Consider the following 142,448-nt stretch of genomic DNA (forward strand, 5'->3'; position numbering starts at 1 on the left):
ATGCTATATTGGATTAGATGTTGGCCTATTGGAGAAATGTTAGGGGGTCTTACCTTGAAGAAAACGTATAGGGACTGCAGAACAATATGTCGTGTAGGTTAACCTATCTAGCCTATGTTAGACAACACCCTTTCACTTTCATTATCTTTGAAATGTAGCCTAACCGGAAAATAGCCTGCTCCGTTTTGTTTTCATGCTCATGAGTAGAATTGTGCACCCTGTACAATAACAGCAATCAGTCGATATAATCAGAAATCAAGCAATATGAATCAGACAGTGGGGTGCCACCTGTTCCACTAGTTGGTCAGAAGGTACAAAAAATATCTAGTTAACAGAAGAAAGGAAGACAAAATAAGGACAAAAGAAGGACAGAAGAAAAAGGAAAAGAAAGAGGACAACAAAGTGAAACAGTCAGCACTTCTATTGCAACTTCGTATTTCGTCGTCCTAACGTAGTCTACACTGCTATCTGCCCAGCAGCTAGCCAGCTAGCAAACGTCCACCGTCTACCGAATAGCAGCACTGTAGAAACTATTACACTCAACTGAACGACTTGATTAGTGTAGTGTTAGCTAGCGACATAGTTGTCTTTGCTGTCTTCGTATCCAAGATAATTGTGTAGTTTAGAGCGTGTAGTCTTAGAGTGATTATCTTAATTTACCGAGGTTAGCTAGCCAGCTATTTGTCGTCCTTAACGTAGGAGACACTGCTAGCTAGCCAACAGCTAGCCAACGTCTACTGAATAGAACTTCCGCACTCAACAACCCGGTCGCATTCCGCTTCGCTCCACAGGTAGTATCACATTTTTCATTTCATTTCATTACAGCACAACGGTTTGATTTGTTTGATCGTAGCTAGCTACATAGCTAGCTACATAGCCGTCTGTGTATCAAAGATAATTGTGTAGTCTAGAGCGATTTTCTAGGTTAGCTAGCCAGCTATTGTCGTTCTTTTAACGCAACGTAACGTAATCAACACTGCTAGCTAGCCAGCTAGCCCCGAATAGCAGCACTGTAGAAACTACTACACTCAACGGAACGACTTGATTAGTGTAGTGTCAACAACGCAGCCACTGTCAGCTAGCCTACAAAGTCAACAACGCAGCCACTGCCAGCTAGCCTACTTCAGCAGTACTGTATCATTTTTAATAATTTTAGTCAATAAGATTCTTGCTACGTAAGCTTAACTTTCTGAACATTCGAGACGTGTAGTCCACTTGTCATTCCAATCTCCTTGCATTAGCGTAGCCTCTTCTGTAGCCTGTCAACTATGTGTCTGTCTATCCCTGTTCTCTCCTCTCTGCACAGACCATACAAACGCTCCACACCGCGTGGCCGCTGCCACCCTAATCTGGTGGTCCCAGCGCGCACGACCCACGTGGAGTTCCAGGTCTCCGGTAGCCTCTGGAACTGCCGATCTGCAGCCAACAAGGCAGAGTTCATCTCAGCCTATGCCTCCCTCCAGTCCCTCGACTTCTTGGCACTGACAGAAACATGGATCACCACAGATAACACTGCTACTCCTACTGCTCTCTCTTCGTCCGCCCACGTGTTCTCGCACACCCCGAGAGCTTCTGGTCAGCGGGGTGGTGGCATAGGGATCCTTATCTCTCCCATGTGGTCATTCTCTCTTTCTCCCCTTACCCATCTGTCTATCGCCTCCTTTGAATTTCATGCTGTCACAGTTACCAGCCCTTTCAAGCTTAACATCCTTATCATTTATCGCCCTCCAGGTCCCCTCGGAGAGTTCATCAATGAGCTTGATGCCTTGATAAGCTCCTTTCCTGAGGACGGCTCACCCTCTCACAGTTCTGGGCGACTTTAACCTCCCCACGTCTACCTTTGACTCATTCCTCTCTGCCTCCTTCTTTCCACTCCTCTCCTCTTTTGACCTCACCCTCTCACCTTCCCCCCTACTCACAAGGCAGGCAATACGCTCGACCTCATCTTTACTAGATGCTGTTCTTCCACTAACCTCATTGCAACTCCCCTCCAAGTCTCCGACCACTACCTTGTATCCTTTTCCCTCTCGCTCTCATCCAACACTTCCCACACTGCCCCTACTCGGATGGTATCGCGCCGTCCCAACCTTCGCTCTCTCTCCCCCGCTACTCTCTCCTCTTCCATCCTATCATCTCTTCCCTCTGCTCAAACCTTCTCCAACCTATCTCCTGATTCTGCCTCCTCAACCCTCCTCTCCTCCCTTTCTGCATCCTTTGACTCTCTATGTCCCCTATCTTCCAGGCCGGCTCGGTCCTCCCCTCCCGCTCCGTGGCTTGACGACTCAATGCGAGCTCACAGAACAGGGCTCCGGAAGGCCGAGCGGAAATGGAGGAAAACTCGCCTCCCTGCGGACCTGGCATCCTTTCACTCCCTCCTCTCTACATTTTCCTCCTCTGTCTCTGCTGCTAAAGCCACTTTCTACCACTCTAAATTCCAAGCATCTGCCTCTAACCCTAGGAAGCTCTTTGCCACATTCTCCTCCCTCCTGAATCCTCCTCCCCCTCCCCCTCCTCCCTCTCTGCAGATGACTTCGTCAACCATTTTGAAAAGAAGATCGACGACATCCGATCCTCGTTTGCTAAGTCAAACAACACCGCTGGTTCTGCTCACACTGCCCTACCCTGTGCTCTGACCTCTTTCTCCCCTCTCTCTCCAGATGAAATCTCGCGTCTTGTGACGGCCGGCCGCCCAACAACCTGCCCGCTCGACCCTATCCCCTCCTCTCTTCTCCAGACCATTTCCGGAGACCTTCTCCCTTACCTCACCTCGCTCATCAACTTATCCCTGACCGCTGGCTACGTCCCTTCCGTCTTCAAGAGAGCGAGAGTTGCACCCCTTCTGAAAAAACCTACACTCGATCCCTCCGATGTCAACAACTACAGACCAGTATCCCTTCTTTCTTTTCTCTCCAAAACTCTTGAACGTGCCGTCCTTGGTCAGCTCTCCCGCTATCTCTCTCAGAATGACCTTCTTGATCCAAATCAGTCAGGTTTCAAGACTAGTCATTCAACTGAGACTGCTCTTCTCTGTATCACGGAGGCGCTCCGCACCGCTAAAGCTAACTCTCTCTCCTCTGCTCTCATCCTTCTAGACCTATCGGCTGCCTTCGATACTGTGAACCATCAGATCCTCCTCTCCACCCTCTCCGAGTTGGGCATCTCCGGCGCGGCCCACGCTTGGATTGCGTCCTACCTGACAGGTCGCTCCTACCAGGTGGCGTGGCGAGAATCTGTCTCCTCACCACGCGCTCTCACCACTGGTGTCCCCCAGGGCTCTGTTCTAGGCCCTCTCCTATTCTCGCTATACACCAAGTCACTTGGCTCTGTCATAACCTCACATGGTCTCTCCTATCATTGCTATGCAGACGACACACAATTAATCTTCTCCTTTCCCCTTCTGATGACCAGGTGGCGAATCGCATCTCTGCATGTCTGGCAGACATATCAGTGTGGATGACGGATCACCACCTCAAGCTGAACTTCGGCAAGACGGAGCTGCTCTTCCTCCCGGGGAAGGACTGCCCGTTCCATGATCTCGCCATCACGGTTGACAACTCCATTGTGTCCTCCTCCCAGAGCGCTAAGAACCTTGGCGTGATCCTGGACAACAAACTGTCGTTCTCAACTAATATCAAGGCGGTGGCCCGTTCCTGTAGGTTCATGCTCTACAACATCCGCAGAGTACGACCCTGCCTCACACAGGAAGCGGCGCAGGTCCTAATCCAGGCACTTGTCATCTCCCGTCTGGATTACTGCAACTCGCTGTTGGCTGGGCTCCCTGCCTGTGCCATTAAACCCTACAACTCATCCAGAACGCCGCAGCCCGTCTAGTGTTCAACCTTCCCAAGTTCTCTCACGTCACCCCGCTCCTCCGCTCTCTCCACTGGCTTCCAGTTGAAGCTCGCATCCGCTACAAGACCATGGTGCTTGCCTACGGAGCTGTGAGGGGAACGGCACCTCAGTACCTCCAGGCTCTGATCAGGCCCTACACCCAAATAAGGGCACTGCGTTCATCCACCTCTGGCCTGCTCGCCTCCCTACCACTGAGGAAGTACAGTTCCCGCTCAGCTCAGTCAAAACTGTTCGCTGCTCTGGCTCCCCAATGGTGGAACAAACTCCCTCACGACGCCAGGACAGCGGAGTCAATCACCACCTTCCGGAGACACCTGAAACCCCACCTCTTTAAGGAATACCTAGGATAGGATAAAGTAATCCTTCTCACCCCCCCCTTAAAATATTTAGATGCACTATTGTAAAGTGGTTGTTCCACTGGATGTCATAAGGTGAATGCACCAATTTGTAAGTCGCTCTGGATAAGAGCGTCTGCTAAATGACTTAAATGTAAATGTAATGTAAATGTTCAAATCAGTGTTTCATATCGTGGTGTTGTGGGATTCTGTATTTTACATTATAGTCCTTACCATATATATATGATTAAATATTATCTGATGTTGATTGTGTGAGGTGTCTGCATTTGTGCACTAGAGCATCATTATGAGATTAAACAACTGCTTGCTACTTGCCTATTTGTGTGTGACAAGAACTGAGTAACATGGTGTGACCTGCGTGTTGCAAAACTGTAGATAACAGCCCAGCAGATGCTTTGTCCTTGTGTTTGTATGTAACAATATTGAGCACATGGTGTGACTTGCTGTATTTTACAAAGTTGTGATAGGGAGGGGTGGTCATCACGAGGTTTAACTGAAATGGAAAAATACTGAACCACACAATAGCAGGAACTGAGCAACTGTTATAACTAGGGGGTGATACCAGAACAGTAGGAATCTATACATCTACGGAGGGAGGACTCCAAGAAGCGCCAAGAGGCAGGGACCCGCCTGAGCGCCTGCGATAGGCTGGGCAAGTATAAACCACGCCCAGCCTCTACTGTGATAGGCCAACAGGCGGGTTGGGACAATGTCTATCACAGTATAAGAACTGTTTACATACATCTTGTCAGTTCTCTGTTCGTCCCTGCGTGGTATTACAGTGAGCCCGTGTAACAGTATAACTTTAGACCGTCCCCTCGCCCATACCCGGGCGCGAACCAGTGACCCTCTGCACACATCAACAACAGTCACCCACGAAGCATCGTTACCCATCGCTCCACAAAAGCCGCGGCCCTTGCAGAGCAAGGGGAACTACTACTTCAAGGTCTCAGAGCAAGTGACGTCACCGATTGAAACGCTATTTAGCGCGCCCCGCTAACTAAGCTAGCCGTTTCACATCCGTTACACTCACCCCCTTTTGACCTTCCTCCTTTTCCACAGCAACCAGTGATCCGGGTCACGGCACCAATGTAACAGTATAACTTTAGACCGTCCGCTCGCCCATACCAGGAGCGAACCAGGGACCCTCTGCACACATCAATAACAGTCACCCACCGAAGCATCATTACCCATTGCTCCACAAAAGCCACGGCCCTTGCAGAACAAGGGGAACTACTACTTCAAGGTCTCAGCTAGCTAGCCATTTCACATCCGTTACACCCGTATATACGAAAGTTGCATTTGCCATTTATTACTTAGCTAATAAAAAATACATGGTATACAATCGGTGACTCATTGTTATATTTATCCTGATACCAGATTCGAATTTACGCAATTCTAACAGTGTTGATGTACTGTATAAAAACCTTTCAAACATATTTTTAAAAGTCAAATCTGAACGAGCTCCAGCAACTCCTGGCCCAGCTGGCTGCTTGCTAGCTTGACTGCGACCTCCAGCAACCCGTGGCCCAGCTGGCTGATGGCTAGCTTGATTTACATTGCTAGCCCTAGTTCCAGGTGAACTTTTTTGCTTCTTAATTTATGGGTTTCTTACAATGTTTGGATAGTTAACATAACCGATTAGCATAATTGGTTCAGATTATTTGATTATTTATTGGCCTCTACTTTTATTTATTTTTATTTTTACAAATCCCAAATCATTATTGGAGGGCTGACCACCTCTGTTCCTGGAGTGCTATCATCCTGTAGGTTTTTCCGCTCCAAACCCAGTAGTAACTAACGTGATTCATCTTTATTTTAAAAAATGCTTAATCTCCCCAATTTCGTGGTATCCAATTGGTAGTTACAGTCTTGTCTCATCGCTGCAACTCCCGTAAATACCCAAATCCTCTCAAACCCTCCTAACCTGGACAACGCTGGGCCATTTGTGAGCCGCTCCATGGGTTTCCCGGTCGTGGCCCACTTAACCCGGAAGCCAGCCCCACCAATGCATCAGAGGAAACTCCATACACCTGGCACCGTGTCAGCGTGCATTGTGCCCTGCCCACCACAGGATTCACTAGTGAGCGATGGGACAAGGTCCTCCCTGCCAGCCAAACTCTCTCCTAACCCGGACAGCGCTAGGCCAATTGTGCATCGCCCCATGGGTCTCCTGGTTGGCCGCGACAAAGCCTGGACTCAAACCCAGAATCTCTAGTGGCTCAGCTAGTACTGCGATGCAGTGCCTTAGACCACTGTGCCACTCAGGAGGCTAACGTGATTCATCTGATCAACCAGTTACTTAGGTGTGCTAGATAAGGGTTTAAAGAAAAACCTACACTCCCATTCAAACCCAGAATCCTATTCTGGATTTCTCCAGATTTCCAACCCGATTCAATGTATCACGTTCATTATAAGGATCGGACCAAGGCGCAGCGTGGTATGCGTACATTATTTTTATTAACTGAATGAACACCGAATAAACCAACAAAATAACGAAACGTGAAGCTATACAAAATAGTGCTGACAGGCAACTACACATAGACAAGATCCCACACCAGAAAGTGGGAAACAGGGCTGTTTAAATATGATCCCCAATCAGAGACAACGATAAACAGCTGTCTCTGATTGGGAAATATATCAGGCCAACATAGAAATACAAAAACCCCTAGACCTACAACAACCGTAGACATACAAAACCCTAGACATACAACACTAGAGTACCCACCCTAGTCACGCCATGACCTAACCAAAGTATATAGAAAACTGTCGCCAGAAGCTCTGGACTGAGGAGGCGGACTGGAGGCCTGGTGCGTGGGACCGGTACAGGTGACACTGGACTGATGACACACATCCCAGGGCGATTGCAGGGAAGAGGCACAGGACGTACTGGACTGTGGAGACACACTGGAGAACTGATGCGTGGTGCCGGCACTGTTGGTACCGGGCTGGGGACACGCAACTCAGGGCGAGTGAGAGGAGGAGGAACAGGACGTACTGGATTGTGGAGGTGCACTGGAGGTCTGATGCGTGGTGCCGGCACTGGTGGTACCAGGCTGGGGACATGTACCTCAGGGCGAGTGCAAAGAGAAGGAACAGGACATACTGGACTATGGAGGTGCACTGGGGGCCTGGTGCGTGGGACCGGTACAGGTGGCACCGAGCTGATGACACACACCTCAGGGCGAGTGCGGGGAGGAGGCACAGGACGTACTGGACTGTGGAGGAGCACTGGAGGTCTGATGCGTGGTGCCGGCACTGGTGGTACGGGCTGATTACACGCACCTCAGAGCGAGTGCGAGGAGAAGGCACAGGACTTACTGGACTGTGGAGACACACTGGAGGTCTAATGCTTGGGACTGGTATAGGTGGCACCGGGCTGATGACACACACCTCAGGGCTAGTGCGGGGAGGAGGCACAGGACATACTGGACTGTGGAGGCGCACTGGAGGACTAGAGCTGGCACAACCCGTCCTGGTTGGATGTTTATTTTCGCCCTGCAAATGCGGGGCGATGGCACAGGATGCCCTGGGCTGTGCATATGCACCGGAGACACAGTGCACAGAACCAGCACAGGATATGCTGGTTCAAGAAGGTGTACTGGAGACCAGGAGCGCTGAGCCGGCACCATCCTTCCTGGCTGGATGCCCATTCTAGCCCGGCCAATGCGGGAAGCTGAAATAGAGCGCACCGGGCTATGTATGCGAACTGGAGACACCATGCGCATCACTGAATCTTGCGTCGAGCTCCTCACTTGACTCCCTGACTGGCTCTGGTTTAGCCCCCGGCCCCGCCGACCTCTCCGTGTGCCCCCCCCAAACCTTTTTGGGGGCTGCCTCTCGTTGGTACAACTCCTCGTAATATCGCCGTTCCGCTTTCGATGCCTCTATCTCTTCCTTGGGACGGCGATACTCCCCAGCCTCCCCAATCTCCTCCCGGGTCCATTCCTCCTGACCACGCTGCTTGGTCTTTTTGTGGTCTGATCTTCTGTTCATTATAAGGATCGAACCAAGGCGCAGCGTGGTATGCGTACATTCATATTGGTGGTGTTCCTGCCTGATTATGTTGACGACGTTGCATTGCATCAACCAATGGTTGTGTGCCACGTCACTGGCTCTCGGGCATTACATTGCTATATCATATGATGTGGTAAGCTGATATGTTAAACACCTATCCAAGTTTTGCGAAATCTGGCAGGCGTCTGCAATGTAGTCAGGCAGGAATGCCACTCATATGATATAGCAGTATAGCAGTCTAATGCCTGACAGCACAGTCAATGATGTGGCATGCAAATGACATACTATGCAACTATTGGTTGATGCAATGCATGATCTGCAATTTGGTCAGGGCCTGGAACATGACCCTCAACTAGCTGAATCAGGTATGTTAGGTTAGGGTTGGACTGAATACCCACAGGATGGTAGATCTCCAGGAAGAGGGTTAGGTGGCTCTGCCAAATCAAATACAGTTTTATTGGTCACATACATGTGTTTAGCAGATGTTATTGCGGGTGTAGCGAAATGCTTGTGCTTCTAGTACTGACAGTGAAGCAATATCTAACATGTAATATCTAACAATTTCACAACATATACCCAATACACATAAATCTAAGTAAGGAATGGAATTAAGAATATATAAATATATGGATGAGCAATGTCAGAGCGGCATAGACTAAGATACAGTAGAATATTATAGAATACAGTATATACAGTGGGGAGAACAAGTATTTGATACACTGAGTCTGTAATACCAACATGTTTCAAGCAGAACACCATAGTCCCTGTGCCAAGAACACAAAGACAACCTGCCTTAATGACCCACGACTCACGTCCGTAGCCATGAAGTGCTTTGAAAGGTTGGTAATGGCCCACATCAACACCATTATCCCAGAAACACTAGACCCACTCCAATTTGCATACCGCCCAAACATATCCACAGATGACGCAATCTCTATTGCACTCCACACTGCCCTTTCCCACCTGGACAAAAGGAACACTTATGTGAGAATGCTATTCATTGACTACAGCTCAGCGTTCAACACCATAGTACCCTCAAAGCTCATCACTAAGCTAACATGTCACCCAAACCGGCTGCGCACGCGCGTGTTCTATCATGCACACATTTATTTTGTCCCCCTATACGAAATACGATCACGACACGCAGGTTACAATATCAAAACAAACTCTGAAACAATGACATTAATTTGGGGACAGGTCGAAAAGCATTAAACATGTATGGCAATTTTTGCTGTTGCTAGCTAATTTGTCCTGGGATATAAACATTGAGTTGTTATTTTACCTGAACTGCACAAGATCCTCTACTCCGACAAATTAATCCACACATAAAACGGCCAACCGAATCGTTTCTAGTCATCTCTCCTCCTTCCAGGCTTTTTCATCATTGAACTTATATGGTGATTGGCATCTAAACTTTCATAGTATTACCACGACTACCGGCAGTTCGTCTTTCAATCACCCACGTGGGTATAACCAATGAGGAGATGGCATGTGGGTACCTGCTTCTATAAACCAATGAAGAGATGGAAGAGGCAGGACTTTCAGTGCGATCTGCATCAGAAATAGAAATGAGTTATATTTTAGCCCTTGGCATCGCAGACGCTCGTTGGTATGCGCGAGCAGTGTGGGTGCAATAATTGAATAACATGGATTTCAAAATGTATTTTGCGATGCTTGCGCACACGACGTGTTCGGTCTGGTCAGCATGTAAGGATCCTGGGACTTAACACCTCCCTCTGCAACTGGATCCTGGACATCCTGACAGGCTGCCCCCAGGTGGTAAGGGTAGGTAGCAACACATCTGCCACGCTGATCCTCAACACTGGAGCTCTCCAGGGGTGCATGCTCAGTCCCCTCCTGTACTCCCTGTTCACCCACGACTGCATGGCCAGGCACGACTCCAACACCATCATTAAGTTTTCAGACGACACAACAGTGGTAGGCCTGATCACCGACAACGACGAGGCAGCCTATAGGGAGGAGGTCAGAGACCTGGCCGGGTGGTGCCAGAATAACAACCTATCCCTCAACGTAACCAAGACTAAGGAGATGATTGTGGAATACAGGAAAAGGAGCACCGAGCACGCCCCCATTCTCATTGACGGGGCTGTAGTGGAGCAGGTTGAGAGCTTCAAGGTCAACAACAAACTAGAATGGTCCAAACACACCAAGACAGTCGTGAAGAGAGCACGACAAAGCCTATTCCACCTCAGGAAACTAAAAATATTTGGCATGGGTCCTGAGATCCTCAAAAGGTTCTACAGCTGCAACATCGAGAGCTGACTGGTTGCCTCCCTGCCTGGTACGGCAATTGCTCGGCCTCTGACCGCAAGGCACTACAGAGGGTAGTGCATATGGCCCAGTACATCACTGGGGCTAAGCTGCCTGCCATCTAGGACCTCTACACCAGGCGGTGTCAGAGGAAGGCCCTAAAAATTGTCAAAGACCCCAGCCAACCCAATCATAGACTGTGCTCTCTACTACCGCATGGCAAGCGGTACCGGAGTGCCAAGTCTAGGACAAAGGGCTTCTCAACAGTTTTTACCCCCAAGCCATAAAACTCCTGAACAGGTAATCAAATGGCTGTAATCAAAACGGACTATTTGCATTGTGTTCCCCCCCCAACCCATCTTTTTATGTTGCTGCTACTCTCTGTTTATCATATATGCATAGTCACTTTAACTATAAATTCATGTACATACTACCTCAATTGGGCCGACCAACCAGTGCTCCCACACATTGGCTAACCGGGATATCAAATCAAATCAAATTTATTTTATATAGCCCTTCGTACATCAGCTGATATCTCAAAGTGCTGTACAGAAACCCAGCCTAAAACCCCAAACAGCAAGCAATGCAGGTGTAGAAGCACGGTGGCTAGAAAATCTCCCTAGAAAGGCCAAAACCTAGGACGAAACTTAGTGAGGAACCAGGCTATGTGGGGTGGCCAGTCCTCTTCTGGCTGTGCCGGGTGGAGATTATAACAGAACATGGCCAAGATGTTCAAATATTCATAAATAACCAGCAGTTGAAACTGGAGCAGCAGCACGGCCAGGTGCACTGGGGACAGCAAGGAGTCATCATGTCAGGTAGTCCTGAGGCATGGTCCTAGGGCTCAGGTCCTCCGAGAGAGAGAAAGAAATACAGAAAGAGAGAATGAGAGAGAGCACACTTAAATTCACACAGGACACCGAATAGGACAGGAGAAGTACTCCAGATATAACAAACTTACCCTAGCCCCCCGACACATAAACTACTGCAGCATAAATACTGGAGGCTGAGACAGGAGGGGTCAGGAGACACTGTGGCCCCATCCGAGGACACCCCCGGACAGGGCCAAACAGGAAGGATATAACCCCACCCACTTTGCCAAAGCACAGCCCCCACACCACTAGAGGGATATCTTCAACCACCAACTTACCATCCTGAGACAAGGCTGAGTATAGCCCACAAAGATCTCCGCCACGGCACAACCCAAGGGGGGGGGGGGGCAACCCAGACAGGATGATCACATCAGTGACTCAACCCACTCAGGTGACGCACCCCTCCCAGGGACGGTATGATAGAGCCCCGGTAAGCCAGTGACTCAGCCCTTGTAATAGGGTTAGAGGCAGAGAATCCCAGTGGAAAGAGGGGAACCGGCCAGGCAGAGACAGCAAGGGCGGTTGGTTGCTCCAGAGCCTTTCCGTTCACCTTCCCACTCCTGGGCCAGACTACACTCAATCATATGACCCACTGAAGAGATGAGTCTTCAGTAAAGACTTAAAGGTTGAGACCGGGTTTGCGTCTCTGACATGGGTAGGCAGACCGTTCCATAAAAATTGAGCTCTATAGGAGAAAGCCCTGCCTCCAGCTGTTTGCTTAGAAATTCTAGGGACAATTAGGAGGCCTGCGTCTTGTGACCGTAGCGTACGTGTAGGTATGTACGGCAGGACCAAATCAGAGAGATAGGTAGGAGCAAGCCCACGTAATGCTTTGTAGGTTAGCAGTAAAACCTTGAAATCTGCCCTTGGATATCTGCATTTTGTCTCACCCACCACCCTTCACCCACCACCCTCCAACCCCAGCTACTGCTACTCTCTGTTCATCATATATGCATAGTCGTTTTAACCATATCTACATGTATATACTACCTCAATCAGCCTGACTAACTGGTGTCTGTATGTAGCCTCGCTACTTTTATAGCCTCGCTACTGTATATAGCCTGTCTTTATACTGTTGTTTTATTTCTTTACCTACCTATTGTTCACCTAATACCTTTTTTGTGCTATTGGTTAGTGCCTGTAAGTAAGCATTTTACTGTAAGGTTGTATTTGTTGTATTTGGCGCACGTGACAAGTACACTTTGATTTTATTTGATTTGATTTATTTAACAGTTTGATGGCCTTGAGATAGAAGCTGTTTTTCAGTCTCTCGTCCCCAGCCTTGATGCACCTGTACTGACCTCGCCTTCTGGATGCTAGCGGGGTGAACAGGCCGTGGCTCGGGTGTTTCCTGTCCTGTGACATCGGGTGCTGTAGGTGTCCTGGAGGCAGGTAGTTTGACCCCGGTGATGCGTTTTGCAGACCGCACCACCCTCTGGAGAGCCCTGCGGTTGTGGGCGGTGCACTTGCCATACCAGGCGGTGATACAGCCTGACAGGATGCTCTTAATTGTGCATCTGATGACAAGCCAAATTTCCTCAGCCTCCTGAGGTTGAAAAGGCGCTGTTGCGCCTTCTTCACCACACTGTCCGTGTGGGTGGACCATTTCAGTTTGTAAGTGCCGTGTATGCCTAGGGACTTAAAACTTTCCACCTTCTCATCTCCTTTGTTTTGTTGACGTTGAGTGAGAGGTTATTTTCCTGGCACCACACTCACAGAGCCCTCACCTCCTCCCTGTAGGCTGTCCGACGTTGTTGGTAATCAAGCCTACTATTTTTGTGTCATCTGCAAACTTGATGATTGAGTTGGAGGCGTGCTTGGCCATACAGTCATGGGTGAACAGGGAGTACAAGAGGGGGCTGAGTAGGCACCCTTCTGGGGCTCCAGTGTTGAGGATCAGCGAAGTGGATGTGTTGTTTCCTATCTTCACCTGGGGGCGGCCCGTCAAGAAGTGGACCTAAGCAAGTAAATTGACTTGGGTCTAGGGTGACAGGTAAGATGGAGGTGATATGATATTATCCTCAAATTTGGCGAAGAAGGTATTTAGCTGGTCCGGAAGCAAGACGTCGGGTGTCCACGACGTGGCTGGTTTCCCCTTTGTAGTCTGTGATTGTCTATAGACCCTGCCACATATGTCTCATGTCTGAGCCGTTGATTTGCAACTCCACTTTGTCTCTATACTGATGTTTGCCTGTTTAATTGCCTTATGGAGGGAATAACTACACTGTTTGTATTCGGCCATATTCCTAGTCACATTGCCATGGTTTAATGCGATGGTTCGTGCTTTCAGTTTTGCCCGAATGCTGCCATCTATCCACGGTTTCTGTTTATGGTAGGTTTTAATAGTCACCGTGGGTACAACATCTCCAATACACTTCCTGATAAACTCAGTTATCGTTTCAGTCTAATCGTCAGTTTTATTCTCGGAACCTTCCTTGCAACATATCCCAGTCCGCATAATCATGAAGCGTGTATTTTGATTGGTCAGATCAGCGTTGAATAGTGTTTAGCATGGGTTCTTCCTGTTTGAGTTTCTGCCTATAGGAAGGGAGGAGGAAAATTGAGTTGTGGTCAGATTTGCTGAAAGAAGGGCGGGGCCTTGTATGCATCTCAGAAGTTGGAGGAACAGTGGTCTAGTGTTTGAGCATTAAAAATGCTTGCTGGAACTTTAATATGTTCTGCATTTGATTTGGAAGCAGCACAGAGGCACCCAGGTGAAAGCGTGTTGGCTTAGCCTCACACTGCCCAAGAAAAGCAAGGGCTTCAAAAAGCTTCAGCTCTTGCTGGCAATACAACCAGTCAATCAATCAAATATTTTTTAAGCCCTTTTTACATCAGCCGATGTCACAAAGTGCGTTACAGAAACCCGGCCTAAAACCCCAAACAGCAAGCAATGCAGATGTAGAAGCACGGTGGCTAGGAAAAACTCCCTAGAAAGGCTGGAACCTAGGAATAAACTTAGAGAAGAACCAGGCTCTGAGGGGTGGCCAGTCCTCTTCTGGCTGTGCCAGGTGGAGATTATAACATAAAGAGATGGCCAAGATGTTCAAATGTTCATAGATGATCAGCAGGTTCAAATAATTATAATCACAGTGGTTGTAGAGGGTGCAACCCTCAGTACCTCAGGAGTAAATGTAATTTGGCTTTTCATAGCCGATCATTCGGAGTTAGAGACAGGAGTTAGAGACAGCAGGTGCGGTAGAGAGAGAGAATCCTTCCTAATACAAAATGCCATTGTGTAGATCTGCCTGTATAAGGTGCCTCTCCTCCGCTGCCCAAAGGCACATGTTATGCAGCATCACTGCACGCTGCTTTGCCCGGAGCAGATTGTCCCCCATGCTGTTGGACACCTGGGACCAGACTGGATGGTCTTGCTGCGGAACCAGTATCGTTGGTCAGTCGTGTCAGAGTTCGCGGGAAATATTAATGCATTGGATTTAAGATATATGATCCTAAGGGCTAAATGTTTCATGAAGCGATTTCATATCTCAATTCTGAACAATTTTATTGCGAGTGAAAATGTAATATGATCTTACTCATGATCATATAATCAAGACTTCCCTCTTTCGATGTTCTGCAAACCAAAAATAGAAACACTGGATTTTCAATATATCAGATCCCCCTGTCTTTAACATTAGTTTCATCCCCTTTGGCGCGAAATCATGAAGCCCCACCTCCTTAATTCTACAGTCAGTCATCACACAGACAGACTGCTGCATGCGTGTATAACTTCTTTGTATAACTTGCTATATCTAGCTAGTTCTTTCTAAAAATAAATATCCCGTGGAATTAGTTTATTTTGCTACATATCTAGTTTTGAAGGTTTTCCCAATATGAGTTGGTAAGTCCTGTATTGTTTCAAAACGGTCTTTGTGCATGCAGCTACCGTTAGATTTAACCTAGGGCTAGACTAACGTTAACGTTAGTAGCCCTAGCTAGCTAACGTTAAATCGCTATGACGTCGGTAACGTTAGTGTAGTGTTTCGTAGCTTCAAGGCTAGCTAGCTAGCTGAACTGTTTACTTGCCACACAGTTTACACATGCACGGTTATTTGTCTCACTCCCATTCATTTAATATTTACTCAACAGCGTAAAGGAAGAAACCCGAAGCATGTCTCCTCATTGTCCAAAGCCTAACGAATCTGAAGAACCGCTGGGTACAGCTATGGAGGAGACTTTGCCTGAAAATGGTAAGTGAAGACACTCATTATTGGCCATCGGTGGCTTACTAACTTGTAGTAGCTACTACCCTTAGAGGTTGACAATTCTTCCCTTCATATAAATTATAACCATATAGGATATATATAGAAAAGTATCTGGACACCCCTTCAAATGAGCCTTTGCTGACAGAGGTATAAAATCGAGCACACAGCCGTGCAATCTCTATAGACTCAACATTGGTAGTAGAATGGCCTTAGTGAATAGCTGTGACTTACAATGTGGCACCATCATAGGATGCCACCAATTCAGTTCATCAAATGTTTTGCCCTGGTCAACTGTAAGTGCTGTTATTGTGAAGTGGAAAAGGGTAGGAGCAACAACTTCTCAGGTGTGAAGTGGTAGGCCACACAAGCTCACAGGTACGGAACCACAGAGTGCTGAATCGTGTAAAAAAAAAAAAATCCCTGTCCTCGGTTGCAACACTCACTAACGAGTTCCAAACCGCCTCTGGAGGCAACGTCAGCTTAATAACTGTTTGTCGGGAGCTTGTCAAAGGAGGTGTTTCCATGGCAAAGGAGGCATGCACAAGCCTAAGATCACCATGCGCAATGCCAAGCTTCGGCTGGAGTGATGTAAAGCACGCCGCCATTGGACTCTGGAGCAGTGGAGTGATGAATCACTCTTCATCTGGCAGTCCGCCATTCAAATCTGGGTATGGCAGATGCCAGGAAAACGCTACCTGCCCCAATGGATATTGCCAACTGAAGTTTGGTGGTGGAGGAATAATGGTCTGGGGCTGCTTTTCATGGTTCGGCCGAGGCTCCTTAGTTGCAGTAAAGGGGAATCTGAATGCTATAGCATACAATGACATTCCAAATCAAATGTTATTTGTCACGTGCCGAGTACAGTAGGTGTATACCTTACCGTGAAATGCTTACATACAAGCCCTTAACCAACAATGCAGTTCAAGAAAGAGTTAAGAAAATATTTACTAAATAAAGATAAAAATAAGTCTATATACAGGGGTTACCGGTGCGGTGGGACATTCTAGACGATTCTGTGTTTTGTGCCAACAGTTTGGGGAAGGCCCTTTCCTGTTTCAGCATGACAATGCCCCGTGCACAAAGCGAGGTCCATACAGAAATGGTTTGTCTATCATGTGGAAGAACTTGACTGGCCTGCACAGAGCCCTGACCACAACCCTATCGAACACCTTTTGGATCCATTGGAACGCTGACTGCATGCCAGGCTTAATGGGCCAACGTCATTGCCGACCTCTCTAATGCTCTTGTGGCTGAATGGAAGCAAGTCCCCGCAATTTTACAACATCTATTGGAAAGCCTTCCCAGAAGAGTGGAGGCTGTTATAGCAGCAAAGGGGGACCAACTCCATATTAATGCCCATGATTTTGGAATGAGATGTTATGCGAGCAGGTGTCCACATACTTTTGGTCATGTAGTGTACGTTAACCATATAACATCTCAGCAGCTGCAAGTGTGGAAGCTGAAGATGTAGTGTCTGCAGTTGTCATCACAAAAGAGATGGAGGAAGAGGAGAAACAATTGATGGAGAAAGGAGAGAAACAAGAAGAGGAGATGATGAAAAAGGTTAGTTTTTGTTGTTGAAAAACAGTGTCTGAATAACTGTAGTGATGTTGTTGGGATAATGTAATGTTTTCAATGGCCAACATTACCCTCTTTTTTTTCCCCCCCCAAGGCTCGAGAAGCTCGGGAGAAGGAATCTCATGACATTCGCTTCAAGAGGCTGCAACACTTGCTGGAGAAAAGTAACATCTATTCCAAATTCCTTCTTACCAAGATGGAGCAACAGCAGCAGGAGGTAAGTCCTAATACCAGTGGAGTGGAATATTAGAAGTACCTCTTGCACAGCTCATTGTACAACTACTACCTATCCATAGATGTGATTTGATCATGTTACAGGTAATGAGTTACAGGTGAACAAATACAAATGAGAACAGGAATCTAGGCAGTCACTTCCTAAGCTCCTTAGCTTTGCTGTTTCCAGGCCTCCTTTGGGGAATAATTGCTTTCCAACTCGTGCGATTGTCTGAAAAATGCATGGAAACGCATACAGTACCAGTCAAAAGTTTGGACACACCTACTCATTCAAAGGTTCTTTATTTTTACTATATTCTACGTTGTAGAATAATAGTGAAGACATGAAATCTATGAAATAACACATGGAATCATGTAGTAACCAAAAAAGTGTTAAACCAAAATTTGAGATTCTTCAAATTAGCCTTGATGACAGCTTTGCACATTCTCTCAACCAGCTTCACCTGGAATGCTTTTCCAACAGTCTTGAAGGCTGCTTTTCCTTCATTCCAACTCATCCCAAACCATCTCAATTGGGTTGAGGTTGTGTGATTGTGGAGGCCAGGTCATCTGATGCAGCAATCAATCACTTTCCTTGGTCAAATAGCCCTTACACACCCTGGAGGTGTGTTGGGTCAGTGTCCTGTTGAAAAACAAACGATATCCCACTTAAGCGCAAACCAGATGGGATGGTGTATCGCTGTGGTAGCCATGCTGGTTAAGTGTGCCTTGAATTCTAAATAAATGACTGACAGTGTCACCAGCAAAGCACCATCACGCCTCCTCCTACATGCTTCACGGTGGGAATCACACGTGGAGATCATCCGTTCACCTACCCTGCGTCTCTCAAATTTGGGCTCATTAGACCAAAGAACAGATTTCCACCTGTCTGATGTCCTCTGCCTGTGTTTCTTGGCCCAAGCAAGTCTCTTCTTATTATTGGTGTCCTATAGTGGTTTGCAGCAATTTGACCATGAAGGCCTGATTCGCACGTTCTCCTCTGAACAGTTGATGTTGAGATGTGTCTGTTACTTGAACTCTGAAGCATTTATTTGGGCTGCAATCTGAGGTGCAGTTAACTCTAATGAACTTGTCCTCTGCAGCAGAGGTAACTCTTGGTCTTCCTTTCCTGTAGCAGTCCTTGTGAGAGTCGTCATAGCGCTTGATGGTTTTTGACAGCACCTGAAAACTTTAAAAGTTCTTGAAATGTTCCAGATTGACTGACCTTCATGTCTTACAGTAATGATGGACTGTCCTTTCTCTTTGCTTATTTGAGCTGTTCTTGTCATGTGTTATTTCATAGTTTTGATGTCGTCGCTATTATTCTACAATGTAAAAAATAAAGAAACCCTGCATTGAGTTGGTGTCCAGACTTTTGACTGGTACTGTATATCTACCCAAGTAGTCTGAATAGTATTTGAAAAAGCAGTGTTTAACAGTACATTTTCCCTATATACCCAGGAAATGCTGAAGAAAGAGAGACTGGAAAAGACACACAAGGTGAGTGAGTTTTCCATTCCTGTGTGTTTTTGTTATGTTTCTGTGATTTATTGCTGCCAGCAGCTCCTTAATCACTAAACATTTAACATTTTCTCGTCACAGGGCACTGGCAAAAAGACTGGAAGAGGTAGGCAGCACTTGTGTCCTGTTACTTTGCATCAGGACCATTGAAATCCTCTAGTTGATGTCGAAAAACAATTTTATATTGACGATATCCAACTCCTGAATTTGTCTTTCTGTTTTTTCAGCTGAAAGAAAGAAAAGGGAGAGGGAGGAAGATTACAAAATCGCTGATGTCATGTCTAAAGAGGTAAGAGGTGACCGTCTCTTTTTGAAATGTAGACGAATGCCTATTTCATGCTATTCAACCTTTTTTGTTGCATATGTCATCATTGTTTTGCTTTTTGTTTCAGGAAATTATGTCCAAGGCCAAGAAACCTAAAGTGGAGGATGAGGTAAAGGCCTTTTTGTTTATACACTGCAATGAGCTTTTTTTTTTTTTACTGATTGTTACTCTTAGACTCAAGAACTTGGGAGAGTGTTGATGAGTCCCAGATGCTCTAATGCCAATATATCTGTCCGTGAATAACAGGAGGTCCTTGGGAAGAAGAAGCTAGAAGCGGCGGACATTGAAAAGATGAGTGACTCAAATGCTGACATCAAGGGCCGTCTGTCGGAGGCTGTGAGAGACAATGCCAAACAACTGCTGGACCCAGACAGGGAAGTGAACGGGCAGGCCGTGCCAGCCCAGCAGCCCCTGCTCTTCACTGGGGGAGTCATGAGGTCGTACCAGATAGAGGGCGTAGAGTGGCTCAGGTAAGTGGGCTGTTGATTATGTCCATTTTGTTTGATCATAGAGATATTTCATTATAACCTTGGTGTGTATTTTGTTTTCTCCAGATGTTGTGGGAGAATGGTATTAATGGGATCCTGGCAGATGAGATGGGTCTGGGGAAGACCATCCAGTGCATCGCCCACGTGGCCATGATGCTGGAGAGAAAGGTGCTGGGACCCTTCTTGGTAGTAGCCCCCCTGTCCACTCTGCCCAACTGGATCAATGAGTTCAAGCGCTTCACTCCAGAGGTATAAAAAAATAAAAAAAAAATGTTTTAAACACTCCTCCCTAGAAGAAAAAAACTTTCAAAGTATTACAGAAGTTGTGCAATTGAATGTCATGTGCATCACTGATCAATTACTGTTTAAAAAATATATATATATTTTCACTGTTCAATTCCTTGTTCATCTTGAATGGTAAGGTGTCCGTACAGCTGTACCATGGGCCTGCTAAGGAGAGGATGTCGTTGTTAAAGCAGATTCGTAAGCCCCAGGGGCCTCACAACATGTGCCCTGTGGTGGTCACCTCCTTTGAGATTGCCATGATAGACAGGAAGTTTCTGCAGGTAGGCCCAACTCCCCTACTCATCATGTAAGCTGTAAAAGTTGCATGTATTAAAGTTGTGCAACCTATTTAACCCATTCAGCATCTCACTGATAACCGCCTTCTGCTGTTCCTCCCTAGCGCTTCCAGTGGAAGTACCTGATTGTGGACGAGGGCCACAGGATCAAAAACCTGAACTGCAGACTGGTGAGGGAACTCAAGATGCTGCCCACGGACAACAAACTGCTCCTGACAGGCACGCCGCTGCAGAACAACCTGGCTGAGCTCTGGTCACTGCTCAACTTCCTCCTGCCTGAGGTCTTTGACGACCTCAAGAGGTAAGGGACATGTCTGTCTATGTTTGCCTCTACTGTTTGAATGGGACTATACAGAATGTTTTTATTTTGCCTTGTAAACTTAATTGCACTTTACTAATCTCTACAGCTTTGAGTCGTGGTTTGACATCGACACCATTGGATCAAATGCAAAACAAGTTGTGGCTAACGAACGAGAGCAGAACATCCTGCACATGCTCCACCAGGTACGCCCTCTGACTGACTAGCTCTGCAATTCACTGGGGAAGGTTAAATGGTTAAACCTTTAGGGAGATTGTCCATAAACTCTCTTTCATCTGCAGATTCTGACGCCGTTCCTGCTACGACGACTGAAGTCTGACGTGACGTTGGAGGTGCCGCCCAAGAAAGAGATTGTTGTGTACGCCCCACTCACTGCCAAACAGGAGTCTTTTTACACTGCTGTGGTCAACAAGACCATTGCCAAAATGCTGGGCCAGGAGAAGGTAAGACCTTCAGTTCACTGCTACACTGTCATATAGTTATACTATAGAAAAACAAGGGTATAGAATGGAAAATAAATATTGCAGACTTCTGAGGCCGTGCTTTGTTTTGAAAGATGTTTCTAAGAGACGTGTCCCCTTTCAGGGGGAGGCCCCAGTGGTGCTGATGACCGACGGCAGGCCTAAGCGCAGGACCAGGAGGCCTGTGGACTACAAAGAGACTGATGGTGACACGCCCTATGACCTGGAGAAATACCTGGAGAGGGTTCAGAAGGAGGCAGAGCTGAGGTCAGAATCTCCTCTACTATGGTAGTGTTCTGTGTGACGCAAACAATGCTGTGCCCATAAATGGGATGATTATATTGTTATGGTCATATCAATTGTAGTTTATCAAGTCTGTGTAATTTCTACATTTTTTGTGAATGTCAACTGCATTTTAATGTCACCTCTTAATATAAATGAACCATAAAGACTAGTTTGCCATTTGCCCCCGCTGTGGTATAACGTATCTCTCCTCTACAGCCCCGCCCCGGTGGTGGACGTGCAGATGCCCCTGGATTCCCAGATCAACCTGAAACTGCAGAACATCCTCATGCTGCTGAAGAGGTGCTGTAACCACCCCTACCTCATAGAGTACCCACTGGACCCAGCCACTCAGGGGTTCAAGGTAAAGGCCCTGCTGGATTTCAATGGCTACTGGCACAAAATTATGTTTCGAAATGACACGGCCAATGAATGTTGTGGGTGCATTCATGACTTCTCATCGCAGCTAAGTAGAGGCTTTTGTCAGCGCGTTGGGAGTTGGACTGTCCATCTGGTGTAGCTCATTTGTAAATGCATTGTCTTGTTTCACCCTCAATCACTTTCCCCTGCAGATTGATGAGCAACTGGTGCAGACCTCTGGGAAGTTCCTCATTCTAGACAGAATGCTGCCAGAGCTGAAGAGGAGGGGACACAAGGTAAACTGACAAATTCTGTGTCAAGTGTTGGGATTTTAATACCCCAACCTTTTTTGCTTGAATATGTATTTATTGAGAGATGTTTTTGACCACTTCTGACTCGACATTGCGGACAAACAGGTGCTGATTTTCAGCCAGATGACGTCCATTTTGGATATCCTAATGGACTACTGCTACCTGCGTGGTTACCAGTACAGCCGACTGGACGGGACAATGGCTTATGCCGACAGAGAGGAGAACGTGAGTCTACTCCCCACAAAGGAATTACCCTTAAAGCACTCTGCCATGAAGCAGTCCTACAGCTCTTATAATCATCTCTCTCCTTTCTTGTGCTGTGCAACTATCCCTCCATATTTTCTTTGCAGATGACAAAGTTCTCGTCTGACCCAGAGGTGTTCCTCTTCCTACTGAGCACCAGAGCAGGTGGCCTGGGCATCAACCTGACTGCTGCTGACACGGTCATCATCTTTGACAGTGACTGGGTAGGTGTAGAACTCATGCTCTCTGGATGAGCGCAACAAACGTTGCCTACTACTATTTGTTTGGTACCCACTGGTCTTCTTTCCATACGATAATGAATGGACTCTTCTTCTGTCAGAACCCCCAGGCAGACCTGCAGGCCCAGGATAGGTGCCACCGCATCGGGCAGACCAAACCAGTGGTGGTGTATCGCCTGGTCACTGCCAACACCATCGACCAGAAGATCCTGGAGAGAGCCTCAGCCAAGAGGAAACTGGAGAAGATGGTCATTCACAAGAGTGCGTAGAGTACCACATCCAGGACACGACTATTACATTGAGGGAAATCTAAAACCCACATGAATTAAAGATGTATTAAAGCAGGGATGGGCAACTGGTGGCCTGGCCCCCTTTGTGTAGGCCCATGGACAGAGTTAAAATGGTAGAATACACATGGTGCAATTTAGAAATGTTGTTTTGAATCAGCAGTTTCTCTTGTCAATCACTAACAGTCACTCACCCTTGTCAGCGAACATTTTTTAGGTTGGTAAATTAATCTAGCCATCTCTCTGAACTTCTAGTAGTCATGGTCGAATACTGACCAGGGGGGCCACATTGATTTGGTTAGTTACACTCACTCATATGTAATTTTTCCACACTATGACAAAATTTGTAGAATTGCAGGAAATTAACTCAAACTTAATGTTTATCTGCTGTCAAGAGAGGCTGCTAAAATGTTTTGCTAACAAGGGGTGGGCGGGCAACAATTTTGCTATGGGCACCTCAAATGCTAGAGCCGGCTCTGACTCCACATGTGAGTATGCAGACCCACGAGCCACCGCTGCCGCTCATGAGTAGTTCAGATCTTTATTGGCGGCCCCCAACCCCATCAGTTGCCCCTCCCTCCCTGCATTAGAGATACTGAGTATTGTAGCTTTTTATTTTATTTTTTTAGGTGCATGTGTTCATATTTTAGTACCCTTTTTTAATTAAAAAAATTCTTATCTTCAGACAAATTCAAAGGAGGAAAAGCTGAGCTCAAACAGACCAAGAGCTGTGTTGATGTGTCTGAGCTGATGGATCTTCTCAGCGCAAGAGATTACGAGAAGTACGAGATTGTCGATCAATGTTCATTATGAAACTCACTAGAGGAAATGTCAAATGCATAGTAAGTTGGTCAAAGTCTATTGTTATCTAATGACAGTCTTTCTCAGGGAGGTGAAAAGCATCACGGGGAAGGTCATTAGTGACGAGGACCTGGAGTTTCTGCTGGACCGCAGTGACCTACTAGGTGAGTTCGATTAAAAACACCTGTCATGGGATGTCGTGGTGCTTTCTAGAATACTCAGATCCTGTGTCCTTTGTCGGCATGCTTTACCACTGTAGAGCTCCGGTGCCATCCCCTGTAGAATGGCCCCCTGACGAACCCTCAACATCTGTTGTCATTATAAACCTAGCTTTTGTTTGGGCTCAATTGTATGAAATGTAATCATTTGGCTCCTTCCAGACAAGGCCAAGAGGAGCTCAAAACAGAAGGTTGGAGTCTTCAAGGTTATCGAAGCCAAGGAATCATCTGAGATCAACTTGACCAGAGTTTGAAAGAAGACGAGCTACTCCTAAAGGCATAACCAAAAAGATCTTAAGCTAGATCCTAAGGGTCCACAACGCTGCTCTTGGTTATAATACTGAGACTGAAACCAGAAGACTTACTCAAGCCGTCCTCCTAAAACAACTGTTTTTATACTTGAAGAAAGTGTATTTCATTGTAAAGTTTATGCGTCTGTTATTAACTGCCTTTTTGTTTAAGTTTATTTTTGTTGTAGAGTTTGTCAAATGCTGTTGGTTATAGTGGAGTCTGTAACCAGGGAGACTGAAACTAAAGTATTCTAACAGCTTTGACATCTTTCTTACCTGCCATTGTTATTATTGTTGTAGAGTTGGATACTCGGGACTTTTTTTAACCACTTTAGGTGCAGTGATTCATTTACTTGGAAGTCATTTTTTTTGTTTAAAAAAAAAACTTTTGCATTGGAACCAATTACTTTTCATAATACATGCTAAAGTAAATGCTGTACTCATATCTTGTTCAGTTCACTAAATGGGGTAATTGATACTGTATGTTGCACCAGAACTCCAAGCACTTTTATGTAAGGAAAGGTATTTCTTTACAAGCTGAGACCATTCCCTTTTAATTGTTTTGTATGCAACCCCTTTAAAAAATAAACCGTATCACCTGAATGTGTTATGGTCATGTGAGTTCTATTCCTTATAATAGTGGAACGTAGTGCTGCTTACGTACAGACAGTCTGTCAGTAGGCATGTGCCAAAAAAGATGAATGTGCCGTTTGAAAAGGTTATGCATGTTTTCACATGTATAAAAACAATGTTTGATACATATGTAATGGTTGGGGATCAATAAGTGACCCACCAAACAGTTCATATACTTAATCAGTGTAAAACAGCTATAGAAAAGACCAGTGATGGGGAAAAAGTACTCCTTTGTCATACTTTAGTAAAAGTAAACACCTTTGAAAATTGAAAATGACTCAAGTAAAAGTGAGTCATCCAGTAAAATACTACTTTAATAATAAGATTATTTGGTTTTAAATATACTTAAGTATCAAAAGTCAAGGTATACATTTCAAATTCCTTATATTAGCCTAACCAGATGGCACCATTATCTTATTTTAATGTACAGATAGCCAGGGGTACTCTCCAACACTCAGACATCTTTACAAACGAAGCATTTGTTTTTAATGAGGCCGCAAGATCAGAGCAGGGATAAGTGCATGAATAAAAAGTACATGATTTTCATTAAGATTGTAGTGAACGTTGTCAAATATAAATAGTAAAGTACAGATATGACTTAAGTACTACTTTAAATTATTTTTTATTTTTACTTAAGTACTACACCACTGGAAAATACTGGATCTGATGAGTACAGCAGTCATTAAAAGCACATTTGTCACTCAAAGGTCAGTAATTGTTAAACAGTGTTGAATTCGCTTGCACCTGCTCAGTAGGAGCTAGTGAGCACATCCTCCATTCTCTCCTAAAGCCTCTGGTGTCAGGGTGCTCAGCCTTGCACACACATTACTGGGGTGTGGTCAAAGAGGACACTAACCTGGCTGGTGCATTTTCAACTTCTCTGCTCGGACTTGTAAGACTACCTCTAAAAAAGCACCAAGAAATACTAGTACGGCAGTAACATTTTGATTCAACACTGGAATTCAGCTGATTCTTTAGTAAGGACTATTTTGTGGTAGGGCAAATATTTCCTACTTGTTTTTAAAACAAGGTGTTTACAGTTACAGTTACTTTTGTACAGTAACTTTACTGGATCATTGTCATACGTGTTCCATAAGACTCCGGTCTAACTAAAACATGGAATGTCTGAAGTTAGTTCTGCAGTATTTTCAGTCCAACCCTGCATCGTACTGGCCCTGATCTGCATCGTTCTGGCCCTAATCAGTGTGAACCTCTAAACCAGCTTTGACTTCAACTGCCCCTGTATTCCACAATATAACAAACTCTACGCACTGGGGGTGATGTTTGTCCCACCTTTAATATTCTTCTTCCTTTGAATCTTGGTCAATCGACACACGGGAATCATGATGGAAGAATGGTTGAGACCCATTGGGAAAAGAAGCAAAGATCATGCCATTGTCAAGTGAGTTTTCAAGTGCTGCTGTCAAACCACCTCATGTTCCTGTGTTTACTACCACCATTACTACTATCATCACAGCTTTTAGTTCAACAACTACAACTACTTCCTGTAATTATTGGGATGTTATAACCCTCTCCAAGTACATGTTCTCTGCCATGATGCATTGGGCTCTACTGGCGCCAATGGTGTGGATTCTGGTCACTCTGCTGGATGGGAAGATCTTCATCTGTGCTTTTGGCATGAGTGTAGACCCCAAGCCGTTCTCTGGTAAATATAACCACAACACCTTTTAATGACAGTATAACCTTAACTAATAGCAGACTGTATCTCCAACTCTGAATTTGACCCAAGCCCTTACCCAGAGTAAAACTAGTCTTGTCTAGTCTTGTAACATTCTAACTTGGACTCAAACACTAACTTTAACTTAGTTGTACTCTATGTTTCCACAGGCATGCCCGACAACACTGGCCTGGACCTGGTCTAGCTCATGGCCAAGGTGTCTTGCGAGGAGGACTTATTCTTCAGGAATATCACATTCCGTAAAGCTGTTCCACGCTACGTGTGCCCCTACTCCCAAGTGAGTGTACTCCCATTTTTAAGTAACCCTGAAACTCATGTCTTTACTTTGCGTATTTGAGTTGATGGGTTTAATATTCAAATCGGCAAAAATGTGGTTGCACTGTTCAGGTAGGTAAGGTTTTGTTAGTCACTTGTACACTCAAATCCTACTCCTAATGCAGGGGTGTCCAAAACAATCGTCCTGATGACTAATGTCCTCCATTCTCTATTCCGAATGCTAACGCTTTATACTATACTTCCCTGACAGGCGACTGGATGGTCTATCCTCCTCTTCTTCATTCTTTTGGGTGCACTGGGCCGTCTCATCAAGCCCTGCTTCAATGACCATGCCACCAACCTTCGGGCACGCTACTGGAGCAACTACCTAGACATCGAGCAGAAGCCCTTCGACTAGACGTGCGTGCTGCGGTTTTGCCCGCAAGTGCGTGGTGCAGTATTTCGAGGGCATGCGGGAAGACTCAGTGCGAGGACTGCCTCTCTCACCCGAAGTCAGGTACAGGAGGAAAGAAGATATGGTGGAAGAGGAGGATGAGAGACTCCATGGGATTACCCAGCAAGAACAGATGGATCAGCTGCTTCAAACATGATTCCAGTGTAAACCTGAGCTGGATGTCACTAGAATGGCCTACAGGCCAAAGTGTGTGTCACCTGGGAGGAAGACAATGGAAAACCCCTCTACTCAGACGTTTAATAATAATAATATAATATATGCCATTTAGCAGACGCTTTTATCCAAAGCGACTTACAGTCATGTGTGCATAGATGTGTGTGTGATTGTGTAAATAGTACTTATTCGCTTATTACTGTTTTCCATGGGCTGCATAATATAGAGTGTACCTAGAAACTATGTGCCTGGGTGTATTGGAATGTGCTGGGATTTAGACTGACTTGTTCTGCATAGTTCATTTTACATACTGCTCAACTCCATGGATATCAGACAGATGCAAATTAGGGATGGACTGAGTTATTCAACACTTGACATTATGCTAGTTATTCTTCAAAAGGTACCTGGTACTAATGGTGATAGATTTAATGAATCCCAAAGTAATTCATTGGTTACTACTGTGTAATTACCATACATGTGTTTTGGTAAACAACTGGTCATGTCTGTACTGTAAAATAAAGTGCAATTCAATATTGTTTATATTTTATGTGTAGTTTCTTAGATGTAGTCAGTTGCTCTGAGATAGTAGTCAGCTTGCAGCCACCATGTTGCTCTGTGATCATTCAACATGTGTTTTCAGTTCAAAAAAGAAAGAGGAAACCGGAGGGCAGTTCCCGACGATGAGTCACTGAACATGCCCAGACCCCAGACAACACACACAAAGAGGAATGTTTCTCCCCCCGAACCTACCAGCATGGACTCTTTGGTACTTTAGGAAATCATATACCCATTTTTGCTTTTACTCAAAGATTTTGTTTTTCAACCGTTCTACAAAAGAATGTACCTCAAATAACATATCTCCCGGCTATAGAATGTAAGTTTGCATGACTTCATTGATTCCAGATTTTCTTCTCTGTTCTTTTCCTGTGGAATCACATGGCTTCTGTTAAGGCTTTAGCTCCACACAGAATGTGCTAGTATGAACCAATGCTAAAGTTATGCAGTTGATCTGCGTCAGTTTACCAGGAAATACATGTATAAACATCATTTTATGTTCTTCGATAAAATTAAATCCATTAGTCAATGATGTAGGCATTCCCAGTTGTTGCAGCCTCAATTACCAGTGCATAGAATGCTCTTATCGCCATATTATCTTACCGGGCAGCTCAGATGACAAAGATCTCATGTATCTCCCTCACTTTCTATAGCGTGACTCCCCAGTGTGCAAGCTCCAAAATAGGAAAACCCTCCATTGCTCTCCAGTGTCAGACAACACACCAAACATTTCAAAATGGCTGCTCTCATCACAGAGAACTTCAAGTTTGTCTCGCTCTTCTTCAAGAGCAAGGACGTAATGATCTTCAATGGCTTGATAGCCCTGGGCACGGTGGCCAGTCAGACCATGTACAACATATTTGCCTTCGACTGCCCGTGCTCCTCCGGGCGGAACTATCTCTATGGCCTGGCAGCCATCGGGGTGCCCGCCCTGGCATTCTACCTCGTTGGCATCATGCTGAATAAGAGTACCTGGGATCTGGTGTCTGAGTGCCGCCTCAGGAGGTGCCGGAAACTATCGGGGGCGGCTGCCTTCGCCGTCCTGGGCACTATCATTGGCAGAGCGGCCGTGGCTCCGGTGACGTGGGCTGTCATCTCACTGTTACGTGGGGAGGCCTATGTCTGTGCCCTCAGTGAGTTTGTGGACCCTTCAACCTTGGAAGGTTTTCCCTCTGGACAGGGGTTAGAGGTCATGGCCAGGTTTCCCTGTAAGTCCACGGTCCCACAGGAGATGCAGGGTTTTTGGGCGGAGATTGAACGCCGGCTGAAGTACGAGTCTCAGGTATTTAATTTGATCTAAATCCACTATTCCATTTTCTTTTCCTGTGTATATGATAACACTATGTTTGTGGCATTATAGCTGGTGGAAAGAGGAAGTACAAATGCAAATGATTTATCACAGTGTCATTACATTAAATGGCTTATCACTGCCCTTGTGTTTCCTGAATTTGTTTCTTGGCTGTTCGGCTTCTCTTCCTGTGGGGATTTGTCATGGTGTTGTTCCTTTCAGCTGCTAGGGTGGCTGATGGTGGCGGGGATGGCAGTGGTTCTGTTCCTCCTGCTGTGCATGAAGCGCTGCTGCTCTCCCCTGGGCTACCAACAGGAGGCGTACTGGTCCCAGTTCCGCTCCAACGAGCACGACCTCTTCCAGCGCACGGCCGACGTGCACTCCCGTATCCTGGCTGTTGAGAGTGTTAAGAGCTACTTTGGCTTCGTGGCCCTGGAGAAAGAGGAGAAACAGCAGCTGGAGGAGCACCAGAATGCCAGCCCCATCTCTAGTACAGAGTGGAACCGGATCACTGGGATCTGCTTGTACAGAGAGAAAAAGGGATTGCCCCTCTATAGCCGCCTCAACAAGTGGGCCCAGTACAGTGTGGAGAACAACATAGACGCCATGGAGAAAGAGATGGACACTCTGAGCTGACTGGCACTGGACACCCCAGTGTTCTTCAGCCATGATCCTGGGAACCCACTGGGAGTGCAGCCTTTTGTTCCAGCCCAGCACTGACACATTCAACTAATTAACTTAATAGTCAAGTCCTTGATTAGTTGAAAGAATCAGGTGTGTAAGCACAGGGCTGGAGCAAAAGTATGTCCACCTGATGTGTCCCCAGGACCAGGGTTAAAGAACACTGACCTAGGTAGATTAGTCTTTTACTTGTATTATCCCACATTTGTATTTATTACACCCTTCGGCTAGTGATGGCACCTGATAACTATTGGAAGTAAATTGGAATGGACTCAAAAATGGATTGAACTAATGTTCCCAACGTTACACTGTCATTGTTCCCCATTTACTTCTGCTCTCTTCCAGTTTTCACATGGTTGTAATGGTTGATAAAGGACGATAGTCCAAAGTATTTCTTCGGAGTTTGTGTTCATATGCTTATTGTGTCTAGTTCAGGGTCCATGTTTAACAGAACATTTTATGGAGGTGTTTTACCCTCCCTCTCAATAAGAGACAAGCTCTCAGACTAGATGGCCTGTTACTGTAACATCCTGCACTTCCAAACATCAGCTCGTAGACAGAGCACCGTTTTCTCTGTCAGGATTCAGTTCTGTTGCTTTTTTCTTCGTAAATTTCCATAAAAACGACCTATTATGCCTGTTGTCCTGGGTATCTCTAAGATGGTCGCTAAATCTGTCTGTGTCTGTGTCTGTGTCTGTCTCTGTCTCTGTCTCTGTGTCTGTCTCTGTCTCTGTGTCTGTCTCTTTCTTTGTCTCTGTCTCTGTCTCTGTCTCTGTCTCTCTCTCTGTGTGTGTGTGTGTGTGTGTGTGTGTGTGTGTGTGTGTGTGTGTGTGTGTGTGTGTGTGTGTGTGTGTGTGTGTGTGTGTGTGTGTGTGTGTGTGTGTGTGTGTGTGTGTGTGTGTGTGTGTGTGTGTGTGTGTGTGTGTGTGTGTTTATCTGCTTGTCTCTCTGACTATCAGATTCACTGGCTGCCCGATTGTCCGACATTCAAACCCATCTGATTGTCTGCTTATCTGTATAGGACAGTTATCTGAACTCATCATGAGAGGCCTCAGTTGCTCGCGGGGCTGAGTACCCATATGCCCTCCCCACCCCCGGCCCATCCCTGGTCTAGAAGCCGTTCATGTGTACCTACCTATCTGTTTGCCTGTTTGTCCTCATGTCTGTCTATGTTACCATGGTCGAGTTCCTGCCCAACTGCATAGCATCAACCAATAGTTGCGTGCCACCACTGCCACGTCATTGACTGTGCAGTCAGACATCAGATTTCTATATAAAATGATGTGGTTAGCTGATATGTTGAATATGTATCCATGCGTTGTAAGCTCTGGCATGGCGTCTGCAATGTAGTCGACCAGGAACTCAACCCATCTGTCTGCCTGCTTGCCTTTCTGCCTATCTGCCTATATGGCTCCTGCTCTGTTGTCGCCTAGTAATAGCTTATAGCTGGAAAGAGGGCAGGGGAGGGAGGGAAGTAAAAGGAGAGGGAAAGTGAGCAAGGCAGAGAGAAAGGAGGGGGCGGGTGAAAGTAGAGCTGTGATGCAGACAGCGAATCACATGAGCAGGGATATGTTTACAAACTGAGCTGAGGAGGCGTGCTCACTTGCTCCATTATGAGGAAGCAGGACTGAGAGCCAAGAGAGAAAAAGAGAGACTGGGACCAGAGGAGAGGTGCTGCCTGGGTTAAACTTAGCAGTGTTAGGCTCATTTTTCTCTCTCTCTTTTTTTCACCTCCTCTTTGTCTGTTTTGAAGGGGGGGGGCAGATGGCTGGGGCTGACAGAGCAGAGAGCACAACGCCAGTGCGGGCATGAGGAGCTGCTTTCACAGGAACACTGGGCACTGCAGGGAGCCATTCGCGTCTTTCCTTTGTTTCCCATCATTGGCAGAGGCAGGTTTTAACAGCAAGAGAGGAAATCTATGTCGAGACGAAGGAGGAGGCAGAGAGAAAGAGAGAGAAGGAGAGTAAAACAGAGGACCTCAGAGGAGCAGGGGAGGTAGGGGTAAGCCTTGTGACAATGTTTCTCTCCTTTTGGACTATTAACAATGACATAGATTTGTCTTTAACCTGTCAGGTTTGGATGTTTATATCCTAGTATAAACAACGCTATGATCCGGATATCTTTTTGTTTATTTGAAGAGTGGAGCCATTGCAACACGGCTGTATTTGATTCCACAATACCTTTTCACATTTGTTTTGAGCTTGATTTTGGATTGAAAAAAGTACCTATCAATTCCTGATGACATTGTTGCTTGATTATTCACATCATGCTTACCTAAATCATCACAAATGAGAGTTGATTTCAACAATGAGTGACTTGTTTTTGTAATGTTTTACTGGAAAACAGACCATCATCCACAAGAGAGTTTCTTGAGGAACTGAGAGTTTTATCCCAAAGGGATTGACTCAGCCTACAAACACAACAAGGATTGAGTAATCAGTCCTTTTCATTGGGGACAAGAGAGTTTGGACTCACGTCATTGTCTGGAAGACAGTGACTTATCTGGGGACAATCTCCTCAATCTGTCTGCACCCCAACAAACAAAGACCTAGGACTGGTTGTGACCGCAGACACAGTGACCCTAGTGGTCGTGATTGACTTCAGACGTTTTCACCCCAATCCACTGATTCCCTGGGTCTCTGGCCATCTGGAAGCTGGTTTCATGCACCCGGTCCGGTGGTGTAACGGTGAGTATGTCCTTCCAATGTTTCGTCGCGTATCAATGACCTTTGTGTTTGTGGTGTAACAATGTATTGTCACGTTACAATTGGTTTGCATCTGAGTGGATACGACTCTTATGGTCCTGTGCCTGTTTTGTGTGTCTTTCTTTTTAACACTGAGCCCTTAAACACCAGACATCATGTGTTCACAGAGTGGTCTACCTCTTAGAGCTTTTGACTATCAATGATTTACTAACATCCTCCCAATATTACAGATGCCCCCCCACCCCTCTCACCCAAACCCAGCACTCCACCCCCCTCAGAGACAGAGCCGGTGGAATGGCCCTTCTGGCCTGACCTTCACACAGGCAAAGAGGGACCTTTGACCCAGAAAGTACTCTACTCATTGTGGGACTATGGGTGGTATTAGACCTTAGGGTTGCTCAACATTCTCTCCCGAGATAGTTCTGCTGATGACGGTCTAAAATGGCTGCATGGACTGAAAGAACCCAATTCCCCATCTCCCCTCAGAGCACGCACACACACAGACATACACACACACGCACACACACGCACGCACGCACATGCACGCCTAACCATCTGAGTAGAGGGTTTTTCCATTGTGGTCCTCCCAGGTGACACACACTCTAGGCCTGTAGGCCATTCTTGTGACATCCAGTTCTCTCTCTCTCTCTCTCTCTCTCTCTCTCTCTCTCTCTCTCTCTCTCTCTCTCTCTCTCTCTCACACACACACACACACACACACACACACACACACACACACACACACACACACACACACACACACACACACACACACACACACACACACACACACACACACACACACACACACACACACACACACACACACACACACACACACACCACACACAGTAAAATGATTCATGCCAAGTGTTGACCAGCATCCACCTGTAAAGAAATGAACTGTGAGAACTGTTAGAACCCCCTGTACTGATGATGAAACAAAGCATTTTATGGTTCAAATAAATTATGCAAAGGAGGTGGCAAACAAGTCAGACTGCTCAGTTGATTGGTTGACATATTGTAAATTGAGAAAAGTTGTGACTAAACTTAACAAAAAAAAAAAAAAATTATTTTACTAAACAAAGATAAATGACATAAAACACAATGTAAAAAAACCTTTGGAGTACCTTAAATGATATCATGGGCAGAAAACCCAATTCATCTCCATCGTTCATTGAAGTTGATGGGTCATTTATAACAAAACCTTTCGTTTTTGCCAATCATTTCGATGCCTATTTCACTAGTAAAGTGGAAAAACTTAGAAGTGAAATGACAACATTGAATAGTGAACTATCATATTACGATCTAATAATGAAATTTGAATTTGAATTTGGTCAAGTTATTGTGGGAGAGGTGGAAAAACCATTGTTATCTATCAATAATGATAAGCCACCAGGTATAGACAACCTAGATGGGAAACTATTGAGAATGCTAGCAGACTATATTGCCACGCATATTTGCTATGTCTTTAACCAAAGCCTAAAATGAGTGTGTCTGTCCACAGGCATGGAAGGAAGCTAAATTAATTCCTTTGTCTAAAAATAGTAAAGCACCCTTTGCTGGTGCTAACAGCCACACAATCAGTGTGCTGCCTATTCTCAACTTGTACTGCACTAACTTAGATTGTTGATGATTGGTTAAAAGAAATGGATAATAAAATGATAGTTGGAGCAGTATTGTTATATTTCAGTGCAGCCTTTGATGTTATTGATTATAAACTGTCATTGAAAAAACTCACTTGCTAACAGGAAGTCCCATTGAGACCAAGGTCTCCTTTACAAGAGTGACCTGCATTTTACAATTGACACCTTTTATAGAATTACAGTAGGGACTGGTGCACTTCACAAAATAGATGGCATCATGAGGGAGGACAATTACGTAGATATATTGAAGCAACATCTCAAGACATCAGTCAGGAAGTTAAAGCTTGGTCAGAAATGTGTCTTCCAAATGGACAATGACCCCAAACATACTTCCAAAGTTGTGGCAAAATGGCTTAAGGACAACAAAGTCAAGGTATTGAAGTGGCCATCACAAAGCCCTGACCTCAATCCTATAGAAAATGTGTGGGCAGAACTGAAAAAGCATCTGCGAGCAAGGAGGCCTACAAACCTGACTCAGTTACACCAGCTCTGTCAGGAGGAATGGGCCAAAGTTCACCCATCTTATTGTGGGAAGCTTGTGGAAGGCTACCTGAAACGTTTGACCCAAGTTCAACAATTTAAAGGCAATGCTACCAATTACTAATTAAGTGTATGTAAACCTCAGACCCACTTGGAATGTGATGAAAGAAATAAAAGCTGAAATAAATCATTCTCTCTACTATTATTCTGACATTTCACATTCTTAAAATAAAGTGGTGATCCTAACTGACCTAAGACAGGGAATTTTTACTAGGATTAAATGTCAGGGATTGTGAAAAACTGAGTTTAAATGTATTTGGCTGAGGTGTATGTAAACTTCCGACTTCAACTGTAGTTGTTGTGAAGATGGGGGAGGGGTATGTATGTTATAATAATATGTTATGTGTTTTTGACACTAACATCAACTGTATTAGTTGTTCAGGCTCTGGTCTTGTCCCATCTTGATTACTGTCCAGTAATATGGTCAAGTGCAGTACAGAAAGACCTGCAAAGCTGCAGCTGGCTCAAAACAGAGCAGCGCCTTGCTCTTACAGGAAAACTCCACCCAAAAACGATCTTTTGGTATTTGTTGATATATTCCCAAACTGTTTTGCCTGTCAGCAATGGAATACTCAAGATACATACCCCACAATACATGCCTCCAGGGTTCTCTTCAAAGTTCCCAAGCAAAAATGTCTAAAAACATGTTTTTATTTGTTCATTATGGGGTATTGTGTGTTGAAGGGGGAGAAAAAAAAATATTTCATCCATTTTGACTTCAGACTGTAACAACAAAATGTGGATTAAGGCAAGAGGTATGAATACTTTCTGAATGAACTATACACACTCACATCCCCAGGCCGACGAACAATCCACGTGAAAAAAAGACTATAGTATAATATGGTATAAATACTTTAGTGTCGCTATCTTTATATACAATAGTATTCACTGTAGTGTTTTGGTGGACTTTACGGCACTGTAGTGTTTTTACAGACATGACTGTAGTATTTACTATAGTGTTTTCGTTGCCATGACGGCAGCGTAGCCTAGTGGTTAGAGTGTTGGACTAGTAACCAGAAAGTTGTGAGTTCAAACCCCTGAGCTGACAAGGTACAAATCTGTTGTTCTGCCCCTGAACAGACAGTTAACCCACTGTTCCCAGGCCGTCATTGAAAATAAGGATATTTTCTTAACTGACTTGCCTGGTTAAATAAAGGAAAAACATAAAATAAATAAATGACTGTAGTGTTTCTGTTTTACTATATTTGACATAGAAGCGGGGTCTTTCTCCTTGATGAAACCTACTGGACAAATACTAAAAGAGCAAATGTACCACAACCTGTTGGGAACACAATATATGGTCTATACCTGGCATGTAGGTTTCTTACTAATGGGTGGCACAAATTGGGATGCGGGGGCCGGGATTGGGAGGGGTATATGCAAATCAAATACTGTAGTATTACTATAATTGAACATGTTTTGTGTTTTTGTTGGCACTAGTGCTTTTGCAGACATGACTGTAGTATTTACTATAGTATTCTACAGTATACTATAAAATTATATAGTAAGTACTACACATGATCTATGGATACTATAGTGTACTATAGTGTATAGTATTCTACAAGATTATATAGTAAGTACTACAGATGATTGAGGGATATTACAGTGTGGAGTATAGTATTCTACAGTATACTACAGTTTACTACAGAATTCTATAGTAAATTCTATTGTATTTTATAATAAACTGTAGTATTTTTGTATGTGGGATGTGTAACACATTCCAGTCCAACAAAAAGACGGTTGTTATTCCTATGTAATTGCTTTTAGATGTTTAATTATAGGGATAGAGTTTGTGTTTAAAGGACCATGAATTGAGAGAATATGTGGTTGTGGAATATTTCTGTGCTGGAGACATTGGTTATGGAAATGTTTTGTAACAGATTAGCCACCAAGGAATGTTACTAAAGTGTTTTTCTTGTTGTCATTATGTAGTGCCTGGCTTCTGGGGTGGCCTTCAGACATGGGACACACACACACACAAACACACACATCACACACACACAGGCCTTAATGGGGGAGCTGGTCCAACACACACCCCACTCCCACTGACTGCTCACTTTTCAGTTGAAGTAACTTAGTACTTTGTGTAAAGTTTGTGCAACTCAATGAAGTTCAACAATGGAAGTAGTGTTATATTGATATTTGAAACAAGAAGCTGCTGAGTGGCTAACAGTATGCAATATGCATGCCAGCCTTGGGAGCACACATGCAATGAGATTAGTCCAGTGCTGCCAGACAGACAATGTGCACAGTATAAAATAATACAAAACATTTATGCTAATAAGACATTCCAAATTCCACATTTCATTTGATTCAGTCTGTTTCAGATGTAAAACATCCTCTGTGCACTTAGTAGATGAACACACCAACACACACACACCACTTCATGTTTTGAAATGCCACATGTAAAACATACTAATTCCTCGAATGCATAACCTCCTCTCTACATTTTAAATGAAACACACAAGTCACTGAAATGTGCTTCAGAATCCATTATTGAGAATGACGCACGCACTGAACTCTTGTCTTTTGTGTGTGAGGACAGAAGGGCCTGTAGAGTTTGGTCAAGTAGACTCAAGGCTCTCTGTCTTCTTCCTCTCTCTGTCTTCCTCCTCTCAGGATGTCTGTGCGGTTTAAGATCGCAGATCTCAGACCCTTACGGCAAGATGACATCGGAAGAGATCTACAACCTGCCCCTCAACGTGTACGTCATCATCCTGGGCATCGGCCTCTTCATCTTCATGCTCAGCCTGATCTTCTGCTGCTACATGTTCAGGTGAGGCTCACCTACATTCTTGGGAAAAAAGGGTTCAATAAAGGTTCGACGGTTGTCCCCAGATGAGAACCCTTTTTGTTTCCAGGTAAAAAAAACTTTTTGGTTCCAGGTAGAACCATTTGGGTTATATGTAGACCCTCTGTGGAAAGGGCTCTACCTGGAACCAAAATAGTTCTAGCTGGAGCCAACAAGGGTTCTTCAAAGGGTTCTCCTATGTGGACAGCCTGGAGAACCCATATAGGTTCTAGATAACACCTTTTTTTCTAAGACTGTAGGGGCAGTATCATTAAGCAAGGTCAATGACTTATGGGCTTGGTACTCTCAGTAACCCATAGTCAGCTGTAGCTTTCTTTATAGACAACAACATTAAAAAACTTCTTTGGGAAGTACAACCCTGAGGCTGACACAATTCTTTTTAAAATCTTTATTTAACTAGGCAAGTCAGTTAATAACAAATTCTTATTTTCAGTGACAGCCTAGGAACAGTGGGTTAACTGCTTTGTTCAGGGCCAGAACGACAGATTTTACCTTGTCAGGACGGGGATTCAATTTTGCAACCTTTCGGTTAACTAGTCCAACGCTCTAACCACTAGGCTACCTGCTGCCCCAATCAGGTAGTACAATAGGTTTTAAACGGCAATGTGATCAATGCTAGGTGTTGAACAACCTCATGACATCATCAGCTGCCAGGCTTTTTTGTTAAGACTGTGTTTCAACCTGGAGCTAAATGTCTTTTTTTGGCCAAATCTGAGGCAATGTTTTCTACACTTTCTTGTTGTCCAGATAAAGAACCAAAAAGACATACGGAAATTTGCTCCTGATCAAGTGCTTTGCAGCTGTAGCACAGCTAAGTGTAGACCACATTGTGACTTGCATTTGACATTCATGTGAATACTATAGGGAAAACTGGTCTCCATGCCGACACATTGGGCAAGATGAGACATGATATGACAGAGAGATGAGATGTACTGAAGAAAAATAGAAAAGCAACATGCAACAATTTCAAATATTTTTACTGAGTTACAGTTTATAGAAGGAAATCAGTCAATTGAAATCTAATCTTTAGATGTCACAACTATGAATACAGATATGCATCTGATCAACCTAATATAGAATTATGTCCAAAATAATATTTGAAAATCCCTTTTTATAATTCTGTTTCAGGTTAAGGCGACAAGGCACAAGGGAGCAATACGGATATAATGAGGTAATTTCATCTTTAAATAAAAACATTTTTTGTAAAAACGTTTTATGTTGAACCTTTAAATCAAATCAAATTAAATGTATTTGTCACATACACATGGTTAGCAGATGTTAATGCGAGTGTAGCGAAATGCTTGAGCTTCTAGTTCCGACAATGCAGTAATAACCAACAAGTAATCTAACTACCAATTCCTAAACTACTGTCTTATACACAGTGTAAGGGGATAAAGAATATGTACATAAGGATATATGAATGAGTGATGGTACAGAGCAGCATAGGCAAGATACAGTAGATGGTATCAAGTACAGTATATACATATAAGATGAGTATGTAAACAAAGTGGCATAGTTAAAGTGGCTAGTGATACATGTATAACATAAGGATGCAGTCGATGATATAGAGTACAGTATATACGTAAGCATATGAGATGAATAATGTAGGGTAAGTAACATTATATAAGGTAACATTGTTTAAAGTGGCTAGTGATATATTTACATCATTCCCATCAATTCCCATTATTAAAGTGGCTGGAGTTGAGTCAGTGTCAGTGTGTTGGCAGCGGCCACTCAATGTTAGTGGTGGCTGTTTAACAGTCTGATGGCCTTGAGATAGAAGCTGTTTTTCAGTCTCTCGGTCCCAGCTTTGATGCACCTGTACTGACCTCGCCTTCTGGATGATAGCGGGGTGAACAGGCAGTGGCTCGGGTGGTTGATGTCCTTGATGATCTTTATGGCCTTCCTGTAACATCGGGTGGTGTAGGTGTCCTGGAGGGCAGGTAGTTTGCCCCCGGTGATGCGTTGTGCAGACCTCACTACCCTCTGGAGAGCCTTACGGTTGAGGGCGGAGCAGTTGCCGTACCAGGCGGTGATACAGCCCGCCAGGATGCTCTCGATTGTGCATCTGTAGAAGTTTGTGAGTGCTTTTGGTGACAAGCCGAATTTCTTCAGCCTCCTGAGGTTGAAGAGGCGCTGCTGCGCCTTCTTCACGATGCTGTTTGTGTGAGTGGACCAATTGAGTTTGTCAAATCAAATCAAATCAAATTTCATTTGTCACATACACATGGTTAGCAGATGTTAATGCGAGTGTAGCGAAATGCTTGTGCTTCTAGTTCCGACAATGCAGTGATAACCAACAAGTAATCTAACTAACAATTCCAAAACTACTGTCTTATACACAGTGTAAGGGGATAAAGAATATGTACATAAGGATATATGAATGAGTGATGGTATAGAGCAGCATACAGTAGATGGTATCGAGTACAGTATATACATATGAGATGAGTATGTAGACAAAGTAAACAAAGTGGCATAGTTAAAGTGGCTAGTGATACATGTATTACATAAGGATGCAGTTGGTGATGTAGAGTACAGTATATACGTATGCATATGAGATGAATAATGTAGGGTAAGTAACATTATATAAGGTAGCATTGTTTAAAGTGGCTAGTGATATATTTACATCATTTCCCATCAATTCCCATTATTAAAGTGGCTGGAGTTGGGTCAGTGTCAATGACAGTGTGTTGGCAGCAGCCACTCAATGTTAGTGGTGGCTGTTTAACAGTCTGATGGCCTTGAGATAGAAGCTGTTTTTCAGTCTCTCGGTCCCAGCTTTGATGCACCTGTACTGACCTCGCCTTCTGGATGATAGTGGGGTGAACAGGCAGTGGTTCGGGTGGTTGATGTCCTTGATGATCTTTATGGCCTTCCTGTAACATCGGGTGGTGTAGGTGTCCTGGAGGGCAGGTAGTTTGCCCCCTGTGATGCGTTGTGCAGACCTCACTACCCTCTGGAGAGCCTTACGGTTGAGGGCGGAGCAGTTGCCGTACCAGGCGGTGATACAGCCCGCCAGGATGCTCTCGATTGTGCATCTGTAAAAGTTTGTGAGTGCTTTTGGTGACAAGCCGAATTTCTTCAGCCTCCTGAGGTTGAAGAGGATCGGCTGCGCCTTCTTCACGACGCTGTCAGTGTGAGTGGACCAATTCAGTTTGTCTGTGATATGCATGCCGAGGAACTTAAAACTTGCTACCCTCTCCACTACTGTTCTGGACCTTATCAGGGCCTTATATGCGTCGCGGAAGTTAGAGTAACAATGATCCAAGGTTTTACCACCCCTGGTTGCGCAATCGATATACTGATAAAATTTAGGGAGTCTTGTTTTCAGATTAGCTTTGTTAAAATCCCCAGCTACAATGAATGCAGCCTCCGGATAAATGGTTTCCAGTTTGCAAAGAGTTAAATAAAGTTCGTTCAGAGCCATCGATGTGTCTGCTTGGGGGGCATATATACGGCTGTGATTATAATCGAAGAGAATTCTCTTGGAAGATAATGCGGTCTACATTTGATTGTGAGGAATTCTAAATCAGGTGAACAGAAGGATTTGAGTTCCTGTATGTTTCCTTCATCACACCATGTCTCGTTAGTCATGAGGCATACGCCCCCGCCACTCTTCTTACCAGAAAGATGTTTGTTTCTGTCGGCGCGAAGCGTGGAGAAACCCGTTGGCTGCACCGCATCGGATAGAGTCTTCCCAGTGAGCCATGTTTCGGTGAAGCATAGGACGTTGCAGTCTCTGATGTCCCTCTGGAATGCCACCCTTGCTCGGATTTCGTCAACCTTGTTGTCAAGAGACTGGACATTGGCAAGAAGAATGCTAGGTAGTGGTGCGCGATGTGCCCTTTTTCGGAGTCTGACCAGAAGACCGCCTCGTTTCCCTCTTTTTCGGAGTCGTTTTCTTGGGTCGCTGTATGCGATCCATTCCGTTGTCCTGTTTGTAAGGCAGAACACAGGATCTGCGTCGCGGAAAACATATTCTTGGTCGTACTGATGGTGAGTTGACGCTGATCTTATATTCAGTAGTTCTTCTCGACTGTATGTAATGAAACCTAAGATGACCTGGGGTACTAATGTAAGAAATAACACGTCTGTGATGTGTATGCCGAGGAACTTAAAACTTGCTACCCTCTCCACTACTGTTCCATCGATGTGGATAGGGGGGTGTTCCCTCTGCTGTTTCCTGAAGTCCACAATCATCTCCTTAGTTTTGTTGACGTTGAGTGTGAGGTTATTTTCCTGACACCACACTCCGAGGGCCCTCACCTCCTCCCTGTAGGCCATCTCGTCGTTGTTGGTAATCAAGACTACCACTGTTGTGTCGTCCGCAAACTTGATGATTGAGTTGGAGGCTTGCATGGCCACGCAGTCGTGGGTGAACAGGGAGTACAGGAGAGGGCTCAGAACGCACCCTTGTGGGGCCCCAGTGTTGAGGATCAGAGGGGAGGAGATGTTGTTACCTACCCTCACCACCTGGGGGTGGCCCGTCAGGAAGTCCAGTACCCAGTTGCACAGGGCGGGGTCGAGACCCAGGGTCTCGAGCTTGATGACGAGCTTGGAGGGTACTATGGTGTTGAATGCCGAGCTGTAGTCGATGAACAGCATTCTCACATAGGTATTCCTCTTGTCCAGATGGGTTAGGGCAGTGTGCAGTGTGGTTGAGATTGCATCGTCTGTGGACCTATTTGGGCGGTAAGCAAATTGGAGTGGGTCTAGGGTGTCAGGTAGGGTGGAGGTGATATGGTCCTTGACTAGTCTCTCAAAGCACTTCATGATGATGGAAGTGAGTGCTACGGGCGGTAGTCGTTTAGCTCAGTTACCTTAGCTTTCTTGGGAACAGGAACAATGGTGGCCCTCTTGAAGCATGTGGGAACAGCAGACTGGTATAGGGATTGATTGAATATGTCCGTAAACACACCGGCCAGCTGGTCTACGCATGCTCTGAGGGCGCGGCTGGGGATTCCGTCTGGGCCTGCAGCCTTGCGAGGGTTAACACGTTTAAATGTCTTACTCACCTCGGCTGCAGTGAAGGAGAGACCGCATGTTTTCGTTGCAGGCCGTGTCAGTGGCACTGTATTGTCCTCAAAGCGGGCAAAAAAGTTATTTAGTCTGCCTGGGAGCAAGACATCCTGGTCCGTGACTGGGCTGGATTTCTTCCTGTAGTCCGTGATTGACTGTAGACCCTGCCACATGCCTCTTGTGTCTGAGCCGTTGAATTGAGATTCTACTTTGTCTCTGTACTGACGCTTAGCTTTTTTGATAGCCTTGCGGAGGGAATAGCTGCACTGTTTGTATTCGGTCATGTTACCAGACACCTTGCCCTGATTAAAAGCAGTGGTTCGCGCTTTCAGTTTCACGCGAATGCTGCCATCAATCCACGGTTTCTGGTTAGGGAATGTTTTAATCGTTGCTATGGGAACGACATCTTCAACGCACGTTCTAATGAACTCGCACACCGAATCAGCGTATTCGTCAATGTTGTTATCTGACGCAATACGAAACATGTCCCAGTCCACGTGATGGAAGCAGTCTTGGAGTGTGGAGTCAGCTTGGTCTGACCAGCGTTGGACAGACCTCAGCGTGGGAGCCTCTAGTTTTAGTTTCTGTCTGTAGGCAGGGATCAGCAAAATGGAGTCGTGGTCAGCTTTTCCGAAAGGGGGGCGGGGCAGGGCCTTATATGCGTCGCGGAAGTTAGAGTAACAATGATCCAAGGTTTTTCCAACCCTGGTTGCGTAATCGATATGCTGATAAAATTGAGGGAGTCTTGTTTTCAGATTAGCCTTGTTAAAATCCCCAGCTACAATGAATGCAGCCTCCGGATAAATGGTTTCCAGTTTGCAAAGAGTTAAATAAAGTTTGTTAAGAGCCATCGATGTGTCTGCTTGGGGGGGGGGGGGATATATACGGCTGTGATTATATTTAACTAGGCAAGTCAGTGAAGAACAAATTCTTATTTACAATGACGGCCTAACCCGGCCAAACCCGGACAACGCTTGGCCAATTGTGCGCCACCCTATGGGACTCCCAATCACGGCCGGATGTGATACAGTCTGGATTTTTTTGTTGTGTCAGACATACAGACACTAAATAAAACTCTTCAAAAAAGTTGTACATTTCTCAATTCATGATGGCTTTGATCTTTTGCATCTTGGCAGCTTTGGATCGGCATATGTTGTTGTTGACGTATTTATGTTAATTTATAAAGCTGTTCTTTTGTTTTTCATTTATTGTATAAAATAGTTCCCTCTGTCACATATATGCATCTTTGTTTCTAGGTTGTTTTGAAAGGAGCAGGAAAGAAACTGAGTCTTCTTGGAGTAAGTTGACTTCATTGGTCCAGCTATGCACTTTACAAATAAAAACATTTTGTTTCAGCAGGGGGGATAGAATATTGGCCCTGGCCTTAGAGAGTTATGGTGGGGAGTGAGAGAGTTTGTTTTTTTGAAGGAGTGTTGACGTGATCTCTTTCCCATCCTACAGCAGACCTGTGCAGTGTGCTTAGAACAGTTCAAAAGCAGAGACGAACTTGGAGTGTGTCCCTGCTCACATGCCTTCCACAAGAAGTAAGTCCCTTCCCACAGTCTTGGCATTGATGGCGTGAAGTGAACAACTGAAGGTATACTCAGAATGAAGACATCAAAAGCAATGAAACACTAAAATTGTAATGTAAAAAAACTGAGACGAAAACCATAATAAAGCCCTCCAGGTGTAGTGTCAAGGTGACAGGCATTTACTGTCTGTGTGACTTTGCCATTTGACGATAAGAGCCTGTTTACCCCTAACACAAGCCATCTGCCTCTCCCTAGTCCAGAGGTGTCAAACATATGCAAGCCCGTTCAATTTGGCCTGCGTGTGTTTTGAGTTTAAAAAAATGTATTGAGTGTGTAACAATTGCCGAAATGAGCATAAAAAAATCCCAAAACAATTTATTTCAAATTTTGACGCCGATGAAATATAACACATTTTCAGTGCCGCCTCATTGAAGACTGAATGTGGCCCCCGGGGCAAAATGAGTTTGACACCCCTGCCCTGGTCTAATGACTTCTCTCACAGGATATGTTTGACATGTTAGTAGCCAATGGCCTATATAGTAATATGCAGGGTGGTGTGTACAGTTTAACCTTCCCTGAATTGTTATATTATTAACTGTCTACAGTGTTGTTACAATGTGCAAATAGTAGAAGTACAAATGGCAAGGGGTAAATAAATAGTCACATAAATATAACCAGATAAATATGTGCTCCATCAGTTGCCCTAAAATTATCGCAACAGGTCACAGGTCACACTTATTGCTGCGATGATCGCACACTGCGGTATTTTACCTAACAGATAATGGAGCTTATTAATATCTTTTAGATCCTAGAAATCTGAGGGAAATATGTGTGTCTCATATCGTCATATATTTGTCCGAAGGTGCAGCTCAGTTTCCACCACATTTTGTGGGCATTGGGCACACATTTAGTCTCTTGAGAGCCAGGTCTGCCGATGGCGGCCCCTCCCAATAGCAAGGCTATGCTCACACTCTGCACATTGTAAATATTTTCCTCTGTTTTCTGTCAGTCTCTCTCTCTCTCTCTTTCTCTCTCTCTCTCTCTCTCTCTCTCTCTCTCTCTCTCTCTCTCTCTCTCTCTCTCTCTCTCTCTCTCTCGCTCTCTCTCGCTCTCTCTCTCTCTCTCTCTCTCTCTCTCTCTCTCTCTCTCTCTCTCTCTCTCTGTATGTCTATAATATAACACCTTCCTCACTCTGCCCCCATGCAGGTGTCTGTTAAAATGGCTGGAGATCCGCAGTGTCTGCCCTATGTGCAACAAACCTATCTGCCGTTTGCAGCCAGACCTCCCACAGGGCGCAGAGAGGCCCCAGGGCCCAATGGAGGTGTGAGAGGAGAGAAGGACCCCACCACAGCACCTCAACACCACTAACTACAGTCCCAACCTGCCTCTCCCAGACCGCCTGACCCCTAAAAATCACACCCTGGTCTAGGTGAAGGGAATCAGGCATTCCATGCTGACCTCTCCCATATTTCCTAGTTCTGACAGGCTATTTAAATCCACTCCACTCTTTGAAGGTGTTAGAGCCCTGCAGGTGTGTATGAGATAAGACTTTAAAGTGGAACTCATAGAACAATATTGGGGGACAAACTGACAAACTGTCAGTACCCTCCATCCCATGTTGCCAATGGAAGATAGGGTGTCTGATTGGTCGATGAGTAACATAGGACCTGGATGGAGGTGACACCCACATACCACGCTCATAGCTGCCAATATGGGCCAATGCGGTATCCAGCTATGACATAGGGTACAGTGACCCTGTCTCTAAATAACACATCAGGGTCATTCTTGATTTGCAGTGCCTTTTGAGCATGGCATTTTGGAAGACATTTACTTCATTTTTGTTTAGTTGTTTTTATTTAAATGTATTTGGGTACATCTTCCCATTCTAAATAAATGAATATGGCCGATTAATGACTTTAAGTAATTTTGACGATAACCTTCTGCCACCGCTAGGAGTAGTAACACCAATGATGCCATTATCTATGTCAGAAACTGCATCCATTCTGCCTGCACTGTCGAGTTGAGGGACGGGCATCGCGTAGGAGTGGCCTACCTGTCGGAAGACAATGCAATGTTGGTAATACCAATGACACATTTTTTGTAATTGGGGATTTTCTTAAATGGAGACCACAGCTGCTCGGATGTAATGTCATTAACCCTTAATTTACTCAAGTTATATGATTGATTGCTCACAATGTAATTTCTCTTCATTTAAATTGATTAGCCTAACACTAATAACACTTTATTTAGACACACCATATTATAGCACTCTAAAAGGGTGTGAATAGCTAACAACTTTCTTTAATATAGACTACTCCTCCGATAAGAGTTTTTCTTGGAGAGAAGGCTCAAGGTCCAAGTATATCGTTTGAGTAATGAGTAATCTCAGAAACCCAGAACTAAAATCTTACGTAATTGCGTCAGATGCTCGATTAGATTCTGGAGGAGATGTATTAGGAAGGATACTAACACGACTAGTGAAGTCTCTTTAAACAATGCATTAAAGATACAGTTTTGCAGTAGAAAGGACTCGCATTAATAAACAGTTCAACATAAACAAAACATGTGTATGATGTGTAACTATTTGTCATAAAGTGTTATTCATGGTTGAAAAGCTGAGGGACGCAAATGCCATCGCAATTCAATTAAATAAATAGTCTTTAAGTTATTTCTAAGGAATTGTTTTGTATTATAACTGACTTTCAATAAAGTGTAGTGTTTCAGTGATATTGAGAACTCTGATGTCATTCATTCTTTAGCATTTAAGCATGCAAATGTTGTATATTCAGCTGACCCTGCATGGCCTTAGCTGTGCTCCACTGAATCCACTGAACTATACTGAACAAAAATATAAATGCAACATAAAGTGTTGGTCCCATGTTTCATGAGCTGAAATAAAAGATGCCAGAAATGTCCTATACTCACAAAAAGTATTATTTCTAAAAACAATCTCTGCACAAATGTTTTTTTTTACCTCCCTGTTAGTGAGCATGTTATCCTTTGTCAAGATAATCCATCCATCTGACAGGTGTGGCATATCAAGAAGCTGATTAAACAGCATGATCATTACACATAGCCAGCTTGTGCGGGGGACAATAAAGGCCACTCTAAAATGGGCAGATTTGTCACACAACACAATGCCACAGATGTCTCAAGTTTTGAGGGAGCATGAGATTGGCATTTTGACTGCAGGAATGTCCACCAGAGCTGTTGCCAGAAAATGTTAGGTTCACTTCTCTACCATGAGCCGGCTTCAACATCATTTTAGAGAATTTGGCAGTATGTCCAATAAAGCCCTTTTGTAGAGAAAAATGTATTCTGATTGGCTGTGCCTGGTTCCCCAGTGGGTGGACCTGGCTCCCAAGTGTGTAGGCCATCCCAGGCCCACCCATGGATTAAGGCCTAATGAGTTTATTTCAATTGACTGATTTTGCTTATATGAACTGTAATCTTTGAATTTGTTGCATGTTGCGTTTATATTTTTGTTCAGTATAAGTACTGCTTGACTATCGTGAACTTCTGTGAACAGAAAATAGATTAATGCTAAATATCCACAACCAAGATGGGCTGGATTTATAATATGTCCTTGCCTTCAAGTTTGTCTTCACCTTCATCTTCAAATATTCAGTGCAATGGTCAATGGATACAAACTCTGACTGTAATAGGCCTGGGTGTAGCTGGTGCAGAGGAGTAATACATGTAAATTTACTCAAGACTTACAAATCAAGTCGATATTACTGAGCCCACAATACAGACCGTAAATACAACAAACAACAACTCACAAACAAACTTGGGGGAACAGAGGGTTAAATAATGAACAAGTAATTGGGGGATAAAAACCAGGTGTGTAAGACAAAGACAAAACAAATGGAAAATGAAAAGTGGATCAGCAATAGCTAGAAGGCCGGTGACGTCGACCGCCGAACGCGCCCGAACAAGGAGAGGGGCCGACTTCGGCAGAAGTCGTGACACTGACCCAAGATTGAACCATGATTTTGTAGTGAATTCAATTTTGGAATATTTTTTTCCTTCCTGACTTGAACTGTTCTAAGCGTCTTGAGACACTTTCCAGTATCCAATCATACATAATCAGTGTAGCTGGTTCCAAACCTACTCCAACCAATTATGATTATTTTTTAATTTTTAATTTCACCTTTATTTAACCAGGTAAACCAGTTGAGAACAAGTTCTCATTTACAACTGTGACTTGGCCAAGATAAAGCATAGCAGTGCGACAAAAACAACACAGAGTTACACATATAAACATTCGTACAGTCAATAACACAATAGAAAAATAGGTATACAGTGTGTGCAAATGAAGTAAGGAGGTAAGGCAATAAATAGGCCAATAGTGGCGAAGTAATTACAATTTAGCAATTTACACTGGAGTGATATATGTGCAGATAAGGATGTGCAGGTAGAAATACTGGTATGCAAAGGAGCAGAAAAACAAAAACAAATATGGGGATGAGGTAGGTAGTTGGTTGGATGGGCTATTTACAGATGGGCTGTGTACAGCTGCAGCGATCGGTAAGCTGCTCTGACAGCTGACGCTTAAAGTTAGTAAGCCTCCAACTTCAGTGATTTTGCAATTCGTTCCAGTCATTGGCAGCAGACAACTGGAAGGGAAGGTGGCCAAAGGAGGAGTTGGCTTTGGGGATGACCAGTGAAATATACCTGCTGGAGCTTGTGCTACGGGTGGGTATTGCTATGGTGACCAGTGAGCTGAGATAAGGCAGATCTTTACCTAGCAAAGATTTAAAGATTACCTGGAGCCAGTGGGTTTGGCATGAATATGTAGCGAGGACCAGCCAACCAGAGCATACAGGTCGCAGTGGTGGGTAGTATATGGGGCTTTGGTGACAAAACGGATGACACTGTGATAGACCGTATCCAATTTGCTGAGTAGATTGTTGGAGGCTATTTTGTAAATGACATCGCCGAAGTCAAGGATCGGTAGGATATTCAGTTTTAAAAGGGTATGTTTAGCAGCATGAGTGAAGGAGGCTTTGTTGCGAAATAGGAAGCCGATTCTAGATTTAACTTTGTATTGGAGATGCTTAATGTGAGTATGGAAGGAGAGTTTACAGTCTAGCCAGACACCTAGGTATTTATAGTTGTCCACATATTCTAAATTAGAACAGTCCAGAGTAGTGATGGTGGTCGGGCGGGCGGGTGCAGGCAGATCGGTTGAAGAGCAGGCAATTCATTTTGCTTGCATTTAAGAGCAGTTGGAGGCCACGGAAGGAGTGTTGTATGGCATTGAAGCTCGTTTGTAGGTTTATTAACACAGTGTCCAAAGAAGGGCCAGATGTATACAGAGTGGTGTCGTCTGTGTAGAGGTGGATCTAAGAATCACCCGCAGCAAGAGCGACATCTGTTATGCAGGTGAATGAGGACCCAAAAGCGACTTGGCGAAAACAGAGTCTTTAATCCAGTTTAAGGAAATAGCAATACTCCTAGACAAATCGGAGCGGTAAATAAAGCATAAAAAACAATTCCACTCGTAATCACGAGAACTGACTGGAGACTCGATAATGAACTGCAGGTTGCCTCGGGAAGGCACTTGACCGTAGCAGACTCAGACACCTGCTCACCACGCAGCATCTGAGGGAAACACGACACGACAGGGCGATACAAAGACACAGCACGGTGAACAGTATACAAGGATCCGACAGGACAGAAACGGAAAACAAGGGGAGAAATAGGGACTCTAATCAGGGGAAAAGTTAGGGAACAGGTGTGGGAAGACTAAATAATTGATTAGGGGAATAGGAACAGCTGGGAGCAGGAACGGAACGATAGAGAGAAGAGAGAGAGAGAGGGAGAGAGAAAAAGGGGAACGAACCTAAAAAGACCAGCAGGGGGAAAACGAACAGAAGAAAAAGCAAAATGACCAGGGTAGTGGGTTCGATCCACGGGACCACCCATACATAGAATGTATGCACACATGACTGTAAGTCGCTTTGGATAAAAGCGTCTGCTAAATGGCATATATTATTATTATTATTATTACAAGACAATATAAGACAAAACATGACAGTACCCCCCCACTCACCGAGCGCCTCCTGGCGCACTCGAGGAGGAATCCTGGCGGCAACGGAGGAAATCATCAATCAGTGAACGGTCCAGCACGTCCCGAGACGGAACCCAACTCCTCTCCTCAGGACCGTAACCCTCCCAATCCACTAAGTATTGGTGACCCCGTCCCCGAGAACGCATGTCCATGATCCTACGTACCTTGTAAATAGGTGCGCTCTCGACAAGGACGGGAGGGGGGGAGGGAAGACAAACGGGGGTGCGAAGAAAAGGCTTGACACAGGAGACATGGAATACAGGATGGACGCGACGAAGATGTCGCGGAAGAAGCAGTCGCACAGCGACAGGGTTGACGACCTGGGAGACACGGAACGGACCAATGAACCGCGGAGTCAACTTACGAGAAGCTGTCGTAAGAGGAAGGTTGCGAGTGGAAAGCCACACTCTCTGGCCGCAACAATACCTTGGACTCTTAATCCTACGTTTATTGGCGGCTCTCACAGTCTGTGCCCTGTAACGGCAAAGTGCAGACCTCACCCTCCTCCAGGTGCGCTCACAACGTTGGACAAACGCTTGAGCGGAGGGAACGCTGGACTCGGCAAGCTGGGATGAGAACAGAGGAGGCTGGTAACCCAGACTACTCTGAAACGGAGATAACCCGGTAGCAGACGAAGGAAGCGAGTTGTGAGCGTATTCTGCCCAGGGGAGCTGTTCTGCCCAAGACGCAGGGTTTCTGAAAGAAAGGCTGCGTAGTATGCGACCAATCGTCTGATTGGCCCTCTCTGCTTGACCGTTAGACTGGGGATGAAACCCGGAAGAGAGACTGACGGATGCACCAATCAAACGACAGAACTCCCTCCAAAACTGTGACGTGAATTGCGGACCTCTGTCTGAAACGGCGTCTAACGGGAGGCCATGAATTCTGAACACATTCTCGATGATGATTTGTGCCGTCTCCTTAGCGGAAGGAAGTTTAGCGAGAGGAATGAAATGTGCCGCCTTAGAGAACCTATCGACAACCGTAAGAATCACAGTCTTCCCCGCAGACAAAGGCAGACCGGTAATGAAGTCTAGGGCGATGTGAGACCATGGTCGAGAAGGAATGGGGAGCGGTCTGAGACGACCGGCAGGAGGAGAGTTACCTGACTTCGTCTGTGCGCAGTCCGAACAAGCAGCCACGAAACGGCGCGTGTCACGCTCCTGAGTCGGCCACCAAAAGCGCTGGCGAATAGAAGCAAGAGTGCCTCGAACACCGGGATGACCAGCTAACTTGGCAGAGTGAGCCCACTGAAGAACAGCCAGACGAGTGGAAACAGGAACGAGAAGAAGGTTACTAGGACAAGCGCGCGGCGACGCAGTGTGCGTGAGTGCTTGCTTAACCTGTCTTTCAATTCCCCAGACTGTCAACCCGACAACACGCCCATAAGGAAGAATCCCCTCGGGATCAGTAGAAGCCACAGAAGGACTAAAAAGACGGGATAAGGCATCAGGCTTGGTGTTCTTGCTACCCGGACGGTAAGAAATCACAAACTCGAAACGAGCGAAAAATAACGCCCAACGAGCTTGACGAGCATTAAGTCGTTTGGCAGAACGGATGTACTCAAGGTTCTTATGGTCTGTCCAAACGACAAAAGGAACGGTCGCCCCCTCCAACCACTGTCGCCATTCGCCTAGGGCTAAGCGGATGGCGAGCAGTTTGCGGTTACCCACATCATAGTTGCGTTCAGATGGCGACAGGCGATGAGAAAAATAAGCGCAAGGATGAACCTTATCGTCAGACTGGAAGCGCTGGGATAGAATGGCTCCCACGCCTACCTCTGAAGCGTCAACCTCGACAATGAATTGTCTAGTGACGTCAGGAGTAACGAGGATAGGAGCGGACGTAAAACGTTCTTTTAGAAGATCAAAAGCTCCCTGGGCGGAACCGGACCACTTAAAACACGTCTTGACAGAAGTAAGAGCTGTGAGAGGGGCAGCAACTTGACCGAAATTACGAATGAAACGCCGATAGAAATTAGCGAAACCTAGAAAGCGCTGCAACTCGACACGTGACCTTGGAACGGGCCACTCACTGACAGCTTGGACCTTAGCGGAATCCATCTGAATGCCTTCAGCGGAAATAACGGAACCGAGAAAAGTAACGGAGGAGACATGAAAAGAGCACTTCTCAGCCTTCACGTAGAGACAATTCTCTAAAAGGCGCTGGAGAACACGTCGAACGTGCTGAACATGAATCTCGAGTGACGGTGAAAAAATCAGGATATCGTCAAGGTAGACAAAAACAAAGATGTTCAGCATGTCTCTCAGAACATCATTAACTAATGCCTGAAAAACAGCTGGCGCATTGGCGAGACCAAATGGCAGAACCCGGTACTCAAAATGCCCTAACGGAGTGTTAAACGCCGTTTTCCACTCGTCCCCCTCTCTGATGCGCACGAGATGGTAAGCGTTACGAAGGTCCAACTTAGTAAAGCACCTGGCTCCCTGCAGAATCTCGAAGGCTGATGACATAAGGGGAAGCGGATAACGATTCTTAACCGTTATGTCATTCAGCCCTCGATAATCCACGCAGGGGCGTAGAGTACCGTCCTTTTTCTTAACAAAAAAACCCCGCCCCGGCCGGAGAGGAAGAAGGCACTATGGTACCGGCGTCAAGAGACACAGACAAATAATCCTCGAGAGCCTTACGTTCGGGAGCCGACAGAGAGTATAGTCTACCCCGAGGAGGAGTGGTCCCCGGAAGGAGATCAATACTACAATCATACGACCGGTGAGGAGGAAGGAGTTGGCTCGGGACCGACTGAAGACCGTGCGCAGATCATGATATTCCTCCGGCACTCCTGTCAAATCGCCAGGTTCCTCCTGAGAAGTGGGGACAGAAGAAATGGGAGGGATGGCAGACATTAAACACTTCACATGACAAGAAACGTTCCAGGATAGGATAGAATTACTAGACCAATTAATAGAAGGATTATGACATACTAGCCAGGGATGACCCAAAACAACAGGTGTAAAAGGTGAACGAAAAATCAAAAAGAAATAGTCTCACTGTGGTTACCAGATACTGTGAGGGTTAAAGGTAGTGTCTCAAATCTGATACTGGGAAGATGACTACCATCTAAGGCAAACATGGGCGTAGGCTTGTCTAACTGTCTGAAAGGAATGTCATGTTTCCGAGCCCATGCTTCGTCCATGAAACAACCCTCAGCCCCAGAGTCTATCAAGGCACTGCATGTAGCACCCGAACCGGTCCAGCGTAGATGGACCGACATAGTAGTACAGGATCTAGATGGAGAGACCTGAGTAGTAGCGCTCACCAGTAGCCCTCCGCTTACTGATGAGCTCTGGCTTTTACTGGACATGAATTGACAAAATGTCCATCAAATCCGCAATAGAGGCACAGGCGGTTGGTGATCCTCCGTTCCCTCTCCTTAGTCGAGATGCGAATACCTCCCAGCTGCATGGGCTCAGTCTCTGAGCCAGAGGAGGGAGATGGTTGCGATGCGGAGCAGGGAAACACCGTTGACGCGAGCTCTCTTCCACGAGCTTGGTGACGAAGATCTACCCGTCGTTCTATGCGGATGGCGAGAGCAATCAAAGAGTCCACACTGGAAGGAACCTCCCGGGAGAGAATCTCATCTTTAACCACTGCGTGGAGTCCCTCCAGAAAACGAGCGAGCAGCGCCGGCTCGTTCCAGTCACTAGAGGCAGCAAGAGTGCGAAACTCTATGGAGTAATCCGTTATGGATCGATCACCTTGGCATAGGGAAGCCAGGGCCCTAGAAGCCTCCCTACCAAAAACTGAACGGTCAAAAACCCGAATCATCTCCTCTTTAAAGTTCTGGTAATTGTTTGAACAATCAGCCCTTGCCTCCCAGATAGCTGTGCCCCACTCTCGAGCCCGGCCAGTAAGGAGTGAAATGACGTAAGCAACCCGAGCTCTCTCTCTAGAGTATGTGTTGGGTTGGAGAGAGAACACAATATCACACTGGGTGAGAAAGGAGCGGCACTCCTTGGGCTGCCCGGAGTAGCAAGGTGGGTTATTAACCCTAGGTTCCGGAGGCTCGGCAGACCAGGAAGTAACAGGTGGCACGAGACGAAGACTCTGGAACTGTCCAGAGAGGTCGGAAACCTGAGCGGCCAGGTTCTCCATGGCATGACGAGCAGCAGACAATTCCTGCTCGTGTCTGCCGAGCATGGCTCCTTGGATCTCGACGGCAGTGTTACGAGCGTCTGTAGTCGTTGGGTCCATTCTTTGGTCGGATCCTTCTGTTATGCAGGTGAATGAGGACCCAAAAGCGACTTGGCGAAAACAGAGTCTTTAATCCAGTTTAAGGAAATAGCAATACTCCTAGACAAATCGGAGCGGTAAATAAAGCATAAAAAACAATTCCACTCGTAATGACGAGAACAGACTGGAGACTCGATCATAAACTGTAGGTTGCCTCGGGAAGGCACTTGACCGTAGCAGACTCAGACACCTGCTCATCACGCAGCATCTGAGGGAAACACGACACGACAGGGCGATACAAAGACACAGCACGGTGAACAGTATACAAGGATCCGACAGGACAGAAACGGAAAACAAGGGGAGAAATAGGGACTCTAATCAGGGGAAAAGATAGGGAACAGGTGTGGGAAGACTAAATGATTGATTAGGGGAATAGGAACAGCTGGGAGCAGGAACGGAACGATAGAGAGAAGAGAGAGAGAGAGGGAGAGAGAAAAAGGGGAACGAACCTAAAAAGACCAGCAGGGGGAAAACGAACAGAAGGAAAAGCAAAATGACAAGACAATATAAGACAAAACATGACAGACATCATTGATATATACAGAGAAAAGAGTCGGCCCAAGAATTGAACCCTGTGACACCCCCATAGAGACTGCCAGAGGTCCGGACAGCAGGCCCTCCGATTTGACACACTGAACTCTATCTGGGAAGTAGTTAGTGAACCAGGCAAGGGCAGTCATTATAGAAACGAAGGCTGTTGAGTCTGCCGATAAGAATACGGTGATTGACAAATCAGGAGCACCAAGGGGTGATGGATGTGGTAAATTAAATATGGTACTTGAATAGTGGACAGGAATGCAGGAATGAGAAGGCAGGAATGAGAAGGGAGATGAATGTCTGTGCTGCTCAGACTTGCTGCTGTCAGATTCAGAGATGTCGCACTCAACATGCACCAGCACAACACTCCCTGAACACTCACACAGTGACTGTGATCTCAAAGCAGACAAGATAGAGGTAGGAGTTGACACACAGTATATTAAGTGTACATAAACCAGTTTGCATATGATTTGAAGGCTTTAATTGATGAACCACAATCCAAATGGTACCACACACCATAAGGAATAATTACTGTATACATTGAGTCACTGAATCCCTGTTTTAAAATATGAGAGACGCAACAACCAAGTGAAATTCTGAAGCACTTCTATCTGATGGCATATGATATGAAACCATGACATTTAAGGACTTTGCTTCTTGCGGGGCTGGGTTCTGTGCTCCCTGCTGGCCAGGGTATATTACTGCCATGGAACCATTTATCATGTTTCCCTGTGTCTTGCATGGACAAATTAATAGTTAGATATTTTGAAGGACATAGCCTGACGGCACCCGATCCATAAACTTAGATCCATGTATAGCTACCAAAAGTAAGCCTATAGGAGATACGTTTGATAAAACTTAAGTAAACCATCAAGTAAAACAATAAACACATTATTTAGTATGTTCTAATTCAGGGCTCTCCAACTCTATTCCTGGAGAGCTACCCTCCTGCAGGTTTTCACTCCAACCATAATCTAGCACACCCAATACTAATAGCTAGTTGATAAACTGAACCAGGTTAGTTACAACTGGGGTTTGAGCGAAAATCTACAGGAACAGGGTTGGAGACCCCTGTTCTAATGATTAATTGATGTAATATTAATGAATATTCATTCATTTGATGCACGATAAGAGAAAGCAACTGTGCTCCATTCTATACGTTCTATTTCTATGGGACTCTGCTCAGCTTGTATTTCATTGGCTCGTTTCACCACCATGGCGCCAACCCGGAAGTTGCTGAAAGTCGAAGGACAACAAAAGTAGCTAGCTAGCAACTGTTACATTTGGTTTTGTTAGTTTAATTTGTGCTAACGTTGAATGGTTAAAATACGTATGTGGTTAATAGGGAGTCCATTAAGGTAAAGGTAGGACTGTTATCGTTGTGTATTCATTGAGCTTGCAACCGTAGCCAGCACGCTTGCTAACGTTAGCAACACTGCCCCTCAACGGACAGACCAGGGTCAGGTGAATATCAAATTATTGATTAATTGAAAGATTTATTGGCGTAGGAATCAACACAAATAATAGTAATAATAGTAATAGCAGTATTATGGAGGACAGGACCAAGGAACTCGAAAGACCAGGTTGCTTGAGTGTCGGTCAGAATTCAGAAGAGGCGACACCAACCGATGGTAGCCGCCAGAACAGCGTTGACAACGATGGCTCTGAAGACCACGATGGGACATCCAATAATGTTGACTCCGAGGATGAGGTACAGTACTGGAGACTTGGGCAATATCTAACGTTAGCGTTTCTCATATTGCTAGAGTCATAATATACTGTTATGAATATGGTAACGTTCAGTTACTGTCCCACTGGATGTCATAAGGTGAATGCACCAATTTGTAAGTCGCTCTGGATAAGAGCGTCTGCTAAATGACTTAAATGTAATGTAAAATGTAGTTACAATGGTTTGTACTCTGTACATGTGATGCACTGTAATGTGGAATGACATTATGCATGTTTTTGCATCTTTTCACAGCCTGAACTTCCTCTTAATCAATTCTACCCATATATCCGCTGTGCTCTCTGCTGCGGGTTCCTCATCGATGCCACCACCATAACAGAGTGTCTGCACACTTGTGAGATACAATGATTGAAATGAAAATTCCTGAAATATGAATGCAATCACTTCAGTCTCATCACATTAGTCATAACTGCTTTGTTATGCGTTTTCCCTTTCCCAGTTTGTAAAAGCTGCATCGTGAAGCACTTTTTCTACAGCAACAGGTGTCCCAATTGCAGCATTGTGGTCCACCAGACACAACCACTGTACAATATAAGGTAAACATGCCTGCCTCTGATGTCTAAGAGCACCCATGCTCTTGTCTTGTTCAATTGTATCAGATGTTTTGAATTTGAAGACCGGTTCATGTTGTTTATGAGAGTTGTTCAAAAAGAGCGATCAAAGGTTGTTTTTCTGCTTGTCCTCATTAGTGTTCTTTTTAAGGTGACGTTTCTATGGTTACCCTTTCCTGCTGGGGAGTTACCTGGTACACAATGTCCTGGTGTGATGCACAGGTTCTGATGTGTATCAGTAGATGCCACTTGTATCCATTCCAAGCACACACGCTTGTCTACCGAACCGCTGTGCACAACTCTGCCTTCTGCACAGTCCAAAGAGACACAAATGTACAGATGACTAATATGCAAACTAGCCAAGAATCGTCTGTTCTTTCGACCAATCGATTGGTGGACATTTTAAAACATGTATTTTGACATATATATAGACACACCCTATGTTTGAATAAAATCAACTATATTTAGGCCACTGAGCTTGTCTGATGCTTTAAGCACTGTGATTTAAAAATGAAGACACAAATTACTAAAGAGAGAGCCAGAGATCAATCCTTTTGCCCCCTGCTACTGGCCTTCGCAGATTCTGCATTATGCTCCTAAAGTTGCCGGTAATAGGCTACACCAGCGGTCGGCAACCTTTACAATTTGAAGTGCCATTTCTACTGATCTGCGTGCCGGTTATGATTTTCACATGTACATTTTTGTGGAAGAGTTTAGTTTATAATAGTCTTCATGTCTCAAAAACTATAATAATTTATTGAATGCATTAACAGAAATTACCGTAACCAAACAAACATGGTAGATTAAAGATTATGGGAATTAATGGTAAATGTTGCTATTGGTGATACTGGTGTGCCATCCCGCGGCCTCCACAATGGATTAGTCCCCTCTGACAGGTGTGAGACAGGCAGGTATTTCGTGTGCCATAATTTGTTTATATATATTTGCCACTGCTCAACTAAAAAAATCTTGGTCGGCCAACAGCCTATCGACCAAACAATCGACCAAACAATCGACCAAACAATCGACCAAACAATCGACCAAACAATCGACCAAACAATCGACCAAACAATCGACCAAACAATCGACCAAACAATCGACCAAACAATCGACCAGTCGACTAATTGGGTGCAGCCCTAGTGCAAACTCATTTTAAATGAAAACGTTGCCACGATAAACTGACATTTTCACTGAAACAATGTGTGCAGAAGTCCGCTTTGCAGCAGATAACTATAACTCTCCCATTTGCCCATTATCAATGAATATAGTGATCTATAGGCTAATACACAGTTATATACAGGTATGTAAATACTTACTGTATGGTGGGTATTTTTACCTCCACAGACCTGACAGACAGTTGCAAGATATTGTTTACAAGATGCTGCCACATCTAGAAGAATGTAAGTATCCACAAGCCTTCCATTTCTCACATTTTCCCATTTCAATCTTTTGTTTGGCAGTTTAAATGAATATTGTTCTTACTCTTCATTTTCTTTGCAGTGGAGAGAGCAAGGATGATAGATTTTTACAAACAGAGAGGACTGGAGGTGCCTAAACCAGGTATAAAATACTTATTTATTTGTTGTTGATGTTAATAGTTTTTTGGCAGATATGTATGCACACATGACTGTAAGTCGCTTTGGATAAAAGCGTCTGCTAAATGGCATATATTATTATTATATATATTATGTGATGGATCTTTGTTAATATGAAGGGTTTGCGTATTTGAAGACTGAAGACAGCCTCTACCTCCGGTGTTAGCCATGTGTCAGTCTCTGTCTGTCTTATTGCTGTGTGTGGAGCATTCCCCTAATGCCACTGTAACGCTCGTCTTTCTCTGTGACCTCAGTGGTGGCGTCCCCCGTGGTCCCTGTGCTGAAGAACCAGAAGCAGAGGAGGGAGTTGCTGCCCCAGTCTGTCTTCACCATCCCTCCTGAACTGGATGTGTCTCTGCAGCTGGAGTTTGTGGGGTGAGTCTCTCCCTAGCATTAGTATCTTCTATTTGAGGGATGGGGGATATTCAGTAAGAGATTTTGAAATATTATTGTTTATGTTTGTCTCTGGTCATTCTTGTCTCCCCAGTAGATGGTGCTGGTGTGCTACTGTTCCATTGAGTGAATAGGCACTAGGGCGAACATTTCAAGTTACGAGATTGATGGTTAACTTTACATAATTGGTTGCAGGGATTAAGACAATTCTATGTAATGTTGTGTTTTTGTTTTGATCCAGAGCGGAAGAAGGCATTAACAACTATAAGGTAATTACTGCTGACAAGCTCTTTTCGAGTTTTAATGACAGTTGTACGAGACTGTTAAAATAAATAACAGTATCAGCAATAATGCTGCTATCTACTATATAGGAATGGTCATATATACACTAATGTTGTGAAATTGAGTTGTTTTAGTTATATTGATATAATGCTCAAATGAATAAGGGATTGAAATCTGTAACACTGGTGTACCTGGCCAGCCTTTGGAGAGGCGGTACGTGCGAGTGTCGGGAGAAGCCACTGTCCGCCATGTGGAACTTTTCATCAGGAGGAAGATGGAGCTGAGTCCTACCTGCCAGGTCAGTGGGAGGAGTTTCACAATGACTTTACCAGGATGTCTGATTAGGTTATGAACTATTTCTGAAAGGGAAACCTGGCAAGATGCCAGAAAGAGAGAGGCATAATTATGTACATGCGTTATATCTGCTCGTTATGTGAGAGGGCTCTCTGCTTCAAGAAAGAAGCATGTTTAAATGTAATTGTGTGTATACCTGTGTGTGAGGAATCCATCTCAATCACATCCCCTGAAATATACCTTACTGGACTGCTTTGTTGCAATCTAGGGCATCCGGGCTATAAGCAGCTAAGTGAGAGGTCGATGCACCTTAAGCTCACCCAAGGACAGAGAGAGAAGAGTGTTATTTTGTCTAACATGAAAGTGCAGAGTGTAACAACACAACCAGGGAGCAGAGCTACCTGTACATAGCGTGTTTAGCAGTAACACACTTGGACAGGGATTATAGACTTAGGCTGATTTCTTGGCACTCACCGGCCTCGTCTGGGGAAACATGGGGAGTAAGAGTTGCAGAGGACAGAGGAAGGGGAACTAACCCAGAGCTCAGCAGTGGTCTGAGTAGCAGGAGAACAGATTGTAAGCACTATCACAAAAGCATTGACATTGTCCAGAGTTCTGTTCATTTTTATTGAGGTTAGTTCTAAACCAGGGGTGGAACTGTGATTATTCAGGAATACTATTTCTATGTCTTATTGAAATTGATCAGTAGCCTTTTTTCTGTTTTTATTTGCTCATCCCAAACTGCAGCTACCAGTTTCCCCTCAGATATGCCCCCCCCCCCCTCATTACATTGGAGTCATTGAGCAGACGCAGTTTTCTAGAGTGAGTTACAGGAGCAATTAGGGTTACTTGCCTTGCTCGAGGGCACATCGGAGAATTGTTCACATAGTCTGCTCTGGGATTCGAACCAGTAACATTTTGGTTACTGGCCCAACTCTCTTAACTGCTAGGCTACCTGCTGACGACTCCCATGTACAGTTGAAGTCAGAAGTTTACAAACACTTAGGTTGGAGTCATTAAAACTCGTTTTTCAACTACTCCACAAATTTCTTGTTAACAAACTATAGTTTTGGCAAGTCGATTAGGACATCTACTTTGTGCATGACACCAGTCATTTTCCCAACAATTGTTTACAGACAGATTATTTCACGTGTAATTCACTGTATCACAATTCCAGTGGGTCAGAAGTTTACATACACTAAGTTTACTGTGCCTTTAAACAGCCTGGAAAATTCCAGAAAATTATATCATGGCTTTAGAAGCTTCTGATAGGCTAATTGACATAATTTGAGTCAATTGGAGGTGTACCTGTGGATGTATTTCAAGGCCGGCCTTCAAACTCTGTGCCTCTTTGCTTGACATCATGGGAAAACCAAAAGAAATCAGCCAAGACCTCAGAAAAATATTGTAGACCTCCACAAGTCTGTGTCATCCTTGGGAGCAATTTCTAAACGCCTGAATGTACCACGTTTATCTGTACAAACAATAGTACGCAAGTATAAACACCATGGGACCAGCTCTGTCAGGAGGAATGGGCCAATATTCACCCAACTTATTGTGGGAAGCTTGTGAAAGACTACCCAAGTTAAACAATTTAAAGGCAATGCTACCAAATACTAATTGAGTGTATGTAAACTTCTGACCCACTGGGAATGTGATGAAAGAAATAAAAGCTGAAATAAATCATTCTCTCTACTATTATTCTGACATTTCACATTCCTAAAATAAAGTGGTGATCCTAACTGACCTAAGACAGGGAATTTTTACTAGGATTAAATGTCAGAAATGGTGAAAAACAGAGTTTAAACTATTTGGTGTATGTAAACTTCCGACTGCAACTGTATGTTATCGCTCAGTGTATCACTCTCATATGATGTCATGCAATCTGGAAATTATATGATGTCGTGTTGTGGTGCAGGTGGATGTCGTGTGTGGAGACCACCTCCTGGACCGTTACCAGTCGCTGCGAGAGATTCAGGGCTCCCTGGGAGACGATGCTCTACAGGTGGGTCCACTCAAGACCCTATGTACTCATAGTCACTCTCTCTGGAAATAGCCCTGATATCGTTAGCCTCCATTTATGAGTTTGTGTGCTTATTTTTCTTGTATGTGTTTTTATTCCCAGGATGGTATTTTGGTTCTCCACTTTGGACTGGTGCTGCCTGCTCACATGTGAGGGGAAAGTGGGATGGATGTGATTCTGATATTAATGCTGACCTTCAGGGAACCACGGTCTTCATTCTTGTTACTAATGCCTTACAGAATCAAGTCTTCTCCTCTCTGCCTACTTGCCTGACTATTTTCCAGATGCCTTCTTCTGTAAATTGTTATGGTTAGGTTATAGTTTTCAGTCTGAGAGACTGAAGTGATTTCAGAGGGCTCGAAGAGAAAAAGGACCCGTCATGCTACTACTACCAAAATCTCATGTTTTTGAAACACTAGTTATGAGTTAAATGTACACTGTATCTGTAATCTGTACTGTTTCCTTATTTTACATCATTTTAGAGCTTTGAACATTTGTACAGAATGTCTGTACACTCTTAGTGTCACTTCATGTCATTGTTTTGAATATTGATTAACCATTCAAGTTTTTCCTGACCAGAGTTTAGAGACACACAGCTGTTACATGAAGATAATTCAAACAGGCCTTTTTGATACAACCAATACAACAAGTTGGGTTTTGATACATGCAGTTTCTCAATATTAACACTAATAAAATACTATGCAATATTATATACCCATTGTGTTTTATTGGGCTACATTTTGCATTAGCCGGTGTGGATATGGTAATTATGTGATTCGGATTTCTGGTCACATGTGGATATGCTAAGGATGTTTGTTTTGACCTGTAATATGGCTCTGAAGAAGGAATGTGACTCTATAGAGGTGAGGCTTGATCTGTTCAGTGCAGTGTCATACTCTTAGTCACTGAGCTAGGACTAACCCTGAGCTCATGCAGTAGCCAGAGCTTTTCAGGGAGGTTATGGGAAGTCTTCACTCTGCAGTAACTAAAATGAGAATAATGATGTGTTTGTCTTTAGCAGGTTGTCGGCATTGAAAGGATGATTTTCAAGTTGATCCAAATGCCAAGCCAATTAGCCGTGGAGAGTTAATATCCTCTCTCAGCTCAGTGTGTGGCCTGGATCTTTATCAAACCTATTTGCATCCTTCCCGCTCTGCTCGACTCGGTGGGGATCTGAGGGAGCAGTGAAAAGACTTCTCAGTCATTTATTGACAATGTTCAATAAATAGGTTACAGTACATTTTTAATGGCTTCATCAACAGCCCCAACTCACAAAATTATTAGCCATGTACTGTATTTGCATTGCATGACAACGAATGACAAAAGAGTTGGCTAAAACACATACAGATCAGGCAACCAGGCTACAAAAATATATACATTTAGTTAAAATATTCTATTTGTTTCAATTACAAAATGATCACTCCTTTCAACTACCTACCTACCTTCCATATATCATATTACTAACAAAGACGATCTCAAATTCCACTATTTTAATTGAAACTGGAGTGTAGCAGTGCTCAGCTGCACATAATGCATCCCAGTAATAATGTAAGATATACAGTACATTTGCTCTGTGCCTTTAGATAACTGGCTTGCAAGCTCTGAATTTGTTGTCTAGTTGTTTGAGTTGATATCTGCTTCATCGCTCTTCTCCACTTTTTCCTCAGTGATCTCCTTGAAGCCATCTCTCTGAGCAGCCTCTTTCTCCTTATTGGTACTCCGTGCATAGCTTGAGGCACGTGGCTGGTATCCAAAGTGACTGGTGCCATGGTTTGAGGCGCCGAATAATATTCCTGTGCTAAAGTGAGTTTCCTCTCCCTCCAGCAGTTTTCTGAGGGTCAAACACAGGTCAACAAGTATTTTGTCAATACATTTATAGCTGAGAGTGATTAGTGACTAACATATTGTAACATTATTTTTGAAAGAGTATGGAGGGCAAGGGTATATTCCCATAATGGGAATCACTAAGACTTTGCTAACAGACCCTGGTCACAGGTCCTGGTAGACGTAAATTACCTGTAGGCAGCTATTTCAATGTCCAGAGCCATTTTGACATTGAGCAGATCCTGGTACTCTCGAAGATGCTGAGCCATGTCATTCTTGATGTTCCGCAAATCATTGTCCAGGTGCCCAATGGTATCCTGTTTAGGTGAAAGGAAGAAACAAATTAGACCTTAACATCTCCTTTGCAGAAGGTCTCTCAGTACTGAATGTCATTACTTCTGTAGCTCAGTTGGTAGAGCATGGCGCTTGTAACGCCAGGGTAGTGGGTTCGATTCCCGGGATCACCCATACGTAGAATGTATGCACACATGACTGTAAGTCGCTTTGGATAAAAGCGTCTGCTAAATGGCATATATTATTACATGGACCAAGGAAAAAAACTTAGTCCAGGTGGGAATACTTAATCTATATCCTTTCCTTGAGCCCTACTCTTTGTTTAATCTGAATTTCTAGGTAACCATATGCATTGAATTATCTATAAGGACACAGTAGCCTAGTAAAGTGTTCGCTCGTGGGTGGCAAGGAAGAGTATTTGAACGCTTGTGCAAGAGGTCATAAACGGATGACCACTAATCCGATTTAGGGTAGTATAAATACACGGGGTTCGTTCAGTATAATGCACTGCATTTGGTGAGTACTCTACGGGGTTGAAGCTAGGTTCGTAGATTACTCTGACGTCGACGGGTCGTTATGTTTCCTGTCATGTCAAGCAGCGTGATAGTGATACACTGAGGGGGGGGTTTCATGCCCAGTCATGAAATCCATAGATTTGGGCCTAATACATTTATTTAAACTGACTGATTTACTTATATGAACTGTAACTCATTAAAATCTTTGAAATTGTTGCATGTTGCGTTTATATTTTTGTTCAGTATTTATGATGAACACATGACATCACGTCACACGAGCCCCCGCGGGCTCTCTTGGTCAGTCTTATAAGACTCTCAGCTGGACAGGACACGACATCCAGCTGTGATGATTCAAGCAGACGTTTACTGTTGCTGATATCTGTTAGAAATCCTCTTTATTTAGAGAGCTCGTGGGCGATCCTGCCACTTCGTGCGGTTGCAAATTTAGAGCATTTCAGAACCATGGACAGGGAAGGTTGACTTCCAGATGTGTTATCCCAGAACATACAACAGTCTCAAAAGAATAACAATGTTTTAAGATGCAAAGACGGCTACCCATTGCAATATAAATCATGCATTGAAATGTGTTTATTTACAAATAATTTGCGTAATCTTACTGTTCCATCATGCGTACACACATGTTCTCACTTCCCCAACACAGGCGCACCTGTGCAAGGAGGGGTGCGTGTATGTGTGAGGAAGAGAGCTGTCAAGTGCAAACAAACGTATTTTACCTGCAAACCTGCGATTTCAAAATTGTGTCCATCTTCTGTCTCTCGAATCTGCCGTTCCAAAGACTCATTGATGCCATGTAGGGTCTCCAACTCAATTGTCTTGGACTGCAGTTGTCTCCTGAATTCGTTGATCTCCTCCCTGCTGGCCCGCATTGCATCATTGCTCCTGGTGGCCTGCTCGTTGAGATTGGCAAACTTGGATTTATACCACTCTTCCGCGGAGTGCAGGTTCTTAGAAGCCAGAGTCTCGTACTGATTGCGGATCTCTTTCAGAGCCGAAGTGAGGTCGGGTTTGGCCAGCTCTACCTCGACTGACACATGAGCTGCCTGGACCATACCGCTCAGTTCGGCCACCTCCTCGTCGTGGACCTTCCTCAGAAAGGATATCTCATCCAGGAGGCCCTCCACTTTGCGCTCTAGATCCAGCCGCGCCATGGTGGCGTCATCCACGTCCTTTTTGAACGACCGCAGGGTCTGCTCAGCCTCCTCGCGCGCCCTTATTTCCTCCTCATATTTGGCCCTAATCTTGTGCAGGTCTTCTTCTAAATTGTCCCTATCGATGAGAATGTGGGCTTTCTCGCTGCCGATCTCCTCCACTTGCGCGCGAAGCTCGCGCATCTCCTGCTGGTATAGGTCCGCGATGCGGGATGGCTCGTGCTGCCTCTGGCGCAGGGTCACCAGCTCCGTCTCCAAGACTTTGTTCTGCTGCTCCAGGGTACGCACTTTCTCGATGAACATGGCGAAGCGGTCATTGAGACCCTGCAGTTGTTCCTTCTCATTGGTTCGGGTGACTTTCAACTCATTGCTGAGGACGGAGGATTGAGTCAATTCGAGGCTGTCACCTGGCACCGTCGAAAAGGAAGAAGACTGACCGGTCCTTCTGTAGTAGGCCAGCGATGACGCACTACTGCGGGGGAGAGACACCGCAGACCTGTAACTGGTGGAGGACACAGAACTGCGGGAGGAGGCGGAAGGACTACTCATACGAGTGGTTGAGGGTGAGAAACGAGGAGCGTCCCTGTAGATCTTTCGGTAGGATGACGAGGTATAGTGGTCAGATCCGTAGTTCATCTTTGCGGTTGGCAAGAAAGAGAGGCTTTGGAAAACTTTGTCTGCAGTGCTTATATAGGTTTCGGCAGACCGACCCAATACACACGGAGTTTTACATTATCCCCATAACATAAGCGCATGAAGGACTATTTTCGAAAACGAATCTATTTGAATAAAACGTTAATAGGCCTAGACTAAAATATATATATATTTTAAATACATTGATATTTTCTACTATTTTTAGGTGGAGGCTGTTCCTTTCTCGAGCATCGATGGAACTGTCCACTTGGTGCAGTGCTAATGTCAGAGGATTTGTAACTAATCACGCAGTTGTGAGCTGCTGCAGCCTGCGGAACTAGACATCTGTCTCTGGGCACTATAAACGATATGGACAACTCGTTCGGCTTAGCTATGTTTTACATCACTGATTCTGGTCGTGCGTAATGACACTGTAGCACAATTGAATTGCCCGGTATATCACCATGCATGCACCTCATGACACCGGCAGATGGAGACGTAGCCTTATATTTAACATTTTCAATGGGATTCTAAATGTGATATGTTTACATTGGAAGGGAAATAGTTGTGCTGCAGCCGAATAGCAGTGTTTTTACGCACAGTCTGCCCACTTTCCCTCTTTTGCACAGACTGCTCATATCTTATGCAGCCGTGAGATCCTGTCATTGGCATCAAGTTGATCTGTAAACTCTGATCTGAATGGGGAGAGGTCAGATAGACCTTCAATGACGCCTACAAATAAGAATGTTCCAGTAGGCCTATTATTATAACATCTGTATATGGACTGTTCATTCTATGTATTACATTTCTATCTACATATTCTGAACCAGGCTTCGCGCATGCTCTGTGAATCATTATCTACCCACTCAATATTGCAACAAGACTGGTGAGTAGCTTGTCTCATCCTGTGCTTCTAGCATAAATAGTAGCCTAACAAAGTGGTATATAAACGAAGCATACACGACATGCAAATATGTATTGATTATTTTCTCGAGTGTGGACTAAAAGAGCCGGCTGCACTAAGCTGACTTGCTTGCCTTTAGCTTAGCTAGCAGCTGTCGTAGTGGGGGGGGGCAGAAAGTCTTGCTTTGTACCGCAACGAGATATTATTGAACAATGGTTCGTTGCTGGACGAAGCAAATAAAGTCATGTTCCGCTAGCTGTCAAAATATCTCTACCTAGCAGACTTTATCTGACTTGCTATTGTTGCCTGTTAGCTAGCGCTAGAAAGAGTGACTGTTCTCATGTGACAAGAAGTTGTCATGATTGAACAAAAAGATCTGGGACTGAGTCGGACTCAGAACAAGCTAGCTACACGGGTAGCTAGCTAGCCCTAGAAAGCTCCTCCATATGTCCCTCTATCCATTAACTAGCAACTTAGCTAGCTAGCTGTTGCAGATTTGCTTGTTTTATCGAGTAGAATCGAATCTGATTGAAGATCATACCACAGACGCTGTTGAGACATGCAAGCTGATGGGCCGGATGTCGAATGGTGCCTGTGTGGATGCTGCGTGAGCTCCACGCCACCAGCAACACAGGTGGTGAAATTCTATTTTCCGAATTAGAAAAACAAATTGTCCGCCCAATGTGGAAAGTTGTCTTAAGGCTTCACACACAAACATATATTAAATACTGGTCTCGAGTTAGTTTTGATTATTTTAAAGGGCGAGCGAGCAATAACCTGTAATATTGGTCGCCAATTGGTTAACGTTAGTCTTCAGGAAGCTTGACGACAAGCTGGTGCGGAGGATCACGTGTGTTGTATTGAGATACTTCCCACTCCGCAGCTGTATCACGTTGTTGCCGGCAGTAAAGTTAACATGGCCACATGTTGTCCTCCCTAGTAGGATATCAGCCTTCATGAGAAATAACTTTGGTAAATAATATTGGTAACCATCTGGATGTCACCGGGATACAGTCTACTCAGTGGGAGAGTGGCAAGTCGGTGTTTCACAACACCGGGACAGTGTCCTTCACCCTCGCCTGCGGAGTAAAGTTACTACTTTCCCGCTTCACCCTCGCCTGCGGAGTAACGTTACTACTTTCCCGCAATTCTGTTAACGTTACGGAGAGGGAAGTAGGTACATAGCTAGCTAGTGTAGCAAATTAAGCAAGGTGACAGCTAAAGTTGTTGTAGTAATTTATTACAGAACATTTACAAGTATGTCATTAACATTATCCATAAATAATAACTTAGCGAACTCTGCCAACTTCGACCACTACGATTGGGGCTAAAATGGTAGCCTATGTTGCGCGCTAACGCTTAGAACACACCGACAGTATATTACGTTTTGGTACACCAGAATTACATTAATTTCCAATGAAACGCTGCGTACTATTAAGCGTCTTTTGTGCAAAATAGTAAATAGTACGCAGCAGAATCTGGATATGTATGCAACAAAAATTCAACATTCACCTTCTGCTACCATTTCTGTCAAAGTCTATGCATACAGTTTGACGCATACGAACGCACTGCAACGGCCTCTGCAACGCAATGCTGCAAGGCAAACACAGCGTTTCATTGGAAATGAATGTAATTCTGGTGTGTTCGACCCTGTGCCCCGCTTTTACGTTCATTCATCATTAGAACCTTTGTATGAGCATCGTTACATCGTTAAAACCAATTCTTTCTTTGGCCGCCTCTCCTTCCATTTCTCTGCTGCCAATGACTGGAACGAACTACAAAAATCTCTGAAACTGGAAACACTTATCTCCCTCACTAGCTTTAAGCACCAACTCTCAGAGCAGCTTACAAATTACTGCACCTGTACATAGCCCACCTATAATTTAGCCCAAACAACTACCTCTTTCCCTACTGTATTTTATTATTTATTTTGCTCCTTTGCACCCCATTATTTGTATTTCTACTTTGCACATTCTTCCACTGCAAATCTACAATTCCAGTGTTTTACTTGCTATATTGTATTTGCTTTGCCACCATGGCCTTTTTTTTGCCTTTACCTCCCTTATCTCACCTTATTTGCTCACATCATATATAGACTTGTTTATACTGTATTATTGACTGTATGTTTGTTTTACTCCATGTGTAATTCTGTGTCGTTGTATCTGTCGAACTGCTTTGCTTTATCTTGGCCAGGTCGCAATTGTAAATGAGAACTTGTTCTCAACTTGCCTACTTGGTTAAATAAAGGTGAAATAAAATAAAACATCTCCGAGCTGTTTCCCAAAACCATTGTTACACATGCCTTAAATGCACACTTACACATTGATCATACCGAAAGTGTCATTGCATTTTGGTACACCAGAATTACATGAATTTCCAATTAAATACTGTGTTTGCGTTGCAGAGGCAGTTACAGTGTGGTGCATATGTTGGATTTATCTAAATTATGTGTTGACGGCTTGACAGAAATGGTAGCAGAAGGTGAATGTTGAACTTTTGTTGCATCACACTTTTTTGTATTTAACTTCATTTAACTAGGCAAGTCAGTTAAGAGTAATTTCCTATTTACCATGATGGCCTACCGGGGAACAGTGGGTTAACTGTCTTGTTTAGGGAAGCAGAACAACATATTTTTACCTTGTCAGCTCGGGGATTCAATCTAGCAACCTTTCAGTAACTGGCTCAACCACTATGCTACCTGCCACCCGGATACATATCCAGATGATGCTACCTACTATTGTGTGCAATGACACAGTCGGTGTATTCGAAGCATTAGCAAATGTTCTCTCTGCGTGGTGTTTTGGGAAACATGTTATAGCTTCGGCCGTGGTAGGAAAGATGCATGGTTAAAACTCATAAGCCTAAATTCCATTGTTATCAGGAAACCAGGGCCTGGTCCAGAGCTAGTGACAGATTAAAGCTCTGGTCCAAGGCATTAGTGCAGCTGTGCACATACCATCTGAGAGACATGCACTTTGAGATTCACTGATAGGTTCACTTTCAGTGCGCACCAAGTGCAGCTGCATGCTTCTCGTTTTGTCAGCCGATCATTCAATTTTAACATTGGATGACCCAGATTCCATTATCTTTCCAACTAGGCTACTGTGGTCGTACACCAGTAGTTCGTTCCATAGCTGTCCTCGTAAGTTTGTACACTTTGTTGATGAACCTTGTTGAAGGAGCTTGCTGCATGTTCTTGCATTATGTTCAGCTGCCCTTATATGAGGATGTCTGTGTTTAGACTTGCACAGAGGGATTAACTGCGATTCCACTGTAGTGAGCCTTATTATTGTTAGAAACTAGTCTACTCCAAGGCTCAGAGTACAAACAAGCCTACCTCGTGATTTTCAAAAGGCTATGATTTCCCTGAAGGCCATGTTATTAAAAAAGAAAATCTTCAGTCACAGTCAATAATAAGTATCATTTTTTAAATGATTGAGTTCAGCCTCAAACTCTTGAAATACTTCTCATCTGAGCATGGGAGGAGCTTAATTGAGGTCCCTTCAACCTAGACAAGAGGGCTACACCATTTTACTGCTGCCATAGTTCCAGTGACAACATACCGGTCCTTAAAGCCTATTCACTTTGATTCACAGAAATAATTCAAACGGTTCAAGATGACGTCATGGAGCGACCGCTTACAGAACTTTGCAGACCTCCCAGCCAACATGGACGGCTTGGCCATGAAGAAGTATCGGCGTGAGGCCTACCACAGGTACAGAATAAAGATGCATAACGTGTCACAGAAATGTATGCTTTGAGAGCAAGATTCCGTCAGGTTTAAGGTCACGGCGATTAGCCTGAGTGCTAGTCTGTTTCTGCTCTCTTGCCAACTCCTTTTCACTCATTGTGACGCCAAACATGACAATGAGTGACAAGGGGTAGGCGTGATAGCACAAACAGATCTGGGACCAGGCTACATGGATATATCATTGCTCCTTTATTATTGCTTATGTGCAATGTAGGCTAATTTATCTTCATAGTTTTCATATGTTCTCGAAAGGTGTGTGAAACACACATACTCCCAATTCCATATATTTAATGTTTAATAAATTGATGTATAACTATGTAGTGTAATTAACATGTAAGAAAGGTCTTTTGGGTCTCGATATCGTGTGGCCGGCAACCATTTCCGGGTAAAAAGTCTGGTGGTGTTGTCATGGTGTAGTGTCTTCCTTCCTCATTCTGTGGTTGAAAATCTACATACCCTTTCCAAATAAGAAAACAGGGGCACTGTCAATGCAACAAGTCTAAAAGCAGTGTAAGAACCACCTGATTTATGTGGTGTGCATCACTGGAGCGCAGGCTATGACACATTCACATTCAGTGGTAATGCTATCGCACATGTATTCTCTATTACAAAGCTTTCCAAGGGAACTGGCCCAATACCATCCTGCAATGAGGTACGCCAAACTTTTGTTGAACCTCAATACTGACTGAATGACCCTTTTGTACATGTGTATTTATTTTCCATTCAAACTCCATGTATCCCATGTTCATACTGACACTAGCCCTCTGTGTGCTGGGTAGGTCTCTGAGGGTGGGTGGTAGTAGGTGGTCATGAGTTCTCTGTGTGACCTCTCTTCCCCCTCTGTCTGCCCTTCATTCCCCCTCTCTTACTGCATCACCCCTCACCCGTTCCTAATGCCACCTCCCCATCGCCATCAGTCTGAAGTCTTATCCCATAACATCTGAATAGAAACTTCAGGCCAGAATAGTGTTGGAGGAGTGCAATTCCACAATAAAAAGGAATTACGCTGAGACTACGATTTTTCACTTTAAAATGTATACCAAACAAAAACCATTGATTTTCAAAGTTTAAAAAACATGAAACTCTATGCACAATGACTACTTTGAACAATTTACACAGTAAAAAAAAAAAGATGAAAAGTTTGGTAACAGAATTACGGTAAAATCTCCCTCAGTTTTATTCTGTTACTGCATAGGTCTTCCTCTAAATGTGTTTTTGTAAAATTTTCTCTAGAACTTGTTTAAGTAGTCCTTGTGCATAGAGTTCTATGGTTTGTTAAACTTTGAAATCAATGGTTTTTGTTTGGTATACATTTTAAAGTGAAATATCTGAGTGAGTGAAATTCTGTTACAATGGAATTTGCCAGGAACAGTATGGCTTTGTTGGAGCGAGGGGAGTATCTAGAATGCTATTGCCTACTTTGCTTCCTATTATATATATGACTTAAATGTAATGTAATGTAATATTCAACTGATCTGCATCATTTTCCTTGGTGCATTTTCAAGCTTCTTTTGTTTTAAAATCGTTTTCACATTTTCGTTGTGTCTGAAATGTGAACTTCACCACAGGTGTTTCCTGTTGGTCCGTACGATGTAGGCTTCTCATAGTGAATATACCTAGTGTCCGAATAAATACAAGATGAGCCGAAAGTGCCTCTTAAATTGCATCAAAAAGGCCAGTGAACTTCAATGTGTTGCTTTGTTGCAATATTCACACTAGCCCAGCACTTAAAATGCATGTCTAACACATTGCTCCATTCTAAGTGATGTGCCAGTGGAGGCCTAGATATTGGAGCCACTGTGTCCTTTGGTTGGTGTGCTACCTTCTGTTCTCTTTTGAATCAAAATTAGCCATAGTGCTGTGAAATCATTCCTTCTTCCTCTGTTGCTTTTTTTTGGAATAGATGTCAGGCAAGAGTTGACTGCACATACTCTGGAGTGGTTGCCAAGGCCTTTCATTATGCCCATGGGCACCAGCAGCAGACAAAGCACTTGCCTAATTCACTTTCACTGGAAAAGAGGATTACCTGAGCCCTTCATTGTATCGTGGATTGCTTATGTTATAACGGAATTGACTCAACATAGCAGTGTGTAAGCACATTTGTGGACCTATAATTCAATACAATGATGCCAGGTTTCAGGGGAAATCTGAGGAAGGCTTAATGAAGTTTGAAGTTCAGATGTGTGTAGCAGACAACGTAACAAATGTAGAAACGGATTTGCATGCCATTGATGTAGTGATTTCTTTTTGAGTTTGAGTGATACTTGGTTGTTTCTTTCAATCTAGACATTAGGCTAGTCTCCCAACAAACCAAAGCTGTGTTCGAAAACTCATACTAACTCTACTATTTGTGATGTGAATTGAGTATGTAGTATGCTTATTGGTCATAGCACGGATATAGTTAGTGTGCCAAAAGTCCCCGGATGTCATACTGAATTCGCCAAAATACGAAGTACACAAGCAGTGGGCACTATTTCCGTGCTGTTAGGGCCCATAATGCAATTCTTCAGAAAATGGGCGAGGATTCACAATGTTTTCAGATTTGAAGAAAATGGCGGAAAATATGCTGCCGTTGTCCGACGAGAGCGGATACAAATTCATTGCTTTAATTAATTATGACAAATGTTGAGCAATGTAATGACTTTTCAAATAAATTACGTTACACGTTATGTTGGCTGACAACGCTATCCCTTATGAACCACATAGCATGATAGCAGTATTTACCGGTATGTTAGTTAGTTACTGTCCTAACGTTAGTTGGCTACTAATATATCAAACTTGACAGGCAGTATATTAACTATAATCTAACTACCCAACATCTATTGACTTTATTATTAACATCATTCTTAGCTAAGTGCTATAGTCTGTTTGTTTTCTCAATGGACATTGTTTATTCTGTCCATCTACTCCGATTTCAGAGCACTCGTCTTGAGTGTGCCAGAGCGCATTTATGAACGCTCAACACCCGTTGAATATATGGCCGTTGTCGGCAAAAAAGTGTCATTAAATTGTTGCCAGAAAAACAGTCACCAACACCCTGGATACCATCAAAACAGCGTAACCAGCTCTGCTAGGGCGAGTAAAATGGTCAGAGCGAGCTGTTCTCTAATTTGTGTCTGGAAATGGCTACCAAGATACTTAATGTTAGCCAGTTAGCTATTTGTGTCTGGCGATAAACTCAGCAAAAAAATAAACGTCCTCTCACTGTCAACTGCGTTTATTTTCAGCAAACTTAACATGTGTAAATATTTGTATTTACATAACAAGATTCAACAACTTAGACAAACTGAACAAGATCCACAGATGTGATTAAAAGAAATGGAATAATGTGTCCTTGAACAGGGGTAAAAAAAAAGTAACAGTCAGTATCTGGTGTGGCTACCAGCTGCATTAAGTACTGCAGTGCATCTCCTCCTCATGGACTGCACCAGATTTGGCAGTTATTGCTGTGAGATGTTACCCCACTCTTCCACCAAGGCACCTGCAAGTTCCCGGACATTTCTGGGGGGAATGGCCCTAGCATTCACCCTCTGATCCAACATGTCAGGGTCATGTCAGGATGAGCCTGCAGGAAGGGTACCACATGAGGGAGGTGGATTTTTTTCCCTGTAATGTACAGCGTTGAGATTGCCTGCAATGTCAACAAGCTCAGTCCGATGATGCTGTGACACACCGCTCCAGACCATGACGGACCCTCCACCTCCAAATCACTCCCGCTCCAGAGTACAGGCCTCGGTGTAACGCTCATTCCTTCAACGATAAACGCGAATCCGACCATCACCCCTGGTGAGACAAAACCGCGACTCGTCAGTGAAGAGCACTTTTTGCCAGTCATGTTTGGTCCAGCGATGATGGGTTTGTGCCCATAGTCAACATTGTTGCCGGTGTTGTCTGGTGAGGACCTGCCTTACAACAGGCCTACAAGCCCTCAGTCCAGCCTCTCTCAGCCTATTACAGACAGTCTGAGCACTTATGGAGGGATTGTGCGTTCCTGGTGTAACTCAGGAAGTTGTTGTTGCCATCCTGTACCTGTTCTGCAGGTCTGATGTTAGGATGTACCAATCATGTGTAGGTGTTGTTAGACATGATCTGCCACTGCTAGGATGATCAGCTGTTTGTCCTGTCTCCCTGTAGCGCTGTCTTAGGCGTCTCATAGTGCGGACATTGCAATTTATTGCCCAGGCCACATCTGCAGTCCTCATGCCTCCTTGCAGCATGCCTTAGGCACATTCACGCAGATGAGCAGGGACCCTGGTCATGTTTATTTTGGTGTTTTTCAGAATCAGTAGATAGGTCTCTTTAGTGTCCTAAGTTTTCATAACTGTGACCTTAATTGCCTACCATCTGTAAGCTGTTAGTGTCTTAATGACCTTTCCGCAGGTGCATGTTCATTAATTGTTTATGGTTCAATGTTTCAAACCACTTACAGTGAAGATCTGTGAAGTTATTTAGGTTTTTATGAATTATCTTGGAAAGACAGGTTTCTGGAAAAGGGATGTTTCTTTTTAGCTGAGTTTAGCTAGCAAGATAGCTAATGTTAGCCAGTTAGCTTGGGTGATTGACTGCTGTTGTGAGGTCAGAACGCTCGGCTCAACCCTACTCCTCGGCCAGAGCGTCCAGTGACGCGCTCCTAGAGCAAAACGCTCTGAATTTACGAAGTGACAATCGGACAACACTCTGGAGCACACTCTGGAACTACAGACTGAATTTCCGAACACACCCAAAATCGTAAAAATGTCTAGCTTGTCATTTGTTATGTTAACAAGCTAGCAAGAGGTTGCATAGCAACAGCATCAACTTCCGTTAGTCCGGCGAAGCGCTAGTACGCTAAACTGAAAAGATACTTAAAAACATTTTTTTTTACAGTATACCTAAATTAACTAGTAGTATACAGTATTTTAGTATGGGTATTTGAACACAGCTCAAGTCTTTTCAGGAAGTGGGTTAATGCTGACACTGACACAACAGTGATGCAAGACTACGGGACCTTTTTGTACAGTGGTTCTTCCATTCTTTGTGGATTTCTGCTAATTTCCTTCAAATTATTTTCAAGCAAACACCAATTATTGTTCATGTATAAGCCTACATGTAAACAATGCTAAAAATGGTAAAAAGTAAAAAATCTTACTGCAGTGCCGTGAAAAAGTTTGTCCCTTTGCTGATTTTCTCTATTTTTGCATATTTCTGATACTGAATGTTATCAGCTCTTCAACCAAAACCTAATATTAGATAAAGGGAACCTGAGTGTACAAATAACACAAAAATATGATATCTAATTTATTTAATAAACATTATGCAACGCCCAATGCCCCGTGCGAAAAATAATTTGCCCCCTTACACCCAATAACTGGTACTGTCACCTTGAGCATTTGTTGGTTTTCGAGCATGAACTGCTCATTGCAGGTCCTGTTACAACATCTCAATCTGGTTTAGGTCTGGATGACTAGGCCATTCTAAAACTTTTACATGTGTTGACTGACTTGTGTGTTTTGGATCATTGTCATGCTGCATGAACCAGCTGCGCTTCAGCTCACAGACAGATGGCCTGACATTCTCCTGTAGAATTCTCTGATACAGAGCACAATTCCGTCAATAATGGCAAGTCGTCCAGGTCCGGATGGAGAAATGCATCCCCAACCCATCACACTACCACCACCGTTCTTGACTGTTGGTAGGATGTTCTTACTGTGGAATGCAGTGTTTGGTTTTTGCCAGACATAGTGGGACCCATGTCATTCAAAAAGTAAACTCAAGTTTGCCAAAAATCCCCTGGATGCACCTGGATGGTCATAAAGACTCTGGGAATAATGTTCTATGGACAGATGAGTCAAAAGTATAACCTTTTGGACGACATGGGTCCTGTTATGGACAGGGATTTTTCTGCTGCCTAAAAAAACAACTTGTGAACAACTAAAACCAGATAGAAAGTATGTCAAAAAATATATAATGGACATGTACATAAAACATTAAGAACACCTGCTCTTTCCATGTTCTCGACTGACCAGGTGAAAGCTATTATCCCTTATTGATGTCACTTGTTAAATCCACTTCAATCAGTGTAGATGAAGGGGAGGAGATGGGTTAAAGATTATTTTTTTAAAGCCTTGAGATAATTGAGACATGGATTGTGAATGTGTGCCATTCAGAGGGTGATTGGGCAAGACAAAAGATTGAACTGTCTTTGAACGGGGTATGGTAGTAGGTGCCAGGTGCACTGGTTTGTGTCAAGAACTGCAACGCTGCTGGGCTTTTCACTCAACAGTTTCCTGTGTGTATTAAGAATGGTCCACCACCCAAAGGACATCCAGCCAACTTGACACAACTGTGGGAAGCAATGGAGTCAAAATGGGCGGCATCCCTGTGGGAACCCTTTGGACACCTTGTAGAGTACATTCCCAGATTAATTGAGGCTGTACTGAGGGCCAAATGAGAAGGTGCAACTCAATATTATGAAGGTGTTCCTAATGTTTCGTATACTCAATCTATATTTTTTAATAATATATTATTTGAGAATTAACAATCACCAAATTAAAGCTAGGTAGTCAGGGAGAATGGAAAATTCCTAAGACAATGAATTTAGCAGCATTGATTTTAAGTTTGAGCAAAAGAACACAGCATTCGCCATGACAAAATGCATAGAATTGCAGGAAATTAGCTTTAAAATTGCAGCATTTTCTCTCTGCTCCATGGCAAAATGTGTAGTAGAATTGCAGTAGAATCTACACCGCAAAGATTGGGGCCTCTAAAAGGTTCTCTAAAATCCAGCTGTGTCAACAGGCCGAATGCATCCATTGCCACGCACCCCACCTAATCCTCTTTTTGATCCAGAAAAAAACTTGATGTCTGGCGAAAATCAAACGCTGCATTCCACAGTAAGAACCGCATACCAGCGGTCAAGCATGATAGTGGTAGTGCGATGCTTTGCTGCCTCAGGACCTGGATAACTTGCCATCCTTGAAGGAACCATGAATTGTGCTCTGTATCAGAGAATTCTACAGGAGAATGTCAGGCCATCTGTCTGTGAGCTGAAGCTGAAGTGCAGCTGGGTCATGCAGCAAGACAATGATCCAAAATACACAAGCAAGTCTACATCAGAATGGCTGAAAAGCAACAAATTTGAAGTTTTGGAATGGCCTAGTTAAAGTCCAGATGTAAACCTGATTTGAGGTGGTGTGGCTGGACCTGAAACGAGCAGTTCATGTTCGAAAACCCAAGAATGTCTTCCTCCGCGAGGCACAACCAGTTATTGAGTGTAAGGAGGCACAACCAGTTATTGAGTGTAAGGAGGCACAACCAGTTATTGAGTGTAGGGAGGCACAACCAGTTATTGAGTGTAAAGGAGGCACAACCAGTTATTGAGTGTAAGGAGGCACAACCAGTTATTGAGTGTAAAGGAGGCACAACCAGTTATTGAGTGTAAGGAGGCACAACCAGTTATTGAGTGTAAGGAGGCACAACCAGTTATTGAGTGTAAGGAGGCACAACCAGTTATTGAGTGTAAGGAGGCACAACCAGTTATTGAGTGTAAGGAGGCACAACCAGTTATTGAGTGTAAAGGAGGCACAACCAATTATTGAGTGTAAAGGAGGCACAACCAGTTATTGAGTGTAAAGGAGGCACAACCAGTTATTGAGTGTAAGGAGGCACAACCAGTTATTGAGTGTAAAGGAGGCACAACCAGTTATTGAGTGTAAGGAGGCACAACCAGTTATTGAGTGTAAGGGAGGCACAACCAGTTATTGAGTGTAGGGAGGCACAACCAGTTATTGAGTGTAGGGAGGCACAACCAGTTATTGAGTGTAGGGAGGCACAACCAGTTATTGAGTGTAAGGAGGCACAACCAGTTATTGAGTGTAAAGGAGGCACAACCAGTTATTGAGTGTAAAGGAGGCACAACCAGTTATTGAGTGTAAAGGAGGCACAACCAGTTATTGAGTGTAAAGGAGGCACAACCAGTTATTGAGTGTAAAGGAGGCACAACCAGTTATTGAGTGTAAGGAGGCACAACCAGTTATTGAGTGTAAGGGAGGCACAACCAGTTATTGAGTGTAGGGAGGCACAACCAGTTATTGAGTGTAGGGAGGCACAACCAGTTATTGAGTGTAGGGAGGCACAACCAGTTATTGAGTGTAGGGAGGCACAACCAGTTATTGAGTGTAGGGAGGCACAACCAGTTATTGAGTGTAGGGAGGCACAACCAGTTATTGAGTGTAGGGAGGCAATTCGTTTTTCACCAGGGGCATTTAGTGTTGAATAACATTGAGTGTAAAAATATGCAACAATTGAGAAAATCAGAAAAGGGGCAAATACTTTTTCACGATACTGTATATGAAATATGGCCTTTGAGTTGGACTCCATTTTTTTCCCTCCAACATTGTAAAGATCTGTGTAACCTCACTGTGAATACATATTTTGTATGGACACATTTAGAGTTGCTACTGCACTGCTCCACTTCTGTACTGTTGAACTCATGACCCTGACCGTTACTATCATCTGTTTTCATGCAAAGTATCCTCTTTAGGATATGTTCATCATCAGAACCTCTGACTGACTAGATACTCTACTTCCTTTTCAGAGTTTTTGTGAACAGAAGCTTGGCAATGGAGAAGATTAAGTGCTTTGGTTTTGATATGGACTACACTCTGGCAGGTAAGTGTACACTGAGTGTACAAAACATTAGGAACATCTTCCTAATATTGAGTTGCACCCCCTTTTACCACCAAAACAGCCTCAATTCGTTGGGGCATGGACTCTACAAGGTGTTGAAAGCGTTCCATGGGGATGCTGGCCCATGTTGACTCAAATGCTTTCCACAGTTTTCAAGTTGGCTGGATGTCCTTTGGGTGGTGGACCATTCTCGATACACACGGGAAACTGTTGAGCGTGAAAAACCCAGCAGCGTTGCAGTTCTTGACACACTTTAAACACATGCAAATGGGACCTACTACCACAGGCAATTAAATATTTTGTCACCCTCTAAATGGTACACACACACAATCCATGTCTCAAGGCTTAAAAAGCCTTATCTAACCTTTCTCCTCCCCTTCATCTACACTGACTGATGTGGCATCAATAAGGGATCATAGCTTTCACCTGGTCAGTCTACCTCATGGAAATTGCAGGTGTTCCTAATGTTTTGTGTACTCAGTGTGTGTGTGTTTTATGTGTACTGACAATGTGTGCGGTTTTGAATGTGTACAGTCGCCTGCTCAAATCAAATCAAAGTTTATTGGTTACGTACACAGATTTTCAGATGTTGTTGCAGGTGCGGTGAAATGCTTGTGTTGATACAGCAGCTTACTCCCTTGCATGTAGGAGGTCTCGATATAGCCTAGAACCTCAATTGGACCAGCTCTGCTTTTTGTGACACGTGTAGCCTGGATGACATTGTTTGTACCTTACGCATACGTCACCCTCTCAACCAGTACCCCCCAGCCCACCCCCCCACCCCACTCCACTGCCCTCCTTTGGGTCTCTGAAGGATAACTGTAACCCAAGCGGCTCACATCCGCCTGTTTATAGAGCCCAGTCACCGTCCCATAAACAAGTGCTGCTAAGGGGTTGTGTTTCCACACAGTGAGTGGGGAGAAACAACCCCTGGGGGAGGGGGGAGGGGGCTGTGGGAGTAGCGCCAGGAACTAAAGGGTTTTTGACATGCCAACCGCTACAGGTCATTTGCTTCTATAGCCACTATCTGCAGTGCAGTCGAAGCACTCTTAGTGAGTCAGTGGGTCGTGTGTGTCGTGTATGTGCTTACATGTGTTCTGGATGTGCACGTTATTCAATTAACATACCCATACCAGATTCATTTCAACTGTCCACAGAGGCCACGTGTAAATCCCTCCCTATGTTCCAGTGTGCAGGCCCTATCTTGCTTTGTCAGTCTCGCCACATAAATCTGTCTCCCTCTCTATGAACACAGAGAGACCGCATTGTAGCTCTCTCCCAGTGAGTATATCACCCTGTACTACAGTAGCTGTTTCCCTCTCCCTGCTTACTGCAGTGTATAAATCACCTGAGTACGAGTCGCTGGGATTTGACCTGACCGTGGAACGTCTCGTCCACATCGGTTACCCACAGGAGCTGCTCAACTTTGTCTACGACCCCGCTTTCCCCACCAGGTCCGTCTGACATCACACGTTCATTATCGGTTATTTGTAAGGCCAGACGGAATTCTTATGAATAGCATTATAGAGTTGTCTTTGATTTGGTCAATTCTAATTATTTCTTTGTTTTCTAACAGTACTTGGTTTGAACTGATTTCATTTCACAAATATATGATTTAAAAAATAACTTGGGATCTTGAGGAAAATCCTCCCTTTCAGTCTGGCCCCGGTTAAAAGTTACACATCTCAGTTAGTAAGCCTTTTTAGAGATGATGGCTCCCATCTCACACACATATAAACGGTTCTGACAAGTTGTCCTACCACCCTCTGGTTCCAGAGGCCTGTTGTTTGACACAATGCACGGGAATCTGCTCAAGGTCGACGCATACGGCAACATCCTGGTCTGTGCCCACGGCTTCAACTTCATGAGGGGGTGAGTTCTGCTGCTCGTAATGATATCACCCTCACACCAAACATTTACCATGTGCTCATGCCAAGTACCCTCATATTGCACATACACACAGCGTATAGTCATATCATACTCATTTAATCACTCTGTTCCTTTAGGCCTGAGATCAGGGAGATGTACCCCAACAAGTTTATCCAGCGTGGAGACACTGACCGCTTCTACATTCTGAACACACTGTTCAACCTCCCAGGTGAGAGAGCAGTCTTCACCCCATTTTTTTGGGGCAAGGATCTCTCGCGACCCCACTCCAAATCTAATGACACAACCTTTCAAATCTGTCAATTTCAAATAACCTTAAATTCATAACATTTTCTAAATGAAAAGAAACCAATAAATACAATTACTCAACATCAAAAAATGAAATAATCTTTCTCAAAAATGTTTGTGCTCTTATTTTTTTGTTCTTACGTTTAAAAAAACAAAACTGTAAAAACTATTTGGGTGACCCCACTGACCCCAACCTTGAATACCCCTGCCTGAGTGACATTCACTGAACTGTGTTCACAGTCTTGCTGATACTGTCCACATTACTGCTCCAGAGTACTGCTCAAATACTCCCCTGGTTGTTGTTCCATAAGTTAGTGTTTTTTTATTTTCTGAGGAATGTGCTTTTAGCTGATGTCACATTGTTGTTTCAAATGGCCTTACCTTGCTCCCTCTTCAGAAACCTACCTCTTTGCTTGTCTGGTTGATTTCTTCACCAACTGCCCCAAATACACAAGGTGAGTGTGCTGCTCTCCCTCTGAAAACTGAATCATTTTGAATGATTATCAGATAGTTTGGGATTTGTAATTCAAGTTATTGTGGTCCCAGCTGCGAGACTGGCTTTAAGAATGGAGACCTCTTCATGTCCTACAAGAGCATGTTCCAGGATGTCCGTGATGCTGTGGACTGGGTCCACTTGAAGGTAAAACAACCTCCCTCCCTCACTCACTTCCTCTTCTAAATCCATTAAAGTATTTTTTCACTGAATATGGTTATATGCACACAGTAATACCATTATTGTGAATAGTCAGATTAATATAATAGTTTGATTAAAACGTTTAAATGCTTTGCAAGAACGATTTCCCTAATAATCCTGTTTCCATGGACACTAATGGGGCTTTGAGAAATGCAGAAAATTGGCACTCAAGCTAACAGCCACCATGTTATTTTTGGGAAGCTTATTTGATACTGAGTTCGGACATATAAAGTTTATGTGAAAACTATTTCTAAGATGTATACTTCTCTCGCTCATAAGAGGGAGGCTTGCACTGCTGGTGCTGCCACATGCACAGATCAAATACACCGCTGGACCTCCGATTTAAGGGGTTTACATGTGCTAATAATTGGAAAAATTGCTCAGAAAACCAGGTGTTTTAATGGGCGTATGCTTACTTCGATTAAGATAAGCAGAGTAAGGTGTGTGTACATGACTATTGCCATACTCGGCCTACTGCCATAATCTGTTTTTAATATTGGGTTATTTGGGTGCATGTAAACATACTTATTGTATCTGTTATTCCTTCTATTACCTGTCTAAATGTTTTTTTGCTTGTTTTCATCAGGGATCTTTGAAAGAAAAAACGGTTGAAAACCTGGAAAAGTATGTGGTCAAGGATGTAAGTGAACTTCACATTCATTTAATTGCATCTGACACATTTTCAGTGACCTTGTCTATTTTAACACCTGTAAACGTATCACTTAAAATGTCATTTGCTGAATACATTTTTTCTTCATTAAAGGGGAAGCTCCCTCTACTCCTGAGTCGGATGAATGAAGTGGCCAAGGTGTTCCTGGCCACCAACAGTGACTACAAATACACAGAGGTGAGGCCTACCGACTGCACTGTACATAACCCCATACACAGTCAATGAACATCACGTATAACGTCTCTCTGTTTATCATTTCAGAAAATAATGACATACCTGTTTGACTTCCCCCATGGTCCAAAGGTAAGAGACTGAATTGTCTTGTTTAGATTCTTGTTGCTTCCTTTCAGACCTAAGAACTCTAAGAGAAGAGGGGTTTAGGGGAGGCGGCAAGCTGCTGAAATGGAACAGAGGTTCAGTGTGTATGTTTGTGCTGCAGGTGGGAATGCCCCATCGGCCCTGGCAGTCCTACTTTGACCTGATATTAGTAGATGCCCGCAAACCCGTGTTCTTCGGAGAGGGGACAGTGCTACGGCAGGTCGACACAGTGAGTGTGTGTTTGGGCTCGAGTATGTGTTAAACTGTCTAGCAGTGTGGTGTCTGTGTGTGTGCACGTTTTTGTGTGTTCATGTTGGCATGGCCACGATGATCTTACCAGAGTGCTTGCTGTTGCAGACCACAGGCCGGCTGAAGATTGGCACATACACAGGACCACTGCAGCACGGCATCGTGTACTCTGGAGGTAACGCACTCCTGACACATATCATTTATACAGTGCATACTGAAAGTATTCAGACCCCTTGGCTTTTTCCACATTTTGTTACGTTACAGCCTTATTCTGAAATTGATTAAATTGTTTTCCCCCTCATCAATCTACACACAATACCCCATAATGGCAGACATTTTTGCAAATTTATTATAAGTAAAAAAACGATCACATTTACATAAATATTGAGACCGTTTACTCAGTACTTTTTTGAAGCACCTTTGGCAGCAATTACGAGCCTCGATTCTTCTTGGGTATGAGGCTACAAGCTTGGCACACCTGTATTTGGGGAGTTTCTCCCATTCTTCTCTGCAGATCCTCTCAAGCTCTGTCGGGTTGGATGGGGAACGTCGCTGCACAGCTATTTTCAGGTCTCTCCAGAGATGTTTGATCGGTTTCAAGTCTGTGCTCTGGCTGGACCACTCAAGGACTTTCAGAGATGTCCTGAAGCCACTCCTGCGTTGTCTTGGCTGTGTGCTTAGGGTCGTTGTCCTGTAGGAAGGTGAACCGTCTCCCCAGGTCCTAAGCACTCTGGAGAAGGTTTTTATCAAGGATCTCTCTGTACTTTGCTCTGATCATCTTTCCCTCGATCCTGACTAGTCTCCCAGTCCCCGCCTCTGAAAAACATCCCCACAGCATGATGCTGCCACCACCGTGCTTCACCGTAAGGATGGTGCCAGGTTTTCTCCAGACATGACGCTTGGCATTCAGGACAAAGAGTTCAATCTTGGTTGCATCAGACCAGAGAATCTTGTTTCTAATGGTCTGAGACTCCTTTCGGTGCCTTTTGGCAAACTCCAAGCCGGCTGCATGTGCCTTTTCCTGAGGAGTAGCTTCCGTCTGGCCACTCTACCATAAAGGCCCGTTTGGTGAAGTGCTGCAGAGATGGTTGTCCTTCTGGAAGGTTCTCCCATCTCCACAGAGGCACTCCTGAGTTCTGTCGGTGACCATTGGGTTCTTGGTCACCTCCCTGACCAAGGCCCTTCTCCCCGGATTGCTCAGTTTGGCCAGGCAGGCAGCTTTAGGAAGAGTCTTGGTGGTTCCAAACTACTTCCATTTAAGAACGATGGAGGCCACTGTGTTCTTGGGAGATCCAATGCTGCAGACATGTTTTGGTTCTCTTCCCCAGATCTGTTTCCCGACACAATCCTGTCTCGGAGCTCTAGGACAATTCCTTTGACCTCATGGCTTGGTTTTTGCTCTGACATGCCCTGTCAACTGTGGGACTTTATATAGACAGGTGTGTGCCTTTCCAAATCATGTACAATTTAATTTACCACAGATGAACTCCAATCAAGTTGTAGTAACATCATAAAGATGATCAATGGAAACAGGATGCTCCTGAGCTCAATTTCGAGTCTAATAGCGAAGGGTCTGAATACTAATAATGTAAATAAGATATTTCTGTTTTTCAAAAACTGTTTTCACTTTGAGGGTTTGTGTGTAGTTTGATGAGGATCATTTTTTAAATTGTGTCAAAAGTCAAGGGGTCTGAATACTTTCCGAATGCACTGTATATACAAATATTGTTCATAAATTAGAAATGTATTGTTAACACAAACATGTAAGTAGAGCTTCCATACTGTCTCATTTCCCACAGTGTACATGTCTGTTTGTAGCCTGTAAGGATACACTCTTTAGGGGCCCGGGGAATTTACAAGGAGCCAAACATCAACAGCCCTGTTCGAATACTTTGGAAAAGCATTCTAATCACTGATATGACATGACTAACCCTTTTCACCTATCACTAACCTCTAGTGATGACTCAGAGGAGGAAAAGGTCCAAAAGTATTCCAACAAGGCCTTAGTTTTCAGTTCTCTCTCTCTTCACAGGTTCCTCTGACATAGTGTGTGACCTGCTGGGGGCCAAAGGGAAGGACATAGTATACATTGGGGACCACATCTTTGGGGACATCCTCAAGTCCAAAAAACGCCAGGGATGGAGGACCTTCTTGGTGATCCCTGAACTCGCTCAGGAGCTGCACGTGTGGACTGACAAGAGCTGTGAGCTTAACACACCCATGTCATAGATACTGATGCTTGACAACAGTATTTGGGTATATTTGTGCGTCTTTGTGCACTGTTGTGCATCTCTTACAACCGTGTGTGTTTCTGTGTTCCAGCTCTGTTTGAGGAGCTCCAGTCTCTGGACATCTTCCTGGCAGAGCTCTATAAGTGAGTGTCTCTGCCTCGTCTACACAACAAACTGAACCACATCCGGCCAAAACCTAGGCTCAAGGTTGACAAACTAAATTAGGCATGGTTTTATTGACCGAATGTGCTCTATCAAAATCAAATTACATTTATTTGTAATTTATTTATTCTTCGTAAACAACAGGTATGGACTAACAGTGAAATGCTTACTTATGGGGGGGGCCCTTCCCAACAATGCAGAGAGAAAGAAAATAGAGAAATAAAGGAAAGTAAAACACGTAATAATAGATACACAATGAGTAACGATAACTTGGCTGTATGGTATGAGATAATTGAGGTAGATATGTACATATAACAGTGACGGATAGTAAACTGTAACAGCCGCGTATGAGATGAGTCAAAAAAAGTTATTGCAATTAGGGTCAATGCAGATAGTCTGGGTAGCTGTTTGGTTAGCTTGTTCAGGGTCCTTTTGGTTCCAGACTTGGTGCATTGGTACTATGACTTGGGTGGCTGAAGTCTGGTCATTTTTAGGGCCTCCCTCTGACATCGCCTGGTATAGACGTCCTGGACAGCAGGGAGCTCGGCTCCAGTGAGGTAATGGGCCGTACACACAACCCTCTGTTGTGCCTTGCGTTTGGATGACCACAGTTGCCATACCAAGCGGTGATGCAGCCAGTCAAGATGCTCTCAGTAGAACTTTCTGAGGATCTGAGGGCCCATGCCAAATCTTTTCAGCCAACTGAGGGTGAAGAGGCGTTGTCGTGCCCTCTTCACGACTGGGTTGGTGTGTTTGGACCATGATAGATCCTTATGGATGTAGACACTGAGAAACTTGAACCTCTCAACCACTCCACTACAGCCCCCTCAATTTGAATGGGGGTGTGCTCAGCTCTCCTTTTCCTGTAGTTCACGATCACCTCCTTTTGTCTTGCTGACGTTGAGGGAGAGGTTGTCATGGCATCACACTGCCAGGTCTCTTACATCCTCCCTATAGGCCGTCTCATTGTTGTCGGTGATCAGGTCTACCACTGTTGTGTCATCTGCAAACTTAATGATGGTGTTGGAGTTGTGCACGGCCACGCAGTTGTGGGAGAACAGGGAGTACAGGAGGGGATTAAGAACACACCCCTGAGGGGGCCCCGTGTTGAGGGTCAGTGTGGCTGATGTGTTGTTGTCTACCCTCCCCACTTGGTGATGAGCTTGGGGGGCACTATGGTGTTGAACGCTGAGCTGTAGTCAATTAACAGAATTCTCACGTAGGTGTTCATTTTGTACAAGTTGGAAATGGCATTGTGGAGTGCAATTGAGATTGTGCCATCTATGGATCAATTGGGGCGGTGGGCAAATTAGAGTGGGTCCAGGGTGTCTGCGATCATAGTGTTGATGTGAGCCATGACCAGTATTTCAAAGCATTTCATGGCTACAGATGTGAGTGCTACGGAGCGATAGTAATTTAGACTGGTTACCTTGAGGTTCTTGGGCACAGAGGCTATGGTGGTCTTCTTGAAACATGTATGTATTACAGACTAGAGGTCGACCGATTAATCGGAATGGCCGATTAATTAGGGTATTTTTGGGCACCGATATGGCAGATTAAAAAATATAGATATTATTTTTTAAATATATATTTTTTACACCTTTATTTAATCTTTATTTAACGAGGCAAGTCAGTTAAGAACACATTCTTATTTTCAATGACGGCCTAGGAACGGTGGGTTAACTGCCTCGTTCAGGGGCAGAACGACAGATTTTCACCTTGTCAGCTCGGGGGATCCAATCTTGCAACCTTACAGTTAACTAGTCCAACGCTATAACCACCTGCCTCTCGTTGCTCTCCACAAGGAGACTGCCTGTTACGCGAATGAAGTAAGCCACGGTAAGTTGCTAGCTAGCATTAAACTTATCTCATAAAAAACAATCAATCAATCATAATCACTAGTTAACTACACATGGTTGATGATATTACTAGTTTATCTAGCGTGTCCTGTGTTGCATATAATCTGGCTAAGCATACAAGTATCTGACTGAGCGGTGGTAGGCAGCAGCAGGTTCGTAAGCATTCATTCAAACAGCACTTTCGTGCGTTGCGCCAGCAGCTCTTCGTTGTCCATCAAGCATTGCGCTGTTTATGACTTCAAGCCTATCAACTCCCGAGATGAGGCTGGTGTAACCAATGTGAAATGGCTAGCTAGTTAGCATGGTGCGCGCTAATAGTGTTTCAAACGTCACTCTGAGACAGTTGTTCCCCTTGCTCTGCATGGGTAACACTGCTTCGAGGGTGGCTGTTGTCGTTGTGTTCCTGGTTCGGGCCCAGGGAGGAGCGAGGAGAGGGACGGAAGCTATACTGTTACACTGGCAATACTAAAATGCCTATAAGAACATCCAATAGTCAAAGGTTAATGAAATACAAATGGTATAGAGGGAAATAGTCCTATAATTCCTATAATAACTACAACCTAAAAGTTCTTACCTGGGAATATTGAAGACTCATGTTAAAAGGAACCACCAGCTTTCATATGTTCTCATGTTCTGAGCAAGGAACTTAAACGTTAGCTTTCTTACATGGCACATATTGCACTTTTACGTTCTTCTCCAACACTTTGATTTTTGCGTTATTTAAACCAAATTGAACATGTTTCATTATTTATTTGAGGCTAAATGGGTTTTATTGATGTATTATATTAAGTTAAAATAAGTGTTCATTCAGTATTGTTGTAATTGTTATTATTACAAATAAAAAAAATAAAAAACGGCCGATTAATCGGTATCGGTTTTCTTTTTTGGCCCTCCAATAATCGGTATCAGTATCGGTGTTTAAAAATCATAATCGGTCGACCTCTATTATAGACTGCGTCAGGGAGAGGTCAGCGCATGCTCTGAGTACGCGTCCTGGTAATCCGTCTGGCCCTGCAGCCTTGTGAATGTTAACCTGTTTAACCCCTAAGGTCGATGTGCGCGCCTCCGCGAAAAACAACTTAGCATAATACAAAAATCCCTATAAAATATGTCAGTTTAAACTAGAGCTTTCTGTTGTTTTTTTTGCATTGGATGCGTCTCAATGCACCGCAACCACCTATGTAACACTTACACATTTGTTGTAAAAGGTGACAGAAATAGAGCGGTGTATGTCAGACCGTCTGTAGCGTCCGGAAAGCTAATATAAACCCTCTATGGAAAGATGAGACTCTGGATAGAGACTGTTTAACGTAGCAAAATGAGGAAAAGGACAAACTTCCTTTAGATTGTTTGGGAGGGACTCTGTTATTCAATGCGTTTGTATGGGCTAATCGCAGTAAGGACCACTTACAAATGAATGTAGCTTGACTCCACCAAAGCCCAATCCAATAGAACTGTCTCTCTGTCCACAGAAATCTTGACAGCAGCAGCAACGAGAGACCTGATATCAGTTCCCTCCAGCGCAGGATCAAGGTACACACACACACATACTGTACACCCTGCAAACTGGCACCACGCACATATGCATACCCAAACGTACACCGAGCATACAGTCCACACAACCTCTAAATCTTCTAACTTTCTTTCTTCCCTTACCCTGTTCGCCACAGAAAGTGACCCATGACATGGACATGTGCTATGGGATGATGGGCAGTCTGTTCCGCAGTGGCTCCAGACAGACTCTCTTTGCGTCACAGGTGATGCGCTATGCTGACCTGTACGCTGCCTCCTTCATCAACCTCCTCTACTACCCATTCAGCTACCTGTTCAGAGCAGCACACGTACTGGTGAGCTCAGCTAATGTTGTCTCATAGGACATCCGGATGTAAATTCCCTCGTTGGATACAAAAGTTAGGACAAAATGGAGTAACGTTGTTTGTCTGTATGAAGACAGCACTACTATGGGTTGCTTTTTGTTCTCTGTGTGGATTTGTATGACACTTCCTCCCTCGTGCCCTTCTCTCCCAGATGCCCCATGAGTCGACGGTTGAGCACGCCCACGTGGACATCAACGATACCGAGTCTCCCCTGGCAACGCGTAACCGCCACTCCATGGACTTGTTGGAGTTAGACTGTAAGAGGCACCAGCTGACCCGCTCCATAAGTGAGATCCAGCCCCCAAACCTGTTCCCACAGACCCCCCAGGAGATCACCCACTGCCACGACGAGGATGATGACGAGGAAGAGGAAGAGGAAGAGGAGGAAGAGTAAGCAGGGAGAGGAGGCTCACCAAAGGGTAGACTTTTACTTTTGGGACAGATCTAGCATCAGTTTAGTGTCTAGTGGCAAACTCCTACTGCTCCAGGAGGGTGTATAGCGCATAGTGTTGTGTTGTTAGCTAGGTAACTGAATATCCCCAGCAAAGGGATTGGAGAGGCTCAGTAAGTGTCAGGATTAGGGTAAGGGTTACACAGATTTGAGTTGTACCGTTTGTATATATTTCTCAGCACAGGCTATGTAAATGTTGTTTGTTTTGTTCTTTTTGCTTGGTGAAGTTTCCAGAGAAGTTTCCAGATGGAGCTCTTCGGACCACACCTAAGAGACTGATGGTGACTTGGCCCCCCTAGCATGCCTTCACTGACCTGGCATCATTATGCAGTCAGTATCACATACTTGAGCTGTGCACGCATAGTCTTGAAAACCCCACCCTAGGCAACACAGTGACCAGGGTCTGGTTTCAATGGTGGACTCATTTGGCATAGAGCAGGGATGGGCCACATTGATTGGTGTGGGGGCCACTTTGATTGGTGTGGGGCCACATGAGGCGCCGTTGCTAGCAGGTCTGCATACCCACATGTGCATAGCCCTTTTCCCACCACATTGCAAGCAAAACATTTTTGCAGCCCCCCTCTTGACACCAAAGAGTTCATTTTGTGCAATTCTACACATTTTGTCATGGGGCGTAGAGAAAATGTTGCAGTTTTAAAGCAAGTTTGCTGCAATTCTATACATTTTGCCGGGGAGGTAAATTGATCCAAAGGACTTCAAAGGGGAGCGGCCCACCAATTGCCAATCCCTGGTATAGAGGAGCTACGTCACTGCCTATGTCGATAAGGGAGGGAAAAATCTGGGGCTTTCCCAACAAACAAAAAACTTTGTAGTGCTTTTAGTTAACGATGCAAACGGGCCATGTGAAATTCACTCATTTAAAAAGAACCGCTATGATCTTCATCTTGCTAGCTACTATTTTGTATTTTATTCAAGTTGATAAAGCTGTGACGTAGGCAATGATGTCGTTCCTCTATCCCAAAAGAGTCCATAATTGAAACAAGGCCCAAGCCTAGGGTCAGGTTTTCCAGACTAATGCACTTACGCTGTCCTGCTACTGTCCCCTAGCTGTGAGTGGTGTGCCTTTTAGTTTGTTTTACTGAATGAAACTGTTCCCTTGGTTAAAGATGCACTATGCAGAAATCGCTCTGCCATTTCCTGGTTGCTAAAATTCGAATAGTTTGCCTAATGTATATGTGACGAAACAAGCAAGTTTAGTGTATAGAATCATTGTACCATGTAATCCGCAGTGAGATATATTTTCCATAACCAAAAATAGTATATTCAGCTGTTTGAAGCTGGTATACAAAACACAAGTAAAAGACACAAGCGAAACTTCAGCACGGTAAGCATAGAAATAGGGCACATAGAACAGATCTACCGCTTCTTAGACTTGCTTTCAATAAGAATGACAGATCTATAATTCACATTTCTATGTAATTTGGTTGGGGTCGCCCAAAAAGTTACATATTGCAGCTTTAATGTTTGAACCACCTAAGGAACAATAGTATAATTTATATGGAGTCCTATTTGCACCAGACTTTGTGATTATAGAAATGCTTTTTTCTGAACTGTTATAGAATAGTATTTTTATGGAAACAGAGAGCATGTGATGGCTGCTGTGGAACAGTATAAAAGTTTGTGATCATACGCACATTCTTAAAAAACATAGGTGCTGGGCTAATAAAGAATACTTATGAAGAACAGGAAGGACTGTTTACGCTCCCAAAAAAGCACTGAATTGGGTGCATAAACTGTGTGTGGGCCTTCCTGTTCTTTGCTGTGGTACAGTACACATCTGTCTGAGGAATGTGACAAATAAAAGTATCACGTTACGTGACGTTACACAGCAGCTGCAGATCCAGAGCAGCCGGCAGAAGCCGCAATTCTCCTTTTGGCATCTGGTTACCTGCTCTAGTTACCAGATTCCTCCTACTAATTTACCATCCCCCACTGACTAATAGACTACATTTCCCAGAATTAAGTTGTATTCTATAGCTCAGCCAATCAGAGTCCCTGTCTCTACTTAGTGCCCTACACATTATACAGATTATGGAAAGAATATACCCTGTATTATCATTTTAATTCAGAACATTTCTGTATCAAGAAATACTGTGTATATCAGCCCTATGAAACTGTTATTGCCTTAGTCTGGTCTGGATTTGTGAGACAATGTATATACAAGACAAGTATATTTTTGTTTGTCTTTTGAATAATGTTTGAAAGGGAAGACAGTCCTGGTAAAAGCTGCTTGTGTTATTTACTGTAAAAGTGTTCTGAAGGGCTTTGATGTTGTAGGCCTCTTCTATGCGCATTTCAAATGGCTGTAGTTCAATGACATTGCCTAAGTTCACAGCATGCTCCCGGAGTATCTATAACCAGAGACATGCTTAAAACTCATCAAATTGCAGGCATTTTGTTGAAAGCCTGAAAAACATGGTATTGAAATGCATCTGCGCTTCCGCAGAAAACAGGCTTAACAACTGTAAGTATTCAGCTGCATGAATATTTTTTTTATATAAGAGGTGAAATTCTGCACTGCAAGAATCATTTTCTTATTTCTGCAATAGTATAGGCTAACCAAGTGTCTCTGGGTGTACGGTTATGTATGAGTGTTTATGGTTTATTATGGTGCGTAGCATGAACTGGTCCAAGTTGCCCTCACGTTTATTTCTAACCCCTCCCCCTAATGTGGGTCAAAGATCTTACTATTGCCTGTAAGCTATGTGCTCATATGATTGGCTGTTTGTTTGTTTTAATAGCTGTTACTGTACAGTCTTGTCCTACTGTATGGAACTGGACTGACTCCCTCTACTGGAAGTTTGAAAACTACCATTAACTCAAATGTTTCAATTCAGAAGTCCCTTTACCTTGTGGCGGATTTACCTACTGTATAAAAGCAACGCTAACTGTGCCAATGAATGTCAATGCTGTTATTTTTTTAAAGTATGTTTTCCAACTTTTTAAGATTTATAATTTTTGTGCATGATCTGAATCTGTTGTGTTTGGAGCTGCTTTTTGAATTCACTGTGGAATGTGAGACGACTTACAAAAGTAAACCGTGCCAATGGATTTAAAGCAATTTATGAAAATGTATTTTCTTGAAAACATTTTGTGCATGTTCTGCAGTTGCTGTTTAAGTGTGGAATTTGTTTCTGAGAATTTTACTTGGAGGAATATCCATTTTGATGTTAAATAAAATGTAATGCGCCGTCGCAATAGATTGGAATTACTGTGTAATGTCAAACCTTTTACTCCATTGAGTGGCTTACAATATCATACCAACAGGGGGAGACAAACATCTGAGAAAGAGCAGGGATAGTTTGTGGACTATTCAGGTGCTGAGGTGACAGCAATTTCTAGGGTTATTGATTGCAATTGAGGTATATGACATAGAAATAAGCAGGTCATTATACATTATACATTTATTTGTACTTTGCTTTACATTTCTTATGTCTTGTTTAATCAAAAATAGTGTGCACATTTGCTTCAGCAAACCTTTGGTAGGTGACAGGAGGTCTCTGTGCATATGAATCATTGCAGCCTGACAGGCCTTGGAGCTGATAAAGTGGCATTGTTCTTCCCTCAGCAAGAACATTCTCAAGGTTCCAGATCTTGGCTGGAGTAGTTGCATGGAGCTCAAATGGAGTGCTCGCCCCCAACACGCCAACCTCTCTAGAGCCCTCGAGTCGCACCACTTCTTTCCTAGTGTGCATGATATAGCACATGCACAAATCACGAGACTTGCAACACTTTACTTGGCCCTTGTGAGAGTAGGTCATTGAGATGCAAACCTCCCCTTGACGACACTCAGGGTCACGGTCTAGGACAGCCAGCTGCTTAGCCTTCGAAGGTTGCTGATACTGTTGCCATGGCAGCCTCTTTTATGCCAAGTTTGAGGAAGTTTAAAGACCACTCACATTTCAATGTACCAAATGTACCCTGACTGCTAGCTCTAATACCACTATTAGCAAGCTAATCGAGGTTAAATGCGATATGCTTCCTTATTGAAATTGAATGACTTCTCATCCCTTATCCAAACTCTATCTACTACCCTGTGTACTCTCTGAAGCCCTATTTATACCTGGTTCTAACATGCATCCTTTGTCCTGATCTTGTCCACATTGTGATTGTACCAACATTTTTACAGGTGTAGATTAGGAGATGGAGCTTGTCTGGATATCGAAGAGGCCTGAACAGTAAAACCATTTAAATCATCATTATCCAGCTCTTTAAAATCATCAACAGCTGATGCAATTGATTTATGGCTTCAATGTGTCTTAAAATAAATATTATTTTGAAAGAATGAAATCATTTGCATATGAGGGACTAGGATATCTGGTCACAATGCAGACACAGTGGACAGGTAAGACATTTTTCTACCAGATGTCGATACAATGGCTACAATGTGAACATACAGATAAAATGTATAGGTAAAATATCGACTTCAATATTTTCACAATAAATAGGCTAACGTCAATCAATATTAAGTATGTTCTAGATCCAGTGTAAAAAAACAATTCATATTGAAATTACATTATTCCGACCCCCCCCCGCCCTACTGTGAAGGAAAATATTCTGATTTATACACTTTTACAACTTTTCCTGTTGAAAAACAATATCCAACATATAAATATTATAATGTACACACACAAGGGTAAAAAAAGTTTTTTAGACAAGTGCAAACTTCATGGGCCTTTTCCCAAGATGTCCTCACCTCTTGCGTCCTCTCACCTCCTTTTGCAAAAGGTCAAAGGTAATTGAGGAGAGTTGGTGTGGAAAATGAATGTGGATGGAAAACCGCTTGCTTTAAAATTTATTTAACCTTTATTTAACTAGGCAAGTCAGTTAAGAACAAATTCTTATTTACAATGACAGCCTAACCCAGCCAAACCTGGACAACACTGGGCCAATTGTGCACCACGCTATGGGACTCCCAATCACGGCCGGATGTGATTCAGCCTGGATTCGAACCAGGGACTGTAGTGTCGCCTCTTGCAGTGAGATTCAATGCTTTAGACTGCTGCGCCACTCGGGAGACGACCCTTCTCCCCTCGCGCATCCTTAGGCAATGATGTTTACGGGGTTGATCCCAAAATAAGTATGTTAAGTGATTAAAAAAAGTTCAGTTGTGCAAGACATTTTATAGATAAAACAATGAGTGACATATATATTTTGTTGTGTGCATCTTTCTCCTCTGACAAAACAAAAGCTGATTCAAAGGTGTGGCAGATTTTCTAAACTCTTCTGTTGTAGGATACACGAGTATCCTCAATGAAAGGTAGGCGGGGGAGGACACTATTGTTTGCCTACTAATGAAATGACACACTCCTCAACCACTTATTGGTTTCCGGGTCACAGAGAGGAGGATGGTATTTTGCCCAAACAAGAATCTCCAATGGAGTAAGTCATTGGTCTGATGGTGCCTTCTGATGTCATTGGCCTCCCCCTTGCTTGCAAGAATAAAGACCAAAAGAGGAAAGGCCACCAATTGAGATGTGCATTTTGTTAACTAAATCATGTGATAAATGAGCTAAAATGGAGACTGGAGTAGGGCTTTAATAAATAAGAGTCACTAATATGCAGGATAAGACCACCATATGCTGGTATGCATATTCATAAGAACAGCATGTACCTGGGGAGACTTCCAGGCAGCCTCCAGTCCAAAAGGCCAGGGGCTACATCAGGAAGGTGCAATGTTAGAGAACATTCTGATAGAATTTACCCTTCGCCAAGCACCACCCCAGAGTTTTGGCCAACCAATCGCAGTGCTCCAATGGAAAGCAACTGCTTTGGAGTGGGACACTTTTATTCAAGCTCTCGTTTCAAACACATGTGAAAGCAGTGGAAAATTTTGATTTTTCTTCAAAAACTGATTAAATGGCTAAATAAGTGAACAGCGCACCAGGGGGTACGGCGATTCTTGTAATGTGGAGCCTGTTGGATTATTTTACACAAAATGATACATTTGTTACATTGTTAGCTCAGCTGGTTAGGTTCCTGTGAAGCAGTTGTAATGACAGCCCACCACAACATACCTGAGAGTTCTGATTAGCAAGGGGTTGTCTGTGTTTAATTTCATTGTGTATTAAAAACACAGTTTAAGATCATTGTAAGGGGGGGGTTCTCCACTAGTTTCAATGAGGAATTGGGGCTTCCCGGGAAATGTTGTCCCAAGGTTGCAGCAGGGGGCGCATATTTTGCACATATTTTCTCAGAAGAAGCAACATGGTAACAGACAGGGCAGCTCAAAGTCTTTCATTTAAGTGTCTCAGTGCACACTTCATTTCAGTAAATGCCTCAGTTGATCCTGAAGGTTTTTGGAGTGTTCCACACTGTGGAGAAAGCAAGGGGAGATATGGTCGATTGCGTCATCAAGTAGTGTTATGACTGTATTTGGACAATGATGCAGGTCGACTAACAAACAAAGTTCATATTTTGACTTACTTCTTCTGGATGGCCTCTTGTCTGGAAGATAAAACAAAGAGTCATGTAAAGTATGATAGTCATCTCCCTGGTCAATGTTTATTATCCAAGCATAGCAATACACAAATGGCACATGAGAATCAATTCTGACTATCATGATTACCGGATGCACATTGGTCTATCTTGTCCAAAATAAACGGGATAACTTACTGATATTGCAAATGGGTGGTGATGATGGACATTTTTCTCAAACTCTGTAAAACAAACAAATTATGTTTTTGTAGTCCGACAATATCAGTGCTAGATCAGGGTGAACACAGTTCCTGTTAGTTGAGCTACTGTAGTGTGGACCTGGATCCCAGTACTACTTACATCCTCTGAGTGCAGAATGGCGTCCTCCTGAATGACCATGTTTCTGGCAGCCTGTCCCAGAAGCTGAAAGACAAATTGAGTAAATAGTTTAAAGTGGCTTCCTTTCCTCACCTCCCTTCCCTTCATAAAGATATAGTAAGAAACTGGACCAGTGAGAATGGTAGCCATAGTTCAAGACATAAATGAAAGAGGCAAGTGAAGTAGTTAAGAAAATGACAAAAGGAATTTAGATAGTGGGTCGGGCATATTGAGATGCACCCATCATGTGATGTAGCTGCTATACAAATGAGCTCGCTAGATTTGTCCAGCCGAACTAGTTAACGTTAGCTAGACACAATAACCTTAGCTAGCTAACATCAGTTGGTCAGCGATTCTATGGCTTTTCTTGCTAGCTAGTTAACGTTAGCTGTCGTTGTGGGGCAACCAACCAAATGCAGCAAGGTCTCACAATAAGGTGCTAATCGATTTCCAGCTTTACCTCTTGACTCCGTGATCCCTTTAGCACCTGGCGAGTCAGGGCGATCACATCCCCGCTGCAGGAGCCCACTTTATCAGACAACAATCCTTTGACAGATTGACCAAACCGTGGTTGCGACTCCACGGAAGCCATTGCAGCAAAGATTTTTTTATAAACAAACAAGATAGACCACACAGTGTCGCGTTTCCAATCGCAGCAAATTAATCATAGTGGGCAGGACAAGCTTGGGGTTGTGCAGAGCCAAGCACAGGCTGGCAAGATCCTATTGGCACATTCTATGGATGTATTTGCATTTTCCAATAGGAAACGCCTACTTTGAAACTTTTGCAACGGGTAAAGTCTACAAAACTTAGTCCACTTTGTTCGTAACAAATTCTAGCTTTGAGAAAGCTATCTTCTCCCACTGCTGGGCATTGGGCTTCCTCTTAGAAACGCAAACCGGATGCTTCAGATTTATACATCCGGTGAACATCTGGCTCATTGTTCTATCGGTGATTGCAGTGTTATGACAACGGAATTGCAGCTTGTCATGAATACGCCCACTCTTAAACAGCCAAAACATCTTTGAAACCCCAGAAAATAATTGTCAAAAGTCCATTGCCATTATAAGCTTAGGCTATTGGTGTCTCTTGCCTATAATAGGCATTCCTTTATGCATAAAACAGTTAAAACACAGTTAAACAGTTAGTTAATTAATTTATTAATTGTTGTATTTCGTTAGCCTATTATTGTCTATTTGCAACAATATATATTATTTTATCAAACATCTTTAGTGGGATTAATCCAAGTTAAACAAGCTTATCTTGTTTAAATTGGCATGAGCTGTTAAAGATATCTAAGCTTAAAATATGCAGGGTCAAGGTATGGCATTGAAGGAGCCGTATAAAACCCCTCTGCTCCTCAGTGCTGTTGCTATCGAAGTTCAGCGACGCTCTGATAACGACACCAGCCCCTCTCGGCCCAACATACAGCATGGCGTGGTTTTTGTGCATGTGTGTATTCTCTGTGGTCGGGCTGGGTCTACTGCTCTTGCAGGTGAAACTTCGAAGGTCCCTGGAGACCAGAGGGGGCCCTCCGAGCCTGCCCGCGTTCCCACTCATCGGGAGCCTGTTGAGCCTGCGAAGCAATCAGGCACCGCATGTCCTCTTCCAGAAGCTGCAGCAGAAGTATGGACAGACCTATTCACTAATGATGGGCCCACACACAGTCATCCTTGTCAACCACCACCAGCACGCCAAAGAGGTCCTCCTTAAAAAGGGGAAAATCTTTGCAGGAAGACCCAGAACAGTGAGTGGTTATTTTTTATTGTTTTAACTTGTTTTATTCTATTCTATATGACAGAGACAATTTAAAGTCAGCCTGATCACTTATTTGCTTGTCTTTGATGCATAATAACATTGATATAATTGTGCCTGAATTGTACATTAAAATAAATGTAATGTGTAATGCAGTGAATTTTTACAGTTAACATGTGTTACATAATCATTGATTGGCATTTCTCACTCCTTATGCTCTCCTAGCCTACATAATAAAATATTTGTTCTTAACAAGGTAACCACAGACCTGTTGACGAGGGACGGTAAAGATATTGCCTTTGCAGACTACGGTGCCACTTGGAGATTTCATCGTAAAACAGTGCATGGAGCCTTGTGTATGTTTGGTGAGGGCTCTGCCTCCATCGAGAAGATTAGTGAGTACCAAACAAAGTTTATATCCATTATAACAATTTGTTGTTGAATCTGACCACTTTGATTCAGATGTACTGAGAAACCCTCTCTGTCTCTGTGTCTCTCTGTCTCTGTCTCTCTGTCTCTGTCTCTCTCTCTGTCTCTCTCTCTCTCTCTCTCTCTCTCTCTCTCTCTCTCTCTCTCTCTCTCTCTCTCTCTCTCTCTCTCTCTCTCTCTCTCTCTCTCTCTCTCTCTCTCTCTCTCTCTCTCTCTCTCTCCCCTCTCTCTCTCTCTCTCTCTCCCCCTCTCTCTCTCTCTCTCTCTCTCTCTCACTCTCTCTCTCTCCAGTCTGTAGGGAAGCTCTCTCCCTGTGTGACACTCTGCGAGAGTCAGGCAGTGCATCGTTGGACTTGTCCCCAGAGCTGACAAGAGCTGTCACCAACGTGGTCTGCTCTCTCTGCTTCAGCTCCTCCTATTGCCGCGGCGACCCCGAGTTTGAGGCCATGCTGCAGTTCAGCCAGGGCATCGTGGATACGGTCGCTAAGGACAGTCTGGTGGACATCTTCCCATGGCTACAGGTACAGTGCAACTTGTTGTTTATAGCCTCCTGGATGGAATGGACCAGTACATCTCTCAGGTTTCCTCAGTGCCTCTATACACGTCTTCTTTTCTCCCTCTTAGGTCTTCCCCAACGCAGATCTGCGTCTCCTAAAGCAGTGTGTGTCAATCAGAGACAAGCTGCTTCAGAAAAAATACGAGGAACACAAGGTAGGCTACAGCAGGTAGGTACAGTAGGTACTTTCCTCTATATAAATAGAATATAGATGAAAGTATCTATTGTACCTCATCATCTTTTATGAATATCAGGGAAATACCAGTTGCAGCAGGCCATGGTGTATGGCCGTGCTTTACGTTATCCTCCTCAACAGTCGGACTACAGCGATCATGAACAGAGAGACCTGCTGGACGCCCTGCTAAGGGCCAAACGCAGTGCTGAGAACAACAACACTGCCGAGATCACCATGGAGACCGTGGGCCTTAGTGAAGACCACCTGCTCATGACCGTGGGTGACATATTTGGAGCCGGAGTGGAAACCACATCAACAGTCCTAAAATGGGCAATTGCCTACCTCATCCACCATCCACAGGTACAAAAGCGAATTCAGGAGGAACTGGACAGTGTGGTGGGGGGAGACAGAACCCCCCAGCTCAGTGACAGGGGGAGCCTGCCCTACCTGGAAGCCACCATTAGAGAGGTGCTACGCATCCGGCCTGTTGCCCCTCTACTCATCCCCCATGTAGCCCAAACAGACACCAGGTACACACACATTACTTTTTTGATCTGAAGACGTTTCTTTGTACTGATAGCAAGTTCACTCTGTTCTGTTTCTGTATGTATTTAATTTGCAGTATTGGCAAGTTCACTGTTAGGAAAGGTGCTCGCATCATCATCAACTTGTGGTCCCTGCATCACGATGAGAAGGAGTGGAAGAACCCAGAGATGTTTGACCCTGGTGAGAATGTCTCAAGTTAATAGACTATTTATACATCATTCTCTGTGTATTAGTGTCCCCAGTCCTCCCTGTGTCCTCAGTTTTCTGTGTCTCAGTCTTTCTCTCTTGTGTCTCCACAGGTCGCTTCCTGAACGAGGAGGGGACAGGTCTGTGCATCCCCTCGCCCAGCTACTTGCCGTTTGGGGCAGGGGTGAGAGTGTGTCTGGGGGAGGCGCTGGCTAAGATGGAGATCTTCCTCTTCCTCTCCTGGATCCTTCAGCGTTTAACTATGACCGTGTCCCCGGGCCAGCCACTGCCCAGCCTGGAAGGAAAGTTTGGGGTAGTCCTCCAGCCGGTCAAATACAAGGTCAATGCCACACCAAGAGCGGGCTGGGAGAAGAGCCATCTCCAGACCTCTTAGACCCCCCCCCCCCCACCTTACCGAATGACATGCATGGGTGTTAATATTTAAACACTAATAGTGGTGCATTCGAATTGACCTTGGAATCTCATACCTCCAGTTGGTCAAGTTTTGAAGATGATATAAATGCGTTCTAGTGCTTTTGAGGTTGGTACAACTTTACAATGAATTAGATTTTTAGCTAGAGAGCTAAGCTAGATAGTGTTGCTAATAATACGTTGGTTAACTAGCTGACAATGTGTCAAACCATAGACTGTATTGGTCAAAGTAGCTTCTTTATCCACATAGCTAAAGGCATTGTTTTACCATCTTCTGGTCGCAAAGGTGACAGGTCATTGATGAAACGTCAGAACTCGATTGATACTCAGGTATCATCATTCTGGCCTGAGTTTCTCACTTGGAACTTGGAGGGCATTGACTTGGAGGGCATTGTACTGGCTATTTTGGAGTCGGGAACTCGTATTTCCACATTTCAGAGAGCTCTCGAATGCACCATAGAACATGGAAACAGGCGTGAACTAAGGTTGTGATATATTACGCAGAGACAGCCCTTGTAATGACTGCTATTTTTCACTGATGCATGTGTATTGATGTTGAACAATGCTGTATATTTTTTAGCCTTAATGAGCTGTACTAATGTATTCCCTGTTACTACTGTTTTACATAATACTTTCTTTTAGTGATGAATAAAAAATCATATAGCACTCTATTGATGTTTGGTCAATAAAACTAACCACAGTATTTCCAGCTACAGAGAAAATCCAAGTGAGAGCGTATTCTTGCAGAGAAGTCCCCTTAGTGGCGCTGGCATCCTAACAATATACTGGCCTTCCAAGTAAGAAACACTCACAAAATGGCCTCACTGACAAATAAATATCAACAGCATAAAGCACATGTCATATTCAGCATTCTTTAATATCTATTCATTTGGCTGAGTTTTTGTACAAAAGATTATCAATGAAATATAAATTGCAATTTCCTTCAGCAGATCATAACAAAGAGGAAAAGATCAAAATGCAATTTAGCACCAATGGCTTCTTCAATTGGAAGACATATATTGGTATTTTTCTAAAATAATTCCATATTTCTTCTAAAATACATTGAAATTTAAAAAAAATGTCTCCACACCTTGTAATTGGATTTTCAACATGGCAGAACCCACTTTTTTTAAGGGAACCTGAAGTTTACCATTTTTATTTTGAAAATAAAAACAAATTGCATTAACATAATTATTGGCACCCTGGAGCAAGTACTTGGTTGTCCACAGCCTTTGGCCAAGATAACTACAGAATAATGCTTCTTGTAGCTGCAACTTTCTACTGCCAATTTGGCCCATTCTTCAGTTGCAAATTGTTCAACTCTTTAATGCTGTTGTCAGATTTTGCCATAGGTATTAGATGAGATTCAGATCTGGTACAAAAGTATCTGTATCCACAGTAAAACGAGTCGTATAATTGACATGAAAGACCGCTCAGCAAGGAAGAAACTGCTGCTCCAAAACCTAAATAAAAACGCAAGACTACGGTTTGCAACTGCACCTGGGGACAAAGATTGTACTTTTTGGAGAAATATCCTCTGGTCTGATGAAACAAAAATAGAACTGCTTGGCCATACTTACCATCGTTATGTTTGGAGGGAAAAATGGGACGCTTGTGTCGTGTCTTTACTATCATTAAATTGAAGACTTAGTTTTCTCAAAGATTCTCTGTAATTAGTATTACCCGATTAGACTGATTAATCATGTAACTGTAATCAACTAGAAAGTCGGGGCACCAAGGAAAATATTCAGATTACAAGGTTATAATTTCCTAATATAACCTTTCAGATATTTTCATATCTGATCCATAGTCTTCTGATTAATTAATTATTTACTTTACCTCACGTTAGTCTCATTCCAAACGTCGTTAATTGTTGGTTATCTGCACGAACCCAGTCTTCACTATGAGTCATCCATACATCAATTGTCTTAAATAATTTATTTATTACTTAAGTAATTCACAGAAATGCATAAACAAAACAACAAAGTAAATATGGTTACCAGAAATGATAGGAAATGTGCCCTAGTGGGCTAAACCGGCATCGTGGCTTGGTGGACAAAATGGGGAGTGGGGGTCAGCTGAGAAGTCACTACAGAGTTGATAATTATAACAATTGAAATGCTAATCCTTTGCACATGAACGCTCACTCATTCGGGAACAATTTCGTCCGTCCCCTCACCCCGACCTGGGCGCGAACCAGGGACGCTCTGCACATGTCCACAAAAGCCATGGCCCTTGCAGAGCAAGGGGAACCACTACTTCAAGGTCTCAGAGCAAGTGACGTCACTGATTGAAACGCCACTAGCGCGCACCACCTCTAACTAGCTAGCCATTTCACATCGGCTACACAATCAATGTATATATTTACGCTCAGTGTGTCGTCTTGATCGCTGGTGAAAAGTTGTTTATTTTGTAGAATTGTCCTTCTCTCTCCCTCTTTCTCTCTGTTGTGGTTAGAGTGGTTTGTTCAGAGTGACATTCCTTCATTCGTTATAGAATGGATGTTTTGGCGGTTGTCGTTCTTCGCGTTCAATGAAACCGAATTCCTAGCTGCAGACTAGTAATTAATATCAAAGACTTGTTCTTATTCTGTCAGTATCGATAGTCTAAGAGTTTAACCATGTGGTATGGTTAAAAGATTTTGTAACGTCGTTCGTCTGTTGTTTGAAGAGAGTCAGACCGAAATGCAGCGTGTAGGTTACTCATGACTTTTAATGAAGATAATAGCGGTACATGAAATAACTGAAAATACGAAAACAACAAACGAGTGAAACTAATTACAGCCTATCTGGTGACTAACACAGAGACAGGTACAATCACCCACGAAATACAACGCGCACTCAGGCTATCTAAATACGGTTCCCAATCCGAGACAACGAGAATCAGCTGACTCCAATTAGGAATCGCCTCAGGCAGCCAAGCCTAACTAGACACACCCCTAATAATACACACTCCCAATTAATACAAACCCCAATACGAAATACAACATATAAACCCATGTCACACCCTGGCCTACCCAAACATATAACAAAAACACAAGATACAATGACCAAGGCGTGACAGAACCCCCCCCTAAGGTGCGGACTCCGGGACGCACCTCAAGAGCATAGGGAGGGTCCGGGTGGGCGTCTGTCCATGGTGGCGGTTCTGGCTCGGGACGTGGACCCCACTCCATAAATGTCCTAGTTCCTCCCCTTCGCGTCCTAGGATAATCCACCTTCTCCGCCGACCATGGCCTAATAGTCCTCACCCTGATCCCCACATAACTGAGGGGCAGCTCGGGACCGAGGGGCAGCTCGGGACAGAGGGGCAACTCGGGACAGAGGGGCAACTCAGGACAGAGGGGCATCTCAGGATAGAGGGGCATCTCAGGACAGCGGGGCAGCTCAGGACAGAGGGGCATCTCAGGACAGAGGGGCAGCCCGGGACAGAGGGGCAGCCCGGGACCGAAGCAGCCCGGTACTGAGGGGAAGCCCGGTACTGAGAGGGAGCCCAGTACAGAGAGGAAGCCAAGTACTGAGAGGAAGCTCAGTACTGAGAGGAAGCTCATGCAGGTAGTAGGCTCCGGTAAATCCTGGCTGGCTGGTGGAACTGGATGATTCAGGTTGTCTGGCCGATCTAGAAGATCTTGGCAGACTGGCACTTCTGGCGGATCCTGGCAGACTGGCACTTCTGGTGGATCCTGGCAGACTGGTGACGCTGGGCCGACTGGCGGCGCTGGGCAGACAGGAGACTCCGGCAGCGCAGGAGAGGAGAAAGGCTCTGGCTGCGCTGAACAGGCGGGAGACTCCAACATCGCAGGAGAGGAGAAAAGCTCTGGCTGCGCTAAACAGGCGAGGCGCACTGGACGCGCTGGGCCGACTGGGAGCACTGGTGGCGCTGGACAGACAGGAGACTCCGGCAGCGCAGGAGAGGAGAAAGGCTCTGGCTGCGCTGAACAGGCGGGAGACTCCAACAGTGCAGGAGAGGAGAAAAGCTCTGGCTGCGCTGAACAAGCGAGGCGCACTGGACGCGCTGGGCCGACTGGTAGCACTGGTGGCGCTGGACAGACAGGAGACTCCGGCAGCGCAGGAGAGGAGAAAGGCTCTGGCTGCGCTAAACAGGCTGGAGACTCTGATAGCACAGGAGGGGAGAAAAGCACTGGCTGTGCTGAACAGGCGAGGCGCACTGGAGGCCTGGTGCGTGGTGCTGGAACTGGTGGTACTGGCGCGAGGACACGCACAGGAAGCCTGGTGCGGGGAGCTGCTACCGGAGGACTGGTGTGTAGAGGTGGCTCTGGATAGACCGGACCGTGCAGGCGCACTGGAGCTCTTGAGCACCGAGCCTGCCCAAGCTTACCTGGCTCGATGCCCACTCTAGCCCGGCCAATAGGAAGGGCTGGTATGTGTCGCAGCTGGCTCTGCACCCGCACTGGAAACACAGTGCGCTCCATAGCATAACACGGTGCCTGCCCGGTCTCTCTAGCCCAACGGTGAGCACAGGGAGTATGCGCAGGTTTCCTACCTGGCATAACTATTCTCCCTTTTAGCCCCCCCCAATACATGTTTTGGGGTGACTTTCCGGTTTCCAACCGCGTCGCCGTGCTGCCTCCTCATACTTGCGCCTCTCCGCTTTAGCTGCTTCTATTTCCTCCTTGGGAAGGCGATATTCTCCCGGCTGCGCCCAGGGTTCTTTTCCATCTAATATCATCTCCCAAGACCAGAAGTCCTCATATTGCTGCTCCTCACAATTAACAGGGAGAGTAGGCTCAGGTCTGACTCCTGACTCTGCCACTCTCTCTCTGCGCTTTCCCCCGTTACCTACGGTTTTCGCTCTGTAAAGCCGTGCTTTCCTTTTCGATTCCATACGTGTATAGCCCTCTTCGCATTGCTGTAGGGAATCCCAGGCGGGCTCCTGCACTCGCTCTGGGTCGGCCGCCCACCTGTCGATTTCTTCCCACGTAGTATACTCCTTGCTTCTGTTGTCCATAACGTCCACCTTCAGATCCTGCCAGTTCCCACGCTGCTCGGTCTGTGAATGGTGGTGGGTAATTCTGTAATGTCGTTCGTCTGTTGTTTGAAGAGAGTCAGACCGAAATGCAGCGTGTAGGTTACTCATGACTTTTAATAAAGATAATAGCGGTACATGAAATAACTGAAAATACGAAAACAACAAACGAGTGAAACTAATTACAGCCTATCTGGTGACTAACACAGAGACAGGTACAATCACCCACGAAATACAACGCGCACTCAGGCTACCTAAATACGGTTCCCAATCCGAGACAACGAGAATCAGCTGACTCCAATTAGGAATCGCCTCAGGCAGCCAAGCCTAACTAGACACACCCCTAATAATACACACTCCCAATTAATACAAACCCCAATACGAAATACAACATATAAACCCATGTCACACCCTGGCCTACCCAAACATATAACAAAAACACAAGATACAATGACCAAGGCGTGACAGATTTAGCAATGGTCTGCAACCTTTGTCCTCTCCTAATGGAGAAAAACATGGTCTGGTGATAATTTCTCAAAGTTGGGTTTTATTCGGAATTGCAGAAAAGGGACTGTCCCAGGATGCCTGACCCTAACTGCTCAAATCAAAAGGGAATTGGATTTTCCTTCATTAAACAGTCCAAAATCATATTACACAATTTTACAAACAGTATCATACTCACTCATTCATCTTATACAACAATTAGATGTAAACCTCATATCTGAGGCTATTATATAAACAGCGTTATGGTAATGTGGCCACACCGTCTCCCATGAGCTTCCGCAAGTTGTAACAAACGGACCAGTTCGTAGCTGGATTCTTCACCGATCTTTTATACTTTCCCCGGAACATGAAATTTGTTCGTACCTCAAGTTCTGTGAGGTGGAAGAAATTTCTTTGTTCTCTATGAAAATTCACTCTGCCTCTTATACTGTGTGGCCATGTGGCAGGGTCTTCTCAGGAATTTACGACCTCTCTCTGACCACAGCAGCCTAGTTGAAGGAGGCAGGAGGAGGCAGGGAGAGGGGGATGGGGCTTGCTGTACCCAAAGAGGGCAACGTCATGACACTTGCAAGCCGGAGAACACCATCCCAACTGTGAAGCACAGGGGTGGCAGCATCATGTTGTGAGGGTGCTTTGCTGTAGGAGGGACTGGTGCACTTCACAAAATAGATGGCATCATCAGGACGGAAAATTACGTGGATATATTGAATCAACATCTCAAGACATCAGTCAGGAAGTTAAAGCTTGGTCGCAAATGGGTCTTTCAAATGGACAATGACCCCAAACATACTTGCAAAGTTGTGGCAAAATGACTTAAGGACAACAAAGTCAAGGTATTGGAAGTGGCCATCACAATGGCCTGACCTCAATCCTATAGATAATTTGTGGGCAGAACTGAAAAGTCGTGTGCGAGCAAGGAGGCCTACAAACCTGACTCAGTTGCACCAGCTCTGTCAAGAGGAATGGGCCAAAATTCACACAACTTTTTGTGGGAAGCTTGTGGAAGGCTACCCAAAAAGTTTGACCCAAGTTCAACAATGTAAAGGCAATGCTACCGAATACTAATTGAGTGTATGTAAACTTCTGACCCACTGGGAATGTGACAAAAGAAACAAAAGCTGAAATAAATAATTATCTCTACTATTTCACATTCTTAAAATAAAGTGGTGATCCTAACCGACCTAATACAGGGAATTTATACTAGGATTAAATGTCAGGAATTGTGAAAAACTGAGTTTAAATGTATTTGGCTAAGGTGTATGTAAACTTCCAACTTCAACTGTAATTAACTTTACCCAGTAGCTTACCAGGACATTTTAGATAAAATCATGTTTGCCTCTGCCAGGAGGCGGGCACTTGGCCACACGTGGATCTTTCAGCAAGACAATAACCCCAAGCACACATCAAAATCCACAAAGAAATGGTTAATTGACCACAGAATCAACATTTCACAGTGGCCATCTCAGTCTCCGGACTTGAACCCCATTGAAAACCTGTGGTTTGAATTGAAGAAGGCCGTCCATTAGAGCAGACAGATATCAAGGACCTGGAAAGACTCTGTATGGAGGGATGGTCTAAATCCCTCCCAATGTATTCTCCAATCTCATAAAACATATTATAAAAAGGCTCAGTGTTGTTATCCTTGCAAGCGGAGGGTGCTAGATTATTGAAAACAGAGGTGGCAATCATTTTGAACCCTATATTTTAGCATACAATATAGCTCATTATTAGCATATTTATTTTATGGTCTATCAAGGGTGCCAATAATTATGGTCTATATAGAGCTCTGGCCATGCACACTTGAGACACCTCAATTTTGTTTTTCAGGGGCCACAGCAGTAAGGTTGAAAATACTGTATCCCTGAAAACCAGAAACATCCGCTTTCTGCCGACTCAGCTGAGAGTGGTCTGTCTATGGATGCCACATTCAGAGCTTTGCATTCAGAGCTTTGCATATGTAAAAGTGAGACTAGCCATTGCTCATTTGTCATATGGTATAGAGAACTACAAGGTAGCATCACTCCTGCAATACAACATTTGCAACAGAAAACAGTTTTTAAGTACACCAGTGGATACAGGTAGGTGCAACTTTCACTGGGGACATGTCCCCCACAGTTTTATCATTGGAATGTGATACAAAACGAGGAAACGGTGTGCTTTAGGACCATGCGGACGTCTCCGAGCGGTCGGTAGTCTGTAATGGAGTGTTTATCCAACTGGATAAAAATAATAATAGTAATAATAATATTAATAACAAAAATGTCCCCCCTACTTCTAAAACCAAACTTGCTCCCATGGATACAGATGTTGAAAGAGTTAAAACGCTTCCTCATGCTCCAGTTCGGCTAGCTTGCATACTCCCTTAAAATATCTTCACTTGAAAAACTAGAAAAAGCGACAGTAGTACTGTTTGTCCATCTTGAGATGCCGTAGCCAGTATACACTTCCTCATAATAGTCAGAATTAATCTAAGATAACTCGAAATCTGTCATTAATTTTGACGTTTTTGCAGAGGAAAACTTAGTTGTGCCATTTTACATCTAACTAAGATGTTCGGTGCAGTATTTCTCAAGTGAGCCGATTGTGGAGACAGCAGAGGGCGCACGCCCACATCCACATTGACAGGGCCGCAGTGGAGGTGAAAAGCTTCAAGTTCCTCAGTGTACACATCACTGACAATCTGAAATGGTCCACCCACACAGACAGTGTGGTGAAGAAGGTGCAATAGCACCTCTTCAACCTCAGGAGGCTGAAGAAATCCCCTAAGACCCTCACAAACTTTCACAGATGCAACAATGAGAGCATCCTGTCGGGCTGTATCACCGCCTGGCACGGCAACTGCACCGTCCACAACCACAGGGCTCTTCAGAGGGTGGTGCAGTCTGCCCAACGCATCCCCGGGGGGGCACACTGCCTACCCTCCAGGACATCTACAGGACCGATGTCACAGGCAGGCCAAAAAGATAATCAAGGACACCAACCACCTAAGCCACGGCCTGTTCATTCCGCTATCATCCAGAAGGCGAGGTCAGTACACGTGCATCAAAGCTGGGATGAGAGACTGAAAAACTGCTTCTATCTCAGGGCTATCAGACGGTTAAATAGCCATCACTAGCCGGGCTCCACCCAGTACCCTGCCCTGAACTTAGTCACTGTCACTAGTTGACTACCACCTGGTTACTCAACCCTGCACCTTAGAGACTGCTGCCCAATGTACATAGACATGGAACACTGTCACTTTAATAATGGAACCCTGGTCACTTTAAACTGCTTTACTCATTTCATATGTATATACAGTATTCTAGTCAATACCATCCTATTCCACGATTGCTGTATGTATACTATTCTATCCTACGTATTCTACAGATACACTAAATATTCTATCCACAGTGTCTATAATGTCTATACATCCCATCACACATATACACACCCAAATACTGTATAATATATATACACACACACACACACACTGTATTTATACTCTGGACTTTGCTCATCCTAATATTTATATATTTCCTAATTCCATTCTTTTACTTTTAGATTTGTGTAATGTTGTGAATTGTTAGATATGACTGCACTGTTGGAGCTAGGAACACAAGCTTTTCGCTACACACTCAATAACATCTGTTAAATGTGTGTATGCGACCTATTCCTCTATTTGGATTGGTGGATACATCTCATTATTTTAATTTAGTTTTCAATATTGTTGTTGACGTCAACCGCCTGTTTTAAATGGAGAAAGAAGCTCATGTCATGAATATGCAAAGTAATCTTGAGACAACTTCGATATAAAGTGTTTTATCTCAAAGTTGCCGAGATGTCAGGTGTCCTACCGACTTTTATCAGTACACTAGTAACAACCTAAGCATTACGAAACTTTGATCAAATAAAACTCCCACAGCCTCTCATTGACCTCCATACAAAAACTCATCGCTTTTGTGAAAGAAACAAAACATTGCAACCTGCTGGAGAAGACAGATTTTTGGCCAAGTTGGGCTTCGCCTCTCATACAAATAAAGGTTGATTCGCTACCACACCCACATCGGAAACTCTGTGAAGTTATTTTGGAGCGAGTTAAGTAATTACATGTTTTATTTCATTAATAAGACCCATGTATCTACAATGAAAGATGTAATGTTGTTATTGTTATTACTCAAATGAAAACAAAACAGCTGAATTAGTCATTAATTTCTTCATTCTCTCTGGTAAATGTTGTATTCACAAAAACACATATTGGAAATCTGTTCCCAAATGCAATATATTTTTACTTGAAATACAATATTTTATAAAATCTATAGAAATAGTCAAAAACTCTTTTTTTAAAACATTGTATTCTTACAACACTACCATAGGTTTATACAACTGTAACCCCTGACCTTATTTGATTTATTTTAACTTTTGAAACTCAATTAATGTGTAGTGAATGTTTTTATATATATATTACTTCAATGTTATTTTACTTTTCTTTAGAGAATTATTGTTATATATAAATATATATAATAATAATAATAAATAAAACCACATCGGAAGTACAATCATTGCCTCTGGAAGCTGCTCTACTACTCTATATAGGTATGTGAAACATAGTTCCCAATAAGGCTACACAGTATTAATCAAAGCGTAGGCTATTCAATCATATAATATATTACAGAAAGGCTACGTAACAAGACTTTGTGATTCCTTAGTAAAATGGAGTTCTGAAGACGCATTACAATAACCGAGACACATTAAACCGGTCATATTCACTGTTTCAAACATTAACCTCCGCACTGCATTGGGTGTGTGAGTTTTTGTGCAATAAACGTGGTGTCTCTAACATGAGGTCAGACGATGATGCTCCATGCTAATCTAAAAATTAAAAATAAGAATATACCTTGTAATCCTTCTTGGCGCATCTCTCTTGCTTGGTTCATTCCGGTTGTGTATATTCCTACATCATATGTTGATGTTAGACTGTGTATCTCATTTAGTCATTTATGTCTTGTCTGAATAAATCAACGATTATATATATATATATATATAAAACACAAGAGGCCGCTGTTATGCCTGAATTCGACCCATAACCAATGAGGAAGTATACAGTGTTGAAAGCGGTTCTATGAAACCAATTTGTACCTCCAGCAAAGCTCTCAACCGTGCCAGCCCGCTTTTAGTTTCTATTCAGTTCGACATGGCATAAATTCATATTTTGACCTGTACAGGAACTCTATAATCTACTGGCCTTTGTGTGGCACAGCAGTGAGACTCCAGGCTTTTAGAGTCAGAGCATCACCACCTTAAGATATGGCTACATATGGCACGGCTGCATTACAGAGGAATGCACATTGTGATGCAAGCATTGTGCTACTTTCTTCTAAGGAGGGACACATTCACAGGCACACACACACACCTCTCACTCACAGGTTTGGGGGATCAACTCGCTTTTTCAAGTCTCTATGTCTGTGTGTATATTGGTGTCTGTGTGGATCTGAATCTGGGGTCTGCATCTATCACAGATGTTTTCTTCATCCTCCCTTCCCAGCATGTGTCTTCCTCCTCCCTCCCAGAGTTCCTGGTTATCACACATCTCGATTGCCGAGTCGCCTGTAAAGCGCAGTTACCTGCCCAATGCCGAGTTATTGTTGTCAGGGAAACCATTGCCATGCTCCCCCGGTGTAGACACGGGGGGCCGCAGTGGGGGTTGTGTCTGGGTATGTGGTGGTGGTCTGGGGGAAGGACGAGGGCAGTCAGGGTGCTGGGTGGACAGAGAGGCTAACTGGAGGGGGACTGTAGGAAGGGGGAGGAGTGGCAGTGCTGTCAACTACCTCCTCATAGGTTGGCAGCATGTAGTCAGGCAGGAATCCTATACAACGAGAGAGGGAAGGAGCGGATATTAATTGAAATGTCTTGATATACAGTACCAGTCAATCCTTTGGACAAACCTACTCATTCAATGTTTTTTTCTTTATTTGTACTATTTTCTACATTGTAGAATAATAGTGAAGATATCACAACTATGAAATAACACATGGAATCATGTAGTAACCAAAAAAAATTAAGGGAAAGGGGGATACCTAGTCGGTTGTACAACTGAATACCTTCAGCTGAAATAAGTCTTCCGCATTTAAATTAAACAAATCAAAATATATTTTATATTTGAGATTCTTCAAAGTAGCCACCCTTTGCCTTAAAGAGAGCTTTGCACACTCTTGGCATTCTCTTAACCAGCTTCATGAGGTAGTCACCTGGAATGCATGTCAATTAACAGGAGTGCCTTGTTAAAAGTTAATTTATGGTATTTATTTCCTTACTGCGTTTGAGCCAATAAGTTGTGTTGTGACAAGGTAGGATTGGTATGCGGAAGATAGCCCTATTTGGTAAAAGACTAAGTCCATATTATGGCAAGAACAGCTCAAATAATAAGCAAAGAGAAATGACAGTCCATCATAACTTTAAGACATGAAGGTCAGTCAATAGGGAAAATGTACAGAACTGCAGTTGCAAAAACTGTCTCTCATGAGGACCGCCACAGGAAAGGAAGACCCAGAGTTACTTCTGCTGCAGAGGATAAGTTCATTACAGTTACCAGCTCCAGAAATGGGCAATTAACTGCACCTCAGATTGCGCCTCACAGAGTTCAAGTAACAGGCACATCTCAACATCAACTGTTCAGAGACTACGTGAATCAAGCCTTCATGGTCAAATTGCTGCAAAGAAACCACTACTAAAGGATATCAAAATGCTACAGACAGACACAGGCACTCACTGAGATAGAGGGGGAGATGCTGTGTGTTGTTGTGGGCCTCTCTGTATACAATGAGGTTGATCTCATTCTGTCTCCTCTGCTGCTGGAAACTCTGCTTGTAGCGCCGGTGCTGAGATACACAGCAGCACATTAATATGATGATGAGAGTCCACACCAACCAGAACCCTGAAAACAGAGCTACGTGTTAATGCAGTAGCATCCATTTCCAACAGATCTGTAGGTCTCAAACCTCTGACACACGCACCTCAGTGCTCAGGATCATTTGTTGAGCGCAACATAGGCCTACACAACAAATGAAAAAACTCCAGACTCAGTACCTTTAAAGCCCATGCAGTCAGTCTTGAGTTATTATTAAAAGGGACTGCGCCAGTAACATGAGACTTACAACCCTGCCTGTAAACAACTAGAGCTACCCTCTCCCAGTATTAATTTAAGAGTTACACAACCTATGGAGACAGAGGATAGACAGGGAATACGACATGAGGAGAGGATAGAGGGGGAGAGCAGAACAGAGGAGATAGCAACAGGCTCACACAAATAACTCTGGTTAGGCATACACTGTATGGAGGAGAGGAGACATGGAGTAGTACAGGGAGGGGAAAGACAAGGGGGAAAGGGGAGCAGAGAGAAGGAAGCTGGTAACTCACACCAGAGTTCATAGTAGTAGCTGCAGCACTGAGACTCTCCACAGCAGTGGTCTGATTCACAGACATAACTCTGGTTGTTGTCTCCACGGCACACCAACCTGCTCTAAAAGAAAAGCACAGAAATATACATCATTGATTCATGATTTTCCATTCTAACATTGAGAACCAGGTTTACCGCACGGCAAGCGGTACCGGGGGATGCTAAGTCTGGGACCGAAAGGCTCCTGAACAGCTTCTACCCCAAAGCCATAAGACAGTTAATTAAATGGCTACCTGGACTTTCTGCTTTTCACCCCCTACATACATATACGTATTACCTCAATCAGTCACCCATCAAACCATCATGTACATATTACCTCAATCAATCAGTCCAACTACCTCGTTCCCCAGTACACTGACTTGGTACCGGTACTCCTTGTATATAGCCTGGTTATTGTTATTTTATTGTGTTACTATTATTTTTGTATCTATTTGTTAATTTTCTCCCTTTTTAACTGCAAGGGCTAAGTAAGTATTTCACAGTAAAGTCAGACTTGTTGTATTCTGTGCGTGTGACAAATAAAATTTGATTTCCCAACAGCATTTCAAGGCTAAGTTCAATGTTAGAACATTCGTAGGAGCATCTTTAAAACTCAGAGCATTTCCCCCTAAACCAGGGGTACTCAACTACTATTTGAGAAGGTCCAGCGACACAAATTTCCTAGGTGGCAAAGGTCCGGATGGATATCGCCCTTTATCGGCACTGTGGTACTAAACATAATCATCTACGACTTAGGAAACATGGTGTTATATAAAATGTACATTAAATACATTAAATGAGACTAAGAATTTGAATGAACTACAACTTCTTTCAAATGTAAACATGTGCAACATTGCATCAACATGGCTGAGGAACAAAAGTGGTTGTATAATTGTCTGTGCAAGAAAGCACACTGTGAACCATTGAACATGGGCCTTGAATATGTTATATATTTTAAAATAAAACTAAGTGCATGTTTTATGGAGTACAAAGGACTGTTGAACGAAAATAATAATCTGAGTGCACAGAACGTCACTGTGGGCCATGCAATATTTGTGTTTAAGTCACGCTGGGCCTTGCCCTGCATTAATGAGAGAAATTACACCTGGTCTGTTTCACCTCTTTGTGCTTATCTCCACCCCCATCCAGGTGTCACCCATCTTCCTCATTAGCCCCAGTGTATGTATACCTGTATTCTCTGTTGCCAGTTTGTCTTGTCTTTTCTTACCAGCGTATTTTCCCATCTCCCTGCTTTCTCAAGTTCTGTTTCCTAGTTTTCCTAGTTTTCTGACCATTCTGTCTGCCCTGATCCCGAGCCTGCCTGCCGTTCTACACCTGCCTGACTCTGACCCGGTTACAAACCTCTGCCTGTCCTGACTCTGAGCCTGCTGTTCTGTACCTTATTGACTGCCTGGGATTACGGACCTCTGCCTGCCTTTAACCTGTCTGTTGCCTGCCCCCTAAACATCTGTGATTCTAGCTGTCTGCATCTGGGTCTTATCCTGAGTTCTGATATTACGAACTGGCCATGACTGACCCAGCAAACTAAGACCAGCTCCACAATGCTGTCTCCCTGCAAGGACACACCATTGGAAGACACGAGGAGTTACTGCAATGTCTTATGGAGGGACTCCATACCCTGGCAGAACGCCATGACCAGGAGTTCGATACATTGCTGGAGCAATTCTGCGGATTCCCTACTGGGCAGCGGGTCACATCCGTAATCTTCCAGCCTACCCCAGTGTCCCGAAAACCCCGCTTACCTCCTCCAGAGCGCTGGCTTTTCTCTCCCAGTGCTCCCTCATTGTCACACTTCTTCGTTCCCCTCGGACTGTTCGAGGATAGCGTATCTCAACGCTGATGTCCGGGGGGGCACTCACCTGGGCTACGGTGGTGTGGGAGCAACAGTCCGCCGCCTGCCTCAGTCTGGAGGAGTTGGAAGTGCGGAAGGTGTTTGATTCTCCGTTGTCCGGGAGAGAGGCTGCTCGTAAGCTGCTCCGCCTACTAGGGATGCAACAGTACAGTGGCCCATGGTTCAGTATGTATCACGTTTTGTGGGCCACAGTAACGGTATGGTTTCGCTATCTTTATATTTAAGGAAAAAAATAAACACATCACCCTTTTTGCAACACGTAGCTCTTCATCTCCCAATCCAGTACATATAGAACCGTCACAGTGAGGTAGCTTTGAGTCCCTCTGGAGGTCCAACTATCAGTGGAGAGAGCTAGATAGGATGTCTGTGTCAATTCATTTTCAATTTCTCTCTGTGATGTTTCATAGAGTTTGGGAATTAATTTTCTGCTGAAATGTGGGTGGGAGGGGACATTGTAACTCGGTTAAATTATTGTTGGAAGGCAGCAGTGAGAGATTGTTGTGTTTTCGCTAACAAGTGGACTCTCCTTGCACCAGGTCCAACTGCAAGGGATACGGCTGGGTGATGGCAAGTAAATGACACAACATGTTAGAAGTGTTTCCACTCGAGTAGCCGACAGTAACAAAGCAATGCTTGCAGACTGTACTTTCTTTGTTTACGGTCTTCTTAATCTCGTCATCGTATTGAGCGTTGAATCCAAAATGTTCCCACACAGCAGATTTGAAAGGCGCCAGTGCCTCTTCAAATTTGCTTCTCTCTGTCTCGCTAACGCTCGACATTGTCACATTCGAGGTGAGAGTTTCCCCTCTCTTCATGGGGCCCCCTTTAGGGAGGTTTCCTTCTGAAATGTCATTGCAAATCATCCATTGGTTGTTTAAGGTAGAGGGGGTTGCGGTCACTGCGGTTGCCACATTTTGAGACATTGCTGTGGAGTAAAGTTTGTCAGCCCTCAAGAGCCCACTAACGGCCTGGGGCCCCAAGCAGTTGTCTGCCTTGCCTGTTCACAAGGTGCGTGTCTAGTTCTGTGGATCTGAATATACAACGTGCGTGTCGTCTGCAGTGCAATAAGCAACTTTTGGAAATGATAGGAAAAGGCATATCGTAATTCTGCGGTCACGTGTGAGTATTGAACCATAGGGTGCGCACCACTGCATCCCTACCAGCTACGTCAAGACTCCCGTAGTGTGGAAGACTACACGGTGGATTTTCGCACATTGGCAGCTGAGAGTGCCTGGAGCACGGAAGCAATGTTCGGCATGTTCCTTCACGGATTATCGGAGGTGATCAAAGATTAGCTTGCAGCCCGGGAGCTGCCCATGGACCTTGACTCCCTCATAGCCTTGACCATCCGGATTGATGGGCGGCTTCGAGAACGTAGGAGGGAGAGGGAATCTGTGCCCTGTTGCCCTCGTTCGCCCTTGATTCCTACCTCGCCTCTGAGGAATCCCGGAAACCCCTGAAGTCTACATATCCAAGTGAACCCAACGTCACCCGAGTTCTCTCGGGAATTACAGAGGGCTGCTGACTCGCCTCCTTCGGTGTCCATGCACCTGGGTAGTGCTAGATTGACTCCGGCTGAGCACTTACGCTGACTCCATACCCAGAGCTATCTATATTGTGGAGCTACGGGACATTTCTTAGCTATCTGCCAATTAAAAACCCAGGCTCATCAAGAAGGGGCGAGTACTCTGGTGGGTCATACAGAACTTTTCCTCTCCCCTTACTCACAACCCTTTCCATGCTATCCTGCTGTGGGGGAACCAGTCGAAATCTCTCCGGGTACTCATTGACTCTGGGGATGATGAGAGTTTTTTGGACGCTACCCTGGCGTCCGAGCTGGGCATCCCCACTCAGCCCCTCTCCATTCCCATGGACATTAGAGCGCTGGACAGGCGCTCTGTAGGCCGGGTGACTCACAATACCACTCCTATCAACCTACGAGTGTCAGGGAACCACAGCGAGGCAATACAATTTATGCTGATTAAGTCTCCTCAGCTTCCCGTGGTATTGAGATTCTCTTGGCTCCAGCGGCACAATCCCCTCAGACTGGACTGCTGGTGCCATTATGGGCTGGAGACGTTCTGCAACGCCCATTGTCTGAAGTCAGCGCAGCCTGCCCCGGGATGTCTTCCTGTGGGATCAGAAGTTGCCCTGGACCTCTCCGCCATTCCTGCGGAGTGCCAGGACCTCCAGGAGGTTTTCAGTAAGGCCCTAGCCACTTCACTTCCTCTTCACCAACCCTATGATGCCGGGATCGACCTTCTCCCAGGCACCACACTGCCCCGGGGATGACTGTACTCTGTCGCATCCGGAGACCAAGGCAATTGAGACCTACATCGAGGACTCCCTAGCTGCAGGGTGTATCCGTCCTTCTGCCTCCCCTTCCGGCACAGGGTTCTTCTTTGTTTAGAAGAAGGACAAAACCCTGCGCCAGTGCATCGACTACCGGGGCTTCAATGACATCACGGTGAAGAACTGCTACCCGCTACCACTCATCACCTTGGCCTTCGAGCCGCCCTGGTCGCCACCGTTTTCTCCAAGTTGGACCTGCGGAACGCCTACCATCTGGAGCGGATACGGGCATGGGACTAGTGGAAGACTGCCTTCAACGTGGCCTATGGCCACTACAAATACCTGGTCATGCCATTTGCACTTACCAACACCCCTGCTGTGTTCCAGGCCCTGGTTAATGACGTTCTCCAAGACATGTTGAACCGGTTCGTTTTCGTCTACCTCGATGACATCCGTGTTTTCTCCCACTCAGCCCAAGAACACTGTCTCCTGCCAATGCTGTGAACTTCGGAACAAATGGTGTGAGAGCAACTCTGAGACACTGGTGCAGGTGTTCATTGGTGAACCTGGTGGGGTATTTGTTTTTCATAAAGTTCATTATGGAGTAGGCGGATTCACCGCTGTATGTGGAGCCAAACATGGTCAGGATGTATAGTGCCAGTTTCTTGAGAACAGGGACATCAGCTGCAGGTACCATATTTCCCCAGAAAGTGACAGGGTCACAATCACCAGCCTGCTCCTTTAAAGCCACATTTTCTTGCAGTTCAATCAACTCAATTTGCTGTGATGCAACATCTATCCATCTGAATACCTATTTGGCTTCTTCTGACAACTTTGTAACATTTGTGACCAAGAAGTGGTTCTGGATGAGCAGAAGCATTTCTCTTCCAACTGAAGTCATCAAAGCGAGCCGTGAAGTTATCCATCAGCTTCAGGATGAAATCAACATGGTTGAGAACATCTTTGTCTTCCTGTGTTTGCATCAGAAAATTGGGGAAGTGGACAAGTTCTCTCTGGAGATCATTTTTGAAAAACTCAAATGCCTTCTGGAAAGTCCGGACTGCTGTTATCATATCACACACTGTGTTTTCCCGTCCGCGCAGCTTAACATTCAGTTGATTAATGTGTGATGTAATCTCTGTCAAAAATGTTTCCAAAACTCCTAAAACGGAGTTGCCAATGTCACTATTTTGCTCTAATAAGCTTTGATTTCCTCCTGAATGCATTCCAAAACCGTGTCTTTGCTGAGCCATCTGACATTGTTGTGCAGTAAGTAGTAAGTCATCAAAACTGGCATTGGACTCAGTCAGAATGCCTCGTAGCAGGTGTTGTTGTAGGGATGATGATGCTCTCAAAATGTGGATCAGTTTCATCATCGTTGTCATGACCTCAGAATACGGCTATGCGAATCTCATGTTTTATAGCTGGCTAGGCTAACAACCTTCCTGGATGTGGTTATATAGGGAAGTGAACAGTTCGAGGTTTAAGTAGTTGAAGGAGAACTAGTGCCTGGTGGCCTCTATAACGAGCGCAGCAGTGGAGGATATCTTGACAAGGTTAGCACCGGAGTACGGTGGCCAATACATACGCTAGCTAGTGGGCTAAGTCAGCACAAGACAAGGAAGCCTGGCATCCTCCAGTAAAAGAGATAGGTAGGGGAGAGCTGTCACACAGCCTTGGAGGGCGAATCTTGCACTGTGACCCACATGCTGTTGGTGACAGACTGACAGTATACTCAACTCGCATAGAGTTAAGCTTACCCTAATGGGACTTGGGAAGATGCAGTACATTTTCGCAATACGGCTAAGCCAATTTTGCGAGAAGAAATAAGAAACCGTGCGTGGTCGTGCTCCCACTGTGACCTACGCAGAGTGAGAGGGATATAATCCATACTCTCAACCGTACTGATGGTCTGAAAGGTATGAAGTAGAACTGCAGAACAAAGTCGACTACAAATACAAAGTTGCCAATGTCTTTGCAATTGACACAAACAAGCGACGTATACAAAATATGCTTCAAATGAAAACCGAGATCACAGCATTAATATATAAACATCAATCATATTGAAATACATTTAATGTTCAATCAATTGAGTTCTATTTTGCTACTTGTAGAGTACTGTCTGTAATTTATCTCAACATATTTCATGATGTGTAGCCTAACGTGCTCAATGATGTGCTGTGATTTAGTGCATTTTTATCGGGTAAGCATTAGAATAAGCCACCTCAATATTTGCGGCCATAGGTGGTCATATCTCTTCAGGAGCTAATCCATCGTCTGTATTGTGAAATAATTATAATGTTAAGGAATTGTTAGATCCTTTCTTCAGATCCTATCAACACACACTCCAACAACGCACCAGCGACCATTCTCTCTGTGTGGTGTTTAGGGAAACGCATGTTATCTTCAGGTTGTAGGAAAGATGCATCATCAAAAAATTGTAAGCCTAAATTCCATTGCTATCGGAAACCGGGTCCTGGGCAGTTAGTCTACATCCTGGCTATTATTGTAAAGAGCTCCGCCTCCAAACAAGACCTAATCTGTTTGGTCCAGACCAGACCAAGTCTGAAACAATCATGGACATCTATGTCACAAGTTTGGACATTCACAGTAGAGTACGGTACCTCATACTATACTCTCGTGTGCTCTACTCTACTGTGCTGTACTGCACTTTACTGTTCTCTGCTTTTCTTTATTGTGACGTTACTGTACTTAGTTTTAGGATCCCCATTAGCTGTTACCAAGGCAGCAGCTACCCTTCCTGGCGTCCAACATTGAGCATTATACAAATTTACATTGCTCCATTAGAATATTACATTACAAAGAATAATGTGTGTGTGTGTTTTAGAGTATGTGTGTTAAAGTGTGTGTGTGTGTGTGTTTTCTCTACTGTACTCTACTGTGCTGTCCAAACTTGTGAAACATAAACGTCTATGATTGGTTCAGATTTGATCCGGCCAGGGCGAATGACAAAATTTCAACTACTTTTCAACGTCTATTGACGTCTGGTGTTGGTCGGTGTTCAGTGGGTGAGAGTGCTTGTTACATTAAATGGAAAGAGGGCGACTGGTAGGTGTTGTGATAGGTGTCCGTAAGAGCCAGGAGAGGTGACATTAGCTGGAGAGAAAGAGATCATTGTGAGAAAGAGAGCAGCGGAGAGACAGAGAGGCAGGTAGGGGTTGTCCAGACAGTTCAGTCTTGCTTTGACCACCAGATGACAGAAAGAGAAAAAACAGTTATGAGCTGAACATAACAGTATGCCATTGTAGTTTTTCAATTCCTTTTTTAATCACTTAATAATTCCTAAACACCCTTGATATCAGCAAAAACACTAACTTATTGGTAGGTCTACCATTACTTGCTACTTCTGTGAACTTCCATTATCCTCCCTCCTCATGAGGGAGAGAAATTAGAAAATATATTTGGTTATGGCACAAGGAAGCCAAGGTTTCTTAAACTTACAGAAGACAAATCATTTCTTCAAAACTAAATATGTGTTGATTTTAGTTGGCCGGGGTCTTTACTTCAACACTATTGTGTTTTGATGTATTTCAAATACCTTGTAAGACTTCTTCTGTTAGATGTTTTCTAAAAACCCCTTTTCCATCTATTTGACCAGAAATCAAAGCCTTTGTTTATTCCCAATTTTCAGGACAGAACATTTTTGAAGAATGTATATTTCCCTTAATTTCTCAAAAAGATCAACTCTTAGCTTTCATTTGACACCCAATTTGACATACACCTATGAACTTCACATGTTGGTGCTCATGGGTCCTTTCAGATGGAAATGCCCTGTGCTAGCATACCTGTGTAATTTCCAGCAACAATGCCATGGTCTCATCAATGCGCTCGGCTGGGATAACAAACCCAACAAAATATGCAGGAGAGAGGAAGAGGAGGGAGGCGACCAAAGGAGGGCCAGTCAGGAAGAATTTTGTGTTGAGCTTTTCCTTTTTTTGCACTGCATGGATCACTGGAGTGGTTGAATGCAGCATTGCTGTATGGTGCACTCAAAATGACTTGTAGTTGAGTAGCCAGCAGCACAGAGTGAGCAGCAACCCAAAAGAGGTCTTGATTTAAATGCAACAGAACCCCTCTGGATATAGACCCCAATATGGTGCCAGGGAATGCAAGTAAACAGGGCAACAGAGGCCAGTTTAAGACCCAAGCCCCTTCTTTCCCAGTCTCACATAGACACACATACACCCTAACCGACACTCCCATGTCTGACCTATTTAGTCTCAATTTTAATTGCAGCCTCGAAAATTGCAAATGCAGATTTGACAAGTAGATGTCACACAATCACAACAACGACTGCCAAGCAGCCCTGAATTTAGATTAGCCTCACTCCTGTATAGGCTATTACTGAAACAAGCTGGCCAGACCCGAGGGGTATACTACGAAGGAAGCTAGATCTACTCAATGTTTTCTAAAGCTAGCCAGCTGCAGTTAGCTTCACATTCCAGCTCCAGCTCAATCTGTACTTCGACTGTGGATATTGCTTGCTTATCAATGCACAAGCAGCTTTTTTGCCACTCCTATCGATAACATAACTGTATTAAGTGGGGTTGGGGAGTATCGGATTACAAAAGATGGTAACTGTAATCCCAGTAAAAAATATTGTAATCAGAATACAGATACTTTTGAAAAAAATAGATGATTACTTCGAGGATACTTTTACATTCAGAAAGGATGTTTGCGGAAAAAAATCTTCGACACCTCTATGTTTTATCAATGACGTTCAAATCAGCATTGAAAAAGGTGCAAATTTAAGTTTGTTCCACCTGAGCGAGTCTGACCACAAGTCAGAGACCACTATGATGACACACCAAATACAAAAACAGATTCCCTACCAAAAGAAGTAAGAGATAAAAATAACAAATAATTAAAGAGCAGCAGTAAATAACAATAGCGGGACTATATACAGAGTCAATGTGAAGGGGCACCGGTGTCGAGGTAACTGAGGTAATATGTACATGTAGGTAGAGTTATTAAAGTGACTATGCATAGATAATAACAGAGTAGCGTAGAAGGGGAAGGGGGGCACTGCAAATAGTCTGGGTAGCCATTTGATTAGATGTTCAGGAGTCTTATGGCTTGCGGGTAGAAGTTGTTTAGAAGCCTCTTGGATCTAGACTTGGCACTCCGGTACCGCTTGCCATGCGATAGCAGAGAGAACAGTCTATGACTAGGGTGGCTTGAGTCTATGACAATTGTTATGGCCTTCCTCTGACACCGCCAGGTATGGAGGTCCTGGATGGCTGGAAGCTTGGCCCCAGTGATGTACTGGGCCATACGCACTACCCTCTGCAGTGCCTTGCGGTCGGAGGCCGAGCAGTTGCAATACCAGGCAGTGATGCAACCCGTCAGGATGTTCTAAATCATGCAGCTGTAAAACCTTTTGAGGATCTGAGGACCCATGCCAAATCTTTTCAGTCTCCTGGGGGGAATAGGATTTGTCGTGCCCTCTTCACGACTGCCTTGGTGTGCTTGGACCATGTTAGTTTGATGGTGATGTGGACGCCAAGGAACTTGAAGCTCTCCACAACAGCCCCGTCGATGAGAATGGGGGCGTGCTCTGTCCTTATTTTCCTGTAGTCCACAATCATCTCCTTTGTCTTGGTCACATTGAGGGAGAGGTTGTTGTCCTTGCAGCACACGGTCAGGTCTCTAACCTCCTCCCTATAGGCTGTCTCATCGTTGTCACTGTTGTGTCATCAGCAAACTTAATGATGGTGTTGGAGTCATGCCTGGCCGTGTAGTCATGAGTGAACAGGGAGTACAGGAGGGGACTGAGCACACACCCCTGAGGGGCCCCCGTGCTGAGGATCAGCGTGGCGGATGTGTTGTTACCTACCCTTACCACCTGGGGACGGCCTAGTCCAGGATCTAGTTGCAGAGGGAGGTGTTTAGTCCCAGGGTCCTTAGCTCATTGACTACAGACCCGTCGATGTGAATGGGGGCATGCTCGGCCCTCCATTTCCTGTAGTCCACGATCAGCTCCTTTGTCTTGTTCATGTTGAGGGAGAGATTGTTTTCTTCCTCCTAACATCATCATGTCGTCTACAAATTGAATGATGGTGTTGGAGTCGTGCGCGGTGCAATTGTCGTGGGTGAACAGGGAGTACAGGAAGGGACTAAGCACGCACCCCTGAGGGGCCCCTGAGTTCAAATCAAATCAAATGTATTTATATAGCCCTTCGTACATCAGCTGATATCTCAAAGTGCTGTACAGAGACCCAGCCTAAAACCCCAAACAGCAAGCAATGCAGGTGTAGGAGCACGGTGGCTAGGAAAAACTCCCTAGAAAGGCCAAAACCTAGGAAGAAATCTAGAGAGGAACCAGGCCATGTGGGGTGGCCAGTCCTCTTCTGGCTGTGTCGGGTGGATATTGTAACAAAACATGGCCAAGATGTTCAAATGTTCATAAATGACCAGCATGGTCAAATAATAAAAATCACAGGCAGAACAGTTGAAACTGGATCAGCAGCACGGCCAGGTGGACTGGGGACAGCAAGGAGTCATCATGTCAGGTAGTCCTGAGGCATGGTCCTAGGGCTCAGGTCCTCCGAGAGAGAGAAAGAAAGAGAGAGAGAATTAGAGAGAGCATACTTAAATTCACACAGGACATGAGAAGTACTCCAGATATAACAAACTGACCCTAGCCCCCTGACACATAAACTACTGCAGCATAAATACTGGAGGCTGAGACAGGAGGGGTCAGGAGACACTGTGGCTCCATCCGAGTTGAGGGTCAGCGTGGCGGATGTGTTGTTGTCTACCCTCACCACCTATGGGTGGCCCATCCAGGATCCAGTTGCAGAGGGAGGTGTTCAGTCCCAAGGTCTTTAGACATTTTTAAAAACTTGTATTTATTCAGGGGAGCCCAATTGTGAACTGGGTCTCATTTTCAATGGTGCCCTGAGGACATAAAATAAAAACTACAAGATACAAGGCAGAATAACATTATACAATAACAAGTACATTACATTAGAACATCACAAACATCACAGGCATCATAAACAAATGAAAATCAAAACAATTGCACACCTCGGTGAACTCATTAAGGGTTTTAAGCTGCCAAAATGGCACCAGGGAATCCAAATGAATGTATTTTATTCCAAAAATGTGAGTGACTGGCTCAAATTCGGTTTATGTAGCAAAATTTGAAATTGTGTTTTTTACATTGGATAAAAGTAGAGACTCAGAGCTTAAATTATATATCATACACTACAGTTGAGGAACAATGGGAAAGTAGTTATGCTTCTAAACTTCTAACCCTACTTCTGAGAAAATGGACCTTGAATGTTTGGGTACACCCACTAGAGAGCTCCTCTTTTTCTACACCCATTCAGCATCGTTCACACCCTCTTAAGCCTTAGCCCCACCCATCTCTTTAAGGATTCACATGTGAGGCCATGTGCTATACTGAGTGAATACAGTAGTGTACTAAACAACCAAAGATTTCAAGACTTAAGGCTGGTTCAAACTATGTCTATAGACAGTTGTCGCAGTGACATCATGAACGTTCTATTGTCATCCGACATCGAACTAATTGTCGTTATGAAAAAGTATACACACAAATCGACTGGCTGCCTGACATCAGCAGCCTTGTGGTCCAAAATAACATAATTGGTGTATTTTAACACTAATAAACCCATCCACTCAAAAAGATATTGAATATATGTCAATCTAGCAAACCAGGCAACTAAAATCAAATTTCTAAACAATGTTTTGGTTTGTTTCGAGCTTGTTAGCTAGCTAACTCTAAGTTAGCTGGCGAGCCAGTTCAAATAATGACCATATCATATAGCTGACAACGTCTTAACTTTAGCTCATTTGTATTTATTATTACAGAAAAATAAACTCACAACAATATAATTATTTACAAGTTAATGGCAAATATACCCAGTTTCCTGACAAGAGTCACAAATGTGGAGCGTTAAAACTAAAAGTGGATTTACCTAGTTCAGTGAAGACCCAAGGCCTTTCAAGAGTTAACCAACCCTGGGAACGGTGTTGGGATCTCATGTTTTTATACTTTAACTGCAAAGTCAGGTAAGTCGGAAGCTTGTATAGTAGAGCGTTGTAAACAAAAAGGAGTCATGAAGTGATCTACGAGACTTTAATGAGGACCAGCCAACCTTTTGATACAGGATGCAGTGATGCGTATTAAAACGAACACCTGTGATAAGGCGAAGGGTGCTATGGTAGACGACATCCAAAGGATTAAGAGTAGTGGTTGTGCATTCCGATAAATAGTGTCACCATAGTCAAGAACTGACTGTACAATCTGCATCCTGCTGTTCAGAGAGAGGCATTATTTATAGATGGGATATTTATAGGCGGGAACCTGCTCAATGAAAGAAACATCCCATGCATAAATGTGTAAGCCATCTGAAATATTTCTACGAGAATTAGAAAACAGCATACGTTTAGTTTTTCCCGCATTAAGTACTAATTTTAAATCAACAAGGACTTTCTGCATGGCAACAAAATCAGATTGCAGCTTCAACATAGCCTGGTCAGCTGTAGAATAGGGTACATAACAGTGTCTTCTGCATACAGATGAATGTTACATGTTTTTGCATATAATTCTTTGTGATATTATTTATATAAATAGTAAAGAGGACAGGTCCCAAAATTGCCCCCTGCGGGACACCTTTAGTAATATCGAGACAACATCAGAAAGCACACATTGGCCTTACTGACAGATAGTTTCCTATTTCAGACAAACTTTGAATGAGTAGTGGATGGTATCAAAAGCCTTGGATGGGTCTATAAATATGTCAGCACTGTGATTCCTATGATCTAAGCCAGGGGTTCTTAAACTTTCAGCCTGGGACCGAAATGAGAAATTCAGTGTTTCCCTGGGACCCAAGCTTCTGAAAATATGCAACTATACATAAATATTGGTACATTTCATTACCCATATGCCTAAAACAAATGCAATATAGACCAAAATAAAGAACGATGAAATTAAATGTTCATATAAATAAGTATTCATGTTTATTTTTCCCCATTAAAAGCACTTTTACATATCTGTCTAGGTTGGAACTGTTGCTGTTAAAATACAATAAATAATTTAATTCTGACCTGGAATAAACTGATTGATCACATCACACAGATGAATAACATAACACACACAGGCTTTTTGATAATGCAACCCTAAGTAACAGTACAGATGAAAGAAAATGATCAGGCCTACTGTACATCTTACTGTTGGAAGTATTATTGAAAAAAAGTCTAATTTTGAACTGTTGCTGTTAAAATACAATAACTATTTGTTTATTCAGAACTGGAATCACACAGGTTGAAGTATTCAACAACATGTCTATTCTGGACTCAGTGCAACACAGAGGTCATGCTCAGCATTGAGTCTATTTCTGTACTTGTTTTTAAGTATGTCAGAGTTGAGAACCATGACTCAGGTATGTGGTGACAAACTGGACCAGAACATCTACTGCTTTCTCAGTCAGGCAGGAGACCGCTTCCTGTTGTAGATGAGCAACCCAGAACTGTGTGCCGTTTGCCTCAAAAAGCATCTTGCTTCAATTAGTATATTCCAGTTATTATTATTGTATTTTAACAGCAACAGTTCCCACCTAGATCATTTTTCATCTTCATCTGTACTGTTACTTAGGGTTGCACTATTAGTAGCTTGCTAGCTTTCTTTGGCTAACATTAGCTGTTAACTATGTACAAGGCCAGGTGATTGTTTGAAAGAGAAACTCACATCTACTACTGTTGACTAACCCCATTCCGTACAAATTTCACGCAACTGTGGCATTCAAATGAGGCTGCAATGAAAACTAATGGGACTGTAGCGAATGTGTTGGCTTCAAAATCTGGGGTGTGAACTACGTTTCTATTCAAGCGTTGATTGACATGGTAATAGCCCTCTAGTATGAGAGAAAAGTTTCTAAAAACGGACCCCTCTGATGCTGTACAAATTGTGACGTGTCATGACGTACAGCATGCATAATGCAACTCATTCTGTGCTGTACAGCCTCTCTCCACCAGATGTTGTGCTCCTCTCGCACATTAAAAACAGGACAGGGACAGGAACAGGGACAGGGTAAGGGGGGATACCAAGTTAATTGTACAACTTAATGCATTTATTTTTTTGCGTCATCACTGCAAGCCAACTTGACTCTCAAAAGCCACTGTTTACTTCTGAAGATCACTTTAGTGCCGCCCTAAAAACCCGATTCAAATTTGACACAAACCTTCAAATAGGTATGTAATGACACATTATATAAACTCTTTATAGTGTTATATTTACATTTTAGAGGTGATAAGTTGGACAGATCGGGTGAAAAAAGCAGTTTCCCCACACGGCTTATCTCCCCCTTTCCTTATCACTCAGTAGGTTTCATTTTTTTAAAGACCCGACGGAGCTCATTGCCTTCTTCAATCATGCAGAGACGGGCAGCATCAAGGTCAGGGGAGATTTCAGGGGAGAAATTGTGCTTTACAAGGGTATTCATATTACAGTTGACCTGGAAGTAATTACGTTTTTTGGGGCGCTAAAATAAGGTAAATTATATGTTACAGCATTATGTACAAAAGTGTGTTAGCTAACTATAGTATGAAAGATAGTACTCCCTTATTTCGGCTTACTTACTTTTCCACTGTCGAGGCACTGTTTCCTGAAGCATTCTTCACTGTTCTGAAAGAACTCCCTGGGTTTACCCTCATGCAGTGGATGTTTGGACAGGACTTGTCGTTTTATACATTTTTCCATATTGAGAGACTCATTACTAAGCACTTCCCAGCACAAAACACATTGTGGGTGCTCCTCATTATTTCTCAAAGTTTGTATGAAACCGAGAGAGAGAAACTCATCTCTGTATTTGCGTTTCATGACGACTGAGCTCAGTCAAAACTAGTGGCTAGCTTGAGTCCATTTGATGACAGTGGTGAGAGATGGTGACAGTGGCTGACAGTGCATCATCTGTTGCTGAATGACAGCGCTGCAGCGTGTGGATCAAGGAGTGATTTTCAATTAAACTGCAGAAAAAAAAGATCCTGTAAACCCGAAGCACACGGCATCTCCCACTTGTGCAGCTGCCAAACGGAGCAGAGTCCGCTGCTAAGCAGAGAGCGCACTGAACAGTGAGCACAGTTGCACTTGGCCAAATCAATTCCAGTAATCAATTATATAATTATACATTTACTCTGACACGTTGCAACCCACCATTAACAGGTCCACGACCCACTTTGGGTCTCGACCCATACTTTAAAAAAAGGGTGATCTAAGCTATTTAATATAGAATTTAAGATAAGTGTAGCCGCTGAAACGGTGCTATGTCCAGTTCTAAAACCAGACTGGTGTTTCTTTTGTTGAGATTTGACCCTTTTCCAGAATTTTGCTGGATTTCTCCACTCAGATACACAATTCAAGAAGTATGTTGAGTGTTGCTTTTCTAACCAGTGTAAGACAGCTATTTCTCAAATGTCTGAAGGACTGAGGTAGAATCAGTCAATTAAGCCTTATCCCAAACTAAGTTTCTTTCATGAAATCTTTCATGAAATTCATGTGTGAACCATGGGTTAGATCTGTCTTTTACCCTTAATCTCTTATATGGGGCATGCTTATCTGCAACAGAGTTAAACAGAGAGGTAAATTATTTAAGGGTCTGATAGAGGACACATACAACAATCATACAACCACAGGTCAGACAGGAAATGTTGCTCATTGACAATTCTGAATTTCCTCTTTGTAATAATGTGTGGATATGATTTTGGTAGCTTAGTATCTCTAATGCAGGCAACAGGACAATGGTCACTAAGCTCGTTAGCAAAGATTCCACTGGCTGTATACTTGTAAGGTGCGTTTTTTAGAATGATTTCCAAAATATTTTTCAGGGTGTATTAAGTTGAGTTATATGTAGCTCAGCACAAATATCTTTCAGTCTATCTGATACTGGCATCACCAATCCAGGTTAAGATCACCCAATATTAATCATTCAGATTTAGCATAGTTACAGTGCCTTAGTTAAAGTATTCAACCCCTTGGCGTTTTTCCTATTTTGTTGCATTACAACCTGTAATTTAGATATATTTTTATTTGGATTTCATGTAACGGACATACACAAAATAATACAAATTGGTGAAGTGAAAAAAATAACTTGTTTAAAAATATTCTCAAAAATAAAAAACGGAAAAGTGGTGCGCGGATATGTATTCACCCCCAATTACCTTCAGAAGTCACATAATTAGTTAAATAAAGTTCACCTGTGTGCAATCTAAGTGTCACATGATCTGTCACATGATCTCAGTATATATATATATATATACACCTTTTCTGAAAGGCCCAAGAGTCTACGACACCACTAAGCAAGGGGCATCACCAAGCAAGCGGCACTATGAAGAGCAAGGAGCTCGCCAAACAGTTGTGTTGTGAAGTACAGATCAGGGTTGGGTTATAAAAAAATATCTTGAAACTTTGAACATCCCATGGAGCACCATTAAATCCATTATTCAAAAAATATAAACAATATGGCACCACAACAAACCTGCCAGTTTTGGCCACCCACCAAAACTCACAGACCAGGCAAGGATGGCCTTGATCAGAGAGGCAACAAAGAGACCAAAGATAACCCTGAAGGAGCTGCAAAGCTCCACAGCGGAGATTGGAGTATCTGTCCACAGGACCAATTTAATCCACTTCGCGGAAGAGTGGCAAGAAAAAATCCATTGCTTAAAGAAAAAAATAAGCAACACGTTTGGTGTTCGCCAAAAGGCGTGTGGGAGACTCCCCAAACATTTGTATTTTTATTTCACCTTTATTTAACCAGGTAGGCTAGTTGAGAACAAGTTCTCATTTGCAACTGCGACCTGGACAAGATAAAGCTAAGCAGTTCGACACATACAACAACACAGAGTTACACATGGAATAAACAAACATACAATCAATAATACAATATAAAACTATATACAGCATGTGCAAATGAGGTAGCATCAGAGAGGTAAAGCAATAAATAGGCCATGATGGCAAATGAATTACAATATAGCAATTAAACACTGAAATGGTAGGATGTGCAGAAGATGAATGTGCAAGATGAGATACTGGGGTGCAAAGGAGCAAGATAAATAAATAAATACATACTGTATGGGGATGAGGTAGATTGGATGGGCTATTGACAGATGAGCTATGTACAGGTGCAGTGATCTGTGAGCTGCTCTGACAGCTGGTGCTTAAAGCTAGTGAGAGAGGTAAGAGTCTCCAGCTTCAGAGTTTTTGCAGTTCGTTCCAGTCATTGGCAGCAGAGAACTGGAAGGAGAGGCGGCCAAAGGAATAATTGGCTTTGGGGGTGACCAGTGAGATATACCTGCTGGAGCGCTTGCTACCGGTGGGTGCTGCTATGGTGACCAGTGAGCTGAGATAAGGCGGGCTTTACCTAGCAGAGACTTGTAGATGACCTGGAGCCAGTGGGTTTGGCGATGAGTATGAAGCGAGGGCCAGCCAACAAGAGCATACAGGTCGCAGTGGTGGGTAGTATATGGGGGTTTAGTGACAAAACAGATGGCACTGTGATAGACTGCATCCATTTTGTTGAGTAGAGCGTTGGAGGCTATTTTGTAAATGACATCGCCGAAGTCGAGGATCGGTAGGATGGTCAGTTTTACAGAGGTACAGTGCCTTGCAAATGTATTCGGCCCCCTTGAACTTTGCGACCTTTTGCCACATTTCAGGCTTCAAACATAAAGATATAAAACTGTATTTTTTTGTGAAGAATCAACAACAAGTGGGACACAATCATGAAGTGGAACGACATTTATTGGATATTTCAAACTTTTTTAACAAATCAAAAACTGAAAAATTGGGCGTGCAAAATTATTCAGCCCCTTTACTTTCAGTGCAGCAAACTCTCTCCAGAAGTTCAGTGAGGATCTCTGAATGATCCAATGTTGACCTAAATGACTAATGATGATAAATACAATCCACTTGTGTGTAATCAAGTCTCCGTATAAATGCACTTGCACTGTGATAGTCTCAGAGGTCCGTTAAAAGCGCAGAGAGCATCATGAAGAACAAGGAACACACCAGGCAGGTCCGAGATACTGTTGTGAAGAAGTTTAAAGCCGGATTTGGATACAAAAAGATTTCCCAAGCTTTAAACATCCCAAGGAGCACTGTGCAAGCGATAATATTGAAATGGAAGGAGTATCAGACCACTGCAAATCTACCAAGACCTGGCCGTCCCTCTAAACTTTCAGCTCATACAAGGAGAAGACTGATCAGAGATGCAGCCAAGAGGCCCATGATCACTCTGGATGAACTACAGAGATCTACAGCTGAGGTGGGAGACTCTTTCCATAGGACAACAATCAGCCGTATATTGCACAAATCTGGCCTTTATGGAAGAGTGGCAAGAAGAAAGCTATTTCTTGAAGATGTCCATAAAAAGTGTTGTTTAAAGTTTGCCACAAGCCACCTGGGAGACACACCAAACATGTGGAAGAAGGTGCTCTGGTCAGATGAAACCAAAATTGAACTTTTTGGCAACAATGCAAAACGTTATGTTTGGTGTAAAAGCAACACAGCTCATCACCCTGAACACACCATCCCCACTGTCAAACATGGTGGTGGCAGCATCATGGTTTGGGCCTGCTTTTCTTCAGCAGGGACAAGGAAGATGGTTAAAATTGATGGGAAGATGGATGGAGCCAAATACAGGACCATTCTGGAAGAAAACCTGATGGAGTCTGCAAAAGACCTGAGACTGGAACGGAGATTTGTCTTCCAACAAGACAATGATCCAAAACATAAAGCAAAATCTACAATGGAATGGTTCAAAAATAAACATATCCAGGTGTTAGAATGGCCAAGTCAAAGTCCAGACCTGAATCCAATCGAGAATCTGTGGAAAGAACTGAAAACTGCTGTTCACAAATGCTCTCCATCCAACCTCACTGAGCTCGAGCTGTTTTGCAAGGTGGAATGGGAAAAACTGATAGAGACATACCCCAAGCGACTTACAGCTGTAATCGCAGCAAAAGGTGGCGCTACAAAGTATTAACTTAAGGGGGCTGAATAATTTTGCACGCCCAACTTATCAGTTTTTGATTTGTTAAAAAAGTTTGAAATATCCAATAAATGTCGTTCCACTTCATGATTGTGTCCCACTTGTTGTTGATTCTTCACAAAAAATACAGTTTTATATCTTTATGTTTGAAGCCTGAAATGTGGCAAAAGGTCGCAAAGTTCAAGCGGGCCGAATACTTTCGCAAGGCACTGTATGTTTGGCAGCATGAGTGAAGGATGCTTTGTTGCGAAATAGGAAGCCGATTATAGATTTCATTTTGGATTGGATATGTTTAATGTGAGGCTGGAAGGAGAGTTTACAGTCTAACCAGACACCTAGGTATTTGTAGTTATCCACATATTCTAAGTCAGAACCGTCCAGAGTAGTGATGCTGGACGGGCGGGCAGGTGCGGGCAGGGATCGGTTGAAGAGCATGCATTTAGTTATACTTGCATTTAAGAGCAGTTGGAGGTCATGGAAGGATAGTTGTTTGGCATTGAAGCTCATCTAGAGGTTAGTTAACACAGTGTCCAACGAAGGGCCAGAGGTATACAGAATGGTGTCATCCGCGTGGAGGTGGCTCAAAGAATCACCAGCAGCGAGAGCGACATCATTGATGTATACAGAGAAGAGAGTCGGCCCGAGAATTCAACCCTGTGGCACCCCCATAGAAACTGCCAGAGGTCCGGACAACAGGCCCTCCGATTTGACACACTGAACTCTATCGGAGAAGTAGTTGGTGAACCAAGCGATGAGTCTGCCAATAAGTCTGCCAATAAGAATGTTGTGATTGACAGAGTCAAAAGCCTTAGCCAGGCCGATGAATATGGCTGCACAGTAATGTCTCTTATCGATGGTGGTTATGATATCGTTTAGGACCTTGAGCGTGGCTGAGGTGCACCCATGACCAGCTCTGAAACCAGATTGCGTAGTGGAGAAGGTACGGTGAGATTCGAAATGGTTGGTAATCTGTTTGTTAACTTGGCTTTCAAAGACATTAGAAAGGCAGGGTAGAATAGATATAGGTCTGTGGCAGTTTGGGTCTAGATTGTCTCCCCCTTTGAAGAGGAGGATGACCACGGCAGCTTTCCAATCTATGGGAATCTCAGATGATACGAAAGAGAAGTTGAACAGGCTAGTAATATGGGTTGCAATAATTTTGGCAGATCATTTTAGAAAGAGAGGGTCCAGATTGTCTAGGCCGGCTGATTTGTAGGGGTCCAGATTCTGCAGCTCTTTCCGAACATCAGCTATCTGGATTTGGGTGAAGGAGAAGTGGGGGAGGTTTGGGCGAGTTGCTGTGGGGAGCGCAGGGCTGTTGACCGGGGTAGGGGTAGCTAGGTGGAAAGCATGGCCAGCCGTAGAAAAATGCTTATTGAAATTCTAAATTATTGTAGATTTATCGGTAGTGACAGTGTTTCCTAGCCTGAGTGCAGTGGGCAGCTGGGAGGAGGTGCTCTTATTCTCCATGGACTTTACAGTGTCCCAGAACTTTTTTGAGTTTGTACTACAGGATTCAAATTTCTGTTTGAAAAAGCTAGCCTTAGCTTTTCTAACTGCCTGTGTATATTGGTCCTAACTTCCCTGAAAAGTTGTATATCACGGGGGCTATTCGATGCTAATGCAGAACGCCACAGGATGTTTTTGTGCTGGTCAAGGGCAGACAGGTCTGGAGTGAACCAAGGGCTATATCTATTCCTAGTTCTACATTTTTTGAATGGAGCATGCTTATTTAAGATGTTGAGGAAGGCACTTTTAAAGAATAACCAGGCATCCTCTACTGACGGGATGAGGTCAATGTCATTCCAGGATACCCCGGCCAGGTCGATTAGAAAGGCCTGTTCGCTTTCAGTGGTGAGGGGTGGTCGTTTGACCGCAGACCCATTACGGATGCTGTCAATGAGGCAGTGATCGCTGAGATCTTGGTTGAAAACAGCAGAGGTGTATTTGGAGGGCGAGTTAGTTTGGGGTTGTAACTGGTAGGTTCATTGATAATTTGTGTGAGATTGAGGGCATCAAGCTTAGATTGTAGGATGACCGGGGTGTTAAGCATGTCCCAGTTTAGGTCACCTAGCAGCACGTGCTCAGACTATAGATGGCTGGCAATCAATTCACATATGTTGTCCAGGGCACAGCTGGGGGCAGAGGGTGGTCTATAGCAAGCGACAACAGTGAGAGAATTGTTTCTGGAAAGGTGGATTTTTAGAAGTAGAAGCTCAAATTGTTTTGGTACAGACCTGGATAGTATGACAGAACTCTGCAGGCTATTGCTGCAGTAGATTGCAACACCGCCCCCTTTGGCAGTTCTATTTTGGCGAAAAATGTTATAGTTAGGGATGGAAATTTCTGGGTTTTTGGTGGTTTTCCTGAGCTAGGATTCAGACACGGCTAAGACATCTGGGTTGGCAGAATGTGCTAAAACAGTGAATAAAGCGAACTTAGGGAGTAGGCTTCTAATGTTAACATGCATGAAACCAAGGCTTTTACGGTTACAGAAGTCAACAAATGAGAGCACCTGGGGAGTAGGAGTGGAGCTAGGCACTGCAGGTCCTGGATTAACCTCTACATCACCAGAAGAACAGAGGAGAAGTTGGATAAGGGTACGGCTAAAGGCTATAAGGAGTGGCCATCTAGCATGTCCAGAACAGAGAGTAAAGGGAGCAGGTTTCTGGGCACGATAGCATAGATTCAAGGCATAATGTACAGACAAAGGTATGGTAGGAAGAGAGTACATTGGAGGTAAACCTAGGCATTGAGTAATGATGAGAGAGATATAGTCTCTAGAGACGTTTAAACCAGGTGATGTCATCGCATATATGGGAGGTGAAACAACATGGTCGTTTTTAAGGCATATTGAGCAGGGCTAGAGGTTCTACAGTGAAATAAGACAGTAATCACTAACCAGGACAGTAATAGACAAGGCATATTGATATTAGGGAGAGACATGCATAGCCAAGTGATCGTATGGGTCCAGTGAGTGGTTGGGCTGGCTGGGGACATGGCGATTCAGACAGTTAGCAGGCCGGGACTAGCAAGCTAGCAGTTAGCAGGCCGGGGCTAGCAAGCTAGCATAAGGGCCTTAGAGGGACATCGCGATGGGGGAAAATCTGTTTTTATCTCCTTGTGTGGTGACGTCGATAGACCAGTCGTGGAATTAGTATGGTTCCAAGTAGCAGAGGGGTCCAAGTCCAATTTGCAAAATGGGTTTAGTTGTCCAAGAAACTGGCCGATGGATCAGCTAACAGTCCAATATGCTATAGATAGCTAGCAGGCCGCGGTTAGCAGAATGGGCCTTCAGGGGAAATCGTGCCTGAGGGGCTTGTTGGGATCCTTGGGCAGATTATGTCGGTATTCCAATCGTGAAGGATCGGCGAGGTTCCGTGCCCCGTACCGGTATCCTTTAGCTTGATGCTTGGGGGCTTTTAATATAAGCTCCCTCTCTTGTCGGTCAGTAAAGCCACCAAGCATTGAAGGAAGGCAGCTAGCTGGTTAGTGTTCAGGGAATTTCTATCAATGATGACTAATTATGTATACATTTCAATCAGACTAATCAGAATACTACTATGTTACTGTATATGTACTAATCCGAATATTATTATTTTACTGTATATGTACTAATCAGTATGTACTAATGTTGTATATGTATGAGTTTTCTTTCTTGATCCCAGTACTGAATATAATGTGTGTGAATGTGGTCAAGAGTTAGAACAATGACTGTCTGTTCCTTGGTAGCAATGAATGAACAATATCTTCAGACTGGCTAGAATGCTTATCTACACGAGAAGACATTGGCTCGTAAATTATATTAAATTGGTAGGGAGACGGATGTGGGAAGGCTTGAGATACAGCCTTTGTACTGGAATGGAGATGGCACGGGTTGGTGCTGAAACTAATGACATCATTTTCAGTTTATAACCTGTGGTAAACTGTATCGTATTCAGTACTCTCGTGAATAAAGGCTGCTATTTGACTTTAAGACCGGGCTCTGTCGATCTCTATAAAATTAGGGTCATACAAATTCTTATGAATTGACAGAGTGTTTAATTTTAATTGGGAATTAAAACAGAGGAATTAAATTCCTGTAACAGTTAGCTAACTAACTAACGTTACTTGTTGGTGGCCCTTACTATAACTAACCTGGCGAAAGCTAGCTAGCTGGAGCAATGGCCAGGTAATGTTAGATAGTCACATGGCAGCGCAGGTATTCTGTTGCATCCCCTCCTCTCCACACCCACACTGCCTCTGTTCATTCATTCAATCTTGTGAACGACATTAGAAAAATGAATTAATGCAGTCGAAATGCTTGTCCGTCTTTGTTGTCTAAGTTTGGATATTGATTGAAAGAACGGTACACGAATAACGATGCAGTGCCAGCCATGTTGTGAGGATTGTGAGGTGCTATACAAATTAGACGGTCACAAGACAGGGAATTGACACATCAAGGGAACTGTATATGCTACTGGGTTAAATATAATAGTAGCCTGAAATCTGGACACTGACTGTAGGTCTATAACCATTCACATTGCCTAATATAATGTTAAGTCCTGCAGAATGAAGCATTTATTGCAGTAAAATGCTACACCAAATGTACATTTTAACACCGGAACAGGAGTGGAGGGACCGTCTGTAAAGGCGCTATCTTTATCACCATCATAAAAGTTGATAGTAGCCTATTTCAACCACATAAAATATGTATCCAAGACAAACTGAAATCTTATTAGAAATGTTAGGTAGTTTTCACAGCTGTTAATTTACTTAATTTAAAACCGGTTAAAAATATTTTTTTCTAAATTACATTTTTGTGCATTTTCACCCCGGTCCCCAAATGTCTTTGCTATATTGTGTGCAGAGAAGCCGAGATGAAAGAGAAAACTTTACTGATTCAACTTTATTGAAGCATTCATTTTATCAATGTATTGCATTATTCTGGTGAGCAAGGTTTTATTTATTTCAAAGTCCTGCGAATGTCGCTCTGTGTTCATCACAATCCTGCCACTGCCCAAATACATACCTGTCACATGTCTATTATACTGACCCACCACACCCACAGTTCAATATACTGGCCCACCACTAATATTCAATGTGCCATACATTCACCTGTAGGTGGCAGCATGGAGTTTCAATGTAATTCCCCATACTGGCAGTCTATGGGTATTATTGGGTACACATACAGTATATTGACTCATTGGGGACTCCTAGGGGTTTAGACCATTTAGCACTTACAGGTTTGCCCATGTTCATTTTTCCATTTGGGGGGGGGGTGCTGTCAATTGTTCCCTGACTAAGTGTAGCCTAAACATGATATTTTATGGATGGAGCTTTGGGTTAATTTTCTTGATAGAGATTGATGCCATGTCTCATACTTCTGGAGTCTATAGTACGTGTATGTGGGATGACGATCAATTGTTGGAGAGAAAAAAATAGGTAATGGTGCAATTCTATCACTTTAAAAACAGGCAATACATAAGGCAATGTGTCATGTATTCAAGTACAAAAAAACAAGATAGGCCTACATGTTTGTTATAGAAATCTCCCCCTCTCTCCCTTCCTTCCTTCATCTCTCTTACACATCCTTTTCCTTCTCCCGCCTTGGTTCCCTCTGTCTCTCTTTCCCTCCATCTTTCCTTTCCTCTCTCTCGCTATCCATCTCCTCAGGGGAAGCTCTTTGAACCTTTCAGCCCAGTTAAAGGGAACAAAAGGAAACAAATCACATTGTTCTTTCAAGAATTTTTCTTGTTCACTGCCTTTCATTGCCTCTTTTTTAGGCACTTCTCTCATTCAGATCCCAGAAGTCAATGGTTCTTTACATCCCGACTTGACAAGTAAGGAGGATACAAACTAATCCCCTTAATCTGGCCTTTCTCCCGCGCGCAGCCACAGGGAGAGAGGGACCACAGAGAGTAATCCTGTAGAGGACACAATAGGATTAGGCTGCGACTCTCAGAGTGACAATCAGGTATCTACTGAGTGATCTGCAAAGTAGGGCCGACTTTCTTAAATTTGACTTATTTTGTCAGGGGAAGGGGGGGGGGTCTTTCTTTGAGGGCTAGTAGAAGTCCCTCTGACAGGACTGTGTTCCTCAGCCCAGGGACCCTTGGATGACTGACAGGTGAGGGCAGAGTTAGAGTTGACGGTGTTTGGGATGGAGAGATTGGTGTCATTCACATTCTGGCACAAACAAAGGCACACACACAATTAATTTCAGTGAAACCATTTTCCTTCAGTAAATGTTAAAGTGGGTTCCCTCCGTCTTCCTTAAGAGCAAACACAGGGGAATGGGTCGCTGCACAAAGGGAAGGGTTCGAGGAGCACAGATGTGCCTCTTCCCGATGGTGCAGCGAATTTCCCAAGGTAGAAGTTGAAGGCCGTCCTTTTTTTAAAGTTCACATTTCTGATGCATTGCGTTGACAGCCGGTCCAAACAGTTTCTTCAGCTCGAAAGGAGCGTCAAGGAAACCTGCTTTCTCTCTGTCCGACAGGCTGGACAAGTTGAGCCACAGGGCTCTCTCCCCCACCAATGCAAGGCTCATGGCATGGCCACAGTCTTGAATGTCGCCTCTGGAGGTTGAGGTCTGTGACACCACAGACCTCAAAGGTCTTCTGGGTTACACTTGCCAATGGCTAGAAGACTATGCATCTCCGGTATCAAATCGGCTTGGTAGGCCAACGGTATGGACATAACATTCAACGGCCATAATTAACATGCGGTAGACACATAGACTTTTTGGTAGATGGATGTGGAAATGTGGTCCGTCTTATCAGGGAGGGAAGTGCCTGTCAGTGATGAGGCACTGGGGTTGAGGTGGTTGGCCAGTGACGGCTCGATCACCGGTGGCTTGCCAAGGCCCAGATCCTCTATGTTCTTGACATTCATGTTGGCAAAAAGTCTGATTTGGACTTTGCCTGTCAAGGGTTTGTCCCAGTTACATTTGGCTTGCCTGGGACGGTGCGAGAGGGCAGTTTCCTCCATTCATACCAGTCTCTCTCCGCGCTGCCACCCCCCCAATGGGTTCGGGCCACTCAATGCTGAGTCTGGCCACTGCCCGTTTTGAAGATGCCGATGGGCAAATATCTGTCATCTGCCATCGATGCCCTGCTAAGGGTGGAAGAGGGCCTAAAGGTAAGGGTTGCGCCTCCATGTCCTCTTCCTCTTCTGTGCCTTGAGGAGGTCAGTCATGCCCTCGCCATTGTACTCGTCGACGACAAGATTCTCGGGGTAGCCGTCCAAGACGTCGGCCCATGTGGGCTGTGTCTGTGAGGTAGCCTCCCTGCTTGAAGGCAGTGTAGGAGACTGATCAAGCTGGGCTGCTCTGCACACTCTTCAACGGAGGGTGTTAGCAGAAAAGTCTTTCCTCCGAGTCATGGACGCATGACTCGGAGTCGTAGAATGCCGCTTGTGTGTGTTTTTTGAGCGCAAGGCAGACTCCACACAGGGGGTGCGTGTCTTTGCTTGATCTGGTTTCCCCGCATGGACACGGATTTTCCGTTGCTAGGGCAGGGGACATCGCCTTGCTCGGTACGCCTTGGGCCCGGCTAGCAGGCTCCATGGCTCAAAAAAACAGCTCTTCCGAGAACAAAGTGAAACTTAACTAGCGGCCTCCGAGTGGGCTAATAGCCTAGCTAGTTAGCAAGGTGCTAGCAGGAGTAAGATAATCCTTTAACAATATGAACATAGCTAGCATTAACCTCTTGGGCTAGTAGCCTAGCTAGCAGCACACTGTTAGCCAAAGGAAGATGGTTGGAAGTGGAAGACTAACAAAGCACTAACAAAAACGCGTCTCTCGACAGATAAGCAGTATAGCTAGGACGGTATGTCTAGTCAATGCGGCACGGTAGGGGGTTGAGCTAAACGAGATAGCAAACTAGTAGCTAGTCGGTAGGATAGCCAGCTTTGAGGCGAACAAGCCAGGTTAGCTAAGCCTTGAAGTCTCAGTAGCTAGCCGTGTGACGCTAGTTACGACAGGAGACTAAGGGAAGTAAAAGCGGAAAAGCTCATTCTTACCCGAAGCGAAAACTTTCCTTTCGGTAAAGTCACCCGGCACCGAAGACGAGAGCTGAACAACCTGCACTCTGAGTTATGATCTAGCTGCACACCTGTGAACAGTTTATCAAGAAACCTGCGAACAATTAAGCAAGAAACATGGCTCAAGTCCTGCTGAGGAGAACTTAGAGAAGTGCTCTTCGTAAGGAAGAGAGGTGAGAATGACCAGAGGATGGGCGTGTGGCTTCTTATAATGAGGGGAGGGGTCACCTCATTCGCCACTCGACCTGTCTGTCTCTGAAAGACGAGTGTGATTGGTTCTTCGGACTTCTGAGATTCAGGTGAATCTCACATGTGAAAACTCTAGTAGTGGTGTCATGCATGCATTTACTCTCATCGCCTGTAGATGGCAGCATTGGTATAAAAACCATAGAATTCAAACAGGTTTTCTTTCTCAAATGTGATTCAACTGGATGCTGGAGCTCCAGCACCTTTTGGTACATAAATGCACAATGGTAAGTCAGTGTAAAAACCTTTTAACAGACAGCCCATTTATAACAGCTCAACCACCTCCCCAAAACCAATCTCAACCCTGGTATGATGCTCCTATGCTCAGCCCAGAATTGCTCTGACATCTGATCCTCTCTGTGGTTGTACCCCCTGAGCCCAAGGAAACAGGGCTCACCTCCACTGAAAGGGAAGCCATTCCTTCCATTCAAGTCCAATGAACTTGGCCAAAGAAAACACTGTGTGATTCTTCACATGTTCTCATGTTACTCTGCTAGTCTTGCTAAGTGCTGAGGATAAATTACAGGTTATCCATTGTGAGAGAGAACAAAGTCAAAGGATGGTGGATTGCTCTGTGAGACAGGTGCCAGTGAGTTACTATGTGTTTATCTAGTGGGAGAAGTAACAGTAGTGGTACGGAAATTACAATTCTAATTGGTCAAACCATATTGTGTTGAAAACAGTTAAACATTGTTCCTTCACACACACACAGCCTGGTTTGTTCCATCAGCTCTCATCTGCTAACACGTTTTGGCATTAAGCTAATGCAATTTAGTGCAAGTCATGCTCCACTGCGAGGTAGTTGCAGTACTACACTATACTTTATTTCCACATCCGTCATCTGCCTGATCCAAGTGTGTGTGTGATTTACGTCTTAAAGCAGGTCGCCACTAACCCACAGACGCA

The 142,448-nt window shown here is 44.0% G+C and overlaps 9 protein-coding genes, 1 long non-coding RNA gene and 1 pseudogene across 16 annotated transcripts in view; 6 read left to right on the top strand and 5 right to left on the bottom strand.

Moving 5' to 3' along the window:
* LOC124040786 overlaps positions 1-189 on the bottom strand; it is a 9,893-nt gene extending 9,704 nt beyond the window's left edge. Inside the window, exon 1 of one of the 2 annotated variants that reach the window (XM_046357884.1) lies at positions 54-189. The gene's annotated coding sequence lies outside the window, so the exon portion shown is untranslated. The remainder of the gene's footprint in view (positions 1-53) is intronic. The other variant, XM_046357883.1, reaches the window with a different exon arrangement.
* Positions 190-15,061: 14,872 nt separating this feature from the next.
* LOC124041314 (lymphocyte-specific helicase-like) lies at positions 15,062-24,693 on the top strand. Of its 2 annotated transcripts, none has more exons than XM_046358773.1 (23): positions 15,062-15,209; positions 15,458-15,558; positions 17,015-17,136; positions 17,246-17,368; positions 18,826-18,864; positions 18,967-18,991; positions 19,113-19,174; positions 19,278-19,319; positions 19,457-19,680; positions 19,764-19,947; positions 20,121-20,264; positions 20,384-20,580; positions 20,687-20,783; positions 20,880-21,041; positions 21,184-21,326; positions 21,561-21,705; positions 21,914-21,997; positions 22,118-22,237; positions 22,363-22,479; positions 22,596-22,755; positions 23,467-23,563; positions 23,670-23,746; positions 23,963-24,693. In XM_046358773.1, the coding sequence occupies exons 1-23, from the start codon at positions 15,202-15,204 to the stop codon at positions 24,052-24,054; spliced, it is 2,565 nt and encodes an 854-aa protein (XP_046214729.1). In that variant the 5' UTR covers positions 15,062-15,201; the 3' UTR covers positions 24,055-24,693. The 2 variants fall into 2 exon arrangements, with proteins under 2 accessions (XP_046214729.1, XP_046214730.1); XM_046358774.1 differs by having other exon boundaries at positions 17,018-17,136.
* A 3,314-nt stretch (positions 24,694-28,007) lies between these two features.
* Positions 28,008-30,220, top strand: calhm2.1 (calcium homeostasis modulator family member 2, tandem duplicate 1). The gene is made up of 3 exons (XM_046358776.1): positions 28,008-28,179; positions 28,514-29,142; positions 29,371-30,220. Exons 2-3 carry the CDS (start codon positions 28,597-28,599, stop codon positions 29,782-29,784), a joined length of 960 nt encoding a protein of 319 aa, XP_046214732.1. The 5' UTR covers positions 28,008-28,179; positions 28,514-28,596; the 3' UTR covers positions 29,785-30,220.
* A 1,222-nt stretch (positions 30,221-31,442) lies between these two features.
* On the top strand, positions 31,443-46,810 carry LOC124041316 (RING finger protein 122-like). Its single transcript, XM_046358777.1, has 6 exons — positions 31,443-32,516; positions 37,340-37,496; positions 38,661-38,703; positions 43,808-43,849; positions 44,013-44,095; positions 45,290-46,810. Exons 1-6 carry the CDS (start codon positions 32,492-32,494, stop codon positions 45,408-45,410), a joined length of 471 nt encoding a protein of 156 aa, XP_046214733.1. The 5' UTR covers positions 31,443-32,491; the 3' UTR covers positions 45,411-46,810.
* On the bottom strand, positions 35,938-35,995 carry LOC124042376 (annotated as a pseudogene).
* A 9,349-nt stretch (positions 46,811-56,159) lies between the features above and the next one.
* On the top strand, positions 56,160-62,540 carry pcgf6 (polycomb group ring finger 6). Its single transcript, XM_046358784.1, has 10 exons — positions 56,160-56,661; positions 56,932-57,031; positions 57,137-57,233; positions 58,593-58,648; positions 58,749-58,808; positions 59,098-59,218; positions 59,478-59,505; positions 59,718-59,816; positions 61,731-61,817; positions 61,938-62,540. The coding sequence occupies exons 1-10, from the start codon at positions 56,500-56,502 to the stop codon at positions 61,986-61,988; spliced, it is 861 nt and encodes a 286-aa protein (XP_046214740.1). The 5' UTR covers positions 56,160-56,499; the 3' UTR covers positions 61,989-62,540.
* A 486-nt stretch (positions 62,541-63,026) lies between these two features.
* Positions 63,027-66,575, bottom strand: inaa (internexin neuronal intermediate filament protein, alpha a). The gene is made up of 3 exons (XM_046358783.1): positions 65,203-66,575; positions 63,852-63,976; positions 63,027-63,666 (listed from the first exon to the last, which is right to left on the bottom strand). The coding sequence occupies exons 1-3, from the start codon at positions 66,271-66,273 to the stop codon at positions 63,450-63,452; spliced, it is 1,413 nt and encodes a 470-aa protein (XP_046214739.1). The 5' UTR covers positions 66,274-66,575; the 3' UTR covers positions 63,027-63,449.
* nt5c2a (5'-nucleotidase, cytosolic IIa) lies at positions 65,666-93,507 on the top strand. 5 transcript variants are annotated; one of them, XM_046358778.1, is made up of 21 exons: positions 65,666-66,200; positions 66,497-67,156; positions 70,771-70,889; positions 71,539-71,577; positions 79,501-79,574; positions 80,929-81,046; positions 81,369-81,464; positions 81,599-81,690; positions 82,165-82,222; positions 82,314-82,407; positions 83,048-83,101; positions 83,225-83,308; positions 83,393-83,434; positions 83,571-83,678; positions 83,807-83,873; positions 85,731-85,901; positions 86,021-86,072; positions 89,423-89,483; positions 89,621-89,797; positions 89,979-90,217; positions 90,506-93,507. In XM_046358778.1, exons 3-21 carry the CDS (start codon positions 70,792-70,794, stop codon positions 90,555-90,557), a joined length of 1,776 nt encoding a protein of 591 aa, XP_046214734.1. In that variant the 5' UTR covers positions 65,666-66,200; positions 66,497-67,156; positions 70,771-70,791; the 3' UTR covers positions 90,558-93,507. The 5 variants fall into 5 exon arrangements, with proteins under 5 accessions (XP_046214734.1, XP_046214735.1, XP_046214737.1 ...); XM_046358779.1 differs by lacking the exon at positions 66,497-67,156; XM_046358781.1 differs by lacking the exon at positions 71,539-71,577 and having other exon boundaries at positions 65,691-66,200.
* Positions 93,508-94,920: 1,413 nt separating this feature from the next.
* borcs7 (BLOC-1 related complex subunit 7) lies at positions 94,921-97,896 on the bottom strand. Its single transcript, XM_046357886.1, has 5 exons — positions 97,555-97,896; positions 97,077-97,139; positions 96,915-96,958; positions 96,726-96,746; positions 94,921-96,613 (listed from the first exon to the last, which is right to left on the bottom strand). Exons 1-5 carry the CDS (start codon positions 97,684-97,686, stop codon positions 96,562-96,564), a joined length of 312 nt encoding a protein of 103 aa, XP_046213842.1. The 5' UTR covers positions 97,687-97,896; the 3' UTR covers positions 94,921-96,561.
* Positions 97,897-98,453: 557 nt separating this feature from the next.
* LOC124040788 (steroid 17-alpha-hydroxylase/17,20 lyase) lies at positions 98,454-101,839 on the top strand. Its single transcript, XM_046357887.1, has 7 exons — positions 98,454-98,841; positions 99,106-99,244; positions 99,570-99,799; positions 99,903-99,989; positions 100,151-100,539; positions 100,632-100,735; positions 100,855-101,839. Exons 1-7 carry the CDS (start codon positions 98,527-98,529, stop codon positions 101,133-101,135), a joined length of 1,545 nt encoding a protein of 514 aa, XP_046213843.1. The 5' UTR covers positions 98,454-98,526; the 3' UTR covers positions 101,136-101,839.
* Positions 101,840-111,037: 9,198 nt separating this feature from the next.
* On the bottom strand, positions 111,038-114,360 carry LOC124040789. The gene is made up of 3 exons (XR_006839788.1): positions 114,056-114,360; positions 113,409-113,573; positions 111,038-112,505 (listed from the first exon to the last, which is right to left on the bottom strand). It is a non-coding gene; the product is annotated as an uncharacterized LOC124040789 (long non-coding RNA).
* Positions 114,361-142,448: the final 28,088 nt, after the last annotated feature.

The sequence above is a fragment of the Oncorhynchus gorbuscha genome, linkage group LG08, assembly GCF_021184085.1.
Source record: "Oncorhynchus gorbuscha isolate QuinsamMale2020 ecotype Even-year linkage group LG08, OgorEven_v1.0, whole genome shotgun sequence".
NCBI lineage: Eukaryota > Metazoa > Chordata > Actinopteri > Salmoniformes > Salmonidae > Oncorhynchus > Oncorhynchus gorbuscha.

Excerpts from the sequence above, each read along its gene's own strand:
- LOC124041314 (XM_046358773.1), top strand. Across the intron at positions 17,369-18,825 it reads TGGAGCAACAGCAGCAGGAG|GAAATGCTGAAGAAAGAGAG; the intron begins GTAAGTCCTAAT and ends CTATATACCCAG. Across the intron at positions 20,581-20,686 it reads GTCTTTGACGACCTCAAGAG|CTTTGAGTCGTGGTTTGACA; the intron begins GTAAGGGACATG and ends TAATCTCTACAG.
- calhm2.1 (XM_046358776.1), top strand. The coding sequence starts at position 28,597 with ATGGCTGCTCTCATCACAGAGAACTTCAAGTTTGTCTCGCTCTTCTTC. Across the intron at positions 29,143-29,370 it reads GGCTGAAGTACGAGTCTCAG|CTGCTAGGGTGGCTGATGGT; the intron begins GTATTTAATTTG and ends TGTTCCTTTCAG.
- LOC124041316 (XM_046358777.1), top strand. The coding sequence starts at position 32,492 with ATGCACCCGGTCCGGTGGTGTAACG. Across the intron at positions 38,704-43,807 it reads AGCAATACGGATATAATGAG|GTTGTTTTGAAAGGAGCAGG; the intron begins GTAATTTCATCT and ends CTTTGTTTCTAG. Across the intron at positions 43,850-44,012 it reads AGAAACTGAGTCTTCTTGGA|CAGACCTGTGCAGTGTGCTT; the intron begins GTAAGTTGACTT and ends CCCATCCTACAG.
- pcgf6 (XM_046358784.1), top strand. The coding sequence starts at position 56,500 with ATGGAGGACAGGACCAAGGAACTCGAAAGACCAGGTTGCTTGAGTGTC. Across the intron at positions 58,809-59,097 it reads ACTGGAGGTGCCTAAACCAG|TGGTGGCGTCCCCCGTGGTC; the intron begins GTATAAAATACT and ends CTGTGACCTCAG. Across the intron at positions 59,817-61,730 it reads AGCTGAGTCCTACCTGCCAG|GTGGATGTCGTGTGTGGAGA; the intron begins GTCAGTGGGAGG and ends GTTGTGGTGCAG.
- inaa (XM_046358783.1), bottom strand. The coding sequence starts at position 66,273 with ATGAACTACGGATCTGACCACTATACCTCGTCATCCTACCGAAAGATC. Across the intron at positions 63,977-65,202 it reads TTGAAATCGCAGGTTTGCAG|GATACCATTGGGCACCTGGA; the intron begins GTAAAATACGTT and ends TCACCTAAACAG. Across the intron at positions 63,667-63,851 it reads ATTGAAATAGCTGCCTACAG|AAAACTGCTGGAGGGAGAGG; the intron begins GTAATTTACGTC and ends TTTGACCCTCAG.
- nt5c2a (XM_046358778.1), top strand. The coding sequence starts at position 70,792 with ATGACGTCATGGAGCGACCGCTTACAGAACTTTGCAGACCTCCCAGCC. Across the intron at positions 83,102-83,224 it reads AAAAGTATGTGGTCAAGGAT|GGGAAGCTCCCTCTACTCCT; the intron begins GTAAGTGAACTT and ends TCTTCATTAAAG. Across the intron at positions 86,073-89,422 it reads TTCCTGGCAGAGCTCTATAA|AAATCTTGACAGCAGCAGCA; the intron begins GTGAGTGTCTCT and ends CTCTGTCCACAG.
- borcs7 (XM_046357886.1), bottom strand. The coding sequence starts at position 97,686 with ATGGCTTCCGTGGAGTCGCAACCACGGTTTGGTCAATCTGTCAAAGGA. Across the intron at positions 97,140-97,554 it reads AGGGATCACGGAGTCAAGAG|CTTCTGGGACAGGCTGCCAG; the intron begins GTAAAGCTGGAA and ends TTTGTCTTTCAG. Across the intron at positions 96,959-97,076 it reads CCATTCTGCACTCAGAGGAT|AGTTTGAGAAAAATGTCCAT; the intron begins GTAAGTAGTACT and ends TTTGTTTTACAG.
- LOC124040788 (XM_046357887.1), top strand. The coding sequence starts at position 98,527 with ATGGCGTGGTTTTTGTGCATGTGTGTATTCTCTGTGGTCGGGCTGGGT. Across the intron at positions 99,800-99,902 it reads ACATCTTCCCATGGCTACAG|GTCTTCCCCAACGCAGATCT; the intron begins GTACAGTGCAAC and ends TCTCCCTCTTAG. Across the intron at positions 100,540-100,631 it reads GTAGCCCAAACAGACACCAG|TATTGGCAAGTTCACTGTTA; the intron begins GTACACACACAT and ends TTTAATTTGCAG.